This window comes from Rhamphochromis sp. 'chilingali', assembly GCF_963969265.1.
Source record: "Rhamphochromis sp. 'chilingali' genome assembly, chromosome: 6".
Lineage (NCBI taxonomy): Eukaryota > Metazoa > Chordata > Actinopteri > Cichliformes > Cichlidae > Rhamphochromis > Rhamphochromis sp. 'chilingali'.
Window position 1 is genome coordinate 20,813,058 of NC_137933.1, and position 121,896 is coordinate 20,934,953.

The window sequence follows — 121,896 nt, forward strand, 5'->3', positions numbered from 1 at the left end:
AACCCCCAAATTTAACAAGTAGTCAATTATACATATCATTATTGCTGCTGTTTCATTTGATGTGGGAAGAGAGATACTCTCGTGTTTCTCCTGCCTCTCTGCACATGTTAAACCTCAGTGCATGTACCCTCTTTCCAGTGCTTTGTTCGAGCAGGTTGTCGGGGGAAGGTTGGGAAGAAATACTGGGTGTGGCTTCGCTGTTCTCATGGCAACAGAGTTATCACTGCCTTTAAACTGCTTCACCAGCACCAGAGTGGTGAAACTCAGCCGCCAATAACAATATATGTGCGAAGCTGGTGATGTACATTATTTGTGCTTATTGGTACAATATTTCAGCTAAGCCGACTGGCTCAGGCTGAGCCTCTGTGCATGCGTGTCATGTCTGACATACCAGTGCAAAGCAAGAACCGAGCACACGCATGGAGAAGCAGGTGCTTGGTGGTTTTCTAAGCAATTTCTTTGCGTAGACATGTAATAGCATGGGATGAAACCCATTCAAATGTGCCACTATCAGTATTCTGGATTTATACCAGCAGCTATGTGGGAATAGTGCTGTCCAGGATGCAGGAATATCTTCCTTATAAAGCACAAGGTTACTGTCTATTCATGGACACATACAGAGTAAATAGACTCTGAGTGTGTGGCCATGTAATAGCACTGAAAACATGACCTGTAGACAACCCCAGCGAGGAGGTTAAACAACGCAAAACAGAGAAGCTGCTGTACATACAGTCCATCTGTACTGCTGTCAATGTCTACAAGCCTTTGTGTACCTCATGTGAACACTGTGAACAAGTGAGAAAACTGACAATATAATAATATAACACCTTTACCTCCATGCTGTCTCACTGAGTATAGATAGCTTCTTTAAATGAGGTCAGGATAAATCAGACATCTGCTACAAATGTAGCTGCATTTCGAGCCAGATTTGCTTTCAGGGGGTTGCTGAATTTAGACAAAGTCAGTGGCAGCTTCTGTGTGCTTTAAAAAGCACTGATCAAAACTGCTTCATTAAGGCAGGCTTATACTTATCGTGTATTGTCAGACTAAGTAGTTAACAACCATCTAATATGGACTCTTACTGTATAAGATGTTGCAAATATTACCATCTGGTGTTAAAATACAGTACTGCAGAAATTGCTGTGCCGTACATTAATAGTCCATGTCAGAGGGCTGATAACATGCTATAGTTTTAAGTATAAACCTTTACCGATCAAGTAGTGTTCATTGAGGGTTTTGGCTACATCGACACCAGGGGATAAGCTAAAGGGAAAACCACAATATATTCAAAAGAAATATAACTGAATGGTTGACAAGGATAAAAAATAGTACTAATCAGCCTGTCCTCCTCAAAACACAGTTTATCAAATGTATTTTTCACCCTGTAATGTTAAGTGTATCATATTTGATACAAGACTTTCACATCATCAGTATCCCTCTGAAAAACCTAAATAAATTGTACAATAAATTTGAAAGCAATAAATTGAAACAAAACAAAACAAAAAAGAACAAAAATAACACAGATGTAACAAATATGATAGAAATTAAAGCTGGTGTGTGCAAATTAATATTTCATTTCTTTCTCTCTCTCTCTCTTTTAAAATGTGTTAGAAGGTTTAATAAACCTAAAAAAAATTCTGGTAACGTTTTCATGGCTCAGGCTTTAATGGGATAAGAATAGATGCTTTATCGTGTATTTTCCTTTACCATACATTAAACCTTACAATTCTGGAAAGTTAGATTGGGGAATAAAAGTGCATTACCAGCAAAGAATTTATATTTTTATTTATATATATATATTTTTTTTAATGAACTACATACTAAAGTGTTGGTATTACAGTACTGTGTGTTAAAAGTGGTCGTAAAAGACTTTACAAATACTGAGTATTTTAATGCAGGATTGAGATCAGGATTGTACTTTATTAATACAAACTCAAGTAAGCTTCACGTTCAGTAACAACAACAATGTGAAGACCGGGCAGATGCACAATATCCAGTCGGTAGGATGCACTATTGCTCTTCTCATGCTTATCCCTGTGTGGCTTTACAAATATAAGTAAGAAATAATGCTAAATATAAATTGTCAATTGTAAGTTCGTTACCTGTAAAATGTAGAGCACTGAAGAACATGCAAAGCCCATAACTCATCTGTCTTTCTTCTTTACAGTGTGTAGCTCAGGGCTGTGAACATAAAGCCTGGAGGCCAGACTTGGCTGGCAAAGATTCCAATCTGGACCGTATAAAAGAGGGCATAAATTCTGGACTTTTAAGTGTTCTTTCACAGGTCCTCCTGCTGATGATGACTTCTCCCATGGCCATTCATATTACATCATAAAAATGAGTTTAATTTGGTTTGGCTTTTTCCACAATCCACTATAGAAGTTTTCTGTTGCAGTGGGTCCACAGTAAAAAACAAACAAACAGAAAACATCAGGACGTTTTGTGTGAAGGAAAAGAAACTTTCTGTTTTAGAATTAAAATCCCTGGTGCATTTCTTGTTGTGTCTCTCTTTGTTGCATTTAGGAAGCAAATTAAAAACAGCCACTTATTACCTTTTATTCATTCAGTCAGATATGGTAATAGTATAAATAACAATGACAGTTAAATCAGGTACTTACACGCAATTTGTGATTTTTCAATGATTTAACACAGCTAACTCAGCTCACTAAATTGGAAAAAAAGTTATTTTGTTTTATTTTGGTCACTTTCATTTCAAGTACTCGTGTTTGAGGTTTTCTGGCTTTGTTGTTTAATGACATATCTAAGAAAATATAACTTATAAAAGCCCTGAAAAGTTGTTTTTCTTGCCAGATTTTCACTTGGCTACCTGCAGGCCAGATATTCTACAGATTCTTTCTCTAATCTAAAACATTTCCTACCGTTTTTACAGCATTTGAATGCAGCAGAGCATTTTGAGCGCCAACTCTGGCTGTGATGGCTAACGCAGAGCAGAAGAGGGGTTCGGTTTGAAAATAAGAAGCAGATGAAAAACAAGCTACACTAATAGTAGTTAATTCGTAGTTTTCTGGCCATGTTTCGCTATAAGACTGCCTGGTTGTCTAGCAGTGTGCCACAGACCTGTCACATGTTTTGGAGTAAGTATCCTGTTTTTAGCTTTGGTTTAAGCTAGCCATCCAAATAAACCTAGCAACCAAAGAAAGTTTATAGAATTATCTTAAAGATGCTGCTGCTGTCATAAGGTAAGTTTAAAGTAATTTAACAAAGTCTTGATTTAAAGGGACCTCTAGTATTGTGCACAAGTCTTGAGGTACCACTAATGTCTTTATTTTTTGCTTCAAAGAAGCCAGACTTCTGTGCATTTTTTAAAGTAGTCTAAGTAATAGTTCTCCAATCTTTTTGAAGGTCTTTCAAATCCACTCCTTCTACCTGACCGACCCAAACACTGACCTGTTTAATTATTCAAATATATATTTGAAAAAATAATAAACCTGCATTTCTTTAGTTGAAGCCCAATTTTTGCCTTACATACTGTATTGTAGTGTATGTTTGTACCTTTCAATAAATCACTGCACCATTTTGCTAGCAGAATATCAAGAATTGAGGGTTGGAGGAAGTGTTTTTCACAGTACTGTCCTCTGGCATTTATAGAAACACCTTTGTTAGCTTGTTCTGATCGCTTTTTATCTCTTAGCTTCAGAGGGGGGCTCCATTGCTCATTGGAGGACAGCGGATTACCTTTTCAGTGAAGATGCTACATGCCCTGATACTCTTAGGTTAGCATGCTGAGCTGAAAAGCTTTACAGTTATCATCCTCCGGAGCGTTTGTGTTTGTAACGCATTTTCCCACAATCCCTTTAAAGCTTAACATGTAAATACTGTTTTTCAGGATCTTTGAGAGCAAGGATTACCTCTGGAACAAGCTGACAGTATTTCACAGCTTGTTTCTGTCCGCCTGTGAAAAGAGGCAGAGTGTGAAGTCTTTGAGCATTGGTCAGTATGTGCTGCCTCCAGCCTCCGTACAAGATGGTAAGGATTAATTTACGCCTATTAATTTGTTGTGATTAAACAATACTAAGTCCTTGGTAGATAAGACTGAGGCATACAGAGATAATAAGAAATAAAAAAGAAATGTTGACAGATATTGATTTAACCTACTTAAAGTTTGTTCACTGCTTTTTCTGGACATTTGATAAATAAAAATATATTATATGAGTGGATAAATTAACTAAAGAAGTGTTAAAAAATATTATATATTACAATCCTGGTCATTTATTTGTGCGGGAGGACCACAACCCCTTTTTGAAATGAAGGAAAAACCCTGAATTATTTTCTACACAAACCACTTCTTTAGATTTTTGCCTCTTCATTTAAAAAAAAAAAAATTGATAGCTTTTCCCCAGGTTCCTGAAAACATTTGCAAGAACTGTCACTTTCTGAGTGGTTCAGCTCAAAGAATGTCAACCTGCCATGACGTTGGAAACAGCTTCTCATTTATGTATCATTTCAGAGGTGAGAAAAGTGTTTGGGCAGCTGATTTGGGAGCGTAATGAGCAGTCAGCGGATGAGGTACGGACAGCAGCAAGATAAGCTGCACACAGGTTACGCCTGTAATTCTTGTTTCCACACTAATGTGTGTGAGATGCTGAAACAGTTAGCCAAACAAGTCCTCTGTTGATCGTGCACAGTTATACAGAAACATGCCACACTCCCTTTGTGACAAACCAGTATACACTGTTTGTGGCTGAGTTGCTGTTGTTTCCATTTACTTACACTTTGTTATAATTCCACTAACAGCTGTTTGTGGAATATTTAAAGGGGACAGGAAATGCTACACACATAAAGGGTAATTTACACCATTGAGCCCTGCTCTCAAAAACTGACATAGATGCCGGTCTGGTGACTCAAACAAATTCTCCTCCACAAAGTTTTCATTTATAAAGTACTTTACAAACCTGAACATTACGGCCAACAGCTGGACAGAAGATGATGTTAAACATGCTTTTAAAACTTTAACTTTAAGCTCTTATTTCTTAAATCCACAGACAGAGTTACATGTATGTCAGTTTTTGAGAGGAGGGCTCCGCGATGTAAATGAGCTTTTATGTGTGTAGCATTTCATGTCCCCTTTTAATAGCGAGTAAATTTCACGGCTGAACTTGTTGCGGAGGTGGCATCCTATCACGGAACCACGCTGGAATTTACTGAGCTCCTGAGAACGACCCTTTCTTTCACAAATGTTTGTAGATGTCTGCTAGGCTATTTATTATAAAGAATATTCATTCATCCATCCATTTTCTTCCACTTACCCTGAATTGGATTAATTGAACTTGCATCGTGGCACATTGCTCAGGAACTTGCTGTGTTTTGTGTTACATGTGATGGGATTTAAAATAAACTTAATTAGAGTAACTCCTGTTTTACAGCACTCCCTGAAAAGCTTTAATTGCCCAACAGATGATGAGTTCAGTGAAGAAGAAATCAGCATAAGGTAGTATGTGGACTTGCAACTATAAATATTGTGATTCTGATTTTAAAAAATGTAGACTGACTACTAAACTAATAAAGCCTCCATCACTCTGTTGGCAGTTCTGGACTATCTGACGCCGACTCATCAGAAAATAAAGCACCACTTTGTGGTCATATGCAAAAATATCCAATTAAAAGCATGATTACAGGTGAAGAATTGTTAGTTACTGTTCTTTTCACAGTTTATTATTGACCTGTATCAAAGGTCTAGTGTAATAATAGATGACAGTAAAAGGCAGAAGACATTTGTGTGCTACACATTATTATTTTCTTCTTACTCCTTGCAGGGTACGTCAGCATGGACAAGCTGCAGAAATACTCGGGTGACCTGTGCGATTTCTATTGCGGGTGTTTCCGATGCTTCAGATGTAAAACACTCTGCTGTTTGCCACACTCATAAGCAAGCAAATAGTTAGAGAAAACCAGCAGTTTTTACAAGATGAGTTATTATGTTTGTTTATTATGTTTACATTGCCTTCCTGCACTGATTTATTAGTAATCAGTATGTTATAGCTACTGCTGATGTCATTTTGTGATTTTATTGTACTCTTGTTACAGTTCTGTGTGCCACTAGCTTTTAACTTTCATATCATAAACGATGGTGATTTGCCACATGACGCTGGTTGTCCTGTGACCTTGTACTTACGTTATCCCTCTGACATTGTCCCTAGTTTTTATTGTTGCCTGATGAAACCATTGCTGAAAGGAGGATCATATTAGTGGCTCCACACTTAAAATTATAAACTTTTTTTCTGTCTATTTAAATCCACAAATCAAAGTTTGAGACAGTAATTACATTTATGTGCTAATTGAATATGCTTTAACTTTGCTAACTTCCATGACAAATACAGCAACCTGGATTGACTCTAGTGAGGGTGAGAGATGGGTGTGCCACCAGCTAAAAGTCTTCTAGTTTACAGTAGGTTTACTAAATTCATAAAAAAATCTACCTGCAGAGTTTTCACTGAGCTCCCACGAGTACAAAGACTTTTGATCCATCCAGTGTGCACCTCAGACTTTTGCTCTGGGACAGCATGCAGCCCCCTGATAGCAATCAAGAAATTAATGAATAAAAAGATAAGATAAGCAGACAAGGTTTTCTCTTCAGTGTATCCACCTAACAAGGGGCACCTTGAGAATAACAAAAATATTGCTACTATTTCTTCTGCATCTGTTTAGGCTGTTGACGTACAACATTTACGTGTATTACACCTATCTGCGTGACAGAGGCAAAGTTACAAGAATCCAAATTGCAAATTTGGAAACTGCGAGGGTGGTGCAGCGGGGCAGTGGTTAGCACTGTCACATCACAAAAAGACACTTCCTGTTTTGAACCCACTGGCCAGCTGGGGTCCCTCTTCTTTTTCAGCTGTTAACAGCATTACTCCAGCTACCTGCTTGGCTTGGGTGATGGTACTAGCCTCCAAGCCTGCTGGAAAGCACTGCAGATTCCCATCCCACAAAGAAGTTGTACACTTACACAACCAACTACTGGATTTCACGTTTCATCTCCAGATTCTATTTATATTTCCTGTTTATCTTAAAAACACAATATGCAATAAAGCACTTAAACTTAATGCCTGCTCCCATATCCACAAGGGTTGCTACATTGCATGACTACATTGCAAGAAGCGTTTCTGACTCCATTACATCAGAACTTCTTTACCTCGTCACATTGTGCTGTGTTTTCCTGATAATGACATAGCCGTATATAATTTTATGCAACCTACTCTTAAGCTAAAATAGATAGACTCTTTTCTCTTTTATTTGAAAATGAATTGCTTTTACTTTTATTTATACTGCACAGTGCTCGCGTCCCACCCGTGGAGCCAGTTGTTTGTTTGTTTTTTCACATTTTCTGAGCATTACCTCCTCTTATCACCTCTTGATTTAGTGTCTGTTTAGGCGGAATTAATATACATATAATTATTCATTATCGCCCTAAAATAAGTAAATCTGATCTAAACTTTAGTTACTACCTGACCTCTGTACCGCGGGTTGGTTAACGATCCAGTCAGTTTTACCTTTTTACTCCCTCCCCTTTTCAAATGGACGCTCTTATTTGACTCAAGTAGCACCACGGCAATTTAAAAACAATTTTGCTTATTAAATCGCTCCATATCAATGATGAAGATTTAATATCAATTTGCGATTAATAAAAATATAGTTTATATCTTTACTCGAGGGGCAAAGAATAGTTTTGGTGTCACACTTGTGCAGTTTTATGTTTTTGCGTCGCAGCGTCCACCCCTACAAAGTGGACTGCTCCGCAGCGTTTTAAGCCAATCACGGGGTTTGTTTAGGAAGGAGTGCCCTGCCATTGCTTTGAGTACTTTGAAGCTGAGGGGAACTCGACACGGTCTGGCCGGTCTGTCTGTTTGCACTTTGCCGTGCTTTCTGTTGACTTCACGTCGTTGTAAACCCAGCATTTCTCTCTGTCATGGCGCAAGACAATCTGTCCCTGGTGCTGCACGCTAAAGAAGACCTGCGGCTGGTATGAAACTGTGCTGTGACGTTACATATTCACGTTCATACACGCTGTGCGACCTCAATTGACTGCAACTTTTTTGCATTTTCGTCGTTTGTGACAGGAAAATCGCCCTATCCCGGAACCAGGACCTAATGGTATAGTACTGCACTCAAGTGCAACTTATATTATATACGTCATCAAAGAGCAAACAAACCCAAACAAGCTGTTATTGCTATGTTAAATGCTTTTTCAATGAATAGAGTTATTGGTCATTATATTTTAATTATGCCATTCATTTCTTAGCTTTTGACTTAAAACACATGGGCATTGCTTTTTTTCATTAGTATGGTGTTGAAGCAAGCAGCTTAAAATGTAGAAAATTGCATGATCTCTACTCAGACCAGTCTGGGAGTGCAGCTGTGTCCTAACTGCGTTCCTGGTTTGCCTTTTGTACTCAGAGGTTTTGCTGCAGATGCACTCTGTGGGAATCTGTGGTTCGGATGTGCACTATTGGCAGAATGGCCGGATAGGGGACTTTGTGCTCAAAAAACCCATGGTGCTGGGGCACGAGGCCTCGGGGAGAGTGGCGAAGGTTGGCTCAGAGGTCAAGCACCTTAAAGTGGGTAAGTGCAAATATAGTATGTAACTCTGAGCTGTGCACCAAAGCCAGTGTCTCCTAAAGTTTGAACTGAAGAAACTTATTCTAAATTTACCCATCACACAAATTGAATTTAGATTGAGGTTCAAGCTATGGAATCCTTCTACCTTATGCTAGTTTTCACTCCGCATGTGGTGATAGTTGCGCAGATGAGACCATCTGCTTTAATTTTTACTTTTATTTTCTCTAGGTGACAGAGTGGCTATTGAGCCTGGTGTGCCCCGTGAGATGGACGAGTTCTTCAAAACTGGACGCTATAATTTATCTCCCACTATCTTCTTCTGTGCCACACCCCCTGACGATGGAAACCTCTGTCGCTATTACACGCACAGTGCCAACTTCTGTTACAAGTACCGGTGTTTTTCCAAGATTGCCATCAATCGCGAAGCTGCCTCATCTGTCTGTTGGCTAACATGCATAAATTCTTTCCTTGTTTCCCTCTTCAAAAACTGTTCAGGTTGCCTGATAATGTCACATTTGAGGAGGGAGCGCTCATTGAGCCTTTGTCTGTGGGAATCCATGCCTGCCGAAGAGCTGGAGTGACCCTTGGTAGCACTGTGTTCGTCTGTGGTGCAGGTAAAAATTAGACAAAAGTCATCGAAACTGCTAGTAATATTCCATAAACAAGATGAGAACTAGGGTATTTGAGTAAGATGCTCATGCAAGTAGGGAATCCCTTTGGCACACGGTGGGTGTAAACTAAAACGTGAGTCCTACTGACTCCACAAAACTAGAGTGATGTGGGGATGCATGCAGGTAAATCTCAATGTTTAACTTTTTTTCCCCTCTGGAAACAAGTTCATTTAAGCACTCTGTTGTCAGTAATATGTGATGCAGTCTTGAACTTTCTTTTTAAATGTACGTTTGTGTAACACATGTTCACTTGGAGTATTTGTGCATGCTTCTCCTCTTTACACAGGACCTATCGGGTTGGTCTGTCTGCTTGCAGCCAAGGCAATGGGGGCCTCGCAGGTCGTCATATCTGGTAACGCAATTTGTCATTTTAAGCACTTATCTTAACAGAAGTATTCATTCTCATAATTCAGTTTAACTCTGGTTACCATCCTTTGCTGTGTTCAGATCTGTCTGAGGAGCGTCTGCTGATGGCCAAAGACCTGGGTGCAGACTTCCTGCTGACTGTGAGGAGAGGAGATGGAGCCCAGCAGCTGGCAAAGAGTGTGGAGGAAATGTTGGGGGCGCAGCCTCACATTACCGTTGAATGCACTGGTGTTGAGAGCTGCATCCAAACTGCCATCTATGTATGTGGCCCAGTAAAGTCAAAAGTTGTAGTCACATTTCTGGAACGGTTCCATGCAAGTAATAGATGAGAGAGTAAGAATTTAAAATCTGCATTACATTATTGCATGAGATGTCGAAACTTGAAGTTCTCTTGCCTGCCATCAGTGGTGGGATCTAAAGTTCATTTCTTCACACATGAAGTATAGTTCTTTAATTTAGTTTAATATTTCAAAGTTTCATGCAGCTTTTGTACTTCAACTCAGCAGTGACATGTCCTTTTGCTTGCTATAGTTGTTGGCAAAAGTTTTTAGTTGCATAATAGCTGATGAGCTCATGAGATATGATGCAAGGTTAAACACTGCGAAATGGTAAAAACGGCACCAACTAAAACGGGACACCATCTTATCTGTATCTGTCCCAACATAAACAGGGTTCAGTCTCTGCCGACTCATAAAATAATCACTTTGTTTTGTTTTTTCTTCCCCTTTATCAGGCAACCCGTTCAGGAGGTGTCGTGGTGCTGGTGGGTCTTGGCTCAGAGCTGGCTACAGTTCCTCTGATCAATGCCGCTGTAAGAGAAGTAGACATCAGAGGAGTTTTCCGCTACTGCAATACGTAAGCTAACGCCCATATACATTTTTTCTACAAGCAGATGCTAACAGTTAGGTTCCATCAATTTTAAAAGCAGTAATATATGGACCATTGTCTTTGGGCTAAGTTAAAGTAATTATTGCACTTAAACAACTGTTTGTGTTGCAGCTGGCCAATGGCGATTGCCATGTTGGCGTCAGGTAAAGTGAATGTCAAGCCCCTTGTGACCCATCGTTTCCCTCTGGAGCAGGCAGTCCAAGCCTTTGAGACCACACGTCAGGGTCTTGGAATAAAGGTTATGTTGAAGTGTGACAAAAATGACCAAAACCCCTGAACGGATCAACTGACAGCGGCTCTGCATGACTAGCACAAACTGGACATTGACCTGAACAAAGATAACAGAGCTAGTTCAAAACAATCCCTCAACTTGACCACACTGTGAAAGAAGTGACTGCTGCACTGCTTGCAGGAAACGCATGTAATTAGAATTATTAAATGGTACGATTAAAGGATTTCATAGTGCCTATTGATTCTAATACTAAAACATAATACTTGTATGACTGTATGTAATGTGCAAGTTTCTGGTATCTGTAAGTTAAGGATTAATTTAAATATTGTAACATTAAAAACAAATCTTGAATTATTGAAGTTTGTATTTCTAAAGTGGAGTACATTTGTAGGTTCTGCATTTACAAATGTCAACACTAGGGGGCATAAGAACTTCAAAGTTGAATTGATGTAAATCGTACTGGAGCTTACAACCTGTTAATTGTGGTGTGCTGTTTTTTTTATAGTGGGTGTGCAGGAAATCAATGTACTCAGCTGTGCAGAAAACTGGAACTGATCAAAGAAACCTGCCAAATGGAGTTCACTCTTGAAATACTATGCTACAAAGTGTTTATCAAAATCTGGAGCAGCCGCACAGTTCTTTCTCCTCTGGAGCTGCTCTTTTCTTCATGCAGTGGGTTGTTTGGAGACTAGTGCCACCAGAATGAGTCATGCACAGTATGGACAAACTAGCTGAGTTTTATAGCACACTGTTCCCCTGAAGCAATAATACTGACTTCATATACTTATAAACTCCTGTCCCCCATTAAGGTGATGAGTACTCGGAACACTTATAATTACACAAAGCTGCCTTGTGCAAAAACATGCATGTGATTAAATAATAGGAAACAATGTTCAGTAAAGTATTTGTTGAGAAGCAAGTAAGCATCCTACATCATGCCATACAATATTCCTCTTTTGCATGGCTGTAAATGAGCAGGTTATAACAGATAATTGGTCACCTCTATCATGGCTCTGATATTTGATGGTAAACCTTTTTTTTTTTTTTTTTTTTGTTTAATGCTTGGTCTCAATCTGAGACTAATTCTATGTGCACGAGAGACCATTGAAAGAAATGCCTTTGCAAAGCTGCTTTTTAATGTATTTTCTACACTGACAGTTTTAGGCAATCAAAAGAAGAAAACACTGCAGCCTTGCTTTCGAATGAATACCTATTATGAAACTGTCACATAGCAAGTGCCTTTCATCACACACAGGCTGAATTATAATCCTGTGCACCTTGAAAAACACAAGTAAAACTGATAATTAAGGCTCCCTCTTTTCTGTTTGGATAATGCTTGGGTATCCTGTATCCCTGCTGAATGGCCTCCTCTGTAGTTTTTGATGAGTCAAAACAGCTGCATTGAAATTTCACACTGCATAATATATAACCGCAAGAGATGTTTTACTGTTCACTGCTCAATTGAGAGATGCTAATCAAATCAGAATCAGTCTTACCTGAAGTGTCTATAGTAATTTAATTATTTAGTCGTAGTAATCATCTCATGTGATGGCTGTGGTAGAACGGGTCATCTACTGTTCAGTAGGTCGGTAGAGCATTCCCCGGGTTCTACAGACCATGTACCCAAGTATCTTTTGGCAAGATGCTGAACCTTGAGTTGCCCCTGAGTGTCATCTTTGTGTGTCTGTGTGTGTGTGAAATGTGCTGTATCAGTAACAATTCTTTTACCAGAGATATTAAGTTGTTTTTACTTCTGACTAAAGCAGCCAATCAAAATTTCAACTTGCATCATAAACACTTCAATTTAGCCTGATTTATTTTATTTTAATGATCCAGGAAGCTTCTCCAGTTCTAAAACTAAATGATTGAAAGTCCCAGATAAAACTCCACCACTGATTTTAGAACTGAAGAAGCCTCTTGGATGAGAGGTGAAACGTCTTCAAGTCCAGTTGCTTTCTTTCCAAGCCACATTGGAGGGTTTTTGAGCATGAACCACCTTATTAAGGTTATACCACAGCATCTCAATCAGATGAGGTCAGGACTTTGACCAGGCCACTCCAAAGTCTTCGTTTTGTTTTTCTTAAGTCATTCAGAGGTAGACTTACTGGTGTATTTGTGATCATTGTCCTGCTGCACAACCCAAGCGCACTTCAGCTTGAGGTCATGAACAGACTGCCAGATATTCTCCTTCAGGCTGTTTTGGCAGACAGCAGAATTCATGCTTCCATTTACTACACAAGTCTTCCAGGTTCTGAGACAGCAAAACAGCCCCAGACCATCAAACTATCATATTTTACTGTTGGTATGATATGCTTTTTCTGAAAGGCTGTGTTACTTTTATACCACATGTAATCGGACACACACCATCCCAAAAGTTCAACTTTGGTCTTGTCAGTCCACAGAATATTTTCTCAGAAGTCTTGGGGATAATAAAAATGTTTCCTGGCAAAAATGTTCCTTTTGCTCAGCAGTGGTTTTAGTCTTGAGTCTGCCATGCAGGCCATTTTTGCCCAGTCTCTTACTTATGGTGGAGTCCTGAACATTGACTTTAACTGAAGCAAGTGAGGCCTGCAGTTCTTTGGATGTTGTTCTGGGGTCTTTTGTGACCTCTTGGAAGAATCGGGTAATTTTGGTCAGCTGGCCACTCCTGGGAAGGTCCACCAGTGTTCCATGTTTTCGCCACTTGTGGATAATGGCTCTCACTGTGGTTTGCTGGAGTCCCACAGCTTTAGAAATGATTTTATAACCTTTTCCAGACTTGAGAGATCTCAGTGACTTTGTTTCTCATTTGTTCCTGAATTTCCTTGGATACTCCATTATGTCTGGCAGATCCTATTAATTCTTGATTGAGAACAGGTGTGGCAGTAATCAGGCTTGGGTGTGACTAGAGGAGTTGAACTCAGCGTTCCAAAGATGTGATATACCACAGTTAATTTATGTTATAATGGAGCGGGTGGGGCAACCACTTTTTACATACAGGGCCATGTAGGTTTGGATTGTTTTCCCCTCCTTAATAATAAACACCTATACTTAGAAACTGCATTTTCTATTTTCTTGTGTTATCTTTGTCCAATGTTTAAATTTGTTTGATGATCTGAAACATTGAAGTAGGAAAAAAAATAGGTAATCATAAAGGGGGCAAATACTTTTTCACCCCCCCCGTATCCCAGTCCAGCAGAGCACCTTTGGGATGTGGTGCATTGGGAGATTCACAAATCTGCAGCAGCAACTGTGATACTATCAAGTCAACATAGACCAAAATCTCTAAGGATTGTTTGCAGTTCCTCGTTGAACCTTCATGAAGAATCATGAAGATTTCAGGCAGTTAAGTCTTTGTGGAGTAATTTAAAGCATTTGCAGTTTAAAAAAATAAATCACAGCCAGGTTTAGCTCATATTTTATTATCCAGTCACAATGACATGATTCTACTTTACGAGGCATGCACACAGATAATGTTCTTACGGTTAAAATTTACTACAATGCATTGGAAAGCCATTACTCCCCAGTAAGGCTTTTTGTCGTCTGTCACAGTGTGTGATTCACAGTTCTCTCTTTCCCTCTCAAGAATGAAGGGCAACATATAGCTGGGAGGACGTTTGCGGTGACTTAAACCTGTGAGGTTTTGGTTTTTTTTGTTATTTTATTTTTTAACATGAGCACAATACTAGACAAGTTTTTTATTTATGTACAGACATTCTAATACTGCGTATGGCAATGAGACAGCTCACACAACAAAGTTACATTCACAGTCCACTCAAAGTATGCATGAGTTTCAGTCAGAACACTAGAGATGAACACACAGAAGAGAAGCACACAAAAGAAACTTTTCATACCTGTGACTTGATATCCTATGGAAGCCCGTTTCCGCCACTAAAAAAAAAAAAAAAAGGCTAGTATCCATAACTCGAAATTTCGAGATAATAACTCGAAATTTCGAGAAAATAACTCGAAATTTCGAGTTACTTTTCTCAAAATTTCGAGTTAGCTCTGTCAATCAAAAATATACGTGAATGAGGTCGCTTTCTTGTTACCCGGAAGCATATGGCGCAGGACCGCGCACTCAAAAACGGATCCCAACAAATTAAAGTATGTTTGCTGATAGTAACACCATGTGATTCAGCTAATAACACATCATTTGTGAAGCCAGGCTGAAAACACTCAGCAATCTGTGCATTCACGACTGGATGTAATACCGGTAGCTTAGCTGTAGCATTTGTAGCTGAGGGCTTCAGCTTCCGGGTAACATGGAAATGACGTCATTCACGTAGATTACTGATTGGCAGCGCTAACTCGAAATTTCGAGTTGCTTTTCTCAAAATTTTGAGTTAATATGTCGAAATTTCGAGATAATAACTCGAAATTTCGAGATAATAACTTGAAATTTCGAGAAAATAACTCGAAATTTCAAGAAAATAACTCAAAATTTTGAGTTATGGATCCTTTTTTTTTTTTTTTAGTGGCGGAAACGGGCTTCCATAATATCCAAAGCATAACTGATGCATGTTAATATTATTTAAATGTGAGTGTTTGATTTAGAAAAGACTTGCCATTCAGAAGTTGAACTCGTGTATTGCCTTAAAATGTCGTAAAGTAAAAGGATATGGCGTTTCTCCCGTACACCCCTGCTCCAAGAATTGGCTTGAGTCACGTGTACGTTATTTTATTCACTTAGCACATCTAAACCCAACATTTCAGACACGTAACTCGTTCCCCTTTTGATGATATCTGGCATTAAGTTGTGTCTTTGCCATCATCATGGCCTCAGTTCGATGGCAAGATTCAGTAAATATTTACAATACAGCGCTGCCCCCCCGTCCGCACTCACAATATTAGCAAAATATGTATTTACATGGGAATAAATTAACAGAAATGAAAATGGAAATATACAAGAAAGTAGAGTAGAAGTATCATATTGCATTACATGAATATAAAAAATAAACTGTGACGTATTCGTTCGGTAAGTCCACACAGACAGGACAAATAAATAGCAAACAGTATCCACGCACATCCACACACAAACACATACACTCTGTCTCTTCAGCTGGTCGAGTGGATTAGGCATCCAGTATCAATATAATGGCTGTTGCATGTTAAGCACAGACTAGAGAGATGATGAGGAGTTGGAGTCATCAGCCCAAAGACGAAGAAAAGAAAAAGAAGAGAGAATTGAAAGGACAGGGAGGAGTAATCCTCCACCCCGTAACCAGTCAGGTTTGTTTGTATGATAACCCACCGCAGCTGACTGCCTGTCCCGTGGGGCGGTTCTTGGCTGTTCTTTATATGTACATGGGGGTCTCCTGTCCCGTTAGAAGCCTGAACATGGCTGCCGGCATGGTCTTCATGTGAATCTGACGGAGAGAGAAAACACCAGGGGTTCTGTGAAATAGACCATCAGCTGAAAACTGAAGAATAAGACGTTTTTTTTCTTCTTGTAAATACAACATAAAATTCAAATGAAATCGATGGACAAAAATGTCACCAGGCAATAAGGACACAGTTTAAAAAGATATAGACAATTTAAAGGGTTCTCAACTGTATAAAAGTAATGATCTGAGCAGAATATTTTACTGTACTGTACTAACACAATTTATGGTCTCCCACATCGAAGTGCCTGAACACTAAGTAGTGAATAAGTGAACCGACACTTCCATCTACCGTGTATTTGAGTTGGGTATTTTTTTTAAGCAGTGTGACTTATTTGGCTCTGACAGTGATCTAGTTCTGCTCTTACACTTCACTCATCCAAGGTTACTCCGTGTTTACGATTTTTCCTACCAATGTAAGAATTACACCAACCGCACTGTTTGCTTACACTGCAGGCTGTCTGTTAAAAGTATGTCATCTGTCAAAATTAACCCTGTAAAGCCTGAACCATGAAATAATTGTCAGCAAATTGTAAAGTTTTGAAACTGGACAGTTTATTGAACCTTCTGACAAATTCTGAAAGATAAATTAAATATAAATTAGCATATATGCATTTTCATTTGTATCATTTTTGCTATATACGGCATTTTTGTGCAATTTATCGCTCACAGTTTGTTTATTCTGGTCAGAAAAACCACAGTGATGATGTAGAGGTCTAAAGGGTTAAAGACACATGGAAAAGTTATTTTCTTCACAGCAGATGTGCCAAACATAAAGCCCAGGTGCCAGAGTCAGCCTGGCAACAATTCCAATCTGACCCAGTGGATGGTGCTGGGAATGTGCATGACTTTTACCCATATTTTAAGAACCGATGGCTTCACCAACCAATTAGGCAACAGATAAATAATTAAATGACAGAAAAGTTTGTAGTTTTTCACTACAAGTACATAGTAAAAAAAGCAAATTTCTGGACAGTCAATGAGCCACCAGAACCTTTTCTCTAATTCAACAATTTCTTTTTCTTATAATTTAAACTCAAAGAGTCATGCTGACAGATTTCTTTCATTCTACAGCAGGATTTCTATATCATGCAGAAAAACCGAGACCTAATGTTAAATTCACACTTGATTTTGTTATATTAAGATATCTCAAGGATTAAATGTGTAATTAAACTACTTTTCACTGACAGAAAGGAGAATTTCACTAGTGTGACCCAGTTAAGATCAAGCATGTGGCCCATTATGTAATTTGAGTTGACATGCCTGCTTTAGAGCAGTAATTGTTGCGATTATGTACCAACAATCATTGCTGTGCATTATTTTTACAGATGATTCAATTTAGTAACCATGACAGCATAGATGGATGCAGGATGGTGAAACCAGTGTATAAAGGAGCGTTCACACAGGAAGACATTCATCACACATCACTTTGTAGCTGATAGTCGGTGGCTAGCAACCATTCCAGGCTCTGGTTGCCTCTGTAACCCGACTGTCATATGTCAATCAGCATACATTTGTTCTTATTGTTAACTGCTTCAATACTTGGTCTCAAAGGGAGGTAGCATTTAATTCAGGATTCACCTACTTTGCACCATCAGCAGTTATTTCCTTTGATGGCCAATAACAGGTGACTCATCCCTATGAGAAAACAACCTTTTAAACATTTTAAACTGTACTGAATTTAATCCTGATGAGTTTATAGTCTTAACAACTTTATTTCATGTGATTTTTATGTGGTAAATTATGCTCCCATCTATAATAAACTAGATACAGCAGTACCCTGTAAGTGACTGTCAGTCTGATCCACTCCCAGCTCGTGATGTCTGGTTTCAGACAACGAGTGTGTGAAGCCACAATAACGAAATCCATCATTTATATTCAGCCAAAAGTAAAAAAACGGTGGTTGTACTGAAACCATCACAGTATTTGCACTGGATTTGCAAATGTTTGTGTCTGAAAATTATGGCTTTCTTTGTAGATGTTCTTTTGTGAAATGTTTGTGTGCATCAGTTTCACCTCGCCAACAGAGTTCGAGAGAGCCTGGACAATCTTCTCGTGTGCTGTGGCCACCACACTCTGACCATTGATCTCTATGATCCTGTGACCTACCCGGACCCCACCTCGCTCAGCAATGCCTCCTCGCATCAGACTGCATATCTGGAGGAAAGACAAACAACAACAACAAAGAAGAAAATTAGCTCATTATAAAGGTATTTCATTCTACCCCCTGATCATTTAACTAATTAACTAATAATAACTAATAACTAATAGTATCAGAGCCACCCACTTACAGCTCTATGAAATTATACATACAATGCCATTCTGAACACTGAAGCCCAGCTGATACTTTAGATCTGGTCTCTTAATGAGGACTGTAGTAACAGGAGGGCAGCTGACAATGTTCATTTTCACCTGGACCTGGTTCTTTAAGCCCTTTGACACAGAGAAGAACACACAAACATAAGAGGTTTTTTCACAGAAATTATGTAGTTGAATTTTGAAAATAACAAGTTAGGGTGTATTTCATGACTTCAGCTGCCTCTTCCATCCACTTCTTCAGTGTCTCGGTACCTTAATGATTCCCTGACAGGTGGCGAGCGGCAGCCCCACTAGGCTGGTGTTGTTGATGGACATGATTTGGTCTCCGATGCTGAGCTTGCCAGAGCGAGCTGCTGGGCCGCCGTTCATCATGTTGGCTAAAATAACTGTGGGCAGGATGGAGCCCCAGCCAGACTCCACAATCACCACACCCAGGATCTCCCCTTTACTCTTCTCCAGCTGCAGCTGTGGAGACAGAAGTAAGCAGGGGATGGAGTCTGTTTGTCATTTAAAAAACCCCAAAACCTTAATGATGAACAGAAACTGTCCAACTGTATTTGAAAACACATGACCCACAATGGTGGGGTTTTTAATATCCTTCATATAGATTAATGTATACTTTATTTTATACTTACAACAGTGAGACTGTACAGTCTCTTAACATGGATTACAGATTACTGCTTATACAGAAATAGATTCAAATCTCTGGTCAGATTAGACCGCTACAGCTAATGTTGAAAATCAGTGAGGACTACTGGTCCAAGGTTTCTTACCTTAATGTCTGGATTAGTTCACATTAGGGCTGCCACGATTAGTCGACTACCAAAATCGTCGACGACAAATTTAATAGTCGACGCGTCGTTTAAAGCCTTGTAAGATCCTGAAAGACGTAAGTAGTAGGATTTAAGAGTGTAATAACGGACTGAAACAGAAGATGGCAGCACTGCATGTACAAGGATGCCAGCTGCCGTTAAACCCCGAAGAAGAAGGAGCAGTGTCCGGTATCGTAGCTGCGGCCACATTTGAAGGCCGGTTACGTTGCAGCGACGCGACGAAGGCTTTCCAAATTCGAAGACTTCTGCAAATGCAGCCGACAAATGCGTCCTACTTTTCCCCAGATTTGAAGGATAGGTCGGGTGTATGGCCCAACCTATCCCAGAATTCATAGCACAGCTCAGCCCAATTCAGTTTCTAACAATGGCAGCAGCTACTTAGTTCTAATATTACTTTTATTTCTCTTTCTAGGTTACAAAATAAACTTTTAACATATTTTCAGGCGAGAATGTAGCTGTGTACACTTCAAATATGTGTTCGGTTTATCAAGACACCACATATTTGTAAAAGTGCGGTGACGTTTTCGGAGACGTCTGTTACCCACCAGCTCGATAGCTAGCTGGGGTTCAAGGCTCACTAGAGCCCGTGAGAACACCGGACTCCCGGCAAATTGTTTTCAAACCCAGCGCCGTCTTTCACTACTCAGGTTAAACATGATATTAAGTCACTTAGATAACTTAAAAATGTTATTGTTTGGCTTTTTTCAGTGTTTTATTTGTTCCTGAGTAAATCGGTTTGGCTGAGATTAAAGTTTTACACAGCTGAATTAATGTCAAACAGAAAACTGATTAAACGGAAGTGTGAAATGGTAGAATTTACTCCAATGTCCTGTTATAGTTTAGATAGCAAGGAACAGACGGCTGAGTTTATCAAACTCCACTGAGACAATCTCCAAAATTCATTAAAATTTAATAAACTATCATCTTGTCTTTATTTTTAGTTAGCACATACCTTAAACACTTCAAGCTGTAAGCTAATGATAGTTATATAAGAGCAGATGCATGCTGGTGCAATAAGCTGTATGTCTTATGTCCAATGGATGATGATCTGATTAGTCGACTAATCGCAAAAATAATCGGTGACTAGTCGACTATCAAAATAATCGTTTGTGGCAGCCCTAGTTCACATGACATTTTACTTTTCTATCTGCATATTTTATCTGCATGTTTTGTTTTGCATGAGATACTCATTAAAGCACATTTGCTAACAGTGGAGATTAATAACAGCATTTGACACGATGGATGCATGTGATGACCTCTCTACTACTTTGTGTCTCCCTTGTTTCCTTCATCTTTCTGTTTTTTTAAATTTTTTTTATAGGAGGTAAGTGTCTGGCCCCGCTTAGAATTTGTTTTTTAAAAGGGTTTAGTGCTAAACATGTCTCTTGCTTCTCTCCAGCAGGCAGGGGTCATGGCTGGTTTGGGTTTTGTTTGCCTGTCATTTAACCTCCTAAGACCCGAACTCTTCCATGGCATGCATTTTTAATTTCTGTTTGCTATTTGGGATGATTGGGACCTGATGAATGTAAAAACAAAGAATTATGTGATTTTTTTTTTTACCTGATTTTTGTTTCTGAGAAAAATGAGATCCACATATGAGGACATTTGCTTTAAATTCCGATAGAACAGCGGCAGTGTAATGTCCTCGTAAGTGGATATCAGGCCCTTGTAGAATAAAATTTAGTATTTTGGTCTAGACAACCCACATATGTGGACACCAGGTCCTAGGAGGTTAAGTTTCTTTCTTTCTTTCTTTCTTTCTTTCTTTCTTTCTTTCTTTCTTTCTTTCTTTCTTTCTTTCTTTCTTGCCTCTACACACACTCACCACATTGCAGACACTTTGTAGCCTAATTTAATTAAGGACATTGTGTTTTCTCCATTACTCCATTACTGTGTGGTCTTCCTATTTCCTCTGAGCCTTAATAACAATACTAAAAAATGCCAAAAGAAGTCCTATCATTGCATTTGGAGTACATAATGGATTACATGCCTCCAGTAACACAATCTCCCTGATCTTTTTCTGTCTTTTTTTAATGCATCTGAGCCAACTGCTGAGAATTTCTTTAAATCTGGCAGATTTGCTCACTTGGACTCAACAGCGAACTGAACAGTGCTAAATGTTGAACTCAATAAATCTTACACTAATTCTTCCAAAACAAACTTATAGTAGGATAACATCATAAAGTGGTACATTTTAGATCCAAAGGGTCAAAGGCCAAGCCTGGACAGACATGGATATAAACGTGACTGGCCAGTGTATTCTTGAACTTTTTGATGTATTGACAAAGAACAGAATTGTCTTTAGCAAACAAGTCAGCACTGTTTGTACTGGTTGTCTCAAATAGCAATGTATGAAAAACACCTGCTTTGCAAGTACAAAAAAAAAGACTGAAAAGGTTTGGCTTGTTGGAAAGGTTGCTAGGAGGAACAACATTTTACAACCAAATTTACTTTGGTTGTAAAATGTATTTAAACAACAAAGAACTACCAATAATTTATCTGTATTGATTTATCGCATCCATGTTTGACTTTACAGACCTTTTCAGATTCAGCTTTTGCTCATCCTCCAGTACTGTCATAATGCCGGATACGTTTTCCTGTTTCAGACCAGCTGATACTACTCATCTACACACCAAGCCTCAAGACATGACTTTATTCTTCGAACAGTTAGTAAGGTGGGAAAACTTTACTACTTCAAGAAAGCCCAGGTTCCTCATTACTGTAAATTACTCATGTGCCCCTAATACAGCAGCTGTGTGATGGTGCCCCTGCAGCCTCTGTGCTCATAAACCAGTAAACGTTTCACAGTTTGTAATTCACCAAAAGCCTCCAGCAATGTTTTCAGGGCACGGCATTAGCTAAAGCAAAAATGCAACAGTGAAAATAAGCTAGATCTGACACTGTTGGAGTAGATTTTACTGTACCATCTGCCTCTTAATCTAATTAGCTAACAGCAACTATAGTAGTACATTTCTCTAATAGCCCTGCAGCGCCAGTGTGATTCGTCCCACATGCAAAGTCTTTCACTGTTTATTCCCAGTTCTTCCTTCTGAGGTATACCCACCTCTTTGCAGTTTTCAGAGTTGGAGAAGTGGATGAGGTCATCATTGTACATTTCCTGGGTGTTGATGATGTCACTGTACTCCTTCTGACTCAGGTCCTCGGGGTTAATGCCATTGGCTCTCAGAAACTCCTGGTAAGCTACGCTGAAAGCCTGGCCGATGGACTGAGCAATAAGCTGGGCCTGCAGACAGAAATGTCAGGCTGTAAACAAAAGCAAACCCAGCAGCATATAAATAACAACACAGGGAGCTAAGGGCATCAACCAGTAGTGGAATAAATATAAAGGTGTTTAAGTTTCTACTGAGTTTCTCTGTCATAAGCTATATTTCGCCACTAAGAAAAAAGACACACTTTCCTGTTTCCTGCTCTCTCATTCAGGTGAAATCGAGGTTAATGAAGCCAACAGACAGCAATACATTTGAATGATATAACCATACTTCCTCTGTTTAATTGAAATCTATACTTGCATATAAATCCCTCTTTGCAGACAGTAATGGCTCCAAGTCCCACCATGAACTAGTTATGTACAACAATAAAAAATAAAAAAGAAGAAGAAGAAGAAGAAAAGACAGGAATCACCACATACAGCCAACACAAACTGTTTATAAGCTGATGGATGAGCGGCTGAATGGTTCCATTATAACTCTGGGTGGCCTTTAAAGCCTGGCAGCAAAATTAGATGAGGAGGCTGCAGATTGGAGCCCAGCCTTTATACTGACTGGCACAGAAAGTGAGTCGCTGGCTCCTCTGCGCAACATTGTTCATGTTGCCAGCTCCTGCTGAATCTGCTTCAACGAGGAAAGCAAATCAAAATCAAAAGTGCCCAGCCAATTTACATCATTTCACATCACTGGGCTGCCCTAAGTGATTACTGCAGGGTGCTCCAAAAAACGTTTCTAGAACTTCTTTATATTAGCGACAGCATTTGAGATAATTTAACAACACTCAATTCAGGGGAAAAAACGCAAGAAAACTGTGCGTCGGAGTCAAACTGTGGAAGTTAAAAAGCAGCGAGAAGTGGGAAGCTGAAATATTTTCTGACACTCACATAGCACTTGAAAGGCAATCGCAAGTGTCATCTTCACTATCTTTAGATGTTAAAGGATCTGCCAAATGAGAACTCTTACATAATGACAAAAAAAATAACATCTGTCATCTGTGTACCCACTCTCTGGAGACGATTCTCCCATAAACACATAGAGGCACAGTGGGTTTGTCATTCGGAAAACTCTTTAAGAGCTGCTTACATCCTCAGACTCAAAGACGTGGCATATCATTTTGTACTGCTTCTTTGCCTCGGGCGCTCCGGGTGTAGTTTCAATGCAGTCCTGTGAGGCTGTGCGTGGCATCCGGCGTCTTGCCATCAGGACAACAATGTTCCCAATGTCGGCAATGTAGGATATAGTGCGGAGTGCGTTGTCCATCATCGTTTCCTGTTGGGATGTCAACCAAAATCACATGTTTTAATTATGCTCTGCATTCTGTTGTTCTGTTTCTGAGTTTATAAGCTAACATAGGCAAGGCTGTAATGATACATGTATAACAGCAATTTTTTGGTTTCTTTTTTGTCACTTTCTTGCTGCTGTTGGTTTAACACTACCTGCTCAGCATGAATGCCACTTTTGTTGTTGTACTGAGAGTTATCTACCTATCTATCTATCCTTTGCTATGGTTGTTATGACTGCATGCAGTAGCAGTATGAAAGCAGAAATGATTCTGAATTTGTGGACTTTTCCTTTTTAATATTAATATCTAAAAAGACTGTTTGAAAAAGGAGGAACGTTGCCTCTGGGTCTGAAAAGTGAACTTGCATTTTTTCCAAAGGTCAGCAGGGGGCTTCTCTAGTTGCAGAAAGTTAGGTGTCTCTGGTTTGTTTCGCCTTTTGCTAATGACATTGCTGCCTTTAACTAACATTGGACAGATTATAAGTGATCCACCAAATGTCTAAGTCACGGTTTGATCATGTGTGTCAAAGCGTAGCTTTATTTATAAGGTATATTTTTCCTTATGAGCTGAATTTAGGCTGCAGATATATTTTTTTAATGCTTTTATACTCCTCAGACTTAAAAATAAGGGCCTTTTCTGAAAACTTGGGACATGCTGGGATGTATACTACTTATATGCCCGTGAAATTGTTGACATCAACTACGCAACAATTAATTTTTTTATCTTACAGAGCAGTTTGTCAGCACAGCAAAAAAAAAAAAGTTTGTGCTGAAACGAGAAAGCAGAGAAGAGGGCACAGTGAGTATACTGCTAGGACTTTGGATTTACGTGGTATTGTCAAAGACTTGCTGAGCGTAAAGCATTGTTACCACTATTATTGTTCCATGCTTATATACATTACAATTGTCTTCATAATACTTTAGCAAAGTCAAACCTATTTCGGGCTTGTGGTAGACTAGTCGAAGACAGTTTGAGTTAGATAAATGAGTCTATAAATGTGACCGCCGACTGTGGCTGCTGTCCATGGTGCTGATCAAAACCTGGAATTACCTGATATTAGTGAGTATGGGTAAATATTAATTTGGTACTTACCCAGCCTGCCTGTATAGGAAAAGAATCCCCCCCTTGGGGTCAATCACAGACTTGCTATGTCACACTCACAGTGTCAATATTTAATAGTTGATAATACTGTTTTCACTGCCATACTGACACAATGCCATCTATTCATCAAGCAATCTATTTTATTAACCACTCGTCTAATTCTGATTTGCAGAGGAGCTAGAGTCCATCCAGTCTCAACACAATGCCCACGCAATATGAAATTAATCCTCCCCAACTGCTGTTTTTAAAACTAGTTGCACTAAACAACAAACCTAAAGAGAAAATACACAACCCATGTACAACGAATCCATGCAGGAACCCCACAAAAAGTGGAAAACGTCTTCGTATTCACACATTTTAACTGACAAAAAGCTTTACGGAAATGAGCTGTTTCCTACTAATGCATTTGAAAAGCAGTAACAGTTACTACTAATTATCCTGTTTCTGACAGCAGCTGGTTTCCTTTGATTATTATAATATTTGAAAATTAAAGAACCACTGAGCAGCATATTTGTTTCCTCTCATTATCAAAACTGCAGCATTCATTTCGGGGTGAGAAGTGAGATGAAAGTATCGCTGACAGAGAACAAACATGCCTACTTTTGATTGAATTCAAGCCTGCTGTATAATCTGATTATAGCTCAATGACAACCCAGCAAATACTGAGTAGATTTTCATCTAAGAGCAATGAATAGGTGCACGAAAAACTAAGAGCATTCGTATTAATTAAAAAAAGATTGTTTGTTAAGACAGCCTAATAATTGTCTTGGGTTATAATGTATGAGGAAAAGCTGGACTCTAGACATGAACCTGTGGATTTGTTGAGAGGAGCATGCATTTGTTCATTGACGTTTTAAGGTAAGATGCTAAATTTAATTTCAGTTACTTAATGTCATTAACTATGAGCTGACTTTTATTACATCAGCCTAATAAATGCTGTTGTTCCAGCTCACCTTTGGAGTTGTTCTTATTATGAATCAATGTCAGGAACCCCATGTAAGCTACATCGAGCTTTTATGTGTACAAAAAGGCTTTTATTTAAAATCTGGGACCAGTGGCAACCAGATGGAAAAATGAGAGGAAGATAGAGACCGCATTGCAGCACGTTATTTTCTGCTAGGCGGCTGCCCACACACACACACACACGCACGCACGCACAAACACACTCAATTCTGACACTGCTCAGATGGCCAGGCAGCAGCTAAGCCTGAAACACTGCCAATGAATCATCTATCGCATATACATTTAACTGTTACTGTGAGCACAAGGCTCTATTCATGATCTGTAGCACAGCAAATCTCTCGGAAGTGTAGCGCTTCCATCAAAGCACTACACCTCCTGTGAAGACTAGTGTGGCTGCTTCACAACACAGCTTGCTGTAAAGCTAAAGGGCAAGTTTCTGTAAGCGTGCAGAGACGGGGTTTCATGTAAAAACTTGAACGTGGAGAAATACGACAGATAAAATCAGACTTCCAGGTGAATTTTTGACTTTTTGTCCAGTTTCAGAGGGATTGATGATTTAAGAAAATTTAGTCTATATTATAACTTTAGGCATTTTTGAAGGTTGGAGGTGGAATAACTCTTCCTGATTTAATACACTTATCTACTAAATGTCAGTTATGGACAAAACACAACTAACAACTGGGCATGTTTGTGCTTGTAAACAAGACAGAGGGAGACAGGATGGGGGAAAGGAGCAGAACAAGAGGGACAGCTGAACATAATCACATTGTCAAGAAGGTGAGATGGCGGAGAAACAGCCAAAGAGGAAAAGGTCAGAAGAATCAAAACTGAGAAAGAAGGGCTATGATCGGAAAAGGATAAAGAGCTGCTTCACCATCTGTGAGGCTTTCAAGTGCAGAGGCCTCAGAGCTTAAATGTATGAGGATAAGAGCTTCTTCTTGATGGATGGTGAAAATGAAATTTTCTGTGTTCCACAGAAAAGAAAAATACTTTTGAAATATATACAGTCCTGCAAAAAATGTTTTTTGTACCCTCCACCAAAAAACTGGAGGGGTAGTATGACATGACTTATTTGCTTTAGCTGTAGTAGCAATAATCTCAAGTATTTGTTTTCTGTATGACATTATCAGTCTCTCACATCAATGTGGAGGAATTTTGTCCCTTTCTTTTATAATTTTGTTTCTGTTGCGTGAGGTTTGTGGGTATTGTTCATGGAAAGCTCTCTTAAGGTCCCATCACAGCATTTCAATCAAGTTGAGGTCTGGACTTTGACAACTTGATTCTTCTTTTTTTTCCCAAGCAATGCTGTTGTAGATTTGCTGCTGTGCTTGGGGTCATTGTCCTGTTGCACAACCCAGTTTAGGCCAAGCTGTAGCTGTTGGACAGACGGCCTCACATTTGACTCTAGAATACTTTATAATACACGGCAGTTGATGGTTGAAGGTTCAGGAGGTTGTTTGGCTGCAAAACAAGCTCGAATCATCACCCATTCACCACTGTGCTTGACCGTTGATATGACGTGCTTATGCTGACCTGCTATTATAGGTTATCACCAAATGCGGTGCTGTGCATTATGACCAAACGTCTCAGTTTTGGTGCTGTCTATTCACAGGAAATTGTTCTAGAGGACTTGTGATTTGTTCAGATACAACTTTGCAACCCTACATTGTGCTGCCATGTTGTTTTTAGAGAGAAGTTGCTTTCTGCTAGCAACCCTTCCAAATAACCTATATTTGTTCAGTCTTTTTCTAATTTTACTGCTATGAACTTTAACATTTCACTTGCTATCTCAGGCTTTTAGGGTCCTTAACATGTTACTCTTGTGTTTATTGCAATTTCTCTGAGCATTCCAGGTCTGAACTTCATGTGAATTTGCTGGGACAAGTGTGTATGTATGTATGTTTTCCATGTAATCTTTGTTAGTGTAGAATGATGGACTAAATTGTTTGAAAAGCCTTATAATCCACTCCTGGGAAGAATGTTTGGCTTTTTGTGTTACCATGCATCCCAATCTCAATGAGCAAGACTCACAAACTGCCAACACTTTAGCCTTTATAGAGGTGATCAGATATCATCAGTAAGTTTGATCACTGATCACTGATCAAACTTACTGAGGATCAATCGATCAAGCCCATTTGACTATTGGGACCTGGCTATGGAGGGAATAACACCGTACTCAGTTTTTCACAGGACTGCATTGTGTCTTATGAAGGCTTTATTTTGCTTTGTGGAGCTGGTGTGTTGGCACGTGTTAGCTCTACAGAAGCATATATAGCAACAGTTTGCTAGCACGCTACCTAGCTAACACTGATTGAATTACTTGCTACATGGTCATTTGTTGTATCACTGATTTTGCGATTTTTACACTTAATTTTTACATTTATCTTTAGTTAACCTTTGAATCCTTGTACTATGTAGCCACACCGAAGTCAAAAAAGTTGAGCTTGGTAATGTTAATTCTTTTATTGAGTGCTAAACAACAAACCTGAGATCTCTTCCTAGTCACTGTAGTTTTGTTGTGTTTAGGATGCTCTGTTTATGTGCTTCCTGCCTTTTCTGTACAGCTAATACTATTCATCATTGTGCCATTAACTTTGCTTTGTGCATCCATTAAGTCTGGGGTCCGAACTTCTAAAGGACCACTTTGTTGTGACATTAAAGTAAAGGCAGTGCTGCACAGATGATCCTGCACCATTTTTTTTCTTTTGGCTTTGCAGAATCTATTTTTAGCCACGGTCAAAAAGAATTCACAGAGTGACGTCATGAGATTAAACAAACAACAATCAGAGCTGGGGCAGCTGTAGGATGCAGCTGGTGTCAGCAGTTAAGCTGTTGTTTTGACAATTATGACATAACATCATTCCCCTGAGGCGTTGACTCATAGTTTCTGGGAAAACAGCTTTTGTTCTCACAGGTGAAAAATCATACTTTTAACAGAAACATGGAGCACTTACCTGTGAGTCTGCGTTGAGGACTTTGATCCTCTGGGTGGAGATAAACAGATCAACCTCGGTAAGGGTTTGGGCGTCTCCATCTGCGCTCTGAAGCAACATACAGACAGAAGAGTTTGTTAAATCACCTGCGTCTGGCTGTTTAAGATGTTTGTGTCAAGCCTGACTGTTCATTGTGCACGCAGCTGTCTGAATAGTGTCTGTTTTAAATGTGGGAATGCCTTTTTTTAATTGCCAAAACTCATGCATTCAAAGCTTAGTGCCCAGTTAGAAAAGTCCTTGTTACATGGACATGTTACTGAGTCTAGAGGTGAGGTAGCAAAGGAAGAAAAAGAAAGTGTTTGGCAGTAGCGTTAGTTTGCATCAATAGTCCTGGCACGAGGATGGGCGAGCTGGCATGGAAACAAGAAACAGCTTAACACTAAACCCCTACCAGCTGGCTGTTACACCAGTGGGAGTAATGCAGCCTCAGCACACAACAAGCTTGTGCACATTTCCCTCTAATCTCTCTGTGCAGAAATCTAATAAAACTATGCTTGTTTTAGTTGAATTAAAACTGTCTTATGTACTTAAATAAGGCAATCTCATAGACAAATAAAACACGTGGTTAACATTTGTTTCAAGCAATAAACGGTAAACCTTTTTTGGTGGGGGGGGGGGGGGGGGGGGGAGAGACTGTGACCTGTCATTAGTTCATCATTTTCTGTCCATATCCAGTATCAGAAAATACAATGAATAGTAATTAATTTTCTTTAGGGTACAAACTAGTTTTTGCAAACATAAGTTGTGGCTGGCATGTGATTTACATTTGCCTGCATTTGGCCTTGAGGTAGAAGATTTTTCTGTTTAATATGTCACGCTTTGTTTCCTTGTCCGGTCTTGGTATGTGTGAGGAAGCTACGACCGCTGGCTCGCTGACCTTTTTCTAGAAATCTTGCAAACCCTTTAAGCTTCAGAGTTTTTGGTTAGAAAGAAGAAATGACAACTCTTACACATGATTAAAGCCAGTTATATCACTTTAATGACTAAAATGATTATAGATTTTTGAACCTATGGTAGAAAAATACATAAATATTTTTAATCTGTGGAACTTCTTATGCTTTTCCTCATTTTTTCTTATATTTATACTGTAACAGTGTCAGACTAAATCTGACAGACAAAATCTTCAGGCTTCAGATTGATCTAAACGCTTCAGACACTATTGGTTACTATTGGTCTGTACTGTGTCTTGGAGACACACATAATATGGTCGGTTCGGACACAAAGCTTGGGTTGTAAGCACAGCGGCCCGACCCACCTGCTGTTCTGTTTGAGAAGGACAGCCAATCAGCATTAAGTCTTAATGGGATAGAAGCTTCAGACACAGAATCCCCTTATTATAAATTCATGATAATAATTCATGTCAGTAACACGTTACGCTACTTTGTTTCAGTGGTTGTTTAGTCTAATATAAAAGCAACTCTGTTTCCATATAAGGAAAATAAATATTCTAGGTAAACAAAGCACTCTTTAGCCCCTACAATAGTAAATGTTAATGTTGTCTATAGGCAATGCTTATCTTGTCTATACGGGAATGTGATTTAATCACTAAAGTGATCTCTTTTGCATTTTTCTAATGTAACATAATATTCACTCGGTTCAATTTATCCTAATTATTTTACGTAAGAAATTGGCAAAAGGGTCACTGAATGAGTCACAGTATGAGACACGCAAAACATACAAAAACACATTAAATATACCCCTGATGTATCAGTACAATAGAAAATTAACTCTAACCCTACGGTATGTTTTGGAGAATAACAATATGTACAATAACAATATGACTGGAAATAAAAGAAAAAAAATAGTCTCTAATGTGTGTGCGTGGGATGTATTTGCATCACATTTATTTCAGTTATTTCTTTGTTCTTTCCATATACAGTGCTTGACAATTTTTTTAGCCCACCACCCAGTCTAAGTGACAGTACTGGTTATAACCCAAAGGATTTTAATGCTTCTGTAATGGTTAATCCTGCATATTTCTAATACTAAAAAACAAAAGACTGAAAAACACAGTGAAGCACATCATTTAATTTTGATTAAAATCCTAAATTACAGTTATTTACTTGCATTCCTGAACAAAAACATTAGTTTGACTGTTATGCTTGAATAATTTATGGCATCTCAGAGAAGTGGGCCGGCTCAAATTTGGGTATATAAAATGACTCACTTTGGTATTTGCCTAATAAATAACAATATAATTGTTAGTTTTAAAGAGTTCTACAATATTTCTGGAGATACAGATTTCTTTTTCCGCAGACAGAAGGACAGAGATAAACCTGACACAGATTTGCTGAACTCAGTGCATGAACATTCAAGTGTTTGAGACACAAATGGAAAAGGATACACAGACAGGCAAATATGAAGTCAAAAAATAAAAGGTGAGAGTGGAAGTAAAGTGGCCAAAGGGTCTTTCTTTTTGTTCCGTTTATTACACACCGCCTTTTTCTTGATTTTGGCAGCCTTCTGTACCCTCTGGCAGGCAGGCAGGCAGGCAGGCAGGCAGGCAGGCAGGCAGGCAGGCGTTGGGACGGGACGGGACAAGGTCAGCAGATACAGGAGCACAAAAAACAGGAGGAAGAGGAGGAGGAAATAAAGAAGGTAAATAAAAGAAGGTAAGACAGTAAAGCCCCAAACCAAAAGGCAGGTGTGCTGTCGCTGCTCTCACAAACAGGAAGAGTGACAGAAAGAAAGAGAGCGAGAGAGGAGGAGTGTGTTTGTTGAGAAAGCGTTTCGCACAGCCATATTGGTTATCACAACAGCAATTACAGATGGTAATAATTGCTTCTTTAAAAAAACAAACAAAAAGCGTGTAGACATGGACTGACACTGTTCCTGCATTCTTCACAAAGCTTTTTAAGCTACTGTGCTGAACAAAGCATTTAATCAACACACAGACAAACTCTGTCATTCAGATCAAACGCACGGGCGCTGCTCTTACCGACTTTCACGTTTACGACACAGTCTAAATGCTGCTAGCAGAAAAGACATGCTGGAAAAAACAATCAACAACACACACAGAGAACGGGGGCGATAAGCCCTGTGCAAGGATTTCAACTCTCTGCTTTGGGTTTGTTTGGTTTTTGGGTTCTTTTTTTTTTCAAGGTCAAGTCACTGTGTTTGGAATTAAAGAGCTTAGCTAATATGGAGACAGTTTTACTGAGCTAATGGGTGTGATTAGTTCATCAGTAACACTGTTCATGTAGTGGGCTCTAACAGTTGACCTTAGATAACTAATCTTTAGGAGGACTCTTAGCTCTCGGTAATCTTTCAATTTATCCCCTCCGTATAAGGTTCAAGCTGAGCTGCTGGCCTTCCTTCCATCTACCATCGACCAGAGGAAATTATCTTGACATTACATTTTCGAGTGCAGGCCTGGATGTTTGCCTGAGCCACTGCTGCAAAGCTGTAACCACCAACACAGTATTAATAACAGCCCAGAGGGAAGTGTCTTTTTCCAGCTTTCAATCTGTAAAGTTTCCTCTTCTGTGATCGGCTCTCAGGAAGACAAACATCTGAGGCTTTGAGCAACACCTACTGCTCTGCTGACGAGGAGCAAGGGGGGGGGGGTTGAAACTTCATAAATATTACATCAAACAGCGAGTTGACATCATGGCACAAAGATCTGCATAAACAGCCTACACAGCTCTGCTACAATTTACCTGCCATACTTCTTTTTGCTCAGTTCAGCACCACAGGGTGCGAACCTGTGCTTTATTATACTACACAGATGCTTCCTTGGGTTGATGTGAGGCAAAAATACAAGTGTGGCAGAAATATACTCTAGTCAACTTGTTTTTATTTAAATAGCACATATTTATAAAGAACAGGAGAGGACACGAGGTTCTTTCTATGTGTGGTTTGCGTTAAGCCGACAGTCTCCATTTCAGTGTTTAAGGTCGGTTGCTATAGTGCTATTCATTCGGTTCACAAGGGATAAATGAATTATATAATGAAGGGCCAATCGAGGGAAATCACTGACAGAAAACGGCTGATTTGCTGCAGTCGGTTGGAGAAGATTTTGTGCAGGCAGACAACTGTGTGGCAAAGAGCGAGTGATAAAAGTGCACATGGACAGTCATGCCAGCGACACAGTTCTGTAAATTGCACTTCATGGTTGCGATGATGACATTGTGGGCAATGTTTACAGCAGCTCTGCCTGTTCAACCAAGGTCTCAGTTCCTAGGCTGTAAACAACCTTCATTCTTTAGTGAAATCTGCTGATTGAATGACACGTTTAATTAACACACTGTAAGAGACCTTTGTGTCAGTCATGTCTTCACTTCTTGAAAAGCGGTTTAGGGATGCTGGGTAAGGATGCAGGGGGTAGGACTCCCTTGCAGTACCTGCTCTATTCACACGCAGGCTTTGTAGTGTAGAGCTGGCAGGATGAAGTCTGTTTAATGTTGAGTCTGACTGATCTGGACACATGCTGGTCTATCACATACTGCCTCTCCAGGTGATGCCTCGAAAAATTCAGGCCTTCGGGGCATGTGTGAAACCCACTGTAACTCTTTCAGAAAGACTGGCCGACAACACTGAAGATTCAACTTTTGTTAATAGATATTCTATTAAAAATAACTAAAGGAAATCAACTAAACATTCATTCGGTAGCTTTTCCAAAATTTGTACAGTCATAAACAAATGTACACCCATTAACTTTTGTATTGACGTTTTCACACTACATTTTTTTCATATTAACACTTACACATTTCTAGCAATGCTCAGGAACATTTTGATATGTATTAATATTTTTGCACTGCTAACTCTCAACCCTAAGCTAATCTGAAGAACACGACAATAAGGATAGGGCTGAGGGCTATGTGACATAATTAGTGTTCTGTCTTAACCCTTTATAGGGCAAGGAAGCTTAAATGCTAACTAAATGTTAACTTAAACTGACATCAAAACTGGCTTTCTCATGCCTCACTGTGAAGTTGTAAAACTACATGGATAAAACAGAGAGAATGAGGAGGAACTTCTCCCCCCGGGCTATTCGGGCCCTGAACCAGGTGTAGGACTGGACTCTTTGAATTTGGATTTCTCCTAACCGGTCAGCAAAGATCCGACAATGTGACAAATAGGGATGTTATTGCATCTGATCAATCAGCAGTGCTCTTCCTGAATTTGGGAAATTGGGTTTATTAGCACAAGACATGAGAAGTCCATTTTTAGACATACACCAGTCTAGTGAACCATACTTGTGTTAACTCTAAAACGAATCCTTATCATAAATGACAATAGTAATCAATAATATATTGGATGTTACCACAGGAAATTTAACTTATAGGCATTTTCAAGCTATAAATCGTAACATATGTGATTTTGTTCGTTTATGACCTTATAGTAGTTTTTAGTATACTTCCAGATTGCATATATTTGTTTATTTTTACTGTGAATGTTATTTACTGTTAAATCAATTTAGTAATTCAGTGATGTGGATTATTTTGTTTTGATTCAGCAACATATAAAAAGACTAAGGGCTACTAACAGTAGTTATAATGTTATTTTTTGGCTCAATACTGACTCAGAAATATACTCTCTCTTCTCCCATGCACATGTCTATTTATGAAAGCCTGCCCATTAAGTATCATGACATAGGATAGCACAGCATCCATATGAGTCTGTACACATGCTCAGCTCAGTGAATGAGCTGAAATGAACCTAAATATTTGAAGAAAAGTATAAATGTTTAGCCATATTGTCTTTTTAGTAGGGGTGCAACGATATTCGTATCGATATTGAACCGTTCGATACAGTGCTTTCGGTTCGGTACGCATATGTATCGAACAATACAACATTTGTAATTTATTTTATCAACTTTCCTTCTGACGATGCTGTCTGTGTTGAGCGCTCAGTGAATCTGCGTTCGACTACTCCGCCTAGGCTGCACTGTCGAGCGCAGATCCACTGAGCGCTCCACACAGACAGCATCGTCAGAAGGAAGAGCGCAGGGCAAGCTAGCAAGACACATGGACCTCCCCCACCCTCATTCAGATCTGGCGTTTGGAATTATTTTGGTTTTCATGTGACGTATGACCCTGAAGGTAAGCGAGTCATGGACTAAAGTAAAACAGTATGTTGGATGTGCCATGCAATGCTCAATTACATGGGTGGGAACTAGTGTGTTAGCGCAGTTAGCTCGTTAACGTGTTGGCCGTCTAGCCCCATGCACGGGGCGATCGACGGTAGCTCGTTAACGGAGATTTGCCGTGTTGTGGTGTTAAGGTCATTTCAACGAGATTAACCTGAAAGCACTAGTGGGAACACAACGAATATGACTGCACATTTACACCGACATCATCCTAGTGCAAAGACAAAAACAACAAGCATGCTACTAACTTTAGCCGAGTCATTTAGACAGCTGTTAGCACATGATTCTCCTTATGCTGCTGAGAATATAGCCCAGAAGAAGCGGATAGTATAGCTTTTATTTTGGAAAGAGCCATTTCTCTGTAATAAACTCTCTTTTCCAAAGATGCATGATTCCTCAATCAGATACAGGGCTTGCAATATCGCTAGCCCGACGTCCCGGAGCTAGCGATTTTTTCAGTCGGGCTACCAAAATCTATCTCTTCCCTGCCCGTTGGGCTATTGTAGGAAAAATATATGTCAATGCTTTTGCATTCTTTCAGAAACGTAGCTGGGTAATTATGTCATTGGCATCGGTGAGCCGCTGTCAATATGTGACATATTGAAATCGCGTTTGAATTTGCGCTTGTTTTTTTGCTTTCACTTTGCAATCGTGCGAACTGTGTATAGAGAGCGACAGCACTGATCTGTGAGTGATGATAATTTGCGCACCAATTCCTCTGACATCGTCTTATTAATCGTTAGCTTATATGCAAACATGACAAGTGAAATCTCCCGCAGCTTAAACATGTGAGAGGTTGATCGCGCAGAGAATCGCTGAGCTTATGTGAGTGCGTGTGTAAAACCAGCAGCATATATATTTTAGTTCTGCTGAGCCAAATAAGACAGGTCAGGGTGAAGAAGTGACAGCCAAAGAAAAGCTTACCACAAAACGGAGAAGTTATGACAAATCAGACTATAAGGCAAAAAGAAAGTGCAGCTTTATGGTTTCATGGACAAAATAATTTCTGTGGCTGCAATATGACGAGCTAAATAACCAGGGCTGCACATAAGTGGTCCGCAGGTGCGCATTCGCTGTCAAAATAAACAACACGCACAAGGGTTAGGGTTAAATTTAAAAACTGTACTTTTGAGTTAAAATATATATTTATAATTTTAATAAATGACAAATTAAAAAGGCATGAACATTTTTTTTGTATCGAAAAAATATCGAACCGTGACACCAAAGTATCGAACCGAACCGAACCGTGAATTTTGTGTATCGTTGCACCCCTACTTTTTAGATATCAATGCCACCTCACAGCAGCTTCACCGAGTACCATGAAGCAGCAGGCTGTGACTACACCTTGATATGTGTGTTATATTTGTGAAACATGTCAGCGCAGTCAAGATACATACGTTTTCCTTTGAGTTTATGTGTGTTTTCCCTATATTTTCATATACAAACCTTATGGAAACTCTAATTATGTAGGATTGTCCCTTAATAATTACATGAACAAAATTATATGTTTGTTTATTTCACACAAGCATAAGAAACCTGCAAAATGTGGCTAAAACGGAGACAATACAACCAATATGAGAAGCTTAAACAGACTTTGGTCACACGTCGATTAACAAGTCTTATTTCAGCATGTAACTTTCTAAAAGTAGACCACTACGGAGGCGGTCATTCAATATTTAGAATAACATCAAAGCTTGTATTCACACGAGAGGGAGATAAAAGAGGCCAGTGCTCGGTTAGCAACTACGCACCAGAACGTTAGCACTAATGTCATCTTGTCACGACACGAGATGACATCAGTCACCTGGCAGAGGGACTGCGAGCCCAAAACAGATAAATGTGACCAGTACCGTAAGTCTGACAGTCTAGTTTGTCATAAGAGATGTTTTATCACAAGAGCTCTGGACAGTGATGAAAAGCTTCTCCAAACTAACATCAAATGAGCCTCTTTGAGCTGCACTAGCACCATCCACAGCACTTTTCTGAAACATCATTTTTGTAATGATATTAGTGAACAGCAGGGAGGCTCACATGCCAGAAGCCCCATTATCCAGTCGGCTGTGACGAACACACGTGCCCTGAAGTCTAATCTGGCCAAGTTTTTCAGCTGCCCTAAAAGACCACTGATGCTTAATACATGACTATGCTGCTTAGAAAAAATAATTAATATCCATGTACTGTATATTTCATTTGGAAGTTTGTGGGTATGAGTTAAGAAATAATGTCATAGCTGTTATAAATGACTAAATATAACAGAATATTCTGCAGTACCAGGATTTTGTTTGTGTTTTCCCATTCTATGCATGTACAGTAATGTGAAAAATGACACTGTATCAGGAATACACTCTCTGTATTAGTCATGTAATGCCACTGAGTGTTCCTGTAAGGCTTCTATGTCCTTTTATATGTCTTTAGGTACATTTGAATGTTTCTGGTGCTGCTTAAACAACAACAGAATGATGGCACATCTGTTAGAAATTAGAGAACCGTCACTGAATAAAAAGCTCCGTCCGAAGGGAACGGCCTCTCAGCAGCTTCCTACTGGAGGAACTGTTTATTCAACTAATACATATTTCCAGATACTTAGGATCACCGGCAGTACTTCCTGGTGACTTGGGACTACCGCAACCTCACTGCTGCTACTAGTGCTACTTCTCATCATCAATATTTGTTGAAGTTACAAATGATGTGGCTGACTACCCAACAGGGCAGCTGTAAATTACAACCCATGACCGACCCAGCTGGCTCTGATATTCACAGTTCTTCAGACTCAATTAGGGACTACAAAGCATTATGGAACCAGAGGAAAAACACTTTGCAACCAAAATTAGTCTTTAATGTTGTTAGGGCTGTCACGATGTGAGATTTTCCCTACATAATTATGTTAGCCATAGGAAATATTGCAAAAAATAAAGAAAAAAAGAAATGAAAATGGTCCCTGTGGTTTCTGTGAGAACTTATTTGCTCTTTGTTATTTCCTTCCTCTGCCTTCTGTTACAATGATTCATGTCTTTTTTTACTTTCTATTTAACTTTGACAGCTGCATTTTTACTCCTTTGTGATCGTCCGCATTATCCCCAGAGTTTTCCACGTACGTCTCATCATTCAATCAATTCTCCGTGTATATATAGCCCTCTTAAGCCTTGCTATCGGTTCGCTCTGTCTCCCTCTGTGTCCTCTCCTCAGCATACCTTAGCACACTTAGCTCTATTTATTGCTGTGCTTTGTGGATCTGACACAGAGGCTATGTGAACCATGTGGGTGCAGAGAGGAGGTGGGTTGCAATCTTTTTAAAAAAAAAGGAAAAAAAAAGGATAAAGCCATTAGTAATCTAACAGAAGCAACAAACTGTGTAAATGTCTTCGGAACATCTGAAAAGATTATTCTGTTGTCTCTAATAAGGCAAATAACAAGCCTAAACCAGCCTGACCAAATGTCACTGACATGTGCAGTGCTCAGTTTGCACAGCTAGAACAGAGCAGCAAACTCTTGTAACTCAATCGGGCCAGCTGGAAAGTGCAGAGCACAAGGCGCAGGGCACAGTTGCACATTTTAAGAGGCTAGTATTAAGAAAGCAAGGAAAAGCAGTAACAAGGGCAGACAACAAATTGGTAATTAGATTAAGAATTTAAGTCCAGCCTGCTCATCTCCAACTGCTTCACTTAACAACCCAACAACAGCCTGACTCCACCTGTGTAGGTGAGCACAGATTAAATTGGAGAGTTGCAATAAACTTGACTCTTGAGCTGAATCATGGCTGTGCTGCCACTGGGTTGTTATCACCATGTTGTCAAATCCGTGTTTCTGACATGATATTGCTGTTTCATATTATTTACTATCACCAGTATATTGTGACACCTATATTGTGAAAGCACAAGGAAGTGTGATTGTCTGTATGACTCAGAAATGCAGCGGTAACTGTGTCTTCGTATGTGAATCGGTGCACGAGTGGGTGTTTTTGAGTACCTTGACCCTGCTGACGGCCTCCTGGGCCTGCATCATTCGGATGTTCTTGGAGGGGTTCCTCTCAGACAGCAGCTGAGTGGAGCCCAGGTAGTTAGCAGCAAAGATAATCCCATCAATCAGGTCTTCTGGCTCACAGGGTCCTGGGACTGAGCCAGGGAGAGGCAGAGAGGATGGTGATTAAGAGGGAGACAAAGGGAAAGACAAAGCATGTTTAGACTGAAAGGGTGGAGCGTGCAGCGGAGAAGGTATTTTAATTACTGCAGTCAGTGTGCTGCGTGAAGAAAAAGAAGCCAAACACTGGAGATATAGTGATAAACGGCTGGATAGGCCTCAGCAGTGAAATGGCCACCGGCTGTGAGCTAATGGAGGTGCAGTGCTAACAGGAGCTGTGATTAATCTGCATCTGTGATATCCTGTGATATCTAGATGTGGACTCTCAGACACCCACTTTGGAGCACAATGTGCCACCATGATCTGATGGCAACTAAAGCCTTTTAAAACATACTGTTAGCCCTAGATCATGCCCAAAGGCAGGGAAGTACTGTAACTTATTGTGATTACTTGGTTTTTATTCCAAAATTTGAATTTCACCACCAAACAGATGTGCAGATGAACTTACCATCGACAAAGCTGGGGAAGGATGCGACCTTCTTTGTAGGCTGGAAGACAGAAACAGGTAATAGCAGATAAATGTTATGAATAGACTTACAGTGAATTACATACTGTACTTCTCTGCTGTTTCAAAATAAACGTGCTAAACTTCAAATTCTTTAAATAAACTTGACTTCAAATATGCCATCATGAAAGACACACTAGCAAAACAAGGCTTTCACAATAGTTGAAAGACCAGTGACGCCAAATTTACAGAATTATTCCTTTCATAGACAAAAACTATGATGAAATGTATTTACACAATCATCAACAAACAAAAACGAGATGAAAATGTTCTGCAGAGACGAGATCCAATCAGAACTAATTAAGTTGTGCAGAAAGGCGGGACGAGTTGGGAAGTGATCTTCTTCTCCACACATACAGACACCCTTTGCGTTTGATGTCAAGGAAAATAATATGATTAGTAAACCATGTGGAGCAACTCTCACCAGTAATAGCATGGCAAACTGAAGTTTTAGTCTATTATAATTATGACATTTAGTCAAATAAAACTAGACTGAAAGTAAAAGAACTTAGATGCCTAAATTATGACTACAGCTGCACGACATTTTAGTCACAAGACTATGACTAAAGCTAAATCAGAATTTGCTGTCAAAATGAACACTGACACAGATAAAAGCATTTAAACCTTGCAGCTCCAGAATCTCCACGTGCCTGACTTGCTAAAAAGCACTATGGAAGCCGGAAAAGCCCGACTGCAAAGAGATATCGTATCCACGAGGGATGAGGAAGCTTTAGATGGCCACAGGGAGATTCATGAGATTCAAACACTGATCCTGGTGATACCACTGAGCCTTCCCTCCATATTCAGAGATTCTGCTCCCCTCAAGGACAAGGAAGTAAGGGTGGAGGGAGGGTGGTGGGAGGGTGGAACGGGGGCATCCTCCCACCGCAGACGTCTCGATGAGAAATGGCTCTCATAAAACCACAAGCAGAATGCTAGTCAATTATCAGGATGCTATCATGCCGAAAGCAGAGGACATGAGCTGAGGTTGTAATTACACAATTACTCATTTACTTAAATGGTCACACACACACACATGCACGCACAAACATAACCATATGGATGCACGCACACATAAACAACAATATATCCTGTGGAAACAACCTCGGGGTAGATAAATGACAAAGAAGGAAACGCTGCGACAGGATATCCAGAGAACGTCTTACCTCTGGTACGTTGTTGTTCTCCAGGGGGACGTTGAGGTCGGACCGCTGCTGTTTTCTGGGTTGCTCTGCGCCATTGCTCACCTGGCATGCCAACACAGAAGAACAGGTGCAAGGAAATTACAATGTGCAGGAAACGGAGGTTTTTAATGTGTAGCCAGCACTGTAACCAACAAGGTGAGTCAAAATGCTGTATCCAAGTCTCTTTTTGTGTACTTGTTTGAAGTTTTAAGCCACAAATACTACTGAAATTAAGCCCCAACGCCCCCTGATGCGGGGGCAAAAGGCAGGAGATCAGTTAGGCTTGGGGCTTAAGAGGTTAAGAAAACAAGCAGTATCGGTTCAAACCACTGGAATATAGTTCAGTTTGGTCTTTTAACAGTCTGCTCTCTTGTCAATTACACAATACATCCAGTAGATGCCACACAGATGCATATTTTAAATGTATTTCATATTTTAATGATGGATTAATCATTTAGAGTCTATCATCACATTCAGTATTCTTCTTCTTCTTCTCCTTTCGGCTACTCGTTTTAGGATCATCTGCCTCCATCTCATCGTATCCTTAGCATCCTCCTCTGTCACACCAACCCTCTGCATGCCCTCCTTCACTACATCCACGAGTCTTCCCTGTGGTCTTCCTCTATCCCTCCTGCCTGGCAGCTCCATATTCAACTGTCCAGTATATCCAATATCCCTCCTCAGCTCATGTCCAAACCATCTCAGCCTTGCCTCTCTAACTTTGTCTCCAAACCGCTCACCCTGAGCGGTCCCTCTGATGTACTTATTTCTAATCCTCTCCTTAGGTCCTGTGGGTCTTCATTCAGCTCGGCCCACTCCAAATCTGCCTCCTATCACTTTATCAGTGCCAATGTCTCCAAACCATACATCACAGCAGGTCTCACTACAATCTGATAAAACCTTCGCTTTCACTCTTGCAGCTATCCTTCCATCACAAATCACCCTGAAACTTGAATCCACCTACTCCACCCTGCCTGCTCTCTCTTTTCCATCTCTCTTGTGCACTGTCCATTTCTGTGGATGGTTGACCACAGGTATTTAAACTTTATGAATGAAAATTAGTCTTTTTCTGTTCTCAGACATGTTCAAAAACTGGAGCATCATTGATGATGGCATGCGTCTTTCAATTATCCAGTGCAGCAGTCGGTATAGCCAGAACCATAACTTAGTAGGATGGAAAACACCCTTTCATTCCCCTGGATGCCCATTTTGCAGTCCACAATGGCTCATTAACATTTAATTGTATTAGTGGCGCAAATAAAATCCTCCTTCCAAGAAATCCCCCCCACTCCTCCTCCACAGCAAAGCAGTAAAGAAATGTGAAATTCAGAGGAAAAGCCCATGCTGTCATGCAGCTGCATAGCCTCCTTTGCGAACAGAAAAGCAGACATAAAGTTCTAATCAGTATTCACTGTGCCGCCCAACTCAGTTGTGCAAACAACCATTAAATTGATGAGATTCATGTTGTTGTTGGGAGGGATGGAATGCCAAACTGTGATGGTCTACAAAACTACATTTATGAGCAGCATCCCAAGTGAGTCCAGCCCACTGTACATTTTACAAATAGCCTTTATGTGCAACTGAACCATCAATAAATCAGCACTGCTTCAATCATCGGTGCAAATAGCATTCACAAGACACACACCAAATGATTGGCAGCTTCTGCTAATGTGTGCATATGTACAAGACAGGACTCACTTGTCCAATCACCCTCAAGTCTGAACTAAAACTAGGAGACATCCGCTACTTTTCTATAAAGTATCTTCAGCTAGAAGCAACATATCACTCAGCTGTCTTCAGCGATAATTACCTTTATCAGGCTGTGATGAATGCTCATCAGATTAACACATAATGGCACGCACATAAAATAAAATGTAAAAAGCATTTCAAGTAGTCTCTCTGTGATGTCCAGCTCCATATTTTTGTTACTAGATTAGTTCTAGTTCTAATTTATTTATCTAATATTGCTCCATGCAGATCTTCTGATTGGCTGCCACACAGGAGGTTTGCACATTAGTTGCATTTTCTGTGCTCAGACAGGGGCATTTGTCTTATTACCATATTGAGAATATCTGCTATATCTGACATTATAAAGAGACAACAGCAGAAAAAACTGGGATCTCAATATTTAACACCCTGGATTTGAGATACGAGAATTTGCCACAGAACCACCAAAAAAAACTTGTGAGACATTTCACTATTTCATGAACTTGCTGACAGCAACAGCTATCAAAAAACTTGGGACTGGGAAACAAAAGGCTAAAAAAAATCAAAATCAGGCAGCACTGCATTAAAAACAGGCCTGATTCTGTCATGGAAAACACTGCATGGGCTCAGGAAGACTTCCATAAATCTCTGTCTGTTAACACAGTTCAATGTGCCATCCACAAATGGAGGTTAAAGCTCTATGGTGCAAAGAAGAAGCCATCTGTGAATATGATCCAGAAATATCGCCATCCTCTGGGCCAAGGCTCATTTAAAATGGACTGAGGCAAAGTGGAAAACTGTTTTGTAGTCCGCTGAATCCAAATTTGAAATTCATTTAAATACATGGACTCCAAGTCCTGCAGAACGAAGAGGAGAGGCTCCATCAGGCTTGTTATCAGCGCTCGGTTTTAGAGCAACATGGTGTTTTTTTTCCAGGAAAACCCTTAAATGTTTTATCAAGACAATGCAAAACATGTACTCCAGCTATAAGAACAGCAAGGCTTTGTAGTAGAAGAGTCCAGAATGAAATGGCCTGCTTTCACTCCAGATGTTTTATCAACTGAAACATTTGAAGCATAATGAAATGAAAAATACTACAAAGAAGAGCCAGGACTGTTGAACAACTAGAATCCTATATCAGACAAAAATGGGACAACATTCCTCTCCCAAAAATCCAGACACTGGTCACCTACACAGATGGAAACGTGGCCATGTCCAAACCTTTTTAGGTGTGTTGTTGACATCAAATTAAAAATGAGCTAATATTTTTGCTGAAATATTAAAATGTTTAAACATTTGACATTTTTTTCTGTGTTGTATTGTGAATAAAATCTAGACTTATGAGATTTTGTAATTATTTTCTTATGTTTTATTTTTATTTACTTACAAAGCGTTTTGACTGTTTTAGGTTGGCTTTGTATTTATGACTGAAAATGAGAGAACACATAAAAATATAGCTAATTGCAATACTACTTGTGTACAAGCATAGTCTTTAAACACTGGCCGTTTTAAGAAAAGCTTTGGATCCACCTAAATAAACTCTGCTAAAATCGCACCATTATTAATGTGAAAATGGCTTCTTTTAGTGAATCAAACACCAAGCTCTAAAAAACCCAACTGGATTGCTTTACGGTAGGAAAAGGAGCCCAGAACAAATTTTAAGCAAGTAAAAAGAAAAGTAACTGAGAAAGGTTATTGTGAGAAATTCTGTTTGCAAAATGTCAAAGCTGAAAACACATCAGCACAGCATCATTTTGTGTATACTTGTATTTGTGTGTAGATGACCTCCCTGAACAGTCTTGTAACTCTTCAGTTAACATGATCTTTTGGCTCCACATTGTGCAAAAGACATCTTTTTTTAAATTCACTGTTGTCCCGGTCTAGTTTAGGGTCATTCTGAAGTGGTGCACAGAGAACATTTCTTTGAATAAGAGAGAACAAAATGACCGAATTATCTCAGTGAGCCTGGGAGTCATCTCCATCTGCACTTAACTGTTTTTTTTTGTGTGTGTGTGTGTGTGTTTCAATTTCATCAAGCCACTACAATGCCTGACCCACTTCTGTGCTACAAATGAGCTACATATATGCAGTGAATGTACCAGCGCTCGTGCACACCGTGGAGCAGGTGGGTATCAGCATGCTGCCCACAGGAGACTATCCCTGTTCTCCTTTTACCATCTGACTTTTAGAGGGTGGAGGGGCTCTGCGTGTGTTCGACTCTATCGGCGTGCATGTACAGCATGTGTGCATTAATCAAGATCTGTGAGAAGCAGAGAGATGAGGAGGGGGACATCTCAAGGTAACGCGGGGGAGGGGTGACACTCCTGTTATTCTCTGGGTGGTAATGACAAACATGTCACCTGTAACTCATCTCCTTCTTATCACCACAAATCTCTTTAAATCACATCCAGTGGCAAGGGTCTGTTGTATATGGCCAGAATATACTGTGCAGGGGCCTCCATTCATGTCCTCTCATGTTCTGTTTTTCTCTTATAGCCTTGACTTCAGTGAACAGCGTACAGCAGACAGTTTAACTAGTCGTAAAATGAAACAGGTTAAACAGGTTCTGAATTAGGTTGAAATGTAACCTTTTGTCATTAATGTGATTTTTTTTATCGGTATTTATTCTTTTTTGCTTATTTATACTTGGAGGGCAATCTATATACGTACCTCTGGACCAAGAAGTAATGCACCTTCATGCTTTTTTCCAAACTCTATAAACATGAAATGAAAATACCCTGTGATGTCTTCTTCTAATGCCCATAAGAACAGATCATGAAAAAGACCAAATTAAGAAAGTAAAGGAATTTAAACACTGATATTTTTTTAATATATACATGCTTATAAAAATAAAGTATCCTGTTGTTGCTTTACTGGTACATTGGTTTGTTACTGGGGCATTGCCAAGCTTATCATGTATTATGGCACCTAAAAGGAAACTAAAACCTAAAGGTATGAGTAATACAAAACATTTTAGTAACTGAGAATGAAAATGAAAATGCAACAACTCACTGGAACAATATTTTTCCTTATAGAACTCATTAAAATAAAAGAAAAACATACAGGAAATAAGTCAAATTTGTTGGCATAATCGTCATGAGGAGGCTTTGGCTCAAGTTTATTAACCCCGGGGTGTCGGCATGATTATTATTCAATTTTTCCTCATAAAATAATGTGTTTTCATGTAAGTTAGATCAACAAAGAAACAATAAAAGCTTAAAACCAAAGAGTAAAATTTGTATTTTGCCCAATTTCTTTTTGCGTTTGGCCCAACAAAGGCAAATCTCCTGGGGTTGCACCTCAAAATCTCAGAGAAACGGTGCAAATATGGTCTTTTTTTACTGCTTGGGAACATGTACACACCTTTTTGGCCATTAAGAAGGTACACACAGTTACCTTGAGGTCCAATAATTAACCCTAAGGGGGTACATTTATATAGACTGTGGACTTCCTCTAGTTCTAGTGTAAGTCTAATTGTTGAATGTTGCCATTGCGTTTCTTAAATTTGTACAGTCTTAGTTCAAGCAGTAGGATCAAAGTCATTCCTTTGATCCTGACCACCTCTCCAACCACTCTGTGCTGGGGGAGGTTTTATTGTAGATACATCCTATCGGAAAGATCTGTTTCTTTTGATGTAAGCTTCCTGGGTTTACGACCCTTTGGTCAGCAGGAGGTCTGACACACACACACACACACACACACACACACACACACACACACACACACACACACACACACACACACACACACACACACATTCTTACAGAAGTTCACACATATACATAAAATGCTTTGTCTTAGAACCAAGGGGGCGTGGTTTTGTTCTGACGTGCTTTGTGTGAACTGTCTCTCAATAAAAGGTAGCAGGAGGAGGTCAGATCTGGGGGTCATTTTCGTGGTGGACACAGACGAGGCCTCCCTTGTGCAAATAATCGATCGATCGACTGTCTTGTTTTCTTCATGATGAATAAGTCTCTAGAATTAGCGGGGTTTGTGGAAACACAGACCCAACAGTGTATTTATGTAAAAACAAACTAAGCCTTCTTCTTGAACAGGGGAATGAAACCATGTAAACACAGTTACTTCGGGCTATATAATTAAATCGGTGTAGCCTGATAATGTGTGGCTCATCTCTTTAGTTTTTCTGTTGTTCTGTGCAATAAATTACTTTGAAGATGAGGCCCTGAACTCATTCGGTTCAGGGATTAAATATAAATATAATACAACAGCAATACTCTTCAGCTCACCTGCTCTTGGGGCCATCTCTGCCTGTCATCAGGTGAGCGTGGATGCGTCTTGTGGCCCCGCTGGAGATCAGGGTTGTTGTGGTGCATGGAGGGGAGGTTGAGGGACTTGGGCCTACTGTCGTGTCGGTGGTGAGGTGGAGGGTAAGGTGCTGCGTCGGGCTTGGAGTGAGGGTAGTCACTTGGTGCGGGGTCCTGTGCCAGCTCTTCCGGGCTTTGGTCTGTGCCACTGCTGAGACTCCCCATGCTCATACTCATCTTAATCTCAGCAACAATTTGATCAATGTCCTCCTCAGCTTCCTCCCCTGTTTCCCCCTCAACCACCAGCACTTTACGGCTTCGGTAGGGAGAGACTCGCACCGAGTTCCCGTTGTCTTCAGGGGCGTAGTAGTCTCCGGTGTAGGCCCTTCCATTTCTCTCCTCCTCCTCGCCTTCCTCTTCTTCATCCTCGTTAGGGCAGTAGTCCTCGCTCTCCGCCTCCTCTTCTTCTCTGTCAGCCCTTCGGGTGTGTGCGGCATCCTGCGTGGCAGGCTGGTGGTGGTGATGATGGTGGTGGTGATGGTCCAGGATGGGCTCCGGTCGTCCGTTGTATATCTGCTCATCGGGATCTTGCTCCACCACCTCACAGCGGACCTCTCCCTCTCCCTCACCCCACTCCTCCACTCGGTGCCTCTCACGACCCGCCCACTGCTCCTGCCTGGCCTGGCACTCCTCCCTCCACTCCTCTCGCGGCTCCTCATCTCCCTGTCTCCACTCTTTCCTCACCTCTTCCTCCTCTTCTCTCCACTCTTCCCTCACCTCTTCCTCCTCTTCTCTCCACTCTTCCCTCACTGCCCCTTCCCCCTCCTCATCTTCCACCCATTCTTCGTCTCTCGCTTGCCCCTCCCCCTCTTCGGTCCAGCCCTCCACAGCTTCCTGGCATTCATCAGTGTGGGACCCGCCAAGCTGCATGGTGCTGGTGCAGTCCCCCCGGCTGTGGCTGTGGTTGCAGTCTCCCTGGTTGTTGCAGTCCATGCCCTCCAGGTAGCTGTCATCCTCTGGGCAGTAGCGGATGTAGTAAGTAACACCTTCATCCTCCTCTGCCAACCCTGAAGAAGTTTTATAATCACATTAAGTTGTGGTCCTTATATTTGGAGCTTCTTCACTAATATAATTATCACTATAAGTCTATAAGTTGTATGCATACTTTAGCTTACTGATGTCTAAATCGCAAACAGTTACTAAGCATGAGCAGGCTCAATTTCTATTTAAAGGACAAACTTTGGTAGCTACAAAATGTTATTTATGGGTTTTCCTTTGATTTGTAGAACCAATAAAAAAATCAGTACTGCAAATATTGTGCCAATTAGCAGAATTAATAATAATGGATATTAAAATATTATAAAAAATATTATAAAAATAAAAGGTAAAACAGAAAAGTTGACCATGTACACATTTACCGTCATCATAGTCATCATCATCTGAGGTGTTGTTTATATAATCAGAGCTGGAATCATCATCCAGGCTGTCGGCTCCACCGTGGAAGTCCCCCTGGTTAGGGTCATCTCGGTCGTGGTTATGTTCCGGCGTGGATGGTGTTGCTGGACGCTGATCCTGAAGTTCTGCGTCTGGTTCGTGGTTGCTGTACCGCTTCACTTCCTCCTCCTGATCTGCATCCGCTTCTGGATGACTGCGCCCCGTGTCTTGAGACTTGGGAGAAGAATATTGTGCCTTGCAGGAGTGAGGGAGAGGTTTCGGCTCACGCGATTCTTTGGGGTAGCGGTGTGGGCGTTGCCGCGCCGCTACTGTTTTCAGATCACATGACTCTGTAGCGTGAGTGGTAGGACAGGAGGCGGGACCTGGGGCAGCCATACTATTTCCTCCACTGGTCCCTGGCCTCTTCCTTTGAGCCATGGTTGGCGGCTTACAGGCCATGCATTGTTGTGGGTTTTACCCTACGTGACAGAGGAAAAACAGGAGAAAGACTTCAGAATGTCTTAAAATTCAGATGCATTACATGATTGTTCACATCTACAAGGCCAAAGCTGGTATAATTATAAGGTTTTAGGACAAATCCATAAAATGTGTTATCACATTTCTATAAACAGATTCCCTTTATCAAACAGACCCATGTGCAAACAAACACATTCTGGGACTCCAATATATTCTTGTAATTAAATAAGACATGGTTTATTTACAGTGTACAGTCTAAAGAACACTTTGGTGCTTACTTCAAATTTCAAACTCCAAATTCACAACAGCGGTTTTGACATGTTGCTCAGGCTGTTTTATAACCATAAACACAAAGAACAGAGCCTTTCTGGGCATACTGCCTGCACATAAACCTAATGGGACAATGCCAGACAAAGAATCAATAGTTAAATCAAGGTCATCTCCACATAGGTGCTGAACATGTGCACAGATACCAGTGCAGATGATCAGTCAATCAAGACACTTATTGATCCTTCTGAAGCTTACTCGCCGGGAATACTCAATGTGGGGACACGGTAAAAGCTGCTCCTATGGAAGATCTGTTTACGCAGGGCAGACAGAGAAACAACAAATTGTCTCTGTTCTCTAAAAGAATGATGAAAGATTTTTGCTTGCATATGAATGACCATTTTTCCCTTTGGAATCGAAAATGAAAATGAGAAATCAAGAGGAATTACTGAAAAAGGCATTAGTCTGTCAGTGTCATGCTGTGTCTTAGAGCAATGGTCCAAGTTTATGATGTATTTTTCACTTTAGGGCCTTTGTATTCAAAGAATGTAAGCCCTCTTCTTCATGATTTATAGATGGTTAACAGAAGTTGTGAAAAAGGTTCTTGGTAAGGAGGTTTCTTTGAAGCCGGTATTTGGTGGCACTTTTTGTACTTTCAGCTGCGAAGATCAAACAGTAGATGTCACTTTTATGAAAATAGTTATTAATGAGACACCATTACTAAAACCCACTGCTGTAAACATTACATATGCCACTCTCTAAAATACAAAAAGATTGAATAAAAGGACTATGAAAAGACTGAATAACCAAAATATGCATGCACTGTCTTAGACAATCCAGTCAAAGAAAAAGAGGCTAGTTTGCACAGATTATATTTAAGAACTAAGAACAACCAAACACAACTGTAACAAGCGAAGAATAAACACATAGCTCCAAAACAAGAACATAGTATGATATAAATGCACAAACAAATCACAAGATATATTTGCTGCACTGAATCCCAACATCCAACTGAAAAAGTTCAGCTCTTGTGTACTTTTCTGTTAGATGCATCCTTTGTGCACTGCCATCCATTTTGCCACCACCCTTACTCTATTGTGCCATCCAGCTGCCATAAACAACTTCCCTCAGAGGGCTGTTGCTACGACTTTCCCTCATTCTCACTCGCCATAATAACATTTTTCCATCACCAGCGATTAAACTGGTTAATTAGCTCTGCACAACCTGGCACAAAACAAAGGCGGGAACACACACAGAAACACACACGAGAGATTGTTCAAGGGAGTCAGATTAAATGTGCACACAGAGATATGTACATATGTACCGGGCTCTAATGACATCGCTAACATGAAGGTTTCTGCTCACCGAGTTTCTGCAAGTGCAGAGACATGGACACACCTGATGAAACACAGCAACACCATCACCTAATGAGGCGTCACTGTACATGACATGACACGTCAAAAGATTTTCCTTCTGTTCTATTGGCAGTGATTTCTATTAAAACCTTCACCTTTTCAATGTATTCTAAACCATGTATTGTTCATATCTCTTACCTGGTATCCTGAGGTTGGTGTCTGCTGTACAATAGCACTACGATCTGTTGTAACAACAGTCCTCCCTCCGCCTCTGCTCCTCGCTCCTCCCATCCCCCACCAGCTGCTCCACAGCATGCACCTCTGTGACTCCACCCTCCCTCTTTCTTCACATTGTAACCCAGCATCATCCTGTTGGAGCTCAGCCACGCCTCATACAAATCCCCAGAGCTGGGGGGAAGGATCGGTAACTATGGGTAACTGCATCCCATGGGGGCTGATACCCTCTGACCTCCTCTTGGCTTCCTAGATTCACAAAAAAAAAAGTCACCTGTTCCTCATGTGGTGTTGCCTGACTGTTCACATCACATTTTTTGATTATTTACACCCCAGCGCCAATACAATTGCCATGTAATTCTGGAAATCCGGTAAGTCCCTAGCCAGGTGGCTTTTCCCAAATCAGCTTTGTGTGGCATTGTATTTGGGATTTGACTGTGTTTATTCACTTTGCATGAATTTGTACTTGAATGATAATGCCATAATAACAACACTCACAAGGGATGTGTCTCACCTGTTTTGTAATTTTAGAATAAATCACGGCACACAATCCATCTGTGCTTTTACACGGGTAAAAAGTCAGTTGGCGCTTACTTTTTTCTTTTGGTTTGTTGATGTTTTGGTTATCTACTAATCCACCCACATTTCCCACTTTTATAAGCACAAACATCCATCCATCTATTATCTTCAGAGCTTTTCCAATTTAGGGTCGCAGGAGACCTGGAGTCTATACCAGCTGTGAGTGGGAGAGAGGCAGGGTACAGCCTGGGACTAACACAGACACCAAACAGTCTCATATACACACCTACGGCCAATCACATAAAACTAAGCTACATGTCTTTAAACTGTGCGAGAAAACCTTTGGAGTTTTAAAAAAATGCAAACATACATAGAAACGCTCCAGCTCACCAAAAGGTTTGCACCCAGAACATTCTCTCGGCCCAAGACACTAACACAACAGTAATTTCTGTACTGAAATGTGGTGCACTCCTAACAAGAAAAACAGCAGCTATGTTTCATTATGCTGCCAACCAAAAAAACCAAGCTCTGCAGGAAACAGAAGCAGACTCCAGCTATAAGACATGAGGCATCAGCAGGAAGAATGGGAACAGTGTGGGATCCTGAAATTCAATATGCCTACGTGTGATGCAAGCATTTTGTCAGTGATAAGCCAAATATCCAAATGTAGGCCATCAAAATTCTGTGAACTGAGGTACAGCAGCTTGTATTAGAGTGAAATGAGAAAAACTCAGAAAGCTATAACTAGCATTATTATGACTGAAATGCCTTAATTGGAAACAGCAGCTGTCAAACAGCTAACGAGACATAAGCTGTTAAAACAATCCTCCAACAGAGTAAAATATCAAACATTTTTAACCAGATAAAGGAACATTGTCAGCTGCATGCTGCATTTTGTGTTTTCCCCTTGAGTGTGTGTGGTTACCTCTATCAAGTTTAGCGTCATTATCAAGTTTTGAAAATATCGGGCTCTCATGCTCTAGGCTAGGAGTTGGTAGTCAGATGTTATCAGGCTATGTGTGGGCACGCAGGTAGCTCTTGTCAGCTCAAGACAGCGGCTGCTGATGCTGAACTGCCAAAGGAAGCACTCAGTAAGGAAGGGGGCGGGGTCCTGTCTCACCGTCTCATTGTATCAGTGACGTCCGTTCAGTGCAGGTTTTTTCAGTGTTTTTCATCTCGACTTTCTCCATTCCTCTTTGACAGTCATAATAAGACAAGCGCCAGTTGCTATTATTTTTCAGACACATTCTCGAGATGAGATTACCTACATTCAAAGTGGCATGAAAATCACCACTGAACGACACAGGAAATCATTCCTGCCTGTGGCCATCTCCCTGTACAACGCATCCACTTAACACACTGTTTGCTGCTACAACTACACATGTTTCTTTTCCAACTATTTATTTATGAGTGACTTATGTATGTATGTATGTATATATATGTATATATTGTACTATTCTTAGTTAGTGTATTGTCTGTCTTGTCTTAATGTTGGTTTAAAATGGAGCACTGTAACAAAAAATAATTTCCCCCAGGGATCAATAAAGTATTCTGATTCTGATTCTGATCTTCTTTACTTCTCTGCAGCGATACTTTCAGGAGGTAAATTCAGACTAGTGACTAATACTTTTCTGCAAGCGCTGAATGTATGCGATTATACTCTGTCAGCTCGCCCTCAGGGGTAGTCTTTGCAGTTTGTGAAACTTTAAATGGGAAGTGTAGCTCAAAGTTAGCTGTTAAGTTTGGGGCAATGTACAGGAATGCAGTCAGCCTTTTTTCATAAGAGCTGAAAATGGTTTGGATTGACTCACTGTGAATTAACTCTCTCTTTGGTCTTCTGCGATTTTCTACTTCGACGAGCTGCAAAGAAGTTGCTGCTACACAGCTTGTATGCATGATTGCACGGTGCTTTGTGTTAGCCCTTCAGAGAAACGCTGTGACTGTGTCTGACCTCTAAATTGCACATGTCCGCCTATTTGAACTTGAAAGACTTTAACTATATTAGTCTCTCCTGGACAAGCTGTTTTCTGTGTCTTTTACTTAATGCATGCAGGGAAATGTTCCAGCCCCACGGGAATAGAATATCTGAATAGAAATGCAATGGATAAGAAAACAAATGAGTGCCTGGTGCACAAAGAAATCAAAATCCAGCTGGCTCCATCACTGTACACTTATTTATCCACACCTGCACGCTCACCAAGTATCTGTCTCCCACACAAACGTTTGAAATACAGGCACTGACTCAAGCTGCAACCTTCAGCACTAAAAGCGGCGCGACACACACATATACGCACACACAGGCAGCAGTAACAGCAGCATATGAGCCGACCTGCCTGCAGTATCCCATTTGTTTGTTCTCTGCTGCACTTGGGGCCACTTGTCTTCACAGACAGACCTATTCAGGTCTGTTTGAATAACTACTTCAGCTACAGTAAGACAAAGCCTTAAATTATCCTGGGACACTCCCCTTGTACATGTATGTCTTAAACTGTGTGCATATGTGTGGATGTGCAAAGCTGAGGAGCAGACAGAGGGCAAGGGAAGCAGATGGCTTGGTCATAGTGTGAGATTTGGGAATGCTAATGTCTCTCTGTTCTGAATTTCAAGTTATGACCTCTGATCACACCACTGAATTAGACAGCCAGGCTTCACCGTGGAAGAAGAAATAGAAAACAGATAAGGCAGGGACAGAAAGACAAAGACTGAAGGTTATCGACTGAGTTGTTACACAGCTATTCAAATCATCTTTAAATGCTATAAGACAGAAATTAATCTCCACTGATGCTATTAGGATAGGAATGATTAGGTGGTAGAAAAGTAATGATCACTGAGTTATTTAACTGAGATTGCACCAATGGAGGTTCCATTCATCCACCCACTTTTCTCCATTTATGCTTTTCAGCGTTGTGGGAGCACATCTCAGCTGTCATAAGGTGGAAAGTGGGGTAAACCCTGGAAAGGTGACCCGTCTATCACAGATATTGCTTCTACTGGGCAATTCTCATTTATAAACATTCAGCTAAATGGTGTGATGAAGGTGTAAAACTACAAAACTATGTTTCAATGTTTGTTTTCTTACCTAACTCAACATTTCCAGTGAAACTCAATTTCAACTCTTAATAATGTTCTTATTTTCTGATTTCTCCAGTTCTTCCCAGTGTAGCCTCTCCCTGTTTTGTCAGCAGTGTTGGTCAAGTTACTTGAAAAAAGTAATCAGTAACTAATTACTGATTACTTCCCCAAAAAAGTAATCCAGTTACTTTACTGATGACTTATTTTCAAAAGTAATTAATTACTTAGTTACTTTTTAAAAACACGATTTACAACCTGAAGAGGTGATAAAGCGATAGATCTTTCAGCCCAATTCTACTTTTTCTGCATAATCCATCATACAAAATGTAATCAAATGGAAAAGTCTCTTTTTAAAACTTGTTTTATTAGTTTTAATCTTTTAACTTTATGCATCAAGCAAATGTTAAATTATATGCAACATTCTCTGACTGGAAGAAATTTGTTTAATATTTAAACCTATTTTCTGCACATTCCAGCACATAAAATAAAATATTTTTTTGTGTTTACACTCAGTCTTTCAAATAGATGCAAGTAAAACACAGCAGAAAATAAATAAAATCAAAGACTAGCGGTCCTGTTGCTCTATTTTCACCTGTAAACAGTGTTGGGAAGGTTACTTTTAAAATGTATTCCATTACAGAATACAGAATACATGCCCCAAAATGTATTCTGTAACCTATTCCGTTACGTTACTCAATGACAGTAATGTATTCTGAATACTTTGGATTACTTAATATATTGTGGCGAGTTCAGACAAGGAGGAGACGGAGGTATCGTTTGGTCTTGCTTCCCGTGAGCTAGCCAGGGAGCACAGCCGTTTATTACATTTGCAGAAGAACACACTGCCACTAGCTAACTGCTCAGCGCGGCAACCACAACACACATAGGGCGCCCTCTGACCCCGGAAGGACACACCGTCGCAGCGAGAGGGCGTCACCCGTCACCATGGCAACATACACAAAACATAACTGTACAAGCAGAACCCCGAACAGCCCTGACCCGCTACAATATTATCATGCTTTTTACAACAACGTGAATGTACTATTGCTGTGTGATTTATTACTATTACTGAAGGTCCGCGACTCCGAACTGTAGTAAAGGGACCTCTGACTAATGCTGGGCTCACACTGTGCGATTTTTGGCCCATTTTGAGCCGATTTTTGAGTCGTGCGATCGTTTTGGCGATCGGCCCGATTTTGGCCTTCATCGTGCGTCGTGCATCGTGTAGTATACGTGGGGTAACGAGAAGCGATTGACACCTCACGACCAGCTCCCGATCATCAATCGCTTGGTCGTGAGGGTGTCACCGCAGTTTGCCACACTGCGCACGCGCAAACACAAATGTCAGCGAAAAAGACGGCGTAGCACGGCAGTGCAGCGTGTGATCTGGACACAAGCGATGGAGGCACAACCTGTAGAACCATCCGAGCCCTTTCGATGTGGCCTCACAAAATTATCACGACCACAACAACCGTGAAAATAGTTGGATCGACACTGCTGCTCAATCACAGCTGCCTGACCAATGTTTTTCATTAGCAATTTAGCAAAGTTGATGGTGGTGGTGTGTCTGTGTGAGTGAAAGACGGAGAGGGAGAGCGAGCGACAGAATTTCTGTTATAACCTTCATTTTTATGGACGCACAGTGTGAGCACTCAGGTCGCATCAGAGCATCGGGCCGTATAGTGTGAGACCCTGCATCGTGACCTATGAACTTCTAACCCCTGCGAGTCAATCGTACAGTTTGAGCAGGAGCTGAATCGCGCGACTGAAAAAATCGCACAGTGTAAGCCCAGCATAATACGGCGGGGTCCCTGTCGGCTGGTAGCCGAAAAATAGCTCTACTTTGTTGTGTGGGTCAACTTTTCTTGCGACAGACAGAGAGAGGCGTTGAAAGGCTGCTCCAACGGAACTTGTTGTTTTCGGAGGAAAACACGAACACGGTGTACAGTCGAGTCTTAATAGCTTACTTACAACTGGGCTCGTCAGGCACTCTTCTTGGCTGCAGTGGTTATTATTATATTTACATGCTTCCAGCTCCCGTTTTTGCTCGATGACTGCTCGTACCTTTCCACTCCCCTTTTTCTCCCTCCTAGCGCTCACAGACACATAACGTGTATGGCAGTCCATTCTCCCAGCAGCACGGACTACACTGAACATGATGCTACATTCTTTAGAGCTATGCTTGTAGCATTCTGCCTGTTAGCTTAGCACAACAACAACAACAACGAAAAGGCGCTCTCTCACCCAGGAAACACACAGTCGCAGAGAGAGAGAGCGTCGCCCTGTAACCATGGCAACCGTAACGCTGCCGCCTGGAACAACAGATCGTAGCTGTCAAACAAAACCCAAACAGTCCTGACCCGCGACAAAATGAAACAGGAAAGTACCCCAGTGTATTCCATTTATTTCAACAAAGTAACTGTATTCTGAATACCACCTTTTTAAACGGTAACTGTAACGGAATACAGTTACTCATATTTTGTATTCTAAATACGTAACGGCGGTACATGTATTCCGTTACTCCCCAACACTGCCTGTAAAGCAGGACTGCGGTAGGCGGAGGTTTACCCTGGTGCAGGTGTGCCGCAGCAGTCAGTGGAAGAATCCGCGAGTTTCTCTGGGAATTTCCCATTACGTCCTTGCGCACTAGGTGCTTGCTTTGAAGTTTAGGATTTTTTTTCGGTGTAAAAAGAAGTTTTCTTCCCACGCACAACGGACACTAATGTTTTTGTCACTTTTTATGGAATCAAACTCAAAGTAAGGTCAGTACTTCCACGCTTTAAACGCTGCACGCTCATACTCTCTCCGCACTCGATAATTATCCATTGTTGATCTGCACACAGCTGTTGTCACAACGTCGCACTCGCTTACGTCACTGTCATGAGACATTCTCGCAAAAAAATCATGGTTTTAGTAACACAGTAACGCAGCGTTCCTACGGGAAAGTAACGGTAATCTAATTACCGTTTTTGCAATAGTAATCCCTTACTTTACTCGTTACTTGAAAAAAAGTAATCGGATTACAGTAACGCGTTACTGCCCATCTCTGTTTGTCGGTAGTGCCTTTAGTGTGTTCCCGTCTCCATCATGTTTAGTTAGTTAGCCTCAGTGTAGATATTTGTTCCTTGGTCACTTCCTGTTCCACTACTTTTATCTTTATTTTTCTTGCACCTTGTTCCAGATTCACTTCCTCCTTTTTCCCCTTTGTTTTGATCATGTGCTTTGCTCCTATTACCCCGTTGTTTATATAGTCTTTTCTTTCCCAGACATCAGTTTTTGGATCTGGTTGTTTCTTGTATTTTTTTTCCCAATGTGAGTCATTAAGTTGTCTTTTGGATTCTTGTTTTGTGCTTTTTTCATATTTTAAAGGTTCTCTTTTTTATTATTCTCTTTTCTTGTGTCCTGCAAAAAGATCAAGTTTCTTGATGGGGGTTAACTTGATTAAAGTGACAATCTTCCACATTCAATCCATTACACACTTCTAGATCGTAACATGTTTTGCACTGAATTTTTATCGAGCTTTATTTAATCAGGAAGTGAAACTCAAGATCAAGAGCCCCTTTTGTGAGAGCATCCTGGTCCCTGATAGGCTGCATTAATACCGCATGTTTTTCAATGTGTGAAAAACCGGAGCTCCAAGAGAAAGCCCACACAAGCACAGAGAGGAAATTTGATCATTTTTGTCAGTGGATGGAAATTAACTTGAAATGTGTCATTGTTTAACATGTTTGCTGCCGATCAGCTGCTTATTTATCACAAGTATCATCATTTAAGAGCAAATGGGTACTTTTTCTGACCTCGATGGAGTAAAAGTGGAGCAGTGGGAGTGGAGAAATTAGCTTACTGAAAGGCTGGAGCATCGCAGTCTCTCATTTTACAAGCTAATTTAAAAACTGAGGCAAACTACCAACAACAAGCCACTGCATGTCAAGTGCTGTTGACATGCAGTTAAACAAGTAAACACAATTAGCATTAGCTAGATCACTGACATTTCAAAGTCACTGACTATTGAGTGCCTCGCTCTGTTTAGATTTGACCTAACACTAAAGATTTGTTTACCCTGAAGCTCATTCTTTTGATCTTTTGTACAAAAATATGCATTCTGGAGAATATTCATGCATGAAACCAAAATTTCCGCTGGATCACAACTGAACCACAGCACCCATTATAGCCAGCGAAGCTGAAACTCTCATGTCGACTCTCTGACTATCCACTTTTGTTTCTCGGGTGTCTTTCATCATGGTGTTTGCTTGCTAGCTACATAAGACAGGTCATCAACAAATCATCATTCGGTTTGTGACATACAATCACGGGTCACTTTATTATATACACCTGTTGAACACCTTGTTATCAAAATTATCTAACCAGCCAATGAACAGGCAGCAACGCAAATGAATTTATGCATGTCGATATGGTCAAAATGACCATCAGAGCATCAGAATGGAGAAGAAAGGTTATTTAACTGACTGTTAACTGTGGCATAGTTACTGGGGCTAGACAGGCTGACCTACTGAGATTTTCTAACTCAACGACCTCTAGGATTTATAGAGAATCATCCAAAAAAGTGAAGACATCCAATGAATGGCAGTTTTATGGCTTAAAATCAAACTGTTTATATCACAAACAACCGTCAAATCATCCTGTAAATGTAACTGTTTTCTATTTAGCTCTAAATAGGTGATAACAAAAAAGGAAAATGAAAACTACAATAAACAGGTAAATGTGATTTTTTTTTGAAAATAAAAAGAATTTTTATTGATAATAATGCTGTTTTTTTTTTCACGTGGCTTGTTATAAAAATTCCATTTTGCTGCATCTCAGCATTATTAACTCTTTTGTTTGGACACAGTTCAGACAGATAAAGCCCAGGATAAACTTTAATCAGTGTACCTACTTGCTAATGTGCTATTCTTCTTCAGACAACCAGCTGTGTTAAATTGTTGGACACATTTTGATGAACCAAGGAGTGTAATTCAAGCATGATGGGGATTCACCAAGCATGTAAATACCCAGTGGTCCATGAAATAAGCAGGGCTGCCATTCATCCTTCATCTTTATTAGGGCCAGCGCCAATCACATGATCTTGTAAACATTTAACGGTGTGGCATTAACCTGACCTTACAGCGCTTCTACACCATTACACACATGCTGATAAATTATGTAATAACATCACTGTGCTGAGTTATGCGGCTTGTAAATAAAGAAATACTATCAGAGAGAGACAGAGGGAGAAAATTAGTTTCTTCTGAGCTGTCTCATTAAGATTCAACATTTGTTCTCCTCATGGTCTCCCACTCACTTCAGGATGACAACAAGAGAGAATATGTGGAAGACAGGAAGGAAAAAAGAGAGGCTTGGTGACCACAGAACGCATCGCTTGCTCCCCCGCCATCCTGCCTGCCAATGTCCATTTTGCCACTTCAAGCACAACACCAGAGACACACCCTCCTCCTTCACCCTTGACGGTTACCATGGCAACTCTTTGTTTTCCAGCTCAGTCTCTTGAGGACGACTGCCTAAGCCAATCATCAAATAAACCTTAGTTCAGAATAAACACACCCATTTGCATGATTCAAACAATCCATTTGTGCGTTACCACCTTTTATAGCAGGGTGAAAAATGTGAGACTTTTGGTGTAGAGATTAAATTTCCCCTCTGCAAAAATGAATCCTCAAAGAATCCACTAGATGGGTGTTTTGCTTTCTGGGTGGATCAGAGGACGATATTTAGTAGCTACAAGGACACAAGTAACACAGCTCAGTTGAGATTCACAGTGGTGTTGAGTTACATAAGCAAGCATATTCTGTATATAAAACATGGACGCAGCTTATAGGGCTGAAAGGTGAAACCAATGTGGAACTGCCTTAAACCTGTATTCTTTGTAATAGCCGGCATGGGGCATCTCCTCAGCCTTGAATCAGACCAACAGTTGGGTAGAAATCTAAGAAAAAAATGGCCCTTGGCTAATTTGTTCTGTAAACTTTGTTTCCTGATGGCTTTATGTGTTCGCTAGCTCGTTTGAGGTTTAATTATGGGACTCCCTTAGCCAAACATCACAGTGGCTATGTCACTTTTTTATACTGATTCATAGCCATATATCTAAAAGGTTAATGCCACCAAATAAACAACTTAAGAAGAAACTATCCAATCTGAAGCTAAATAAAACCAAGGAAATGCACACCAAATGTGGTTCTTCAGCTTCATTGATGCTTTCTGGTTTTGAATAAAACTGTTGTACAATCAGTTTGGAGAATTATAAAATAAAATTATAGATATATATTTTAACTCAAAAGTACAGTTTTTAAATTTAATGTTGCTGAAACAACAAAGTAATAAAAAAAATCTATCTGATCAAGAAATCACTCATCTTTGGAAAAGAGAGTTTATTACAGAGAAATGGCTCTTTCCAAAATAAAAGCTACACTATACGCTTCTTCTGGGCTATATTCTCAGCAGCATATTGAACATATCAGGTCCCCATAAGGAGAATCATGTGCTAACGGCTGTCTAAATGACTCGGGTAAAGTTTGTAGCATGCGTGCTTGTTGTTTTTGTCTGCTTCCACTTGTCTTTGCACTAGGATGATGTTGGTGTAAATGTGCAGTCATATTCGTTGTGTTCCCACTAGTGCTGTCAGCGTTAATCTCGTTAAAATGACATTAACGCCATAACGTGGCAAAGTTCCGTTAACGAGTTACCGCGGATCGCCCCGTGCGTGGGGGTGTTAATAAGCTAACTGCGCTAATGCACTAGTTCCCACCAATTGAGCATTGCGTGGCACATCCGACATACTGTTTTACTTTTGTCCATGACGCGCTTACCATCAGGGTAGGGCTGCCACAAACGATTATTTTGATAGTCGACTAGTCACCGATTATTTTTGCGATTAGTCGACTAATCAGATCATCATCAATTGTACGTAAAACGTACAGCTTATTGCACCAGCATGCATCTGCTCTTATATAACTATCATTAGCTTACAGCTTGAAGTGTTTAAGGTATGTGCTAACTAAAAATAAAGACAAGATGATAGTTTATTAAATTTTAATGAAATGTGCAGATTGTTTCGGTGGAGTTCACTAAACTCAGCCGATTTACTCAGGAACAAATAAAATACTGAAAAAAGCCAAACAATAAAATTTTTAAGTTATCCAAGTGACTTATATATCATGTTTAACCTGAGTAGCGAAAGACGGCGCTGGGTTTGAAAACGATTTGCCGGGTGTCCGGTGTTCTCACGGGCTCTAGCTAGCTATCGAGCTGGTGGGTAACAGACGTCTCCGAAAACGTCAGAGCGCTTTTGAAAATATGTGGTGTCTTGATAAACTGAGCAGATATTTGAGGTTTACACAGCTACATTCTCGCCTGAAAACATGTTAAACGTTTATTTTGTGACCCAGAAAGAATAATAAGAGTAGTATTAAAACTAACCAGCTGCCGCCATTGTCGAAAACTGAGCTGGGCCGCGCTATGAATTCTGGGACGCAGCTTCTTCTTCTTTGGGGTTTAACGGCAGCTGGCATCCTTGTACATGCAGTGCTGCTATCTTCTGTTTCAGTCTGTTATTACACTCTTAAATCCTACTACTTATTCCTGCGTCTTTTGGGATCTTACAAAGCTTCAAATGACACGTCGACTATTAAATCAGTCATCGACGATTTTGATAGTCGATGTAATCGTGACTAGTCGACTAATCGTGGCAGCCCTACATCAGGGTCATGCTTCACACGAAAACCAAGATAGTTCCAGACGCCAGATCTGAATGAGAGTGGGGTAGGTTCAATTTCGGGTAGCGTTGAGGCAGTAGCCATGTTGCAACGAGCTTAGCTTCTGTCTTGCTAGCTTCCGCTGCACTCAGTGGATCTGCGCTCGACAGTGCAGCCTAGGCGGAGTAGTCGAACGCAGATCCACTGAGCGCTCAACACAGACAGCATCGTCAGAAGAAAAGTAGATAAAACAAATAAAAATTTTTGTATTGTTCAATACATATGCGTATCGAACCGAAAGCACTGTATCGAACGGTTCAATATCGATACGAGTATTGTTGCACCCCTAGTATCTTCCCCTCTTATTTTGTTGGTGCTGCACTTTGAAAGAGTCTATACAACAGTTTTCAGTTCCAAATCGACCTTGAAAGTCAAAGATGACATGAAGGATATTGCAGAAGAAATATTGGTTACTCAGTAGGCTTATACAGGCCCACTATGCTTTCTGAATCAAAAACATCCTCTTTCTGTCTTTTTTTCACAAAGAGCATCCTGCTCATATAAAATTAGCCGAACTGGACAAATTAGAGAAGAGCAAAAATGAAGGCAATACTGTAAGGCAAAAAACGTGGGCTTTGAACTTCTTTCAGACTTTACTAAAAAATGTAAAAATGAAACTTTCATTTCTTTAAGAAGGCCTCACAGAATACTGAATATTTGAGGGAGTTTTGCAGATCCATGTGGACAAAAAAGGGGAGCACCAGCAGCTACGGAGGGTTTACACTGCTGTGTGAATGAGCCTCAGGTTAACTGTTCATGGGTTTTAATGCAGGGCTCAGAATTTATTTCAGCAGATAATGTCTTCAAAGGTGTTGTAAAAGCCATTGGAAGGGGAGGAAAAAGTGGAAAGAACACACAATGCCCCGGTTTCAACTAAAGAGCAGCACATTTTAGCATATTCTGATAATAAAAGAAGTGTACTAATACGAATCTCGAAACTGATTAATTTGCCATAAAACGTGACAAGAATTTTATCATGGATTTCACTGTGGCATTAACACAGGAAACAAGAGCCGCTGGAGAGAGACGGGGAGAAAAAAATTCTTGAGGAATGAAAAAAATCCCCTTGGCTTGACAGTATTTCTGAAAAAACAAAATTCCAGCCCCTCTATCTGCAGCCCTGGGAGGGGTAACAGCTTCAACAGGGGGGTTCTGTTTCCTCGGGGGTAACCAGCAGTCAGATGAGTTACCTACCTTACACCAAAATCTGAGAGTCACTGCTGAAATATAAACAAAAATTAGAAACCAAAAAACTTTGTCTGAAAGCTCAATAAAGGTTTAGTTTATACAATGAATTAAAAGCAACAGAGCTCTCATATTAACCTCTTATCTCTTCTAAGTCTCACATAGTATTGAAGTAACTACTGACAAGCTCTCATTTTACTGGTTACACATCAAATGGAAAAACACACTCAGTAAATGTAGTTGACACAAAGTAGCTGCCTCTGGTAACGTGGAGGTCTAAACAAACTAAGTTAGTGTGCAGAAAACATTCTTGTATTGGCAGCGATCCACTTCCAACCTACTTGCAGAACTTTTTGTGCCAGTTGAGCTAAATAAATGACCGTCCTGCGGCTTTGTGCCTACGACTAATTCAAAGCCACTCTGATATTCAGTACTCAGGATTCCCTCTTATGTAATGTTGCTTCATTATAGCGTGGTGAAGCCACAACAACAGATGGGAGATATGCTTGTTTTGTGCAGGAAGGCTGTCATTAAACAACCACAGAAATTAGTGTGCCTATGCAATATTTTGGCTTTTAAATCAAGTATAACTTCAAAACGAATTCTGAAACTTTAAAAAAATGATAAAAAATGCAGCTTCTCACATATGCTGTGCACATTTTAGTGCGCAGTTGCATGCCGTCTGTTGTCTTTGATTTGTTCAAAAACACTTGAATTATGATTCAAAACGATGCAGCGTTTCTGATCTTTATGTCTTTGAGTCGACAAACTGCCTTTTTGAAACTTGTTCCGTGTCATTACTACACGTAAATACAACCAGAGCAAGTGATCATCATGCGGGTTTACTCACAGTGAGTACATCTATGATCTGGCCAGGTGGGTCGTAGGGCTACACTGACCTACATTTTAAGAAAGAAGATGAAACACTGTTTCATAAAGATTGCCTGGCGACAAGCCCAGCTTGCAGAGAGCTAAACACAGCTAAATGGCCCCAGAGGGAAACAGATACTGGGGCAATTTCACAGGGTTTAATTGAAGCTGCCAACTGGGTTTGGTTACTGATGAGAAGGAATGAGTTGAGAGAGATGAACTTGGTGGAAAACAGGAAAAGCAGCCCTGACATCCCATCAGCTCCCATTCATGGTCGGGACTGCCACCGTGCACCCACATCACTGGCAGGGAAAATATTTTGACTTGGATGCAATGAGAAATTCTCCGCGCTGCTCTTTCCCTAACAGGCTGAAAGCTGACAGCAAAATAAATGGGGTTCAATGTAGCTGCACATGGGGATGTTGCTAATTAAAATATATGTTTGCAGTCTTGGCTGATTAAATTCGTTATTTTCTTGTCCATGCTCTGTCATTAACAGGACTAGAAATGAGTAGAAAGAAAAAAAGAGAAAGGCGAAAGTGATCTTTTTTTCCTTTATAAATTGGGAAAAATATAATTGGAATTTAATTGATAAATTAGGATTTTACCCTTTTGATTTCTATATAAGTATGTGTTATAATTACACAGGTAAATAATAAATACTAACATTAATTTGAGGAGGAGTAGGTCATTTTTATTGCTTAGACTTTGGCTATGGACATTATTAGGAGTCTGCCACACACTGACCTGCCATTCCTCTTGTGTTATCTCTGAATTGCTCCCAAGCTGGCACAATGCTCCACCTGATCCCTCAGTCAGAGGTTTTTCACAGTCCTCCTTGATGTTGACCCCTCTTCTCGGCCCTATAATCCTCATTCTTTGTCAACTTCTAATCAACAGCGGCTGTTCTTCAGCAGTGTTCACTCTCTTAACTTCTGTCAGGTCTTTTCAAATCGCAACGCCGGCCACGGCTGGAAGACTGCTGAGCCAGGTAACCTTTTGTTAATTAGCAGCAGTAATGGACATTTGACAGTGTCCTCATAATTGGATTTAAGCTGGACAATACACCACAGCATCAACTCTATTCACCAAGAGACAGCTCGAATATCAGACCACAGCAAAAACAGAGTGTACTTCTGCTCCCACAAAGCTGTCTCGCACATTGACAGAATCCTGAGGATAATGCTAATAATATTCATAGGATTCAGTGATGGCCATTGTATTCAGTGACAGTGCAGAAAAGAGCGAGCAATATTGGGCAGGGTAATATCGCCTTATCTTGTTGAGAGACAGACAGACTGAGCGGTAATGGCCAGGCCCGCTAATACAGTTTGGAGTCAGGCACATGAAATAACTTCTGGGTTCGGTCAATCACAATCACCTTCGGGGAAAACAGGTGAAAAATATTCATTCCATCAACCCCAGCCTGCCTTTCTCACCTTTTTCCCCACATCTATGCAGAGTTTGATGGAAATGTCTCGAAAACAACACGTCTAAGTGTTGACTAAAATTAACTGTAAATTGAGGGCAAGCTTTCCAAAGGGTCAGTGTTTGCCAGTGGGTGTGTGTATTTGGGGGGGGGGGGGGGGGGGGGGGGTGCTTTAATGTTTTTCATTTCTTTGTTTTGCACTGATTCTATTTGCAAGCCCAGCCTGCATGCCTGCACATCCTGAAAAGCACCATGCGAGCACGCTGCTAAGCTTTGTGTGGGTTTTTGTTTGCTTCGAGTATCACTGGCCAGCCAATAGGACGAGGATTAATCACTGAGACAGTGCCTGCTCGGCCACGCAGAGGAGCGGCGGCACTCCCGAAAGAACAAAAGACAGTCAGATGACACACAGACAGGCTTGGTTTTCATAATCAGTGCAGCCCCGTGTTGCACTGACATTTTATTTATCTGTGTGTGCACATGTGTGTGTGTGTGACCTGCCACTTGACACAGTATCTCTAGTTTGGTGCATCTGACTGCCTGTCGTACTGCGTGTGTATGCGCGCGTGTTCGTTATGTGTGAAACTGTCACATCAATCCTCTCGAAGCAGTGGAGGTTTCAGCGGGGGGTCACACCTCTCAGCATCTTTTATGCTTTACTGTACCCAAGGGAAACACACAGAGTCAGGCTGGAAGATTGAAATCAGGCCACCTCCACTCCACTTAGACACAAACTATATTTTCTGTATTCCCCAGCAACTGCTTTTATTTTACAAACTTTAGCAATTTCTATTCACACGTGTTGCACAATCTACAAAGTACTTTGCTTTTTAGAAACTTACAGCACATCTGCGAGTCCCTTCATATCAGCTATAAAGCTGTGCTAATAAGGTTAGGGTGTCTTTTCGAATGTGGAAGTTTGGAGAAAACAAGGAGACGATAATTACAGCAGCAAGCGCAGGAGGCAGGCCCGCTATGTAATAATGTATGATTCGAAGCTATTTTAAGACTGTGAATTGCTAAACCTAGATTTCTTTGGGGAAATCTCACTCACATTGCTCAGTAGAAACTATGCCAAGTAGGAGCACAGTCAGTGGCTTGTTTTTTGGTAATCAGGCTGGATCTGGCTCTGTGTTTTACCTAGAATAGGTGGGGAACATGTTTCTGCAATATTTGGAGTTGGTACGCTGTGTCTCGTCATTGTTGTCATGGCTTAAATAGTGGATATGAAGGCAGGACATGCAGGTAACTGAGAGTAGGCCTGATTACAGCCGTCTCCAGCACCACTTTCTCTCCCCCTCCTATCTTAGTGAAAATCCTCAGCATGTCTAAAGATAGAAAACTGGAAATTACACCAAGATCAAATGAGCTGTTAAGGATTTCATGTTTCTCTTATGATTAATTAATACCTAAACTTATTAATACCTCCTGAAAGGTCAGAGTAACAACACATTCACATAAAATATGACGTTGATTTAGAATCATTGCATGAATATGAGGGACATTTTTAGATGATTAATCCCTGATGAAGATTGTTTAAACATTTAATTTCTTTCTAGTTCATCCAAATGTTTTTAACCTCTGCGGCAGATGTAAAGCAACAAATAAGCCGGTGTTTGGGTTTGCGTCTTCCTTAATGATCAGTCTGAGGACCATTTTCAACCTGCAGATTCATCACTTTGTCAACATGTCAGCAAAACAAGCAATTAGAGACAAACATGATGTCTGCATGATGTCAACCAACCCAAAAACCAAACACTTATGATCATGTAAAATAGTCATTTATTTGAATAAGTAGGAATAGCAATGCCATTTGAAAATAGACAGAAAAAAAGCCTGATGCAGTTTTAATTTCTGACAACAATCCTGTCTATTGACTAATGGATTAACTATTCATTGCAGTTTTATTGCAGTATTATTATTGTTATTTAAATTATTATTGTTATTATTATTATTACTATTATTAGCTTTCTGTGATTAACGGTTAAGAATAATTCATATTCAGTCATTTTATTTATTTTCCCTTTAAGGCTGCCCTCCTTTTAAGTCACTTTTTTTCTGATTGGCTGCCTCTCACAAACAGGAGGGTTGAACAGCAGGTGAGTGGGGCTTCTGCTCTCACTGCCAGAGCTACGTACTTAACATGACCGTATTAAGGAAAATCTGCTTTCCCTGACATCATATGGAGCCAAAAGTAGAAAAAACTGTCAGGAACATTGTGCACATCATTTTTCAAAACCAGTTTTACAGAATATATATGTCAGCAAATATGGAAAAGCACCTCCAAGCACCTCTCTTAGCTGTGCAGGATTGAACAGACTGAACAAGAATGAATTTTGGACCATTTCTACAGAATTCCAAGATTTTTAAGATGTTTTGAGTAAATGCTTCTCTTCAGGTACTCTCTCACACTGATAAGTCCTTACAAAAGTGATGTTATATTTTCAATAATTTAATTAAATAAACAAAATAAACTGTCTGTCCGATTCTATTTCCAGGGTTTACATGGATGCCCAGCTAGCAACCCTGCAATGCACTAGCTGACTCAAATTACACATGCAACCATCCTTAAAACTAGTCTAATACTTCAGTTCCCTCTTTGGTTTAAAATCCATGGATTTCCCATAAATACTGCAGACACAGGGAGTCCCAAATGCTACAGCAAGAGCAGGCAGCATAAATGAATGTCTGCTGCTGTATGTGCACATGAATCTAGAGTAACGTCTCCCAGTTAAAAGAAAGCAATGTATAATACATTTCAATAACCTCACTGCTCTACAGGAATAACTGCATCAGAAAAAAAAGCAGTATTTTCTTGCATTAAAAAACACACATAAAATCCGAATATGCATAAACCAAAGGTAAGTGGAATATAAATTGCTAGACAGAAAAATATAAGAAGGATTATTAATAAAAACACAGGCTTACAATGCACAGATATATCACCGAAAAGACTAGCAAAAATGAATAAAACACAGCATTGCATCCACCCTTTATTTTCTCAATGATATGCCTGTTTCCCATATTTTATTGCAGCTACTGTTATCACAGCCTGCTCTATTAATGCATGTCTCTATTGCTGCTCGTAAGATTATCTCCCCTCTAGCATGCTGCAAACTGATGTGGGATAAATTGGCCTTCCTCTAGGGTGAGAGTTAACATAGCAACTGTTATGTATGCAAAAAGTAAAGGGAAGTTTCTCCAAGCATAATTACATATGTTTAAAAATCAAGACTCTGGTAATAAATGTGGAATTATATTCTAATTGATAATGTTTATGTTCCATCAACCTTTACAAACTGAACTGTCATGCTTTTATCTTTATACAAAATGACAGGTAAAAGGAGGTGGGGGAAAAATCAATGCAAGGATGGCAGCTTCCTGATACACTGCCTCAGTCACTTCATTGTGGTGTGCTGAGTACTAATTTCACTCTCCGGGGATGGAGCCAAGAATCATAAGAGACAGCAAGAGCAGAGGAAGGTCTGACGGGGCTCAGCAAGACAGGCTGACCACAACAGAGGCACATGCAGCACTGATCCAGAAATCTGGATTATTGCATCTCTCATTTGAATCCCCTTACATCACATTGCTGTCTCTGGTCGCTAAAACAGCACTGCAGATGTTTTAAAGGTTCCTACCGCTGCCCTCTGGATCAAAGCAGTCAACTGGATGCTAACCAAAGGTTCAGGTTCAGCGTTTTGTATTTGACCATGCACTTTGATTGTATGTTAACCATTAGAAATACAGTGGTGAATAAAGTCGTGACATTATCGTCACACTATTTTGTTTGATTCTTGTTTATGCCTCTTCTGAATAGAGCCCATGTTTACCTTTTCAGTTAATATTCAGAAAATAAATTTTATAACACAGAATACTGACAGCGATTAAGACTGTCCACGCAATTAAGAAAACAAAATATTTATTTACATTTAAGACTTTCTTTTTAATTTTAACCAAATATCTTCGGCTGGGGTTAAAATTGCAAGGCTTGACTCAGCTGTAGGAATGCTCCTGCATATAAGGCTCTAACCAACCACCTACCAACACGGTGATAAATAAATATAGAGGGGTGTTTAATTTCCTCAAGAACAAATACGGTTTTGTTTATTAAATGGTAAAAAATGACAGTAAAATATGTAGATGTCATTTAGGTAAGGTAACATAAAATGCTTTAATTAAATGAGAAAGAAAATATGAACGAAGCCACATGATGCTGATGCCGTGACAGTCTACTGTGAAACCCTGTTTTGAAGGCTTGCAATCGCTTGAGAAGAAGGGGCGGAGCTGGCTGTGAAACTGCCTGCTCATTGGCTACTGACTTGCTACTGACAAACCATTAGCAAATGAGCATATGGTTTCATTTGGAAACACAGCATCACCAAGATTTTCAAAACAGAATTATTTTTTTCTTGATTATGATTCAAAACAAGTGACTGAGCCCATAAACCTAACAGGAAAATCTTTGCAGAGGCCAAGACAGAAAGCAGTTTTCCCATAGACTTCTATAGGACCAGAAGTCTTTTTGCAGTCATAGCTATCACCATCTGGTGGCCTTCAGATAGAATGTAGGTTTAAGGCACATTTTTCTGACCTGGAAACTTCATCCATGTTTTTTTTCTTACCATCTATGAGTGCTATCTAAAGGGCTAAGAGAAAACTAGAATCTCACTCACCAAAACTGAAGTGCAGACTTCTGTGATGTAAAACAATCAATGAATAGTCAAACAATCCATTAAAATTGCTCCAGCAGCACACACACACACACACATACCACCCCTAACTCAGGAAATATATATACTGTCACCTCAGAGTTGTTATGAAGGGTGAGGCTGTCCATAGAGGACATTTAATATTTTCCACCTGGCTGTAAATGTGCTTGACAAAAAAGTATATGGAGATGCCGTTTTTGCCACTGCCACTGGCTTCATTTTACCCATTGCATCCACAATCACCAGCTTTAGTCACCTGTTAATAAAACATCCCTGCTGAATGTGCATGTTTTTGTCTTTTCAGGACCCTTTCATCCCACCTGATGAGTCTTTCAGTTTGTACCCTGAGTAAAACACACCCACCTCACCTGCTTCCAGCTGCTCACCTACATCGTCTCTACTGAAAGGTCTTTCTTTAGGGGAAACTTCAGGAAATGTGCCCTAATGAGATTTTAGCCAGAGCCAAAGGAAAATTACCAGTGCTGTTAGAAATGTATTTCATTTCTTGTTTTTTTTTTAAAGAAATAAAAGGAAAATGCATAAATGAATGCAGACTCTACAGTGAACTCACTGCAGGTAGTCAACCCAGATAGGCTGATTCTGAGCGAGCGTGCATAGATACACAGTAGATTCTTTGCAGTATTCAGATAATTGCAGGCACTATGAAGAGCAGAAGAAAGGAAAAAATACAAATGATTCTTTACACAGTTAACAGCATATGTGATGACAGATGTGACTTTACAGTGTGCCACCAAAATCCCGTCATGATTTAGAGGTTAGTTATCTGAGAATTTCACAGTATTGTACCACAGAACCAGTGTACATATTAATGATTCGTTGTCCTTCCCATCGTCTTCAAAGGATTTAATTAGTAAGGTACAACAGAAAGATAGCACTCTAAACGCACAACCCTGCAATGCATTGGCTGACTCTAATTGCACCCATCATCAAAGAGGTCTAAAGCTTCAGCTCTTTATATTATATATAGTGCAGATAAAGTTAGTCCCAAGTGGCAACCTCTGTGGCCAAAGAAAAAATCTCCAGAGCCTCCCATTTATAAACTCCCTAACTCCTTCATTCAACACTAAGGGGGATGGATTATTTTATGAATATGATTTATTCCTTTATTGAAAGGTGCCCATCTTTTCTCTCTCTATGAAGACTCTTAATTTTAGACTGACTGTTGAAGAGAGAGTCAAAATCAACAGTAAACATCATATAAGAGGACAACTTGACGTGGACAGGGGACACTGGTTAATGATGGATGACATTCAAGTGACTACAATAACAAAGACTGTAATACACTGTTGAGTGTCAGGATGATACAGAGCTCTATTAATTTCCCTCCCTACAGGAGAACAGTGCTGTGCCAGGGAGGATGAATATTCTAGCAGATAATTAATAAATGATGAGGAAAGGCAGTGTTGAGAGGCTCACAACACTTTGAATTGCTCAAGTATTCTTACATCTTCCCCTCTTCACCCCTTCTTATGGTATGTCTTCAGTGATGTAGTCCCACAATGCTCCTCCTTCGCCTTCATCAGCACAAAATCTTTGCTCACTTTCTCCGTCGCCAGCTTGTATTTGTGAATATTTATCAAAGTATTCTTCTAAAACAACTTTAGACTCAATAGCGTGAGAGACGGTGCTAACAGGTTTAATCATCAACAGTAACGGCACTCAGTCAGTACAGCTGCTGAATTCAAAAACTCCACAGCGACAAGGTGGTAAATGAAGCAAAACTGCACTCTTCTTTATAGCTTTACCTTGCGATATAAAGAACCTTGAGGCGACATTTGTCTTGCCATATAAATAAAAATGAAAAAGCACAGTTGTGTAAGTCTGTGTGACAGTTTACTCTTTGTTTTTCAGTCAGCCGTAACCAAAAGACGTGTCAGCTATGGCTGTGTTATAGTTTGAAAATCAGTTAATGGCCTTAATTCATACAAATGCTGAGGCTGTTTAAAGTGTGCGAATCCTCTGTGTGAAACTAAACCCTTGTGTCTACATACAAACCAATTTGCTCCTCGTGGATCAGCTAACGGTTGGTTGCGAGAAGACACTGCAGGCTTCGGTTGCCTAGGCAAACCTCTAATGTATTTACCTCTCCCTCGTATGTAAATCAACGGTGTCTTTCACTCTCTCTTGGTGTCACTTCCTTCAATCGCCTCAAAGTCAAGAAAAGTTTTACTTGATTTGCACATTTGCAGCATTAAAATGAACAAAGGCTTTAAAACAATAGATACAAGCTTCAAGATACATTTAACAATTAGTTAAAGACAACAAACCACCAGAATAACATTTCTTCACCCTCCTCTTTCTTTGTTATTCCTTCTTATTCCCTCCTCTACTCATTGTTTGTGTCTACACCACAACCTCAGTGGGCATCCAGGCAAGTTAAGGAGCTCCCGAGGGTTCATTGTTATGCTTTTCGGTTAGGTTCCCAGCTTAGAGTCCAAATGTAGCAGCACAAAGAAGGCTGCAATATTGGACATCCTATCATCTTTTTATTATTGCAGTGCACATTCTCCAAGTCTAAGCTGTCTCACCAATTTGGTAGGATGCTTCATGTGGCTCCATAAGAATTTCCTCCCACACTCCCCAGTATACCATTACAATATAATAACCTGCCAAGGCATAGTAAAGAAAACTTACTGATATCTTTAAGTAGGCAGAGCAGCTCTAGCATTTGGTTCAAAGGAGGACCTGGAACACAAAAGGAGAAAACTAAGCATCAAACTGACAAGCCACATGAAAGACACAATCCAGCGGGAACACTGAGCTTTGATTTCTTTCTCCTGTCAGGATGCACAGAGAATTAGGGGGGTGGTGATGATGTCAAGCAGGGGTTGTTGGGTCAGAGAGGTGATATACTGGAATGAGAATAAGGGCTCAAATTCACAGCAGAGGTTTTTGCAGTTGAATGAAAATAAGGCATCCAAAGATTTAGAGCCTCTTTCAATTTTTGCTATTTAGGGAAATCGGTTTAGGTCGAGATATAAACATTTTGAAAATATATAAATGTATATATATATATATATATATATATATATATATATATATATATATATATATATATATAGGGCTGCTCGATTATGGCAAAAATGATAATCACGATTATTTTCACTGAAATTGAGATCACGATTATTTGACGATATTTATTTCGTCCGCCAGAGCTTATATTATTTTTTTTTTACATGCTGTAGTGCCATTTGTGGGAGCATTTCAAGTTGCTATACATCAATACAACTGTTATAGCCCATATTTTAATAATGTGTATGCATTAAGTCCATAGTAACTACATTAATTGCAAAAAAGTGCAATAAACTACAAAAAAATTGAAAATCGTTTTTGTTTTTACATATATTTCTACTTGGAGAAATTTAAGAGGTTTATCCCTCAAAACTTTAAATACAAAAAAGTTGCAAAAAATAGTTTACAACAACAGGAAATTTATTTTGAGTGTCTTCATAGTTTTATTTTTGGAGATACAGCAATTTTTATATACTGCAGGAAAAACAAAAAAACAATCCTATGATGCAAATTTGCAAAGAATGTGCATGTGCATCAAAATAAACTATTTCCAGCAGTGCAATTCGAGTTCTAAGGCCTACAAGTAAAAAACTAAATTTTCCGCAAAAATGACGTCACTTGCGATAGTTCACGTTGATGTCTTTTTCAATGTGGGAAGTGTTAAGAACAGCTGATCGGATCGGCAAAGCGTGTTTCTGGAATATTATGTTTTTGTTCCTGCAAGCTCTTTTTATGCAATTTTTGCAAAGCTATATGTGGAAGGAAACCGTGACCGAGGACAAGCTGATGGCATAAGAAGTAAGTACAACTCCTCTGGTTTCATATGGAAAAAAATTTATTGTGCTAGCTTAGCGTTCAGGTTCTACAGGGATTTAAAAATAGTTACACAAAACGAGCATGCTGCTCTGACCGGCTTTAAAGGTTTAACAATAACAATGTATTGAATAATGACTTTAAAAAATAATATAAAATAGTGTGCAAATACTGATAACAGTGCAAATGTTTGCAATATAAGAAATAAATGAAAAATGTGAACTTTGCAGTGTTGCTCTGTGGTGCAGCTACGACACCATAGCAAAGTTTACACACTGTGTCTACTTGATCCACGTCTGACTCCGCGAACCCATAATGTTTCCACACCACTGAAGTTTTTTTTTTTTTACCTCTCTTTTCAACCAACGGCAGTCACTCTCCTCTCCAAATAACTTCTGCTTAGCTTTCCGAGCTTCCCTCGGGTCCTCTTAATTGTTGTGACGCGTGTTCGAAATGCAGAGCAGTGCGCTTGATTTGCCACATGGAGCAGCGCGAGAGTAAAGCATGAGGGAGGGGCTAATAATCGGCTCAGTCATTTTCAATGATCGTTGAAAGCCCAGAAAATAGAACAGCTCAAGAAACCAATGCAATAGGTACTGTTGAACAAGATGTACTAAAAATGCTTCAAAACAGCAGGTTTCAAACACTCTTAAGTCCTCACACAACATATCTTGTTGATCTCGCAAAAGTTGCACAGACAGAACGAAGACAGGAATAAATTACGCTTTTGAACTGCAAGTGAACACTTAGTGAGTCACTCTTCTAAAGAAACAAAGTTTAGCAGACACATGGGAGAAGAGATGAGCAATACCTGTGCGAAAGGCAGAAGACAAAGGAGCTACTAAAATAATGTGAGGAAAAACAGACACTGTGTTTATTCTGTGATTTGTTCTGAAATACAAAGGATACATTCGAGACAATTTTCTCATTATCTGTGGCAGCACACGCTTGTAATTTGTACTGTGCTCGTAATGAAATTGCTTTGACTTTCTAACTCTCTAAAGGTTTTTCACAAAATAAACCATGACATGCTTCGCCTAACCTTGACCAGGGTGAAACCCAAACTCAGTCTTAGTCCTCACATGGTATCAATCTCCACTATTTTTTGTGCCCACAACGACACAAATACATGCATGTTAGCAGTGAAAGTGTCTCTTCCTTTTTAGCACAGCTTACAATGGCTCCTCTCCTACTTGCATGCAGCCCTGAGGCTTGTTTTGGTCCCAAAAGTCCAACTCATACTGCAGCACACTGCAGTGTTAAAGACAAAACCCTCAGCAGATCACACTTCGGGCCAATCAGGGGAAGAAAAACAAACCTCCAATAGCAGACAAAACTCAAGTCAGCAGCAATCTAGGAACCTTGGACTAGTGTAATTCCCAGCACCATATTAACTTAGGCCAATGTGATCCAGTGCGGCAAGAGCACATGTTTTTCAGTTTCTTACATAAGCAATACTTTTCATAAATATTTGCCTCTCTTGTTTCTGCTTTTCTTAATTGCCTTATCAAAGCCATACAGCTCTAAGTACAAATTGATTTACTGTAAAGTAATAATTGTTTGTGAGCATTCAACCCAGAAATTAGAAGGGCAACTCTATGCACATGCACTCGTGACTAAATACTAAATACATATTTTAAGGGCATTTATTTTTTATGGTATTACAAGACACCTCCCCACCAGCTGCAAGTCTTGGAAATTACTGTAGATGGAAATTAGCCTACATAGCCACTCTTCAAAGGTAATGGTGGGCTTGTTTAGTGCAATTAAAAACGGTCATGCTTTGCCCTTATTCCAAGTTACTATTTAAGCAGTGTTATTTGTCTGTACTCAGTCTCAGCACTGCACTATGTAGAACAGCACTTGTTCAAACTCTTCAATGTAAGTAGTGGCTCACACTGTCAAAGGTTGGTAAAATAACCATGCAAATTCAGAGATTTGATTTCCGCTAGCTGAGCGTGACATCGGCTGGTGGTAATACAGAGCAATCAGGCTTAAACCTGTATGAGAAAAAAAACTGGAGGGAACAAACATGCCAACAGAAAATGTCAAGTTCCCTTTGTTTTGACAGCCGCGAACCTCTTAGTTTATCCAGAGACTTTGCTCTTCTTTCAGTTATTCACATGACAGTTTTACTTTTGACAGGAATGACAGACTGTTTGACAGCACAAAGAAGAAATTTCAAAACTGCATTTTGCCCAGAACTCTGACACAGTTAATATTCGTAGTAAGGCAGCAGCTACTAAAATGTAAAATGATTTGCTGTTGATTGAAGTCACTGCAAAAATTATTAATTAGGGCTAAAAGCAGTAGATAGCCAGTGAACCTCAATATTACTCATATGTTGTATGGGTGAACACAAGCAAATGCACATAAAAGCAAGCTGACAGCTTTACAGCATCCTTGAAGCCACACCCACACATCCACTCAGAGCTCATCTCCAGCAGGAAATCTACCCCACTGATCTCCATCCTCCCTTCCTCCTCTATCATGAAAGGTAAAAAACATACATTATGCTCACTCTGAAGCCTCGCATGGGCCTCTCCTTGGTTTTAGCATCCCATCAGCATACAGGTTTGCTCACACCACGCTTCCTTGACCTCCTTTTTCACAACAACAACTAAGCAATCCTTTCTGTCTTGCAGACCTAAGGCACCTAAAGATTGAACAGAGGGTGAACTGAGTGGGATTTAAAGGCAGAGCACAGATAAACAAGCTGTCCTGACCTGCAGCAATGTTTAGCAGTTAGTGCTAAGCCAAAGCAAATGCTTTATTCCACCGATTCTGTTTTATGCTGCCGTATAGAGGGTTTACCATCACAACAGCATAATGACAAAGCAGCGCTGTGAACACTGAGACAACAACTTGTGTTGTTGTTTTTAAATTCATTATCCATTCAGCTGAAACCCAGTTCTCTCATTAGTATTCCTCAGCTAACTCACGTCGACCGAGGCTGAGAGGTCAGCACAGGCAGCTCCGATTTCAGCGTGTAAGACCAAACACACATACTGTTTTTCTTTTTTTTTTGGCGTAAGTACAGAAGCTCTTTCATGACCTTTAAGTACCTCCTGAACCACAATCAGAAGGCACGGGAAATTCTCTGATGCAGTGCATCTGCAATTAGCTTTATCTAGTGTAATACACATTCAGGGTTTCTAGTTTGTTTGTCTACAGATGCATAGTCTTTTATAGAAACCCTGAACCTTTGCTTTTTATTTTATAGTGTTCAAAATTTAACAAAAAACACCTCATTGTAGAAAGCAGCAAACAGGAAACAGAATGGTTTAGTGAAAGCTAGTCACATATTCTGTCAGTCTGTCTGAATATTCTATTATTCCCTAAATGATCAACAGATTTTAAATGTGCAGTGTAGCAATGCAGCATTACTTACCTTTTATTCAGTTTCCCAGTGATGTGAGCATCATTTGCTTGAAGGTTGGTTCAGTGTGAGTACTCTCTAAAAGGGCGTGCACCTTTCAAGTCTGCAGTGCTACATTCAATGTGAGGCACCAATATTTTATTTTCAACTGACTTTCTGTTCTTTTTTAGCTGCTTATCTCCGAAAAAAATGAAATCTAATTTTGAATGCTCACAGTTTTCCAATATACAGTTCCCAGTTTCTTTCCTGCCACTGAGCACACCAGCGTGCATAAAGCACAAGCGATAACCGCAGATTATATCCATGACTGCAGTCCTCATTTAAACCAGATGTTTGTGTTTTGCATTGTCCTTTGATGATTGTGGATTATATAAAGCATCCAAATTAAACCTTCAGTGTACCGTAAAATGACAACAAAAGAATAAGCACAACAACATAATCGAGGCTCAGGAGTATTACTGAAATACTGACTGTCTTTTCGGCATCCTGGCACAGCTACACACACCCAGACTTGTTGACTCCTGTCCTGTTTTTCATTCAAATGTTATTCTAAAATGTTGCAGCGTGTCGTGGGAAAACAAAAGCTAAGGCAGTCATTCCCTACCAACAACAACAACAAAATTATTGATGAGCGTTATAGATTATAGATGGCTCAGAATGGGCCTGTTTTGAGAAACAAGCCTGTGTATGATGCAGTAGAAGAAAAAAACGCGACATAGGATTCTCAGGGGGATGATGAAATAACATAAAATATATGAAAATCCAAAGAATCTGGATTTATAATAAATCTGTCTTTTAAAAAAAAAAAAGGCTTAGATGTTAATCACTGTACGTGTGATGATGTTCATGCAAATTTTCATTCAAGGCGAGATAAGGTACAGAGACACGCATATATACCCTGCAGTCATTATAGCAAGACGTTTGCTCTCCAGCGACATCTATTCAACTGATCCTTAATGCAAATATCTGCTAAGCCAATCAAACGGCTGCATTTAGACATGTAGACATGGCCAAGACAGCCTGCTGAAGTTCAATTTGTGCTTCGGAATGGTGAAGAAAGGTGATTTAAGCGACTTTGAGTGTGACACGGTTAATGGTGCCAGACGTGCTGGTCTGAATTTTCACAGATTGCTGTTCTACTGGGATTTTCCCATAGCCATCTGTAGGGTTTACAGAGAATGGTCCAAAAAAGAGAAAATATTCCGGGTGAAAATGCCTTGTTAATGCCAGAGGTCATGAGAAAGGGGACAGTAACTCAACATCATTACAACCAAGGTATGCAAAGGAGCATCTCCAAACACATCCAACCTTGAGTTAGGTGCGCTCAAGAGCAGAAAACCACTATATCTAAATGCATCCTTCCTGCTATAACACGTAACCTATAACAAAACATCCAAAGAAACAGAATGGCACTGCAGAGATGCATCAAGGAGTGTGAGTCTGGTGTATATGCATTAGGGTCTGAGGTATATTGTCATGGACAAGGAAAGTATTTCAAATCTTTTTCAGAACATCATGACAAACTATACAGTTGAACATTCAAGACTTGAAGACATATTTTCAGTTCAGTAAATCTACGATAACTCTGTGATGTTTGAGTCAAAATCTAAGTAAACCGATCATCAGGGTTAAGCACAACTGTCAACACTGAGTCAAGCTGGAGTTGCTGATCTCACTGAGAATAAACACGTCTTATGATCAGGTATGAAGGAAAAGAATCCTTTGTAAGTAAAGCTGCCAGCTCATCTGCGCCATTTTTATAAAAAGGTTTCAGAATTACATTGTTTTCGTCTCTCTCTCTCTTCCACTTTTTCATGCTTTTCTCCCAGAGCAAGCCTGACACTATAGATGAAACATCAATTTGGTTACGTTCCTTCAGCTTTATCACACAAACGATGAACAGTAATCTGTGCTGCCTATCAACAAACATGCGTGGCTATAGAAATAATGGCCCAGAGGCTAGCACTGTACTCCAATGCAATACAAAATCAGCCCGGCTCGCATTCATCATGCTTGAATAACAATACAAGGTTGCATTATGGAGAAAAATAAAAAACATTTACGTCTGCATCTTCTAGACAACATTGCTTTATGGAATAGCAGCTAAGAAAATCAATTTACTCAACGTGAACTTGCCTGCACATTGTAACAATGACAGCAGCAGGTGAGGCTCTCTGCACATCTAAATGCTAATGTCATGCTGCTCTTCAGACAATAGCGGTAGCTAATGAGCTGGCTTGGTGAATGCATCTAAAGTCTAACTGATGACATAAGTGACAGCATACTGAGGGACAGAGCTCTTTTTATGACTCACAACACAGCGGGACCAAATTTAAAATGGGTGCGCCAAGGTCACACTCTAGTTCTAATCACGGCCAAATGCTTATTATATTGTAACTCCTGGTTTTCTAATTACATCTTTTAATACCAATATTTCCACTTTTGTATGAACAAACTTGACTGTTTTTAGGAATAATTTAAATGCTCGATAAGAAGTACATGCAATTATGCATATCTCAAGCCATGTAAGTCCATACTCACTTATACTTTGGGCATGTAAGTGCATTCGCACTCAGGAACTACAGCTTCATGCAGTTCATTACAGTTAATTCTGCAATTTTCATTTAGGAGTTGAAGGACAATGTCATCAGTGGCCATGGAAATGTCAATTCTTGCTAGCTAGCCAAGACTTTCATCACACACTGACATTATATAACATCACTGTTGTGGTGTTTGGGGGTCGTGGTATGGACATTATTAACTGTAACTGTTATTTTCAATGCACCAGACTTAGTATTAGAAGTGGGATTGACAGGCTATGCTATATGGTCTGAAAATGCTGCAATAGGGATTTTTGGAATATGCACATTTGCGCAAAAAATTGAAATTCACATGTCACATAAGACAATTGTTTGCACGGATACTAACAACAGTGTCTGAACTGAAACAAGGGAAAAATACTAAAAATCAGTCCGAGCTAGTCAAATACTGATGCTGGGCTCGTCTCATCCTATTTTAACATAACAGTTCGACACAGGGCATTATTATGACAATTACACTGATATCCTGTTATTACGGATTTAGGAGGGAGGTGAGATTGTGAATGGCACAATCACATGACCAACCAGCATGAAGACAGGAGTTCTGAGTCTTTTTCATTTGAACTTACTTTGGTTTTCTTCTGTTTGGTTAGGTTTAGGTTCAAAATTATGTTGTTAGGCTTCGGCAAGGAAAACACAGGCATTCACCGTTTTTTACACAAGTTAAAAGGCAAACTTCAACCATCTGCAAAATACTGCAAATGTCTTTGGCTGGCACAGTTATGCATCCTGCAACCCCGGGAGGGTTTATTGCTATTGAAAAATAACTAAAAGGGGTATCCAGTACACGCAAGTACAATGCAAAGGCTTTAAGTCCTGAATAAGAGTCAGAATGATGACTTGGGATTATGAATGAGATGCAGAGACCTGCTGAGAGCCAGTGATGAGCAGCTTACAATGAATAAATGGAGCTCTGCTGAGTCAAAAAAGAAATTCATTACAATTTATTTTAAGGCTGTCAAGACAATATTCCTTATTGGGTTTCAACTGTATTAAAAAACCTTTTTGTAAGTATTCATTCCATTATTCACCGTGTGACAGCATTCACTACCAGAACAAGCTGCTTCTTAATTTTGGTCTACCTATGCTCTCATGTTTTTAATGTCTCTGAAGGCACCTTCTTCAGTCTGGCCCAGATGATCTTATCACAGAAGAAGCCCCGATCTCTGAAATAACTCTACATGGGAAGACAGTGACACATTTCATTATCAAATTGTAGCTACAGGTTGTGAACATTAAGTTAATAAACCTGCCAGTCAAAACTGTAGTCTATTTTCAGACAGTAATTACAGATCTCAGCTGTAACTTTGAATCGTGTTAAATGCTTTTAATCACCCACAAACGTTCAAATTAGGGCTGTGCGATATGACCAAAATCTCATATCCCAATATAAGAATTCTATCGTCTCGATAACGATATAAATCACAGAAATGTAACATTTTCTGTAAATTCTGTGAATCCCGGGCAGCTCGACTTGCGGGAAGTGTTTCCAGCTGCGCGTCGTGTAGCTGGAGTCAAGTGTTTTAACCGATGCATGAAACTATACATTTTTAGGCATAAGTTGTAAAGGCCGCCGTTTTCTTTGTGAGTATTTATTACACGCCTGAAGTAGTTAGCCTGTTCTAACGTTTGAGTTTATTTTTTAACACCTGGGCCCTATTTCAGGAAGCCGGTTTAGTGCAAACTCTGAGTAAGTATACACAGCAAAATCTCCAGTGTTAATTTAACACTGGAGAGTGTCTATATGGGTCCACACCTCTGAGTGTTAAATACAACACTGGTGAGTGTTAAATTAACACTTTTGACAGTGTTATATGTTTAAAAGTAACCTAGTCAGTTTTGAAGATTAACAATGGCTAACACTGAGCAGTGCTGATTTTCTAACACTGGAATATTTCTAACATTTTGAGTTATTTTCCTGTGTTAGAAAATCAGCACTGCTCAGTGCTATGTGAACAGGAAGTCTTTCCACAGCATTAATGTACAGGTACATAGTTCCCTGTAGCATTTCAAACTAACAAATTATTTCATTATAGTAATGGATGCTAATTTGTGTTCTCTGCACTGTGAAGATCATATGTGATGCTGCCAACATTATCACAAATGTGGAAGCCAACTGCTCAGCCTCTGTGAGTGGTGGTGGTGGAGGACCCCCACCTGTTTTTCGGGCCTCCGCTTTTTTTTCTGTTGGCTATAACGGGTCACATTTGAGCATACAGAGTAAGCAAATATGTACTTGTAATGTGCTCAGATAATTTCAATAAGTGCTTACAGAGGGGAAATTAATGTAGCCTCTAACTGCAATTGATTTACATCGGACAAACAGACCAAGCACTATGGCTCATAATACAATTACATCTTACCTGTTTGGACTATATTTTTATATTTCATTTTTACTTGCTGCCAGGAACGTTTGGGGCCTGTTGGGTTGCACCTGCGCTCAAATCACATCACAAAATCAAATGTATAAAATAAAAAATAAAATAAAATATAATAAAATAACGTGTTAAATGGGTGGAAATCCCTAGATCAATGTTTAAATTAACACTCACGCATTGACTCTGTCGGCTATGTTTTGCCATGCATGCTCCCTTTCTTTTGCAGCTGAGGCTGTGTTACTTTTTTTCCGCGGAATTTGCATGTTATCGGCATATGCTGCCATCAGAATTTCGGCCTCAAGCGCTGTAAAATACATTGACCGCGTCTTCTTTCCGACGGCATCCCAGGTCGTATCCTAAGAGACTGCGCATATCAGCTAGCTCCTGTGTTCACTGAGATATTCAACATCTCTTTATCTCAGTCGGTGATCCCCACATGCTTCAAAGAGTCCATCATTGTTCCTGTCCCGAAGAAACCCCACCCTGCTTCTCTCAATGACTATCGCCCTGTAGCCCTCACCTCAGTAGTGATGAAGTGCTTTGAACGCCTGGTCAGAGACTTCATCATTTCTTCACTACCAGACACACTGGACCCACTACAGTTCGCTTACCGTCCAAATCGTTCCACAGACGATGCCATCTCTCATCTCCTCCACACATCACTCACTCACTTGGACACTAGAAGGGGGAATTATGTTAAAATGCTCTTCATAGACTACAGCTCTGCATTTAACACCATAATTCCCTCCACACTCACCACCAAGCTGGAGCATCTGGGACTCAGCTCATCTATGTGTCAGTGGATCTCCAACTTCCTAACTGGCAGACCACAGGCAGTAAGGATGGGCGGACATGTCTCAGCCTCCACCACTCTCAGCACTTGAGCCCCCCAGGGGTGTGTTCTGAGCCCCCTGCTGTACTCTTTGTACACATATGACTGTGTGGCCACTACCAGCTCCACCACCATCATCAAGTTTGCTGACGACACCGTCGTGGTGGGCCTGATCTCTGATAACAACGAGACGGCCTACCTGAAGGAGATTAGGAATCTGGAGAACTGGTGCCAGAGGAACAACCTCCTTCTAAACGTCAGTAAGACAAAGGAGCTGATAGTGGACTTCAGCACTAAGCAGGAGAGGAACTACCAGACCCCCGTCATCAACGAGTGCCCAGTGGAGAGAGTGGACAGCTTCAAATACCTCGGAGTTCACATCACGCAGGACCTGTCATGGTCCTGTCACATCAACACCGTGGTGAAAAAGGCCCGACAGCGTCTCTACCACCTCAGACGCTTGAGAGACTTCCAACTGCCCTCCAAGGTGCTCAGGAACTTTTACTCGTGCACCATAGAGAGCATCCTGGCGGGAAACATCTTAACCTGGTTCGGGAACAGCACCATGCAGGACAGACGAGCTCTACAGAGGGTTGTGCGGTCAGCTGAGCGCACCATCCGCTCCGAGCTCCCTGACCTGCACTCAATCTACAGCAGGCGGTGCTGGACCAAGGCCAGGAAGATCGTGAAGGACCTCAGCCACCCCAACAACAGACTGTTCTCTCTGTTGAGGTCAGGAAAGCGATTCCGCTCCCTGAAGACCAACACAGAGAGACTGAGGAGGAGCTTCTTCCCGCAGGCGATACGGTCTCTCAATCACACCACCACACAGTACTGACCCACACATACAGTTCTTACACACACACTGGACTTTCTGGACTTTGGTTTTGCACAACACTGGTCACTATATTCTTCATTTCCGGTTAATACTTGTACAGCTGCTGTTATTGTGTATATATTTATTTATATTTAGATTTCTTCATACATTCTTATATAGTTCTATATTGTGTATTGTGTATTTTGTTGTACAGTTATTTTATTTTCAACTTTAATTTATATATTTATCTTTATCTTATTCTTCCCAGTTAAATTTACCCTTCATTCTAATTTGTGTTGTACAGTTATTTCATTTTTAACCTTAATTTATATTTTATTCCTTCCTAGTTAAATTTACCCTTTTTAATTTTTCATATTTATTTCCTATCTTATTCATAGCCTTTCCTTTTTTGTTTTCTTTAGGTCACGAGCAGTTGTCCAAGCATTTCACTACATATCGTACTGTGTATGACTGTGTACGTGACAAATAAAAATTTGAATTTGAATTTGAATTTCCCTCCGTCTCCATGGTGACTCGCTTAATCTGTGCTCCACTAATCAGGGCTTTATGTATCCTCGTGCGCGCGCTTAACTTGGGGTTAAAGCAACTCCGCGTTGATTGAACTAATTGTTATCAGCCTTTCTGAAACCGAATATTCCGAGTTGGACAGTTCGGGGTTACTCAACCCTGAGTATCGTTTTTCACTCTGAGTTTTCTAAACCGGCTTCCTGAAATAGGGCCCTGGCGGCTCTTTTTTACTTCTCATCCGTAAATAATCTGCTCTTTCACGTGATTCAGTTTATTTTGAAAAGTCTCAACAGGATCTTGAGCTTTATTGTGAAAGGTTTATGTGGAACATAAACAAGCGGACACGCGATGCTGTTACCGTCGTTGTTGCTAACCACAACGCAAAAAAACGGGCGCTTTTCCGTCTGTAGTGTGGTTATATAAAATATAAGAGAAAGAGAGAACTTTAAGAAATTAATATAGCCGCTACAATGACCATCAAAACGATGAAAAAATATTGCCGTAAACAGTTTAGTTTGCGACACCACGAAACAAACGATAGCGTAAAATGAAACAATAGATGTTTTTATATCGTCATCCGATATATATCGTTATATCGAACAGCCCTAGTTTAAATCTGTTTTTGGAAAGAGTCATTGCAAGCTATCACGAATGTTTGACTGTAGTTTTTGATGCCAAGGGCAAAACATACAATTATTAGGTTTGGAGGTCATTCAATTACTTTAGGGCCATGGAAAATTTGGACAGGTTTGTACGCATCAGACATGGACTTTACATAACATCTCACTGGGGAAATTCATTTGTTACAGTAGCACAAGGGGCAGAAAGAAAATAGTGAAAACACCTAAAAATACTAAAATGCACAGAAAAGAAGCAGAGCTTCTACAACAACCTTTGTGGTTCTCCATAACCTCCTCTTATGATAAACTCTGGCATGTGTGTGATACACAGAACAGATTTTACTCACTGTTTTTTGTGAGTCTTTTGTAAAACGTGAAGACCTGCTGCTCTGAAGCCTTTGAATGTTTCTTTTATTTAATGAGCAGTAGTTTTCACCCTGCAATAATGCTGCTTGGTAACTTCATGACAAGTTGGAAAGGAACATACAGTATGTAAAACATTATTTTAGCATGTATTACAAAATACTGACAGGAAGAGTTTCTCATCCCTTAATAAATGAAATCATCATTTCATTTTTATTTGATAATCTGAAACAACCTAAGAAATCTAGACGAGGGCAAACACATTTTACTTTACTGTACATTCAGCAGATGTTTAAGTTGCCCTGACCTCAATTACAGAGGACAGTTTGAATTCAGGCAGATCCAGTTGACGAATACGACGGTTTCAATGCTGCTCCTTTCCCCGTCTCTCTCACTTCCTCCCTCCCCGAGCGCCGCCTCAGAGCCATTCTTTATTGCCACCCATGATTAATGCAGCTATGAATGGGTTTCTCTTTCACCCGAGCACTGTGGGAGAACAGCTTCTTTCGTTCTTTCTCTCTTTCTTCCTTTGCCATTTTGCTTTCTTCCCAATGTGACCTGATTTAGTCACAGAGTGTGAAACTGATTTGGACTCATTTGCATGCTAATTCCATAAAGAGAGGTGAAATGATGTGTAAGTATCACCTCGCTGATTCTAGGAGACACCGTCGCATTTGGAAGACATAATATGCAGTATAAACTCGATAATTCACAGACTCATTGTTCAGAAATCCAACCAGGGAACAGCACGAAGGGACACACTTTTAAGTGCTATACAACATTTTCACAGGTACGTGCAGAAAGAGGTAAAATGCTTGCACTGCTGTGTAAAATGCCCTTTTTAATGTTGGTATTACTGCATTGTGTTTGTTTTTTCCACGAAGTTCATGCTTTCATATACACATTATGTCTTGAAAGTCAAGGTTTTCTTCTAATAAGCTCATTAAAAGGTTTGAATTAATTATATGTTTGTGTGTTTAATTTAATTCTAATCCATGAATATGTGGCCAGTAATTCTGTCTGGAGCCAGTCTCCCAGTTTAGTTCAGCATCCTCCCCTTCATCCTCCCATCAATATCTTTTCATTGTATTTTTATTAAAAGAATGTAATAAATTAATTACTACACTGAAGATGCCTCGATTAGATAATATACCTGTGTAGCAGACGCCACTTGTCTGCTTTGAAGAGCTCCAGACAATATGCTCTTGCTCTTCACACCTGATTCAGCATGGTGTCATTTTGAAAACACAGGAGCGTGTAAACACTTCCTTCTGGCCTGAAACATTTCTCGCCAACTTTCATGCCTCAACTCGTCCGTCAGTGCTTTGAAATTGATTACTTGAAAGTGCTGGCCACTAATGCACTGAAGGAGGTGAAGAAAAGTTTCACGCAATCAGGAGACTCTGGTTTTCGCAAACGAACAAGAGGAACACGAAAGAAGCCTGTTGTTGACGAGAAGGATAACATCTAGAGCCAACAGCTGACATATGTTGGTTATTTTCTTCATCTTTTCCTTTGTCTACACTGAACAAAAATATAAACGCAACACTTTTGTTTTTGCTCCCATTCCCCATGGGATGGACGTAGAGACCTAAAATTCATTCCAGATACACAATATAACCATCCCTCCCAAACAGTGGTCACAAATCAGTCCAAATGTGTGGTAGTGGGCACATCTGCTATATTGAGATAATCCATCCCACCTCACAGGTGTGCCACATCAGGATGCTGATCTGACATCAGGAGTAGTGCACAGGTGTACCTCAGACTGCCCACAACAAAAGGTCACCCTGGAATGTGCAGTTTTGTCTCACAGCAAAATGCCACAGATACCACAAGCAATGAGGGAGCGTGCAATTGGCATGCTGACAGCAGGAATGTCAACCAGATCTGTCGCCCGTGCATTGAATGTTCATTTCTCAACCATAAGCCGTCTCCACAGGCGTTTCAGAGAATATGGCAGCACATCCAACCAGCCTCACAACCGCAGACCTCGTGTAACCACACCAGCCCAGGACCTCCACATCCAGCTGGTTCACCTCCAAGATCGTCTGAGACCAGCCACCCAGACAGCTGCTGGAACAATTGGTTTGCACAACCAAACAATTTCTGCACAAACTGTCAGAAACCGTCTCAGGGACGCTCAACTGCATGCCCGTCGTCCTCATCGGGGTCTTGACCTGACTCCAGCTCGTCGCCGTAACAGACTTGTGTGGGCAAATGCTCACATTCGATGGCGTCTGGCACGTTGGAGAGGTGTGCGCTTCACGGATGAATCATGGTTCACATTGTTCAGGGCAGATGGCAGCTGAGAATGTCCCAGTTCTTGCATGGCCAGCATACTCACCGGACATGTCACCCATTGAGCATGTTCGGGATGTGCTTGACCGGCGTATACGACAGCATGTACCAGTTCCCACGACTATCCAACAACCTCGCACAGCCATTGAAGTGGAGTGGACCAACATTCCACAGGCCACAATTGACAATCTGATAGACTCCATGCGACGATGTGTTGCACTGCATGAGGCAAATGGTGGTCACACCAGATACTGACCGGTTCTGGGTCCCCAGACCCCCAATAGCGCAAAAAACTGCACATTCCAGGGTGGCCTTTTGTTGTGGGCAGTCTGAGGTACACCTGTGCACTACTCATGATGTCAGATCAGCATCCTGATGTGGCACACCTGTGAGGTGGGATGGATTATCTCAATATAGCAGATGTGCCCACTACCACACATTTGGACTGATTTGTGACCACTGTTTGGGAGGGATGGTTATATTGTGTATCTGGAATGAATTTTAGGTCTCTACGTCCATCCCATGGGGAATGGGAGCAAAAACAAAAGTGTTGCGTTTATATTTTTGTTCAGTGTATAAATACAAACTGCGGTAAACTTTGCATGCTATCTATATACCAACCGAAGCATCACAGAGCTGCTGAGATTCAAACAACAGTTCAAAGATAAGCTTATACTTTAAGAACTGTCACAAACTATGAAACAAACATCCTCCTGACTGATCCACTGAACATGACCTGGATTTATCCGTGCTCCTTCACCTGTTAGAGCAATAACACTAAGTCTGACCCCTAAGTCAAAAGCTGGCAGATAATCAAGAGAAATGCTTGGTTAAGTCACTTCAGACTACCATAATGGCTGCATTGATGATAACATTGGCTCTAAAATCAAAGACGACCGGACTTTAAAAAATGCATTTAACAGGGGAAGACACAGACCACACTTTCAAGGAAAAACTGAAATTCAATGAGACACGGCTGTCCAAACAAATGAAGTAACACTGATACGGCTGTCGTATTCATGGGCGTAATCAAGAGCTGGACAACAGCGCCTGACCTGACTCGACCTAAGTCCTTCAGGATATTCATGGTTCATTCAGAGACATCTGACTGTAGATGTTAAACAGCCTGGCATTTTATATGGTTAAGACAGAGAGAAATATCTTTCACCAGCTTCATGATTTGGAATCACGTAAGCTTGAAAACAGGATAAATATGTTGTGCCATTATGATTTTTATTTTTAAAAATGGACAACTTTGTAATGATTGTCAAATTGAATATGTCATGAGGCTATCTTGGGAGCAGTATTCTCATCATTGTGTTATGGTGAGTCACATCTTGTCTCCTCTGAGTTTTGATGCTGTAATCAAGCCCACAAATGAACCAGAAAACCATTTCTGGTTGTGACAAACACTGAATTTTGATTAGGCTACAAACTTAAAAAAAAAAGAAGAAAAAACAGCTGGCGTAAGCTGAAAAGCACAAGATTAAAGTCTTTGCTGCGCATCCAGAGCAGCCAGTGAAGCTGTGCAGGGAAAATGATGAACACTATACTATTGCTGGATGCTACTTTTTCATATTACCTTTAGGAAGCACAGCCGGTAGGAAGAGAAAGGTGCAGCATATTTTAAATTACTACATGTAGATGTCCTTCTGTCAGCTGTAATTTTCAAAATGTTTTTCTTCATATTGACTATTTTGGCTGGCTGCAACAATTTGTTCTGTATTTTAATCTAATTTAAGCCCCATATGGTAGACTGCCAAACCAAACAACATTGCATTTAAAACGCACATACCTCTACCAAGGATGCACTCTCCTCTAAATATGTTTTAACAGCTTAAATGTTTAGACTTATTTTTAATCTCCATCCAAATCTAAATCTGAGTGAGTGAAGACTGAGCAATGATGAGCAATCCCACTGACGTCTGGTGGGGGGGAGCCAATCAGTCCTGACAAAAATTCACAAAATGAGCACGACCTTTTAACACTGAAACGTTTAATGATGCTGCGTAATGAGTTCAAATTACATGCTAGAAACCATGAAAATCATCAGGCATTTGTTATGCAGTACACAAATACTCTGGTTCACATGAGATAGCAGGATAATAAAAGTTAAGCTAAGCTTGCTCAAAAGATGACTTTTTGTTGTTTTTTAAGATATTACTTTGGATTTTAGTTGCTTTTTCTTTCAATTACGGCACCAAAACTAATTTAACAAAATCAGCAGAGGTTTACACAGTCCACCCTTTGAAACTGTGTGAATAGCTGCCACCACTGCATTAAGTGTTATTAAGAAATCATGTTAAGAAGAAAAAAAAGCAGTCAGACTCTGGCTGCTCATTTTGATTCATATATGTTTTGTCCCTGTGTTGCACAGCTCTTCGCTTGTGAAGCTGAGAAGAAACGAGACTGACTCTAGCGATGATGCCATCTGGATATAAACCCTCCATAGATGGTGAATAATTGAACAACTCATACCGACAGGAGAATACGACAGCAGAGCAGTGATCTCAAAAGCTTTCAATGATCAGACTGCTTTCTGCCACTAGGCGCTTCTCAGTCAATACCAAAAGATTCAATTTGACAGTGTTTGTGAAGTAGTGTGGGATCATGGGAGTTTTGTTACATCGCTAATGTAATGATAACTGCTTGCTTAACATTAAACAGGTGGACCCATGACATTGAGGTGGACTACACATACAGCCACGTTGTGAAGTCAAGCAAAAAGTAGCCTAGTAGTGATATCCATGTCCAAATAATCACACTAAAATGAACTACATGTGCATTTATGAATGCTGTAGTAACATTATTACCATGGTTGTCTATAGGTGCTAAAGGGGAAATGACTGCATTGACAGACAACCAAAAATTAAATGTCCCTTACACTGAAATAAACACATTTCTCTGGGTTTGTACAATATTGAAGGCATTTCATATTGTAAATATATATATAATTTATCAGATTGTGCAAAAGCCAACCCGAATTACTTAATGTTTTGCTAGCAAAGTTTGTGCAGTGACTTCCTGAAAATGTGCAAATGCTCATGGAAATACAGTATATAAGGCAAATATCTACAACTCTAAGAAGGTTGTAAGTCAATGTTTGGTGTGATCACCTTTATTCTTCAACACAGTCAGAACTCTCTTAGGCAAGCTTTCTTGTAATTTCTTTAAGCAGTCTTCAGGAATAGTTCTCCAGTCTTCTTTAAAGACACTCAAAACTCTTTTTTTGACAAAACCTCCACCACTGGCTAACAGAGCCATGACAGATTCCCACCATGTTTTAATAGTGGCTGTAGACATTCACTGTTATACCTCATTCCTGACCTCCTCTGTAGATATTGACGGCAATTTGAGCCAAATACTTCAAATTTAGATGCAACACTCCATCAGACTTGTTACTGCTGATTTTCAGTCCAGTTCTTGAGTAATTCTTGAGTAAAGGTTAATTCTAACCTTCCACCGAGACCATTTCTGATGAGTCTTCAGTGAACAGCAGATGGATCAACTGTTTCTTAAGACTTTCAGATACTGTCCTACTGGCTATATTGTTTTCAGGCATGATAATTTTCTTCTTTTGTCCTCCACCTCTCCAGTTTCCTCAATTTTTTCAAGGACACATTGCACACCATGCCTAGACATGCTATATTTTCATCTATTAGCTCTCTGGGAATCACCTTGTTAGGTCCAAGGACTGAAGTGAAAATGAGTGAAAAAGCAGCCAATGTCCAAAGCAAAACTTTGACAGTTCTTCAGAAGCCTGGAAAAGTATTATTTAATGCCACTTAACAAAATTACCGAAAAATTACCAGAAAGTCTGACACCTTGGAAGCAAAATATACAGAAGTAAGAGGTGACTGGAGACAGGCTTGGATATCTACCGACAGTACTGAGAGAGTCAGTATTGCTGCAAAATATCAGATGTTGTAGTCCAAAACCTGGCTTGGAGACAGACTGGTGACCAGGCTATGTTTTACAGGTAGGATAGGCTCCAGCCTAACTATGACCCAAAATTAGACAAGCAGTTAAGTAAATGGATGCAATGATTGTAGTGCAAACCAAAAATTGAATAAATTATGCATTGATATAAACAGGTAAGAGATTCATGTCTTTGGTTTGTTTCTCTGTTTGAACGGAAGTCATATTAATTTAAATTCATTTTAAAGGGGATTACGGAAACAAGCTCTGAGCTGGAAATTATATCTCACTTATTAGTAGTTTCTCAGCACCTGTTTGCTAGTTAACATACAGACACATTGTGGTTTGTAGATTGTCTGCTTCATGCTAAATTCTGTGTAGGAACCTCCAAAAGTTGATTCTGTTCATCTGGACGTAGCGTTTTGTGGGAGAAACGTTTCGTCACTCATCCAAGTGACTTCTTCAGTCTCAGCTGACTGCAGGTTTCCCCAAGCTTATAAACAGTACATTTGCATAATGACTGAAACCAGCCCACTGAAGGAACAATGGGCTGGGAGGTCAGTTCCTTAATCATAATTATGCAAATTCTCATGACCATTGATCAACAACCACTGACCAAAACCCACTGATCAAAGACCACTGATCAATGGCCATGAGTACCATTCACAGAGAGTTGGGGAATGGCTGCAATCACAGCATTGTAAGATGGTGAAAGATGTACCCTTAGGCCCCCTCCTCGATTCAGAGATGGGCTTTCCCTTTTCACGTAAATGGCCTCCTTGACTCCACGCTCAAACCAGCGTTCCTCCCTGTCCAGGATGTGCACATCCTCATCATTGAAAGAGTGTCCACTGGCCTGTAGGTGTGAACAGACTGCAGAGTCCTGGCCTGACAAGGTGGCTCTTCTGTGTTGTGCCATCCGCTTCGCCAGACAGAGGTTGTTTGGTTCCCCCAATGTATAAATCCTGGCAATCCTCCTGGCACTTAACAGCGTACACTATGTTACTCTGTTTGTGTCGGGGACCCGATCCTTGGGGTGGACCAATTTTTGGCGCAGCGTGTTTTGGGGTTTAAAAGCCACAGAGACCCGGTGTTTAGAAAAAATGCATCTCAACTGTTGCGATACTCCTGACACCTATGGGATCACTACAGGTTTTCGCTTGGGCAGCGGTTGTCCTGCTGGAGCTTTCTTTAGGTGCCTTTCCCGCTTTGACAAAAGTCCAGCTGGGATAGCCACATTTACTCAGGGCCTTCTTGATGTGCTGTTCTCTGCCTCCCTGTCAGAGGGGATGGTGTTCGCTCTGTGTTGTAAGCTTGGGGAAACCTGCAGTCAGCTGAGACTGAAGAAGTCACTTGGATGAGTGACGAAACGTTTCTCCCACAAAACGCTACGTCCAGATGAACAGAATCAACTTTTGGAGATTTACTTTCCTGGATGATTGAGAATGCATCAAGACGTTCTGTGTAGGAAATTTGCTTCCTCTAATTTTTCACCCAATGTAACAACACTACAGCACCAGACTGTAGAGAAAGCCCATCATAAGTCATGATTTCATTTTAATGGCACGTGAAAATGAACAGATACTGTATATTGATCTTGGAATGTTTCGCTCAAGGGCACGATAGTCTTTTATTGTATCTTCAGTTATGCAAACATTATGAACAGATTACAAACTGTAAACATTTTGCATATGAAATCCACAGTTTACAGACCAAATCTTTTAAGAAGATATTGCTCATGATATCATGTAATGGATATTGAAATTCCCCTATGGCACAGCTATCCACAATGCTAAGACAGAGTCATTTATGCCGTTGCATGTTAAAACTGAGCAGCTTATTCATGATTTAATCACAGATTTCCAAATACTAATTATGTTTTATTATTTCCGCTGCAGGGCTAGAGGTTGTTGCCCTCTTCTGGCTTTCCCCCAGCGTCCAATCTGGTATCCTGCGACTGCAGCCTTGAACAAGATCCCAACAGGCTGCAGAAAAGGTGACTGTCCTTCACTGCAGGTGCTACACAGAAAACGATCCCCGCCCTGAGACAAAGCAGGGGTGGTGGTGGAAGAGCCACGCACAGGAGGATGTTATAGAGAAAGCACGGCCCTGAAGGAAAAGGTGGAAGGTGATTGGTGAGGGGTCGGCTTGTAGGAGGGGGTGATAATGATAAAAACCTGACATTTCTACTCTAAACACGCCAGCGAGTTCACATGCTGTGCACATCCTTATGAGTATCTGTCATGGCTCTCCAGGGGCCCTTTACTTCCTTTAATAGCCATACATTACTCTCCTCTCTCTGCACTCATCCTCCACAGTCCTGTTCACCACCCTCTTCCTGAGCTGAACACAGCCATTGTTCTTCTCTTTCCGTCTGTTGCACACTCCCATCTTTAACCTCTTGTACCAGTTTTATAAATTTCTCCTCATTTTTTCCTCTACCTGCACACTAACAGATTGCAAAGATTAGTAAATCAGTTATAAAGCGTTTAGCTTTTTTGGCAACGGGTGATATGTGGCTGCAGGATTGCTTTTTTATAATCATGGGTAAGATGCTGCAAATGTATCTATATAATGTCAGTGACCTACTATCCAAACGCTTTCGTTGTATGTTTGTAGATTGTGAACATAATCTTATCATGGCCTGTTTCACAGATCAAACGACGCCACCTGATCATACCACAGAGATTCACTATAAAATACTGAATGGCTGTATCACTGCAAATCCTTTAAGGCTTATGTAACTCGTAATAACATTACGGAGCTTAAAATCTATCCGACCGTGGGTCAGCATCGACATTGCCGCTGCTGCTGTCAGGGAAGTCAACAAAACAAGAGTTGTACTATAAACAGCTAAAAAGGGGGATGCCATACAAGTGGATGATGGCTACACTGAAACTCATAGATGCTGCGTGATACAAAGCAGAGCCTGTGAGCCTGTCCCCTGCTCCCTCTGAACACAATGAACAGGCAGACACAATGCTGTCAGCATCTGCCCTCACCAGCATCTGTGGCTGGAACTGCATGATACACAAATCTAATATTAAACACAGGCTTCAGATACATTCAAGTTTGCTTAACTTGATTTCAAGTAAAGGGATATAACAGTATAAGTGGTGGGGACTAATGCACCTTACTTGTTTTTAACTTTACTTCCTTAACCTAATATCTCATTCAATTACATGCCATTTCCCCACACGGCACGTGTGGGGAAATGGCATGGATGGGGTATATTTATAAGAAAATGGGCACATATCATGGAAAACGGGCCATTTCCACAAAGAGAACTGCACACGCCTGAGGTTTCCACCCCCTTAAATAAAACGATGCTGGAAAAGATCTGTGCCCATTAAGGACATCCAAATTTAATGACCTTCCTCGTCTCGTGAGAAACTAAAGGCCTATTTGCAATATAAGTACAATCAATAATTTTAGGCGTAGACTCGGCTGCGCATGGATGAATCACCGAGAATTGTAGCAGCAGGTCTCAGCAGACCTACTCCGAGCTTCTTTTTTTTTCTTTTTAACTGAGCTGTCCGTGAGAACAAGCACTCTGAATCATAAACTTCGGCAGCAAGAAACGATTTCGGTCAAAGCTCAGCGCCCCGTTGTTAACACTGATGCTAAAGGCAGATCCACGGGCTAGGGCGATCAGCATCCATGCACCCTGTCCCCCCTCCCCGATGCCTGGGAGGAAGGCGTAGAGGTTGTAACCGTTACCGGGGATCAACCGTGCTTGTATCTTTTCTTAATAAAAACAAAACAAAACACATCCTACCTGGAAAATGTCATATGCTGCTCAAGTCACCTCGTGTTGAGATTTGCGAGAGATGGAGCTGGCTGGTCGCGCATCACTCGGTGTGCGTGCGTGTGTGCGTTTGTGTGTGTATCACCGACAGAAAGCGTACGGAGTACAGCGGCTGGCAGCGGAACCCCGGAACGAGCATAACGCAAAGCGAGCCCTCTGCGGTTGTCTGGTCGGCACAAAAAAAAAGAAAAGAAAAGATAGAAACACTCACACAAGAGCCAGCTACCCCACCCGAGCGGCAGTTCGAACTACACCGTCACTGTTACATTACAAAGAGGGCTTAGGTGGTGTAGCTCACAGTGTATAACCGCTGGAAACAGGAAATCGAGCGTCCACATCCCGACAAACTAATGTGGGACAAACATAGTATTTGCGTGGGGCAAAGTGGGACAGTTAAAAGAACTGGGAGATAGTCAAAAACATCTAAATGCAAGGTCAAATAATTAGCCCACCTAGGTGCTCATGTCCCCCAATGCCTAGTATGTTGTTATGAAGTTTGAACATGATCCATAAAAAATGTGGGTAATATAACGTTTTTACTGATTCTCACTTTTAGTGTGACCTTGAGCCAATTTTTAACAAAATTAAATTAGCTCTAGCTTATTGGTATCTGTCACCACACAAAATGTGAAGATACTATCTTGAAAACTGTGGATGCTAGACTGCTAACAAATAGACAATCAATCAATCAATCAATCAATCAATCAATCAATCAATCAATCAATCAAACTTTGACCTTTTAATAAATTGAGTTTCTGATAATAACTCGATAATAACTCAAAGCTCTGTTTCCAGAAGGTGCTATAGATAAAACCTCTAAACAATGTTACTACCGAAAGGTGATTCATTTTTGAACTCTTTTAATGGCACAGGAACATGAATGGTTTGTTAGTGTATACAGAAAGACCATATGCAAAAATATTGTTGAAAAATAATACAACCCTGTATGTAAAAGTTGGTTCACTGTGTGAGATACGTAAAAACAGAATGCAATACTTTGCAAAATGTCTAAATCCTTTATTTTTTTTATAATGGTTAAAAGACAGCATAAGAAATGTTGACACTGATCAGTAAACCACTGCATGTCATTTGAAAAGCTTAAACTGAGAACAAAAACATATTAAAAAGGGCCAAGTACCTCCTGTTGCTTCAGAAATGATGTTCATTTTCTATTATTAATTTTGCAGCCTTACAGCCCTGTGCCTGCATAACGTCATTACCACATTAATATGCCTGTTGATAAGCTGAGCTGATAGCTTGCTCCACACTGAATATAAGTACAATAAATAATTCTAAAAGATGATTGCAAATTTTGGAGAGTCTTTAAAGTCAGAATCAGAAATAAATCAGGAAGCAGATTGTAAAATTGACATAAAAATGTATTTTTAACTGACTCGCTAACTAACTGTGTAGACCACAGCTGATCCATCTTGAACTTTATTGTGTGTAGAAAAAAAATATTGATGTGTTTTCACATCAATTATAGTAGCAGTAGTTAAGTGACAAGGACAATTTTCTCTACAAACACCACAGCCTCAGGTTTCAGACAGAAGACAGCACTGTCACCCAGTGGCTGCACCTGTGCATCACAACTGAGTCAACAACTAAAAGCGCTGCCAGAGATGGGGGAGGCTGAAATCTGACACAGAGAAGCAGACTGGAATATGTTTAAGAACACTGATGCTTTGTGTGTCATACACTGGAAAAATGGGACTTCTTAGCACTATCATTAATGAATATATTTTAACCATTTTGATTACTTTGGTCAAATTTGTGCTAAATAATCAATTTGACAATATACTTTAGGATGGTTGCTGGTGGTAAAGAGGCTGAAAATAAGAGACGGAGGACCAAAGCCCACACAGCAACAACATGAAAAATTTCTTGTCCAAAGTATCCTGGCATCTTGTTCATGAGTAAGGGAGAGGGGAGATTGAAAGATGAATTGGTGCGGTATCTGCAGGAATATGGGCACTGTACTGGTCCAGTGTGGTGAAGAGAGACCTGAGCATAAAAGCGAAGCTGCCAGTTGACATTCCTACCCTCACGTATGGTCATGAGCTCTGGGTAATGACTGAAAGAACAACGCTGTGTAAACAAGCAGTGGAAATGAGCTTTCCCCAAAGCATGGCAACGTGAGATGTTCTGGCCATGTCCTACTGAGAAGAGGCCCTGGGGTAGGCTCAGGAGACACTGGAGAGATTACTGGAAGTGCCCCGGGGTCACTGTAGCAGAAGGACAACTGACAGTATTTGGTTTTAAAAAATGTTTCTGTGGAAATGATGGACCTGACACCAACAGCTTTTGCAGTTTTACACGTTTTTTATTTGTTCACTGTTTTTTCAATGGGCAACTTTCCTGCTTCCCCGCTTGTACCACACACACCACCCCACCTCAGGTCCCGGCACATCTTTTACAGGGGAGACGTGATCAGTTGATGGAGCTCAGGTATCTGAGCAACAACAAATTTGGGCTATTTAAAACACCATGTTTTCACTAACTCCAACACTAGAAGCGTCTTCATGCAGTTTTATTCTCCTGTAAGTCAATGAGCTTTGCGCTCAGTACTTGTTGGGAAGACCCTCGGGCCTGAAATGGTTGGGATCATTTCCGTCTCGCCCCCAACGGTTTGCCGCCTGATCAGCTTCGGAGTCCTCAGCGCCATGACCCAGTCTCTCCTGCACCCACTCTCTGGTGTTACTAAAATGGAAATAGACAGTGAATCCACCTATCTTCAGTAAGTACGTTTCAGAACAACATCAGAAACTGAAAAAATGAGAGAAGCAGAATTAGCAGCCTTAAAAAATTAGTGATTAGTTAATCAAAAATACAAATGAATTTCAGTAAAGTAGATTGTCAAACCTGATAACCTCAGCAGCCCATCTGCCTCCTGCTCCTCTCTGTGCAGCATCAAAGTTTCCTCTGGCATGAAAGTATTTGTCTGAATCTTTCCAGTTGGCCTCCCTCATGTCGCTGTAGGCTCGCCACATATCACCAGTCCCTGATCAGAATGACAGAAAACAGTACTGATAATAAATAATGACAACATTCGCAATTAAAATATCAAAATCTGAGAAATATGACAGATTGTTGTTAGGTATTTAAAATGCCATATTTCTAACCTTTAGCTGCTTCAATTGGGAAATTATACCACTGGGCATTGGTTTCCACAATTAGAATGAGAAAAATCCCAGCCACAAGCAACTTCATGGCTGCAGAAGTCACAAAATTTAAATCTAAACTGCTTTTTTTTTTTTTACACAGTTTAGACAAATCTTTAGAGCTCACTGAATAACTTACTACTGAGGGACGCACTGGTCTTATATTCTGTTCTGTACGATCATAGGATTACTCAATAATGGAAAGTTTTGGTCCATGTTTACAGAAAGGAAAGTTCAGCCAAACACACCAGGCACCAGTTGTGAAATCGCAGGTATTCACAGCTGTGGAAAAAAAGAGCAAGCTTCATGTAAACCAAAACATCCGAGGGGTTTTTTGCTCATCATGAAAAATCTCTGTTCATTCCAATAAACTCTGCTGCCTTACCTTTATCAATGTATGTGCAGCAATTTATTACTATTAAAGTTATTTATTCATTTTTAGATGTGTTAATGTTTGCTTCTTTCTAGTTTCTTCTGGTTATGTCGTCTTGAATTCAGAATGCAAATCCAGAGTTGTCAGGAAAATTTGGACAAAAATGATTGTTTATGATGTTGTTGCTGCTGCTGTTTTTGTCACTGATGCCTCAGGACGTGATTTTGCGCGAGAGAAAGTCATGCACATGAGCACAAATGCACATATATATGTGTCTACTGGTACACGCTGGTGGTGCTACTGCTGCATTAGTTTGTGTGTTACACTTTACTGGAAAAAACCTATATGGGATTTCTTAATAAATGTAAAAAAGATCTATTGCAGTCTATTGCGATCTCTTTGTCTGTTTCTTTTTAAAACATATGCATGTTAGTTTAGGTTTTTGGTTGTGTCAAGGCTGCGTCTGTGAATTTAGTTTTGTATTTTCCATCCATCCACATTTTGCCACATACTTATATGTCCGTGTATTCTTTGTAGTTATTTTCTAAACAGTTTTTATTGTTAAAAGCAGTTAAATCAGGTGGAGGAAGTGGTTGGGGAAAGGGAAGTCTGGGCTTCTCTGCTTGATGAGTCACTAGATTTGTGGTAGAAAATGGATGAATGGATGGTTGGAAGGCATATGGTGAAGGCATCAAAGCATCATTAGACAAGATGAAATAATAAAATTAATACAACTTGCAAACTAAGGATATTTCATCTCTGTCTTTATGTTAGTTTGATTTTCCCAGTTCAGAAAATAGTTTCAAGTAGCTTCTGTTTTTCCTCAAAAGTCTATGTTTTATTTTTATTTTAACTGGATATTTTTGCACATCTAGTTTTAGTTTTTATGTTAGTTTAGCTATAACTCTTCATAGTTATAGAAGACTAAAAGAAAAATATATTTGTTACTCATAATAGTTCATAATCTAAAAAAAGGAGAAGCATACAGTTATAAGTCAGAATGAAGGTAATGTAATGCACAATTCAGAGGCAACCTGCCAAAAATGCTGTAGCAGACCTCAAAGGAATATAAAGGAATGCTCACTTCAGTGACCTGAAGCATCTTTGTAGAAGAAAGAAGAGAGGATCAAAATACCGCCACAAATAATGACAGGGGGTAATATGTCACGTGTTGTTGTTCATCTGAATTTGTTATCATCTTAAATAGACAGTGAAAATCTTACTTTCCAAGCTGCAGAATTTAGAGTTCATCTTTAAAGTTCACTGAATAACTTGTTTACAGGAACACTACTATTTTTATTCTGTTCAGAAACAAGCAGGGTCAGAGAGATGAAAGTTCAGCCAAGCCCACCGGTGTCCTGAGTGTGCAGCTGCAGGTTGGGGTTGTGGTGGGGATATTTAACCTGGCATTACTTTCTGTTCTTTTTAATGCTGTTCAAATCTGCATTGAATCCATAAGGGTCAACAGGATATGTTGTATTTAAAACAGAAAATCAATCTACAGTTTATTTGATCAAAAAACCAAACTATTATTTATTTATTTATTTTGCTTTGTTTTATGACAGGCTTTGATGCTGACAAAAACACTGCTCTGTTTTGAGCAGTGCTAAAGGTTCAAAGCAGCAGATGGCAGTAGAAGCCTACTGATTCCTGGCAGAGAAATAACTGTAATTCCTCCAATCATGTCACTATGACATGACATGACATGATATGACATGACATGTCATAGTGACATATCTTACACTGAAAAAAATCTATCACACAAATTCCTATATGCATGTATATATCATATTTATTTTTAACTTCCCTCTCACCCCTGCGGGTGGACTTTATCCGTGAAGCTCAGATTCTCTAACAGAGGCCCGGGAGCTTGAAGGTCCTACACAGTCTCTTTGCTGCTCATAGGCCTGTGCTCTTCTGGACAGAGATCTTGGATGTCATTCCTGGGATCTGCTGGAGCCTGTTGCCCAGTTTGGGTGCCACTGCCCTGAGTGCCCACAGGGACCACTTCGCATCTTCTCCCCAGCTCCTCTCTCAGCCATTTGTATATTTATATATACCAGGATTTCAATTAAAGAGCCGGTGCACACTGGAACCATAAAACCAGTCACCAATACTGTTAATTTATGATGTTTGTGGCATAAACATTACATTGGGTGATGGTCCAATCATTTTTAAGCAGTCCACATGTTTGTTTTGCCGAGACCTGGGAGAACAAGCCTTGAGAACAATTTACAAAAACTAAATAAATAAAACTTACATATTGAGATTGCCTTGTTAGACTTTGGATAGGGGTCACTTTAACACAAAATTTCAATAACTTAATGGCACTATTAGTGATCAAGTTAGCAAAGGACCCAATATGCAGGCCAAATGCAGACTCTCAGGTTGGCAATTAAAAATGAACTTATGCAAAACTTAATGTGGTGGGAAAATCCTATGACTAACAAAAATTCAAAAACAAAAACAGCAGCTAAAGAAATGCAAAGAATTAGAATAAAAAGAAACCAGAGAGCGCAGAAACAAGATGGATGTGAAGAGGAGACGATAACAGAGACAGGTTTGACGCTTAAGGTACAGAAAAAGAAAAGAACAACAACAACAGTTGAATAATGATGAAATTAAACCAAATAAGAGACTGTTTCACAGTGTAGGTGTGTGGAGTGTTGAGCAGAGGATCTGAACAAAAGATGAGCTCTTTATTGGCTCTTTAGCAAATCCAAAATGTAACATAATCCAAGGAAAAATTCCAAAAACACGAATTCGAAACCTGCACAGGGAAGCTAAACCAATAACGTACACGGATAACTCACTGGTGGACTAAGCAAAAATAGCAGGAACTGGAGATGGGTGGGGAACAAGCCATAGCTAAATAAGATTGACAAAGGTAAAAGCAATCCATTCACCAATCAAGAAGTAAAAGTGGGAAGAGCCACCACTTAAAACTAAACGTCTTAAGAAATACACAAAGGAGACTAATACAGACATGGTTATTAACACTTCACAAGAAGTGCAAGACAAGAAAAGACCAAGATGCTGCCGCCCCAGCAGACCGCACTGTAAAAGATGGCTGAGGCCACCACAGAGTCATAGAAGGTCTTCAGAAGTGGGCCCTTCACTCCAAAAGACCTGAGCATCTGCAGCGGGTACAGCATGCTCTGCCTTTTCCTGTAGAGAGCATTTGAGTTGTGAGACCAGTACAGTTTATTGTTCAGGTGAACACCAAGGTACCTGTAGCTATCCACAGCCTCAATATCAATACCTTGGATGTTTAGTGGCTGCAGTGGAGGATGTTTGTGCCTGCAGAAGTCTACCACCAGCTCCTTGGTTTTACTGGTTTGGATTGGTTTTAGTGTTGATCTGTAGGTAGTTCTGCTGACACCAGTCCATAAAGCCTTAATACTAAATAGTGACTAAAACTTAAATGCAACAAGTACATGAAGTTTAAGATTGAAGATAACAAAAAAAAATCAAAACAGGAATCGAAAATCAAAATAATAATAATCAGGGAACCAAACAGAAAACGCTTAACCCACTACTGTAGGGTTACACAAGCATCTCAGGGGTCTGTGAGTTAAAGCAGTGCATTGAAGATACAGCATATTACACTGTACTGCTTATTTTTTTCTCTCTTTTCTGATAATAACTCGATAATAACTCAAAGCTCTGTTTCCAGAAGGTGCTATAGATAAAACCTCTAAACAATGTTACTACCGAAAGGTGATTCATTTTTGAACTCTTTTAATGGCACAGGAACATGAATGGTTTGTTAGTGTATACAGAAAGACCATATGCAAAAATATTGTTGAAAAATAATACAACCCTGTATGTAAAAGTTGGTTCACTGTGTGAGATACGTAAAAACAGAATGCAATACTTTGCAAAATGTCTAAATCCTTTATTTTTTTTATAATGGTTAAAAGACAGCATAAGAAATGTTGACACTGATCAGTAAACCACTGCATGTCATTTGAAAAGCTTAAACTGAGAACAAAAACATATTAAAAAGGGCCAAGTACCTCCTGTTGCTTCAGAAATGATGTTCATTTTCTATTATTAATTTTGCAGCCTTACAGCCCTGTGCCTGCATAACGTCATTACCACATTAATATGCCTGTTGATAAGCTGAGCTGATAGCTTGCTCCACACTGAATATAAGTACAATAAATAATTCTAAAAGATGATTGCAAATTTTGGAGAGTCTTTAAAGTCAGAATCAGAAATAAATCAGGAAGCAGATTGTAAAATTGACATAAAAATGTATTTTTAACTGACTCGCTAACTAACTGTGTAGACCACAGCTGATCCATCTTGAACTTTATTGTGTGTAGAAAAAAAATATTGATGTGTTTTCACATCAATTATAGTAGCAGTAGTTAAGTGACAAGGACAATTTTCTCTACAAACACCACAGCCTCAGGTTTCAGACAGAAGACAGCACTGTCACCCAGTGGCTGCACCTGTGCATCACAACTGAGTCAACAACTAAAAGCGCTGCCAGAGATGGGGGAGGCTGAAATCTGACACAGAGAAGCAGACTGGAATATGTTTAAGAACACTGATGCTTTGTGTGTCATACACTGGAAAAATGGGACTTCTTAGCACTATCATTAATGAATATATTTTAACCATTTTGATTACTTTGGTCAAATTTGTGCTAAATAATCAATTTGACAATATACTTTAGGATGGTTGCTGGTGGTAAAGAGGCTGAAAATAAGAGACGGAGGACCAAAGCCCACACAGCAACAACATGAAAAATTTCTTGTCCAAAGTATCCTGGCATCTTGTTCATGAGTAAGGGAGAGGGGAGATTGAAAGATGAATTGGTGCGGTATCTGCAGGAATATGGGCACTGTACTGGTCCAGTGTGGTGAAGAGAGACCTGAGCATAAAAGCGAAGCTGCCAGTTGACATTCCTACCCTCACGTATGGTCATGAGCTCTGGGTAATGACTGAAAGAACAACGCTGTGTAAACAAGCAGTGGAAATGAGCTTTCCCCAAAGCATGGCAACGTGAGATGTTCTGGCCATGTCCTACTGAGAAGAGGCCCTGGGGTAGGCTCAGGAGACACTGGAGAGATTACTGGAAGTGCCCCGGGGTCACTGTAGCAGAAGGACAACTGACAGTATTTGGTTTTAAAAAATGTTTCTGTGGAAATGATGGACCTGACACCAACAGCTTTTGCAGTTTTACACGTTTTTTATTTGTTCAGTGTTTTTTCAATGGGCAACTTTCCTGCTTCCCCGCTTGTACCACACACACCACCCCACCTCAGGTCCCGGCACATCTTTTACAGGGGAGACGTGATCAGTTGATGGAGCTCAGGTATCTGAGCAACAACAAATTTGGGCTATTTAAAACACCATGTTTTCACTAACTCCAACACTAGAAGCGTCTTCATGCAGTTTTATTCTCCTGTAAGTCAATGAGCTTTGCGCTCAGTACTTGTTGGGAAGACCCTCGGGCCTGAAATGGTTGGGATCATTTCCGTCTCGCCCCCAACGGTTTGCCGCCTGATCAGCTTCGGAGTCCTCAGCGCCATGACCCAGTCTCTCCTGCACCCACTCTCTGGTGTTACTAAAATGGAAATAGACAGTGAATCCACCTATCTTCAGTAAGTACGTTTCAGAACAACATCAGAAACTGAAAAAATGAGAGAAGCAGAATTAGCAGCCTTAAAAAATTAGTGATTAGTTAATCAAAAATACAAATGAATTTCAGTAAAGTAGATTGTCAAACCTGATAACCTCAGCAGCCCATCTGCCTCCTGCTCCTCTCTGTGCAGCATCAGAGTTTCCTCTGGCATGAAAGTATTTGTCTGAATCTTTCCAGTTGGCCTCCCTCATGTCGCTGTAGGCTCGCCACATATCACCAGTCCCTGATCAGAATGACAGAAAACAGTACTGATAATAAATAATGACAACATTCGCAATTAAAATATCAAAATCTGAGAAATATGACAGATTGTTGTTAGGTATTTAAAATGCCATATTTCTAACCTTTAGCTGCTTCAATTGGGAAATTATACCACTGGGCATTGGTTTCCACAATTAGAATGAGAAAAATCCCAGCCACAAGCAACTTCATGGCTGCAGAAGTCACAAAATTTAAATCTAAACTGCTTTTTTTTTTTTTACACAGTTTAGACAAATCTTTAGAGCTCACTGAATAACTTACTACTGAGGGACGCACTGGTCTTATATTCTGTTCTGTACGATCATAGGATTACTCAATAATGGAAAGTTTTGGTCCATGTTTACAGAAAGGAAAGTTCAGCCAAACACACCAGGCACCAGTTGTGAAATCGCAGGTATTCACAGCTGTGGAAAAAAAGAGCAAGCTTCATGTAAACCAAAACATCCGAGGGGTTTTTTGCTCATCATGAAAAATCTCTGTTCATTCCAATAAACTCTGCTGCCTTACCTTTATCAATGTATGTGCAGCAATTTATTACTATTAAAGTTATTTATTCATTTTTAGATGTGTTAATGTTTGCTTCTTTCTAGTTTCTTCTGGTTATGTCGTCTTGAATTCAGAATGCAAATCCAGAGTTGTCAGGAAAATTTGGACAAAAATGATTGTTTATGATGTTGTTGCTGCTGCTGTTTTTGTCACTGATGCCTCAGGACGTGATTTTGCGCGAGAGAAAGTCATGCACATGAGCACAAATGCACATATATATGTGTCTACTGGTACACGCTGGTGGTGCTACTGCTGCATTAGTTTGTGTGTTACACTTTACTGGAAAAAACCTATATGGGATTTCTTAATAAATGTAAAAAAGATCTATTGCAGTCTATTGCGATCTCTTTGTCTGTTTCTTTTTAAAACATATGCATGTTAGTTTAGGTTTTTGGTTGTGTCAAGGCTGCGTCTGTGAATTTAGTTTTGTATTTTCCATCCATCCACATTTTGCCACATACTTATATGTCCGTGTATTCTTTGTAGTTATTTTCTAAACAGTTTTTATTGTTAAAAGCAGTTAAATCAGGTGGAGGAAGTGGTTGGGGAAAGGGAAGTCTGGGCTTCTCTGCTTGATGAGTCACTAGATTTGTGGTAGAAAATGGATGAATGGATGGTTGGAAGGCATATGGTGAAGGCATCAAAGCATCATTAGACAAGATGAAATAATAAAATTAATACAACTTGCAAACTATTAGATTATTCTGTTATTATATGTTACCTTATATATGTAATCAAAGTAGTTGAATTAGAATACTGCTGTAGATCACATTATACCCTTTAATATAGAGTGTGTGAGCTGTATGTAGTTTAGTTCTCATTATACTTTTGAGTTAACAGAACATATTCACATATTAGTTCATTAGATAAATGTGCATCACTCTGTATCCTTGATCTGCTGGGAATGTGTTACACTGTTTTCTTGACATGCTTAAGTGTTGAATCATGAAGAGAAGGTTGTAAGCAGGAGACTCTGTGTCTAAAGACAGGGGAGATAGATAGACCACATTCCACACCCCCACCTTACAGAAAGCAGAGAAACAACTGCCGAGGTCATAACTTAGGCGCTGTAACAGAGAAAAAATGTGATGTTTTGGCTTTTACGACTAGCTGGGGGCCACTAGAGACTATAAAAAGCTGAGCAACCCGTCACCATTTTGAGACATGTGCCTGACCCTCTGGTAGCATCTCTCCCGTCCGGACGTTGTAATGCTCTGACTGTTGAATTGTATGGAAATAAATGATTGTTGATTGAGCATTTATACACCGAGTATTGTCCTTCCTTCAGCCCAAAGATTCAAAGAATTGGGAGATTTCAACAAAACTAAGGATATTTCATCTCTGTCTTTATGTTAGTTTGATTTTCCCAGTTCAGAAAATAGTTTCAAGTAGCTTCTGTTTTTCCTCAAAAGTCTATGTTTTATTTTTATTTTAACTGGATATTTTTGCACATCTAGTTTTAGTTTTTATGTTAGTTTAGCTATAACTCTTCATAGTTATAGAAGACTAAAAGAAAAATATATTTGTTACTCATAATAGTTCATAATCTAAAAAAAGGAGAAGCATACAGTTATAAGTCAGAATGAAGGTAATGTAATGCACAATTCAGAGGCAACCTGCCAAAAATGCTGTAGCAGACCTCAAAGGAATATAAAGGAATGCTCACTTCAGTGACCTGAAGCATCTTTGTAGAAGAAAGAAGAGAGGATCAAAATACCGCCACAAATAATGACAGGGGGTAATATGTCACGTGTTGTTGTTCATCTGAATTTGTTATCATCTTAAATAGACAGTGAAAATCTTACTTTCCAAGCTGCAGAATTTAGAGTTCATCTTTAAAGTTCACTGAATAACTTGTTTACAGGAACACTACTATTTTTATTCTGTTCAGAAACAAGCAGGGTCAGAGAGATGAAAGTTCAGCCAAGCCCACCGGTGTCCTGAGTGTGCAGCTGCAGGTTGGGGTTGTGGTGGGGATATTTAACCTGGCACTACTTTCTGTTCTTTTTAATGCTGTTCAAATCTGCATTGAATCCATAAGGGTCAACAGGATATGTTGTATTTAAAACAGAAAATCAATCTACAGTTTATTTGATCAAAAAACCAAACTATTATTTATTTATTTATTTTGCTTTGTTTTATGACAGGCTTTGATGCTGACAAAAACACTGCTCTGTTTTGAGCAGTGCTAAAGGTTCAAAGCAGCAGATGGCAGTAGAAGCCTACTGATTCCTGGCAGAGAAATAACTGTAATTCCTCCAATCATGTCACTATGACATGACATGATATGACATGACATGTCATAGTGACATATCTTACACTGAAAAAAATCTATCACACAAATTCCTATATGCATGTATATATCATATTTATTTTTAACTTCCCTCTCACCCCTGCGGGTGGACTTTATCCGTGAAGCTCAGATTCTCTAACAGAGGCCCGGGAGCTTGAAGGTCCTACACAGTCTCTTTGCTGCTCATAGGCCTGTGCTCTTCTGGACAGAGATCTTGGATGTCATTCCTGGGATCTGCTGGAGCCTGTTGCCCAGTTTGGGTGCCACTGCCCTGAGTGCCCACAGGGACCACTTCGCATCTTCTCCCCAGCTCCTCTCTCAGCCATTTGTATATTTATATATACCAGGATTTCAATTAAAGAGCCGGTGCACACTGGAACCATAAAACCAGTCACCAATACTGTTAATTTATGATGTTTGTGGCATAAACATTACATTGGGTGATGGTCCAATCATTTTTAAGCAGTCCACATGTTTGTTTTGCCGAGACCTGGGAGAACAAGCCTTGAGAACAATTTACAAAAACTAAATAAATAAAACTTACATATTGAGATTGCCTTGTTAGACTTTGGATAGGGGTCACTTTAACACAAAATTTCAATAACTTAATGGCACTATTAGTGATCAAGTTAGCAAAGGACCCAATATGCAGGCCAAATGCAGACTCTCAGGTTGGCAATTAAAAATGAACTTATGCAAAACTTAATGTGGTGGGAAAATCCTATGACTAACAAAAATTCAAAAACAAAAACAGCAGCTAAAGAAATGCAAAGAATTAGAATAAAAAGAAACCAGAGAGCGCAGAAACAAGATGGATGTGAAGAGGAGACGATAACAGAGACAGGTTTGACGCTTAAGGTACAGAAAAAGAAAAGAACAACAACAACAGTTGAATAATGATGAAATTAAACCAAATAAGAGACTGTTTCACAGTGTAGGTGTGTGGAGTGTTGAGCAGAGGATCTGAACAAAAGATGAGCTCTTTATTGGCTCTTTAGCAAATCCAAAATGTAACATAATCCAAGGAAAAATTCCAAAAACACGAATTCGAAACCTGCACAGGGAAGCTAAACCAATAACGTACACGGATAACTCACTGGTGGACTAAGCAAAAATAGCAGGAACTGGAGATGGGTGGGGAACAAGCCATAGCTAAATAAGATTAACAAAGGTAAAAGCAATCCATTCACCAATCAAGAAGTAAAAGTGGGAAGAGCCACCACTTAAAACTAAACGTCTTAAGAAATACACAAAGGAGACTAATACAGACATGGTTATTAACACTTCACAAGAAGTGCAAGACAAGAAAAGACCAAGATGCTGCCGCCCCAGCAGACCGCACTGTAAAAGATGGCTGAGGCCACCACAGAGTCATAGAAGGTCTTCAGAAGTGGGCCCTTCACTCCAAAAGACCTGAGCATCTGCAGCGGGTACAGCATGCTCTGCCTTTTCCTGTAGAGAGCATTTGAGTTGTGAGACCAGTACAGTTTATTGTTCAGGTGAACACCAAGGTACCTGTAGCTATCCACAGCCTCAATATCAATACCTTGGATGTTTAGTGGCTGCAGTGGAGGATGTTTGTGCCTGCAGAAGTCTACCACCAGCTCCTTGGTTTTACTGGTTTGGATTGGTTTTAGTGTTGATCTGTAGGTAGTTCTGCTGACACCAGTCCATAAAGCCTTAATACTAAATAGTGACTAAAACTTAAATGCAACAAGTACATGAAGTTTAAGATTGAAGATAACAAAAAAAAATCAAAACAGGAATCGAAAATCAAAATAATAATAATCAGGGAACCAAACAGAAAACGCTTAACCCACTACTGTAGGGTTACACAAGCATCTCAGGGGTCTGTGAGTTAAAGCAGTGCATTGAAGATACAGCATATTACACTGTACTGCTTATTTTTTTCTCTCTTTTCTGATAATAACTCGATAATAACTCAAAGCTCTGTTTCCAGAAGGTGCTATAGATAAAACCTCTAAACAATGTTACTACTGAAAGGTGATTCATTTTTGAACTCTTTTAATGGCACAGGAACATGAATGGTTTGTTAGTGTATACAGAAAGACCATATGCAAAAATATTGTTGAAAAATAATACAACCCTGTATGTAAAAGTTGGTTCACTGTGTGAGATACGTAAAAACAGAATGCAATACTTTGCAAAATGTCTAAATCCTTTATTTTTTTTATAATGGTTAAAAGACAGCATAAGAAATGTTGACACTGATCAGTAAACCACTGCATGTCATTTGAAAAGCTTAAACTGAGAACAAAAACATATTAAAAAGGGCCAAGTACCTCCTGTTGCTTCAGAAATGATGTTCATTTTCTATTATTAATTTTGCAGCCTTACAGCCCTGTGCCTGCATAACGTCATTACCACATTAATATGCCTGTTGATAAGCTGAGCTGATAGCTTGCTCCACACTGAATATAAGTACAATAAATAATTCTAAAAGATGATTGCAAATTTTGGAGAGTCTTTAAAGTCAGAATCAGAAATAAATCAGGAAGCAGATTGTAAAATTGACATAAAAATGTATTTTTAACTGACTCGCTAACTAACTGTGTAGACCACAGCTGATCCATCTTGAACTTTATTGTGTGTAGAAAAAAAATATTGATGTGTTTTCACATCAATTATAGTAGCAGTAGTTAAGTGACAAGGACAATTTTCTCTACAAACACCACAGCCTCAGGTTTCAGACAGAAGACAGCACTGTCACCCAGTGGCTGCACCTGTGCATCACAACTGAGTCAACAACTAAAAGCGCTGCCAGAGATGGGGGAGGCTGAAATCTGACACAGAGAAGCAGACTGGAATATGTTTAAGAACACTGATGCTTTGTGTGTCATACACTGGAAAAATGGGACTTCTTAGCACTATCATTAATGAATATATTTTAACCATTTTGATTACTTTGGTCAAATTTGTGCTAAATAATCAATTTGACAATATACTTTAGGATGGTTGCTGGTGGTAAAGAGGCTGAAAATAAGAGACGGAGGACCAAAGCCCACACAGCAACAACATGAAAAATTTCTTGTCCAAAGTATCCTGGCATCTTGTTCATGAGTAAGGGAGAGGGGAGATTGAAAGATGAATTGGTGCGGTATCTGCAGGAATATGGGCACTGTACTGGTCCAGTGTGGTGAAGAGAGACCTGAGCATAAAAGCGAAGCTGCCAGTTGACATTCCTACCCTCACGTATGGTCATGAGCTCTGGGTAATGACTGAAAGAACAACGCTGTGTAAACAAGCAGTGGAAATGAGCTTTCCCCAAAGCATGGCAACGTGAGATGTTCTGGCCATGTCCTACTGAGAAGAGGCCCTGGGGTAGGCTCAGGAGACACTGGAGAGATTACTGGAAGTGCCCCGGGGTCACTGTAGCAGAAGGACAACTGACAGTATTTGGTTTTAAAAAATGTTTCTGTGGAAATGATGGACCTGACACCAACAGCTTTTGCAGTTTTACACGTTTTTTATTTGTTCAGTGTTTTTTCAATGGGCAACTTTCCTGCTTCCCCGCTTGTACCACACACACCACCCCACCTCAGGTCCCGGCACATCTTTTACAGGGGAGACGTGATCAGTTGATGGAGCTCAGGTATCTGAGCAACAACAAATTTGGGCTATTTAAAACACCATGTTTTCACTAACTCCAACACTAGAAGCGTCTTCATGCAGTTTTATTCTCCTGTAAGTCAATGAGCTTTGCGCTCAGTACTTGTTGGGAAGACCCTCGGGCCTGAAATGGTTGGGATCATTTCCGTCTCGCCCCCAACGGTTTGCCGCCTGATCAGCTTCGGAGTCCTCAGCGCCATGACCCAGTCTCTCCTGCACCCACTCTCTGGTGTTACTAAAATGGAAATAGACAGTGAATCCACCTATCTTCAGTAAGTACGTTTCAGAACAACATCAGAAACTGAAAAAATGAGAGAAGCAGAATTAGCAGCCTTAAAAAATTAGTGATTAGTTAATCAAAAATACAAATGAATTTCAGTAAAGTAGATTGTCAAACCTGATAACCTCAGCAGCCCATCTGCCTCCTGCTCCTCTCTGTGCAGCATCAGAGTTTCCTCTGGCATGAAAGTATTTGTCTGAATCTTTCCAGTTGGCCTCCCTCATGTCGCTGTAGGCTCGCCACATATCACCAGTCCCTGATCAGAATGACAGAAAACAGTACTGATAATAAATAATGACAACATTCGCAATTAAAATATCAAAATCTGAGAAATATGACAGATTGTTGTTAGGTATTTAAAATGCCATATTTCTAACCTTTAGCTGCTTCAATTGGGAAATTATACCACTGGGCATTGGTTTCCACAATTAGAATGAGAAAAATCCCAGCCACAAGCAACTTCATGGCTGCAGAAGTCACAAAATTTAAATCTAAACTGCTTTTTTTTTTTTTACACAGTTTAGACAAATCTTTAGAGCTCACTGAATAACTTACTACTGAGGGACGCACTGGTCTTATATTCTGTTCTGTACGATCATAGGATTACTCAATAATGGAAAGTTTTGGTCCATGTTTACAGAAAGGAAAGTTCAGCCAAACACACCAGGCACCAGTTGTGAAATCGCAGGTATTCACAGCTGTGGAAAAAAAGAGCAAGCTTCATGTAAACCAAAACATCCGAGGGGTTTTTTGCTCATCATGAAAAATCTCTGTTCATTCCAATAAACTCTGCTGCCTTACCTTTATCAATGTATGTGCAGCAATTTATTACTATTAAAGTTATTTATTCATTTTTAGATGTGTTAATGTTTGCTTCTTTCTAGTTTCTTCTGGTTATGTCGTCTTGAATTCAGAATGCAAATCCAGAGTTGTCAGGAAAATTTGGACAAAAATGATTGTTTATGATGTTGTTGCTGCTGCTGTTTTTGTCACTGATGCCTCAGGACGTGATTTTGCGCGAGAGAAAGTCATGCACATGAGCACAAATGCACATATATATGTGTCTACTGGTACACGCTGGTGGTGCTACTGCTGCATTAGTTTGTGTGTTACACTTTACTGGAAAAAACCTATATGGGATTTCTTAATAAATGTAAAAAAGATCTATTGCAGTCTATTGCGATCTCTTTGTCTGTTTCTTTTTAAAACATATGCATGTTAGTTTAGGTTTTTGGTTGTGTCAAGGCTGCGTCTGTGAATTTAGTTTTGTATTTTCCATCCATCCACATTTTGCCACATACTTATATGTCCGTGTATTCTTTGTAGTTATTTTCTAAACAGTTTTTATTGTTAAAAGCAGTTAAATCAGGTGGAGGAAGTGGTTGGGGAAAGGGAAGTCTGGGCTTCTCTGCTTGATGAGTCACTAGATTTGTGGTAGAAAATGGATGAATGGATGGTTGGAAGGCATATGGTGAAGGCATCAAAGCATCATTAGACAAGATGAAATAATAAAATTAATACAACTTGCAAACTATTAGATTATTCTGTTATTATATGTTACCTTATATATGTAATCAAAGTAGTTGAATTAGAATACTGCTGTAGATCACATTATACCCTTTAATATAGAGTGTGTGAGCTGTATGTAGTTTAGTTCTCATTATACTTTTGAGTTAACAGAACATATTCACATATTAGTTCATTAGATAAATGTGCATCACTCTGTATCCTTGATCTGCTGGGAATGTGTTACACTGTTTTCTTGACATGCTTAAGTGTTGAATCATGAAGAGAAGGTTGTAAGCAGGAGACTCTGTGTCTAAAGACAGGGGAGATAGATAGACCACATTCCACACCCCCACCTTACAGAAAGCAGAGAAACAACTGCCGAGGTCATAACTTAGGCGCTGTAACAGAGAAAAAATGTGATGTTTTGGCTTTTACGACTAGCTGGGGGCCACTAGAGACTATAAAAAGCTGAGCAACCCGTCACCATTTTGAGACATGTGCCTGACCCTCTGGTAGCATCTCTCCCGTCCGGACGTTGTAATGCTCTGACTGTTGAATTGTATGGAAATAAATGATTGTTGATTGAGCATTTATACACCGAGTATTGTCCTTCCTTCAGCCCAAAGATTCAAAGAATTGGGAGATTTCAACAAAACTAAGGATATTTCATCTCTGTCTTTATGTTAGTTTGATTTTCCCAGTTCAGAAAATAGTTTCAAGTAGCTTCTGTTTTTCCTCAAAAGTCTATGTTTTATTTTTATTTTAACTGGATATTTTTGCACATCTAGTTTTAGTTTTTATGTTAGTTTAGCTATAACTCTTCATAGTTATAGAAGACTAAAAGAAAAATATATTTGTTACTCATAATAGTTCATAATCTAAAAAAAGGAGAAGCATACAGTTATAAGTCAGAATGAAGGTAATGTAATGCACAATTCAGAGGCAACCTGCCAAAAATGCTGTAGCAGACCTCAAAGGAATATAAAGGAATGCTCACTTCAGTGACCTGAAGCATCTTTGTAGAAGAAAGAAGAGAGGATCAAAATACCGCCACAAATAATGACAGGGGGTAATATGTCACGTGTTGTTGTTCATCTGAATTTGTTATCATCTTAAATAGACAGTGAAAATCTTACTTTCCAAGCTGCAGAATTTAGAGTTCATCTTTAAAGTTCACTGAATAACTTGTTTACAGGAACACTACTATTTTTATTCTGTTCAGAAACAAGCAGGGTCAGAGAGATGAAAGTTCAGCCAAGCCCACCGGTGTCCTGAGTGTGCAGCTGCAGGTTGGGGTTGTGGTGGGGATATTTAACCTGGCACTACTTTCTGTTCTTTTTAATGCTGTTCAAATCTGCATTGAATCCATAAGGGTCAACAGGATATGTTGTATTTAAAACAGAAAATCAATCTACAGTTTATTTGATCAAAAAACCAAACTATTATTTATTTATTTATTTTGCTTTGTTTTATGACAGGCTTTGATGCTGACAAAAACACTGCTCTGTTTTGAGCAGTGCTAAAGGTTCAAAGCAGCAGATGGCAGTAGAAGCCTACTGATTCCTGGCAGAGAAATAACTGTAATTCCTCCAATCATGTCACTATGACATGACATGATATGACATGACATGTCATAGTGACATATCTTACACTGAAAAAAATCTATCACACAAATTCCTATATGCATGTATATATCATATTTATTTTTAACTTCCCTCTCACCCCTGCGGGTGGACTTTATCCGTGAAGCTCAGATTCTCTAACAGAGGCCCGGGAGCTTGAAGGTCCTACACAGTCTCTTTGCTGCTCATAGGCCTGTGCTCTTCTGGACAGAGATCTTGGATGTCATTCCTGGGATCTGCTGGAGCCTGTTGCCCAGTTTGGGTGCCACTGCCCTGAGTGCCCACAGGGACCACTTCGCATCTTCTCCCCAGCTCCTCTCTCAGCCATTTGTATATTTATATATACCAGGATTTCAATTAAAGAGCCGGTGCACACTGGAACCATAAAACCAGTCACCAATACTGTTAATTTATGATGTTTGTGGCATAAACATTACATTGGGTGATGGTCCAATCATTTTTAAGCAGTCCACATGTTTGTTTTGCCGAGACCTGGGAGAACAAGCCTTGAGAACAATTTACAAAAACTAAATAAATAAAACTTACATATTGAGATTGCCTTGTTAGACTTTGGATAGGGGTCACTTTAACACAAAATTTCAATAACTTAATGGCACTATTAGTGATCAAGTTAGCAAAGGACCCAATATGCAGGCCAAATGCAGACTCTCAGGTTGGCAATTAAAAATGAACTTATGCAAAACTTAATGTGGTGGGAAAATCCTATGACTAACAAAAATTCAAAAACAAAAACAGCAGCTAAAGAAATGCAAAGAATTAGAATAAAAAGAAACCAGAGAGCGCAGAAACAAGATGGATGTGAAGAGGAGACGATAACAGAGACAGGTTTGACGCTTAAGGTACAGAAAAAGAAAAGAACAACAACAACAGTTGAATAATGATGAAATTAAACCAAATAAGAGACTGTTTCACAGTGTAGGTGTGTGGAGTGTTGAGCAGAGGATCTGAACAAAAGATGAGCTCTTTATTGGCTCTTTAGCAAATCCAAAATGTAACATAATCCAAGGAAAAATTCCAAAAACACGAATTCGAAACCTGCACAGGGAAGCTAAACCAATAACGTACACGGATAACTCACTGGTGGACTAAGCAAAAATAGCAGGAACTGGAGATGGGTGGGGAACAAGCCATAGCTAAATAAGATTAACAAAGGTAAAAGCAATCCATTCACCAATCAAGAAGTAAAAGTGGGAAGAGCCACCACTTAAAACTAAACGTCTTAAGAAATACACAAAGGAGACTAATACAGACATGGTTATTAACACTTCACAAGAAGTGCAAGACAAGAAAAGACCAAGATGCTGCCGCCCCAGCAGACCGCACTGTAAAAGATGGCTGAGGCCACCACAGAGTCATAGAAGGTCTTCAGAAGTGGGCCCTTCACTCCAAAAGACCTGAGCATCTGCAGCGGGTACAGCATGCTCTGCCTTTTCCTGTAGAGAGCATTTGAGTTGTGAGACCAGTACAGTTTATTGTTCAGGTGAACACCAAGGTACCTGTAGCTATCCACAGCCTCAATATCAATACCTTGGATGTTTAGTGGCTGCAGTGGAGGATGTTTGTGCCTGCAGAAGTCTACCACCAGCTCCTTGGTTTTACTGGTTTGGATTGGTTTTAGTGTTGATCTGTAGGTAGTTCTGCTGACACCAGTCCATAAAGCCTTAATACTAAATAGTGACTAAAACTTAAATGCAACAAGTACATGAAGTTTAAGATTGAAGATAACAAAAAAAAATCAAAACAGGAATCGAAAATCAAAATAATAATAATCAGGGAACCAAACAGAAAACGCTTAACCCACTACTGTAGGGTTACACAAGCATCTCAGGGGTCTGTGAGTTAAAGCAGTGCATTGAAGATACAGCATATTACACTGTACTGCTTATTTTTTTCTCTCTTTTCTGATAATAACTCGATAATAACTCAAAGCTCTGTTTCCAGAAGGTGCTATAGATAAAACCTCTAAACAATGTTACTACTGAAAGGTGATTCATTTTTGAACTCTTTTAATGGCACAGGAACATGAATGGTTTGTTAGTGTATACAGAAAGACCATATGCAAAAATATTGTTGAAAAATAATACAACCCTGTATGTAAAAGTTGGTTCACTGTGTGAGATACGTAAAAACAGAATGCAATACTTTGCAAAATGTCTAAATCCTTTATTTTTTTTATAATGGTTAAAAGACAGCATAAGAAATGTTGACACTGATCAGTAAACCACTGCATGTCATTTGAAAAGCTTAAACTGAGAACAAAAACATATTAAAAAGGGCCAAGTACCTCCTGTTGCTTCAGAAATGATGTTCATTTTCTATTATTAATTTTGCAGCCTTACAGCCCTGTGCCTGCATAACGTCATTACCACATTAATATGCCTGTTGATAAGCTGAGCTGATAGCTTGCTCCACACTGAATATAAGTACAATAAATAATTCTAAAAGATGATTGCAAATTTTGGAGAGTCTTTAAAGTCAGAATCAGAAATAAATCAGGAAGCAGATTGTAAAATTGACATAAAAATGTATTTTTAACTGACTCGCTAACTAACTGTGTAGACCACAGCTGATCCATCTTGAACTTTATTGTGTGTAGAAAAAAAATATTGATGTGTTTTCACATCAATTATAGTAGCAGTAGTTAAGTGACAAGGACAATTTTCTCTACAAACACCACAGCCTCAGGTTTCAGACAGAAGACAGCACTGTCACCCAGTGGCTGCACCTGTGCATCACAACTGAGTCAACAACTAAAAGCGCTGCCAGAGATGGGGGAGGCTGAAATCTGACACAGAGAAGCAGACTGGAATATGTTTAAGAACACTGATGCTTTGTGTGTCATACACTGGAAAAATGGGACTTCTTAGCACTATCATTAATGAATATATTTTAACCATTTTGATTACTTTGGTCAAATTTGTGCTAAATAATCAATTTGACAATATACTTTAGGATGGTTGCTGGTGGTAAAGAGGCTGAAAATAAGAGACGGAGGACCAAAGCCCACACAGCAACAACATGAAAAATTTCTTGTCCAAAGTATCCTGGCATCTTGTTCATGAGTAAGGGAGAGGGGAGATTGAAAGATGAATTGGTGCGGTATCTGCAGGAATATGGGCACTGTACTGGTCCAGTGTGGTGAAGAGAGACCTGAGCATAAAAGCGAAGCTGCCAGTTGACATTCCTACCCTCACGTATGGTCATGAGCTCTGGGTAATGACTGAAAGAACAACGCTGTGTAAACAAGCAGTGGAAATGAGCTTTCCCCAAAGCATGGCAACGTGAGATGTTCTGGCCATGTCCTACTGAGAAGAGGCCCTGGGGTAGGCTCAGGAGACACTGGAGAGATTACTGGAAGTGCCCCGGGGTCACTGTAGCAGAAGGACAACTGACAGTATTTGGTTTTAAAAAATGTTTCTGTGGAAATGATGGACCTGACACCAACAGCTTTTGCAGTTTTACACGTTTTTTATTTGTTCAGTGTTTTTTCAATGGGCAACTTTCCTGCTTCCCCGCTTGTACCACACACACCACCCCACCTCAGGTCCCGGCACATCTTTTACAGGGGAGACGTGATCAGTTGATGGAGCTCAGGTATCTGAGCAACAACAAATTTGGGCTATTTAAAACACCATGTTTTCACTAACTCCAACACTAGAAGCGTCTTCATGCAGTTTTATTCTCCTGTAAGTCAATGAGCTTTGCGCTCAGTACTTGTTGGGAAGACCCTCGGGCCTGAAATGGTTGGGATCATTTCCGTCTCGCCCCCAACGGTTTGCCGCCTGATCAGCTTCGGAGTCCTCAGCGCCATGACCCAGTCTCTCCTGCACCCACTCTCTGGTGTTACTAAAATGGAAATAGACAGTGAATCCACCTATCTTCAGTAAGTACGTTTCAGAACAACATCAGAAACTGAAAAAATGAGAGAAGCAGAATTAGCAGCCTTAAAAAATTAGTGATTAGTTAATCAAAAATACAAATGAATTTCAGTAAAGTAGATTGTCAAACCTGATAACCTCAGCAGCCCATCTGCCTCCTGCTCCTCTCTGTGCAGCATCAGAGTTTCCTCTGGCATGAAAGTATTTGTCTGAATCTTTCCAGTTGGCCTCCCTCATGTCGCTGTAGGCTCGCCACATATCACCAGTCCCTGATCAGAATGACAGAAAACAGTACTGATAATAAATAATGACAACATTCGCAATTAAAATATCAAAATCTGAGAAATATGACAGATTGTTGTTAGGTATTTAAAATGCCATATTTCTAACCTTTAGCTGCTTCAATTGGGAAATTATACCACTGGGCATTGGTTTCCACAATTAGAATGAGAAAAATCCCAGCCACAAGCAACTTCATGGCTGCAGAAGTCACAAAATTTAAATCTAAACTGCTTTTTTTTTTTTTACACAGTTTAGACAAATCTTTAGAGCTCACTGAATAACTTACTACTGAGGGACGCACTGGTCTTATATTCTGTTCTGTACGATCATAGGATTACTCAATAATGGAAAGTTTTGGTCCATGTTTACAGAAAGGAAAGTTCAGCCAAACACACCAGGCACCAGTTGTGAAATCGCAGGTATTCACAGCTGTGGAAAAAAAGAGCAAGCTTCATGTAAACCAAAACATCCGAGGGGTTTTTTGCTCATCATGAAAAATCTCTGTTCATTCCAATAAACTCTGCTGCCTTACCTTTATCAATGTATGTGCAGCAATTTATTACTATTAAAGTTATTTATTCATTTTTAGATGTGTTAATGTTTGCTTCTTTCTAGTTTCTTCTGGTTATGTCGTCTTGAATTCAGAATGCAAATCCAGAGTTGTCAGGAAAATTTGGACAAAAATGATTGTTTATGATGTTGTTGCTGCTGCTGTTTTTGTCACTGATGCCTCAGGACGTGATTTTGCGCGAGAGAAAGTCATGCACATGAGCACAAATGCACATATATATGTGTCTACTGGTACACGCTGGTGGTGCTACTGCTGCATTAGTTTGTGTGTTACACTTTACTGGAAAAAACCTATATGGGATTTCTTAATAAATGTAAAAAAGATCTATTGCAGTCTATTGCGATCTCTTTGTCTGTTTCTTTTTAAAACATATGCATGTTAGTTTAGGTTTTTGGTTGTGTCAAGGCTGCGTCTGTGAATTTAGTTTTGTATTTTCCATCCATCCACATTTTGCCACATACTTATATGTCCGTGTATTCTTTGTAGTTATTTTCTAAACAGTTTTTATTGTTAAAAGCAGTTAAATCAGGTGGAGGAAGTGGTTGGGGAAAGGGAAGTCTGGGCTTCTCTGCTTGATGAGTCACTAGATTTGTGGTAGAAAATGGATGAATGGATGGTTGGAAGGCATATGGTGAAGGCATCAAAGCATCATTAGACAAGATGAAATAATAAAATTAATACAACTTGCAAACTATTAGATTATTCTGTTATTATATGTTACCTTATATATGTAATCAAAGTAGTTGAATTAGAATACTGCTGTAGATCACATTATACCCTTTAATATAGAGTGTGTGAGCTGTATGTAGTTTAGTTCTCATTATACTTTTGAGTTAACAGAACATATTCACATATTAGTTCATTAGATAAATGTGCATCACTCTGTATCCTTGATCTGCTGGGAATGTGTTACACTGTTTTCTTGACATGCTTAAGTGTTGAATCATGAAGAGAAGGTTGTAAGCAGGAGACTCTGTGTCTAAAGACAGGGGAGATAGATAGACCACATTCCACACCCCCACCTTACAGAAAGCAGAGAAACAACTGCCGAGGTCATAACTTAGGCGCTGTAACAGAGAAAAAATGTGATGTTTTGGCTTTTACGACTAGCTGGGGGCCACTAGAGACTATAAAAAGCTGAGCAACCCGTCACCATTTTGAGACATGTGCCTGACCCTCTGGTAGCATCTCTCCCGTCCGGACGTTGTAATGCTCTGACTGTTGAATTGTATGGAAATAAATGATTGTTGATTGAGCATTTATACACCGAGTATTGTCCTTCCTTCAGCCCAAAGATTCAAAGAATTGGGAGATTTCAACAACTTGGTGCCGTGTGACCCGGATCTTTGGTGTGCTGAGGAGGTGCAGATTTGACCTTTGGTGAGATCGTGAGGCGAGGTGAACAGAGGACCGGTCCAAAAATAAAAAGGTAAGCACAGCCTGTTGTATTATAAATACCAAATGTGCATATTGGGCTTTCCAAATTAATCTGTTCGCTGAGTCACATGTATTTTCACAGTAAATTTGTCGGTGTCTGGTTTTTGGCGCAAGATACTAACAACATAAGTTGAGGCTGAATTCCAGTGTGTTAAATAAACTGCTTCTACCGAGATACTAATAACATACTACGTTGGACTAGTTGCAGTAAGCTGCTTCTACCGAGATACTAATAACATACTACGTTGGACTAGTTGCAGTAATCTGCTTCTACCGAGATACTAATAACATACTACGTTGGACTAGTTGCAGCCACTTTACCTTCCACATTTAATTTTGTCTAATACTGGCTTCTGTAGCAATAATACATTAGAATTTATTCTGAAGACGCGGCCATTAGTCCAGTACATTGAAGTCGAGGTTTGTTTATTTTGTTTATGGTGTCAGTGACGTCCTGGCTTTTGCCGGCTATGAAATAGAAGTTGATTTAAGGAAAAGCAGATGCTGGCTTCACGGTGCAGTTGAACGCTGGCAACGCGAGAGCGAAACACGTCCGTAGGTTTGGTTTATGATACGGCGTGTTCCGGTGGTGCGGCCGTGAAGTGCAGTAGTGGTTGGTGCTAGTTTTAGTACATTTGATAGAGGTTTTGACGGTGGTTTGTGGCGTCAGTCGAGTATAAAGGGCTGCGGTCATAATACAAAGTAAAAATTTAGTACATAGCAACACCTGGTTTATGATGTCAGGTATAACTTCGGGGATGCAAGCATCACTTTTATGATGCGACTTTGCCCCGTGGTGGCGGTCATAAGCGCAGAGAAAGGGGTATTTTGGTCTATGGTGCAGTGTGCTTTAAGAAGATCTAATAGTTGAGCTCAGAGGTTTCTGTGTAAAATTCCCGCTGAGGAAAAGTGTTGTGGGTGAGTGTGAAAGCGCGCTCTGGGTGAGAGAGTGTGTGTGA

The 121,896-nt window shown here is 40.0% G+C and overlaps 7 protein-coding genes across 10 annotated transcripts; 2 read left to right on the forward strand and 5 right to left on the reverse strand.

The window, feature by feature from the left end:
• Window positions 1-2,931: 2,931 nt before the first annotated feature.
• On the forward strand, window positions 2,932-7,701 carry terb2 (telomere repeat binding bouquet formation protein 2). The gene is made up of 7 exons (XM_080885741.1): window positions 2,932-3,095; window positions 3,653-3,734; window positions 3,848-3,987; window positions 4,469-4,527; window positions 5,385-5,449; window positions 5,548-5,636; window positions 5,775-7,701. The coding sequence occupies exons 1-7, from the start codon at window positions 3,032-3,034 to the stop codon at window positions 5,885-5,887; spliced, it is 612 nt and encodes a 203-aa protein (XP_080741867.1). The 5' UTR covers window positions 2,932-3,031; the 3' UTR covers window positions 5,888-7,701.
• A 96-nt stretch (window positions 7,702-7,797) lies between these two features.
• On the forward strand, window positions 7,798-11,089 carry sord (sorbitol dehydrogenase). The gene is made up of 9 exons (XM_080885740.1): window positions 7,798-7,981; window positions 8,079-8,112; window positions 8,416-8,580; window positions 8,806-8,965; window positions 9,073-9,191; window positions 9,535-9,600; window positions 9,696-9,874; window positions 10,348-10,469; window positions 10,614-11,089. The coding sequence occupies exons 1-9, from the start codon at window positions 7,928-7,930 to the stop codon at window positions 10,777-10,779; spliced, it is 1,065 nt and encodes a 354-aa protein (XP_080741866.1). The 5' UTR covers window positions 7,798-7,927; the 3' UTR covers window positions 10,780-11,089.
• A 3,030-nt stretch (window positions 11,090-14,119) lies between these two features.
• Window positions 14,120-95,524, reverse strand: apba2b (amyloid beta (A4) precursor protein-binding, family A, member 2b). 4 transcript variants are annotated; one of them, XM_080885833.1, is made up of 15 exons: window positions 95,385-95,518; window positions 72,680-72,730; window positions 48,123-48,617; window positions 46,687-47,771; window positions 40,715-40,795; window positions 39,492-39,531; window positions 38,873-39,018; window positions 31,252-31,287; window positions 28,777-28,863; window positions 23,560-23,745; window positions 22,314-22,493; window positions 18,669-18,881; window positions 18,411-18,530; window positions 18,114-18,254; window positions 14,120-16,082 (listed from the first exon to the last, which is right to left on the reverse strand). In XM_080885833.1, exons 3-15 carry the CDS (start codon window positions 48,595-48,597, stop codon window positions 16,011-16,013), a joined length of 2,862 nt encoding a protein of 953 aa, XP_080741959.1. In that variant the 5' UTR covers window positions 48,598-48,617; window positions 72,680-72,730; window positions 95,385-95,518; the 3' UTR covers window positions 14,120-16,010. The 4 variants fall into 4 exon arrangements, with proteins under 4 accessions (XP_080741959.1, XP_080741961.1, XP_080741962.1 ...); XM_080885835.1 differs by lacking the exon at window positions 72,680-72,730 and having other exon boundaries at window positions 95,385-95,524; XM_080885836.1 differs by lacking the exon at window positions 31,252-31,287.
• A 2,242-nt stretch (window positions 95,525-97,766) lies between these two features.
• LOC308398639 (serum amyloid A-5 protein-like) lies at window positions 97,767-99,194 on the reverse strand. Its single transcript, XM_080885387.1, has 3 exons — window positions 98,537-99,194; window positions 98,277-98,415; window positions 97,767-98,114 (listed from the first exon to the last, which is right to left on the reverse strand). The coding sequence occupies exons 1-3, from the start codon at window positions 98,622-98,624 to the stop codon at window positions 97,976-97,978; spliced, it is 366 nt and encodes a 121-aa protein (XP_080741513.1). The 5' UTR covers window positions 98,625-99,194; the 3' UTR covers window positions 97,767-97,975.
• A 4,710-nt stretch (window positions 99,195-103,904) lies between these two features.
• LOC308398372 (serum amyloid A-5 protein-like) lies at window positions 103,905-105,607 on the reverse strand. The gene is made up of 3 exons (XM_080884950.1): window positions 104,952-105,607; window positions 104,692-104,830; window positions 103,905-104,529 (listed from the first exon to the last, which is right to left on the reverse strand). The coding sequence occupies exons 1-3, from the start codon at window positions 105,037-105,039 to the stop codon at window positions 104,391-104,393; spliced, it is 366 nt and encodes a 121-aa protein (XP_080741076.1). The 5' UTR covers window positions 105,040-105,607; the 3' UTR covers window positions 103,905-104,390.
• A 5,340-nt stretch (window positions 105,608-110,947) lies between these two features.
• Window positions 110,948-112,650, reverse strand: LOC308398964 (serum amyloid A-5 protein-like). Its single transcript, XM_080885866.1, has 3 exons — window positions 111,995-112,650; window positions 111,735-111,873; window positions 110,948-111,572 (listed from the first exon to the last, which is right to left on the reverse strand). Exons 1-3 carry the CDS (start codon window positions 112,080-112,082, stop codon window positions 111,434-111,436), a joined length of 366 nt encoding a protein of 121 aa, XP_080741992.1. The 5' UTR covers window positions 112,083-112,650; the 3' UTR covers window positions 110,948-111,433.
• A 5,340-nt stretch (window positions 112,651-117,990) lies between these two features.
• LOC308398274 (serum amyloid A-5 protein-like) lies at window positions 117,991-119,693 on the reverse strand. Its single transcript, XM_080884811.1, has 3 exons — window positions 119,038-119,693; window positions 118,778-118,916; window positions 117,991-118,615 (listed from the first exon to the last, which is right to left on the reverse strand). Exons 1-3 carry the CDS (start codon window positions 119,123-119,125, stop codon window positions 118,477-118,479), a joined length of 366 nt encoding a protein of 121 aa, XP_080740937.1. The 5' UTR covers window positions 119,126-119,693; the 3' UTR covers window positions 117,991-118,476.
• Window positions 119,694-121,896: the final 2,203 nt, after the last annotated feature.

Excerpts from the sequence above, each read along its gene's own strand:
- terb2 (XM_080885741.1), top strand. The coding sequence starts at position 3,032 with ATGTTTCGCTATAAGACTGCCTGGTTGTCTAGCAGTGTGCCACAGACC. Across the intron at positions 3,988-4,468 it reads TCCAGCCTCCGTACAAGATG|AGGTGAGAAAAGTGTTTGGG; the intron begins GTAAGGATTAAT and ends GTATCATTTCAG. Across the intron at positions 4,528-5,384 it reads ATGAGCAGTCAGCGGATGAG|CACTCCCTGAAAAGCTTTAA; the intron begins GTACGGACAGCA and ends CCTGTTTTACAG.
- sord (XM_080885740.1), top strand. The coding sequence starts at position 7,928 with ATGGCGCAAGACAATCTGTCCCTGGTGCTGCACGCTAAAGAAGACCTG. Across the intron at positions 8,113-8,415 it reads CCCGGAACCAGGACCTAATG|AGGTTTTGCTGCAGATGCAC; the intron begins GTATAGTACTGC and ends TTTTGTACTCAG. Across the intron at positions 9,875-10,347 it reads GCATCCAAACTGCCATCTAT|GCAACCCGTTCAGGAGGTGT; the intron begins GTATGTGGCCCA and ends CCCCTTTATCAG.
- LOC308398639 (XM_080885387.1), bottom strand. The coding sequence starts at position 98,624 with ATGAAGTTGCTTGTGGCTGGGATTTTTCTCATTCTAATTGTGGAAACC. Across the intron at positions 98,416-98,536 it reads CCCAATTGAAGCAGCTAAAG|GGACTGGTGATATGTGGCGA; the intron begins GTTAGAAATATG and ends CATTCTGATCAG. Across the intron at positions 98,115-98,276 it reads TGGGCTGCTGAGGTTATCAG|TAACACCAGAGAGTGGGTGC; the intron begins GTTTGACAATCT and ends TTTCCATTTTAG.
- LOC308398372 (XM_080884950.1), bottom strand. The coding sequence starts at position 105,039 with ATGAAGTTGCTTGTGGCTGGGATTTTTCTCATTCTAATTGTGGAAACC. Across the intron at positions 104,831-104,951 it reads CCCAATTGAAGCAGCTAAAG|GGACTGGTGATATGTGGCGA; the intron begins GTTAGAAATATG and ends CATTCTGATCAG. Across the intron at positions 104,530-104,691 it reads TGGGCTGCTGAGGTTATCAG|TAACACCAGAGAGTGGGTGC; the intron begins GTTTGACAATCT and ends TTTCCATTTTAG.
- apba2b (XM_080885835.1), bottom strand. The coding sequence starts at position 48,597 with ATGGCCTGTAAGCCGCCAACCATGGCTCAAAGGAAGAGGCCAGGGACC. Across the intron at positions 28,864-31,251 it reads CCAAAATCAAGAAAAAGGCG|AGCGCAGATGGAGACGCCCA; the intron begins GTGTGTAATAAA and ends ATGTTGCTTCAG. Across the intron at positions 18,882-22,313 it reads ACTCTGAAAACTGCAAAGAG|CTGCAGCTGGAGAAGAGTAA; the intron begins GTGGGTATACCT and ends CTGTCTCCACAG.
- LOC308398964 (XM_080885866.1), bottom strand. The coding sequence starts at position 112,082 with ATGAAGTTGCTTGTGGCTGGGATTTTTCTCATTCTAATTGTGGAAACC. Across the intron at positions 111,874-111,994 it reads CCCAATTGAAGCAGCTAAAG|GGACTGGTGATATGTGGCGA; the intron begins GTTAGAAATATG and ends CATTCTGATCAG. Across the intron at positions 111,573-111,734 it reads TGGGCTGCTGAGGTTATCAG|TAACACCAGAGAGTGGGTGC; the intron begins GTTTGACAATCT and ends TTTCCATTTTAG.
- LOC308398274 (XM_080884811.1), bottom strand. The coding sequence starts at position 119,125 with ATGAAGTTGCTTGTGGCTGGGATTTTTCTCATTCTAATTGTGGAAACC. Across the intron at positions 118,917-119,037 it reads CCCAATTGAAGCAGCTAAAG|GGACTGGTGATATGTGGCGA; the intron begins GTTAGAAATATG and ends CATTCTGATCAG. Across the intron at positions 118,616-118,777 it reads TGGGCTGCTGAGGTTATCAG|TAACACCAGAGAGTGGGTGC; the intron begins GTTTGACAATCT and ends TTTCCATTTTAG.